Source organism: Sander lucioperca, chromosome 15 (genome assembly GCF_008315115.2).
Source record: "Sander lucioperca isolate FBNREF2018 chromosome 15, SLUC_FBN_1.2, whole genome shotgun sequence".
Classification (NCBI taxonomy): Eukaryota; Metazoa; Chordata; class Actinopteri; order Perciformes; family Percidae; genus Sander; species Sander lucioperca.
In genome coordinates, this window is record NC_050187.1 from 14,193,185 (window position 1) to 14,320,885 (window position 127,701).

General features: G+C 41.3%; 5 protein-coding genes across 13 annotated transcripts; 4 read left to right on the forward strand and 1 right to left on the reverse strand.

Moving 5' to 3' along the window:
* Positions 1-953: 953 nt before the first annotated feature.
* Positions 954-6,147, reverse strand: gpr137ba (G protein-coupled receptor 137Ba). Its single transcript, XM_031301330.2, has 7 exons — positions 5,431-6,147; positions 3,685-3,734; positions 3,322-3,544; positions 2,852-2,998; positions 2,427-2,555; positions 1,442-1,563; positions 954-1,353 (listed from the first exon to the last, which is right to left on the reverse strand). The coding sequence occupies exons 1-7, from the start codon at positions 5,809-5,811 to the stop codon at positions 1,236-1,238; spliced, it is 1,170 nt and encodes a 389-aa protein (XP_031157190.1). The 5' UTR covers positions 5,812-6,147; the 3' UTR covers positions 954-1,235.
* Positions 6,148-10,823: 4,676 nt separating this feature from the next.
* nid1a (nidogen 1a) lies at positions 10,824-45,859 on the forward strand. 2 transcript variants are annotated; one of them, XM_035992698.1, is made up of 22 exons: positions 10,824-11,244; positions 13,079-13,384; positions 13,462-13,688; positions 13,772-14,076; positions 14,225-14,365; positions 15,045-15,296; positions 15,599-15,799; positions 15,992-16,225; positions 16,417-16,554; positions 17,695-17,823; positions 18,773-18,916; positions 20,342-20,461; positions 20,928-21,155; positions 21,376-21,548; positions 22,320-22,446; positions 22,559-22,730; positions 23,321-23,478; positions 23,557-23,680; positions 24,401-24,513; positions 25,123-25,288; positions 32,617-32,623; positions 45,850-45,859. In XM_035992698.1, the coding sequence occupies exons 1-20, from the start codon at positions 11,041-11,043 to the stop codon at positions 25,251-25,253; spliced, it is 3,627 nt and encodes a 1,208-aa protein (XP_035848591.1). In that variant the 5' UTR covers positions 10,824-11,040; the 3' UTR covers positions 25,254-25,288; positions 32,617-32,623; positions 45,850-45,859. The 2 variants fall into 2 exon arrangements, with proteins under 2 accessions (XP_035848591.1, XP_031157232.1); XM_031301372.2 differs by lacking the exons at positions 32,617-32,623; positions 45,850-45,859 and having other exon boundaries at positions 25,123-25,685.
* Positions 27,233-95,442, forward strand: lyst (lysosomal trafficking regulator). Of its 5 annotated transcripts, none has more exons than XM_035992694.1 (55): positions 27,233-27,333; positions 28,691-28,975; positions 39,045-39,133; positions 44,536-44,734; positions 47,907-47,997; positions 49,248-51,348; positions 57,064-58,012; positions 58,113-58,298; positions 61,259-61,415; positions 63,734-63,945; positions 64,067-64,133; positions 64,581-64,690; positions 67,867-68,236; positions 68,329-68,485; positions 68,598-68,771; positions 68,875-69,035; positions 70,064-70,254; positions 70,922-71,167; positions 72,264-72,437; positions 73,172-73,321; positions 74,292-74,429; positions 74,507-74,705; positions 74,799-74,927; positions 75,758-76,382; positions 78,828-79,008; positions 79,500-79,669; positions 79,824-80,054; positions 80,245-80,411; positions 81,543-81,695; positions 81,835-81,996; positions 82,364-82,555; positions 82,679-82,890; positions 82,985-83,194; positions 83,623-83,799; positions 84,039-84,115; positions 84,233-84,421; positions 85,792-85,937; positions 86,043-86,139; positions 86,335-86,396; positions 86,594-86,649; positions 86,748-86,900; positions 87,894-88,138; positions 88,813-88,879; positions 88,979-89,135; positions 90,180-90,320; positions 90,436-90,653; positions 90,736-90,966; positions 91,087-91,276; positions 91,377-91,513; positions 91,662-91,760; positions 92,214-92,353; positions 92,480-92,577; positions 92,671-92,827; positions 92,925-92,996; positions 93,123-95,442. In XM_035992694.1, exons 2-55 carry the CDS (start codon positions 28,895-28,897, stop codon positions 93,259-93,261), a joined length of 11,682 nt encoding a protein of 3,893 aa, XP_035848587.1. In that variant the 5' UTR covers positions 27,233-27,333; positions 28,691-28,894; the 3' UTR covers positions 93,262-95,442. The 5 variants fall into 5 exon arrangements, with proteins under 5 accessions (XP_035848587.1, XP_035848588.1, XP_035848589.1 ...); XM_035992695.1 differs by having other exon boundaries at positions 74,510-74,705; XM_035992696.1 differs by having other exon boundaries at positions 58,113-58,274.
* Positions 95,443-95,982: 540 nt separating this feature from the next.
* Positions 95,983-108,318, forward strand: LOC116051173 (guanine nucleotide-binding protein G(I)/G(S)/G(O) subunit gamma-4). The gene is made up of 3 exons (XM_031301424.2): positions 95,983-96,224; positions 97,475-97,580; positions 106,161-108,318. Exons 2-3 carry the CDS (start codon positions 97,482-97,484, stop codon positions 106,287-106,289), a joined length of 228 nt encoding a protein of 75 aa, XP_031157284.1. The 5' UTR covers positions 95,983-96,224; positions 97,475-97,481; the 3' UTR covers positions 106,290-108,318.
* A 3,737-nt stretch (positions 108,319-112,055) lies between these two features.
* b3galnt2 (beta-1,3-N-acetylgalactosaminyltransferase 2) lies at positions 112,056-121,375 on the forward strand. 4 transcript variants are annotated; one of them, XM_035992230.1, is made up of 12 exons: positions 112,056-112,335; positions 113,163-113,289; positions 113,654-113,754; positions 115,909-116,108; positions 116,339-116,386; positions 117,178-117,300; positions 117,397-117,475; positions 118,465-118,648; positions 118,983-119,108; positions 119,299-119,458; positions 119,543-119,599; positions 120,363-121,375. In XM_035992230.1, the coding sequence occupies exons 1-12, from the start codon at positions 112,227-112,229 to the stop codon at positions 120,498-120,500; spliced, it is 1,452 nt and encodes a 483-aa protein (XP_035848123.1). In that variant the 5' UTR covers positions 112,056-112,226; the 3' UTR covers positions 120,501-121,375. The 4 variants fall into 4 exon arrangements, with proteins under 4 accessions (XP_035848123.1, XP_031157271.1, XP_035848124.1 ...); XM_031301411.2 differs by having other exon boundaries at positions 112,057-112,335; positions 116,339-116,434; XM_035992231.1 differs by having other exon boundaries at positions 112,057-112,335; positions 117,178-117,288.
* Positions 121,376-127,701: the final 6,326 nt, after the last annotated feature.

Sequence of the window (127,701 nt, forward strand, 5' to 3'; positions counted from 1 at the left end):
TCACCTGGAACGAGTCTGATTACAGAGAACCCGGACACAGTTCTTGCTTTGGACATACTGGGATTGGATAGCCCTGAGAAGGGACCCCCTCACCCCAAACTCCCGCAGAACCTCCCACAATATCTCCCGGGGGAGCCGGTCATACGTCTTCTCCAGGATGGGCAATTGGGCATACTCCCAGGCCCCCTCAAGAAGCCTTGCGAGAGTGAAGAGCTGATCCGTTGTTCCACAACCAGGACGGAATCTGCATTGTTGCTCTTCAATCTGAGGTTCGACTATTGGCCCGAACCCTCCTTTCCAGTACCTTGGAGTAGACTTTACAAGAAAGGCTGAGAAGTGTGATATCCCTGTAATTGGTAGCCACTCTCTGGTCCCCCTTTCTGAACAGGGGAACCACCACCCCAGTCTGCCACCCCTTAGGCACTGTCCAAGACTTCCACTGAAGAGGCGTGTCATCCAAGACGGCCCTTCCACACCTAGAGCTTTCAGCATTTCTAGACAGATCTCATCAATCCCCGGGGCTTTGCCACAGTGGAGATGTTTGACTACCTCAGGGACTTCCACCAAGGAAATTGACGACGAACCCCCATCAGCCTCCAGCTCTAGAGGGTGTGTTAGTTGGATTCAGGAGTTCCTCAAAGTGCTCCTTCCACCGCCCGATTACCTCCTCTCAACTAAGGTCAACAGCGTCCCATCCTTACTGTACCCCCCCTCCCCCCAGGAGGTGGACAGTTTTCAAAGTCCTGAAAAATACATATATAAAGGAAAACATGAGCAACCAACTGTCAATTTAGCAATAAAGTATTTGAGTATTATTAAAAACAAACTGCATCTTTCCCAGCATTTAAACTGTTTTAATATCAATTAAATGATTATCCTCTAAATAAACAAATCTGTATGAAAAAGACATTACATAAAATAGTAATAGAGTACATATTACAAAAGTCAGGAAATATATTAAGAGGTATTTAATATAAACTATACAGTGACATTGTTTAAAAGCAGTCAGAATTAGATTATTTTGTACAAGGAGTGTGCAAAATGAATGTCCAATCAGTGGACATTAATATACTGGCAGAAAAGTTAGTTCTTCTCTAGACAAAATAGAAGACTGAATGTATCGAGTGGAGGGCGACTTTCAGGCCCATGTGCCTCTGTCACTAAGAGAGACTGTGCAAAAATATACAAATAAAGGAACAATGCCACAGGTCAGCAGGAGTCGCTGTGAACTCCAGTCAGTAATGGCTGAGCTCCTCTGGAGGAGCTGGGAGGGTGTAACTGTCGTCCCCTCCGATGTAGGCGCCGATGCCGCTGCTGCTTTGGCTCCCCCACTCGTAACTGTCAGCAGCCAGACTGGAGAATCAAATAAACAAACATCCATTAAACAATGCCATTTGACCTCTCTTCCTTTTGCCACATTCCTACTTTGTGGTGTTTTTACCTGGCTTGGATGTTCTGTGGCATGACGCTCCACGCCAGGTCATCATCACTGTCATAACGCCGTGGATTGTCGAAGAAATAAGCCCTGGAGGAGAAGACATGACCAGGAAGCCCAGAGCCACTCTGCAAGACAAGCCACACACACAAATAAAAAAAAACATAAGATATCATACTCTTACATTATAAAACCTTTAGACTGTATTTCACATAATTTGCTTATGGCTCAGGACAGTTCCCAACCTGTGTGCCTCGTGACCACAACTGACTTTTCCTTTTTTAACTTGACTACATTTTAGAGGCTGATTTGGAGCTACGGAGCTGCTTGAACTACAGTATAAATAATCTGCTTCCTTATAAAAATCATCTTGCGACCTCTCAGATTCATCTTGCGACCCTGGGGAGGATTCCTTAACCTGACTCCGCCAAATGGATTGCTTCGCATTTGCTCGGCATTTCCATCTGGGAACTTTCCGTTGGAGAACTTTTGGGAAGGGGCGAAAATACTGGTTAGCTGATTGGATAAACCATCTGTCTATCACCACCTATGTTGGTGATAGACGGGCCAAATCAACCAATCAGATCAACAATATATCAAACTCTTGCCGAAACCAGTCGGGAGAAGAGCAAAAACATCTTTTCCTCCGAGAAAAGCCTCCAGTGCCGTTTTTTGCTCTTCTTTCAATGAAGGAATACTTTCTATTTCGGATAAAACTTGCGCGATAGCTACGCTCATCTCATCCGTGGAAGCCGCCACGTTGTTTAGACTGAACAGACGCTTCTCGTTGCATCACACCTAAACCCGCCTCAAAACCAATGCTGATTGGTCGGTCATTTGGCGAACGGCTCCAAATTTTCTCTGTCTCAAGATGCCAGACTGATCTGCGAGTGGAAAACTGGAGCTCGCGAGATCAGGACGGTCTCACGAGGCTAAGGATCCCTGACCCCCAGGTTGGAAACCACTGGCTGAGGGTACTTGCTTGGCTCACCCTGTCTAGGTCGGGCTGCCGAACTCTGAAGAAGAAAACTACGAGAGAAGTGGGGAGCAGCTCCCATACAAACAAGATCACTCCGAAGACGATGTAGCCAGTGTCGCCCAGTGTCGACTGTAAATCTGCCTGAAAAACAAAACATAACACATTCACTTTTGATACAGCCTACTCTATTACCCAGAGACGGAGGGAATTTTATTTCCTAATCACAATCATCACAAGAGAAAAAGCCACCAGGGAGGCAAACATTTAAAAAAAAACAACAAATAGCTTTCTCCCATAACAGTCATAACGCGCATCCATTTGGTATGCATCATTACACATGCTCAACTGGTCTGAACAGTCAACCGATGCTCTAAGAAAAAGCCCATTATTTTCACATTAACTCAAACATTATGGAATTATGACCTCAGGTGGTTCACCTGGTCTGAAACGTTGTACCAGTCGTAGTCAAAGGAGGTAATGCTCTTGTTTGAGAGTCCCAGGACGACCAGATTGTAGCAGGCCCTGGAAGAGTACAGGAGGATGACGATGGCTCCTATAACTGTCACCTGGCACACTGACGTCCCCTGCACAGTTTGACGAGTTGCGTTATGAAATTACATATCATCTTAGAAGGAAGTGAATCGAAATCTGATTACAACATGTAGGAAATCATATAAAAACCACATGGAAACTGAAGGTAAGAATAGCTGTAATACATTTTGAATTTCAGGCACAAGCTATCATTTTTGTTGGCTCGTGTAAATATAGATATAGTCGTGCACAAGAACGACACTGTGTTGCTAGGAAACAATCACTTACGTACAAAGCATAAAATTATGTTTTAATTACTACTTTCCCCCCCAAACGCCCCTTTCAGAGCCACACAGGACGGGGAAGTATTTCTTACTTTGGATTCCAGGTAAATGTTGGCCAGTGACATCTTAGCGAGTTTGTAAAGACACAAGGAGAGCGAGATGGCACACAGGACAAAAAGTGTGTCGTTAATGGCGACCCTCACGAGCACGATGGTGTGGGCTTCTGCAAAGGACATCCTCACCAGCAGGGCACACACTAAATTCACTACTAAAAACACCAGGCTGATGAACAGGAAGAGCAGGTACAGCGGAAGTCTGTGGGTCAGGAAACATATTATTCACCCCAAAAAAAAAAAAAAAAAAAAAATATATATATATATATATATATAAAAATATATATATATACTATATATATACTCATTTAATGGCAAATGAAATCTAGTAAATGCATGTACCTGTATTTCAAAAGCTCTGGTGCATATTTCGACTTTGCCTTGAAAACAACCTGTGAAAAGAAATCAGTGGCTGCATCATGCAAATGCGTCACACTGTTTTTAGGCAGTCCATTTTCACTTCTGTATTCTCGCTATTTGAAGAAAAAAAAAGACACATTCTTCTGAAAAAGGAACCTCACAGTTGCAAACAGCAGAGTGGTGAACTTTGGATACACAACGGTCACACAGCACAGGGCTGCATGTACTGTAATGCTTTGTGCCGTTGACACTCTCAACTCGCAACTGTGACTCAAAACGAGCACAAGAGAATTATGCTAAAAATAAGCTTGAGGTAGAGGCCAGAGAAGCTGTTGGATTGGATATTTGGATGAAATAAGCATACAGTATGAAGGAATTATTCATTGCATTGCACTTTGTAGCTGATCTGAATGAGAGTGTATTACACCTGTAGCAACGGGTAATATTTAGTGGACAGCCCTATAGGGTCCTTGCTATCCGATGTTGATAATATTAGTGACTATTAGAGTGTTGTATCAAATGTATTCACTGCAGCAGGTAGGCCTGGGCGTTAATTTAGTGTTGATATCGATGTTATATCATATTATTGATTTGATACATTCTTCAAATTCACCATTCAGATTTAAAGCAAGTTGTAATTAAAAAGTCACTAAATTAAACCTTTTTTATGTAAAGCAAATGAATCCAGTGTCACTGCTCTGAACATCATTGATCATTCTATAATTGAATACATATCTAGATATGTATTGGTGTTGAGAAAATATTCACATTGAGAGCTGAGCTGATTAGTGGATTAACAGCAAATTAATCATCAACAATTCTGATAATCCCTTCTCAAGCAATGATGTCAAACAATCGCTGGTTTGTTAGAAAATCATGGACTGTTGGAGAACACCACATTGAGATCAGGGAGCTTGTGATGGACTTTGTACACCATTTCTTATTAAAATAATGATAATCGATTAGGTAATTCATTGAAAAACAATTGACGAATGAATCAATAGTGGAAAGTAATCATTAGTTATAAGATAGTCTTAATATTGTTGTGATGTCAATTTCAACCATATGCCCAGTCCTAGTTTAATGGTTTTTGATGTCTCTATCTCTAAATGATTGCATACTGTTTAATTTCATGTTATTCAGCCATTTTATATTTTAGTTTCAGGCACTAGTTCACATGCAGGCAGTGTAAGTATAAAGATCCCCTCCATACATGTTTATGACATATAAAAATGACCTTGTGAAAATTTCCTAACTTATCTACTTTTTGGCCTCATTTAAAAAAAAAAATCCTGAATCCATGAATGTGCATTTCTTCTTTCAAAAGTGTAATTGTTGGATGCAAAAGGTTTCCAACTCTACATTGTCAGTGTATGTGCACTGGAGGTTTCAAGTTTCCACATAGATGCGTTAAGTTACATTTTGGACCACAACTGGCTTAAAAACTGATTGTGATGTCACAAAATCCTGCTATAGGCAGGACACGTCTAAACTCAGGATAAAGGTCAAACTCTGCACATACATCATTCTGTACGTTGAGGTCAAACATCGAGATGAATCAATTATAAGTAAAACACATGTTTAAGTGGAGGGGGACCTTAAATCAGATCTCTCCGGGACTCAGTAATTAATGTACATTAGAGAGAAACAAGTGCAGATACTAATTAAGTGACACGACATGAACCCCTATGACTGTATTGACAGCACCTGCACCTAAAGCCAACTCACCTGGGCAAAGTAAAGGTTCATGAGACTGAGTGTGAAGAACTGGAGGCAGACAGGAAAGCAGTAGAGCAGCCAGAAGGGAAAGGGCCCCAAAGTGTTGGCTGTGACAAAGTTCTTGAAGTAGAAGGAAAAGAGCACGGTGCGCAGGGCCGACCACAGCAGGCACAGGGACAGGAACACAGTCTGGTAGCTGAAGCGCTTGTGTCGGTACCGCAGGACCAGCCAGAGCTGGACGTAGATGAAGATGAAGAGGAGGGAGTAAAAGACGGTGTACACCACCGTCAGGCCCAAGGTGACGTAGGGGGGCAGTGCCGGGCTCAAGGTAGGCAGAGGCATAGATTTATCCATCGGCGATGGCTCCTTCTCCTCCACCAAGTCCTCCATGAACCTGCTCTCCCTGGCCGGGGGAGGAGGCAGCGGAGCGGTGCGGAAGACGGGGCTTTACAGCGCCAGCCTCTCGGCTCTCGCGTCCCGCAGAGTGGAGGTAAGTAACAAAAACGATAACACGGAAATAATGCTGTGAATGGGACTGTCAAGAGGAGGGAGAAAAGAAAAGCAAGGGGAAGAAAACAACGCCAACTTCCTGCTGCGCAGCCAGAGACAGCCAGAGAGTGAGGCACATGATCAGTGATGAGAAAGAACCGTTTGTCAGGGGCAGCGGCGGGCAGGAAGCTGCTCAGGGCTGCAGCTAGGACCTCAGTGCAGTGCAAGGACCGACCTCCGCCCCTTCCAAACCCCTTGCGCTCATTGCGTGACGCTACGCATCAGCTGACGCACACTACTGTACCTTTAACCCTGTGATGGGACTTCCCACCGCGCTACTGATCCCAAGAGAGCATCCCAGAGCTGTTAGATGTAGCCTATTGACTTTCATTTTATTAAGGTGCATGAAAAATGTCTCACATACAAAATCCTCATCACCATTCAACACTGGAGAGTATATAAACAATCTATACAACAAATTCACGTACTACATGTAGGCCTACAGTAAATAAATGTAATTAGTAAACTAATTTTTACATTAAAAAAGGGGCACAGGATAAATATCACAGTAAAACCACCTTAAAAGATACCATGTAGTGTAGCAGTAAACTGCTGTGAAGGAAGATGTTATATTACATTTAAACATTACATATTAGAGTTATGGCTATATAAAAAAATAAATAAATACCATTTGTACTAATAAAATAGCTTCAATTTATGTTGAATTATAAATCATGGTGAAAGATCACGAAATCCTTAAAGGAGTAATCCAGCCTTGACATGATGTTAAATATTCAAATAACGGTCAATGCAGCAAGGGTCAACATATTCTGACTTTTTGTCCCGACCATGTGTCAAGCTCCAAAAAAATACTGGATCCTGCAAATTCAAATCAGTAACATTTTTGATTAGACCCTCTCTGCCTTCAGAAAGTTCTGCTAGAACAAAGGAAGACGAACATCTGTTTTCACAGGGTGAGTAGCTCTCATGATGAATAATCTGATCTTTATGTGTACAATCACAGTCCCCAGAGTTCCCCTTTAATTACAACCAAGAGTATTTCAAGGCTAGTCAGAGAAGCAGAATTTTGGTTTATGAGCCGAGGATAGACGTATTTAATCTGCACTGCACACAAACCTCAGTGAGGTTTGTTGTGGTTAGTAGTGGTCTGGGTTTTTGTTTCACAGGACTGGGGCATGTGAACATGAGGAAGGCCAAGGATGGAGGTCACTCTAGCTCACCTTTTGACTGCTGTAATACATTCATCTTTTCGCACACAGGGCCACTACCACCCAGGCACCACACAAACAGGATGCTGTTAGCTACAATACTATCCTCTTTGAATGAGTATGACTTGCCACAGTATGACATTTTTACACTATAATTCTGTATATAGTAATGACAGAGAACTAGCTGATAGCCTTTTAGATATGGAAGCAAAACATATCGTAAAAAATGCTATTTATTAATTAATTAATTAATTATTAATAACAAATGCTAACTATTTAATGCCTTATTTGTCCCCATAATTCCCTCAGTCTGGCTCCAGCCTTTTAAATCGCTCACGCCTCCAGTTTTGTCTGTTAATGAAAAAAGAAAAATAATACAGTGGTGATGAAATGGCACTTCAGATAGATAGATACTTTATTTGTCATTGTACACAGATACAACGAGACATTGTTTGGAACAAACCTGAGATGCCCACAGCTAAAAAAAGACTAAAATACATCAAATAAATTAAATAAATAGGTAGTTACACATGATATGCAAATTGCACTTGTACCCATAAAAATAGTTTGCAGTGACTAATGTGTTAACACTAGCACACAGGTTGGGGTGGTGGGGGGCAGAGGAGGTGGAGTGTGTTCATCAGTGCAACTGCATGTGGATAAAAACTGTTCCTTAGCCTACTGGTGCGGGCATAGAGTGCTCTGTAGCGCCTGCCAGATGGCAGGACGGTGAAGAGGCAGTGTCCAGGATGGGTTGGGTCCTTGCAAATGCTTTAGGGCCTTCTTGCTACAGCGGGTTCTGTGAATTTCCTCCAGTGATGGGAGCTGTGCTTCAATGATTTTCTGTGCTGTAGTGATGATGCGTTGTAGGGCCTTCCTGTTGTCAGACATATCAGATCCCAGTCCACTGCTGGTTTCCAGGCAACACGCTCAGAGAGAACAGACTCACTCAAACACTAACAAATCACAGCTATTAGGATCACTGACCACAGCCACTGAGAGTCCAACAAGGGCCTGATGTGTATCACCATTTAAGTGCAGTGAATATTGGCAGTGTTAAATAGTAAATATGAAGACAAGTGTAGTTATTGTTATGTGTTAAGTTATGTGAACTTTTTTTTGTTTTAAAGCACTGTTGGCAAGTCCTGCAGTCCAAATGAATACGTTCAAATTTCACACAAATTAGCCCTCGCTATTTAACATCCTTTGAAAAATAATTTCTGGCACATTTTGTTGAATAATAAAATATACAAATACATATACCTCTTTGGTGTTAATGTACTTACGGTATGTATATCAATGTATGATCATCCCTGAAAACGTTTTAATTCCATGGAGAATATATTCAGAAACCACAAATGCAAACTTGATAAAAAATGACCAGAAGGTGGCACCTTTTAACTGTGTAAAGATGGAAAGGCTGAGAGGGAGAAAGCAGGAGAAATAATATAACACAGGCTACTAAAATCAGATGAGACAAGCAAAAAGTAAGAAATACAAGGGAAACAAATATGCAATGTTTAATTTATTTATGAATGGTCTCTTTCCAAAATACTACGGTATCCAGGAAAATGTTGCTGCATGGTACATCTTAAAATGATCTTTTCAAAAATGAACTGGTTTATATATAAATGTTTTAAGATGACATCTAAGTTCCGCCTTTGTGGCATATGAGAAAAAGTATCCTACATGGCGGCTATCTGATCTGATGAACTGTAGATCGATATATAAGACTCTAAGCAACCTCTTAGTACAAACATAATGCATACTGCTGTTCACTATTTACAGCAGTATGGTTCAAAATCAGTGAAAAATAATCTTTTCACATGGTGACAGACTAAATATGACATTTTATTTGTGACATATTGTCTGTATATTTTGGAGTCTTGACATGAAACCATTTAAGAACATTAGCAGCTAACAGAAAATTGAACATTTTTCAGGTTTAACTGAGATACAGTCCAACAATCCAGACAATTCCAGTATGTTTAAAGCAGAAACATATTCAAATAAAAAAGATATTTTGGCTGTTTAGGTTCTTTGTTTCACCAGAACATACAGGAGCAAGATAAAGCCCCACAATATGTTCTTGTTCATACTGCTATTAGAGAAAAACTCACCTTAAAGCTCTACAAGAGAGGCTAAAAATGGAAGGTTTCCCCTGAGGGTGATGCTAAAGAAAAGGCAATTGAATCATTAGAATCACAAGAATTTATCTCCCTGTAAATTTCACAGCAATATAGCCATCATATATTTTGGCCTGAGGGTGGTGCAAGAGGGTAGCTCCACAAAAGTGTTCATAAAAAGCTCATCCTCTATGGTTTCCAACTTATTTGCCTTGCCATTCCTTAAAACAAATCAGTGTCTACTTGGGACCCTTTATCACAAGTTATGGCCTTAGTTTGGGCGTGAGATGTGAGCAGTTTGACCAGATTCATTTACATTTTTCATCTTGGATTAAAATTCACTTGAAGTTTTTAGAGGCCGGAGACGGTGAAAGTACTTCAAAAGAAAAAGATTACAGGAAAATCTGAAAAAATAAACATAATTTTGTGCAACAAAATACACATATTTTTCATTCTGACACCTTTACAGGAGGCCCTCTGCCAGTTTCACACATGCAGGTCAGTTTACTCTTCCTGAGGGGTACTGTTATTTACCAGGCAAGGAAGGATCAGTGATACAAAACTGAAAGCAGTTTTGATATCTCTTGTGCAATGAAATCTTGGCCTGCAGTGAACATGGGAAAAGGTAAAGGGGGTAACCAAATACATGATGTCATCATATATTATAATAATAATAATAATAATAATAATATATAATCATCTGTATGTCATGATTGTCTATACCAAATCTAGTGGAAATATCGTCATTCATTGAGAGGTCATTTGTTATCTTATTATCATTTTCAAAGTACATAGGTATGGCCCAAAGTGTTGACAAAATAAATTTTTTTGGCTGATGTTTGTGCCAAACAAAAGGTCAGAGGTCACACAAATTAATTACGGATCCTGGGGACCATGAATACCCATATTAAAATGTCATGGCAATGTGGCCAACAGTTGCTCAGATAAGTGGACCAAAGTGTTGGATGGATGACTGCCCATCCGTTAGCAGGGCAGAAACAGCTCCAAGTTGAAGCATATTACAAGCATGCCCCTCATTATCCCAGCTGGAGTCGAGTCTGATAGCCACAGCGGGATGCCTCAAATGATTAGTGTATGGTACAGTGGTCTGTGATATTGTCCTTTACATAATGTTTCAATCAAACTGGCCATGAGGCTCTGTTGCTGGTAACTGGTCCATGCTCTGATGTCTAAGCTCTGATGGCCCCTTGGCCTGTATCCAAATCTGCCAATACAGTCCAGTGTTGTCCCTCTGGAGACGTGTACTTGGACCTCCCACACAGTGGCCCCTGTGTTATAGTACCTTATCACCTAAACAGTGATAGCTTCTTTCTACTGTATTGGCAATACTGGAACAATGAGTTGCAAGTCAGGGTTTAAATCAAGGGATGTGATGTGAAACTGACCTCAGTGGCTACATCTGTCCTCAACCAACCCTTGTTATAACTGCAATGTTTTGTGTTTTCAAAGTAGGCCAAACGCCATCACTGCAGATGTCCAGTAAACTGACCTAGAGCATGCCAGCCTACAGTCATTACCACATCACTTTGTTTAAGTAACAACATGAAAGGAAAAGTATAGGCTACCTGCCTCTCATTTATCTCTCCTGTGTTGGTCGCTTTTATGAAAGCAGTTCTCAGCGCACGACTCTCAACTCCGCCCCATGTTTCCCCAAACTCTGACTGAACTTTCTTTAGTGGACTCTGTGCGTCACTCTCCACTAACCTGGCTTGGGAAAATCACTGGACTGAACAACTGCTCCTGAAACACGAACAATGGTTTGGCAGGAGCAAGGATGGCTCCTATGTGCGAGTTTTCTTGGATTTGTGGCGTCGGTGCAGAGCATAACGCGGGGAGAGCTTTTTCATTACGGTCCAAGCGTAAGGGACCAGTTACTGGAAGCAGGGAATGACCAGACGCACCGAGTTAAACTGGACAAGCCCGTTTTGTTTTATGATGGGACTTTCGACAGCATCTTTGTAAGTTTAACCACAACTTAGAACACTATCATTGTCATTTAAATACAAACGCGTGGGATTTATTGGTCAGGGTGGACCATCTTGCGTAATTGCGCATACCAAAGAAACAGTTATACGTGAAAATGGGTCAGTAGTAACAACCTTAAACAATACCTGGAAGTTTCTTAATATATATCTGGGACAGGGTATGCTCTGGAGTATTTGTAAATATTGATAATACTTATCACAGAGGTTGCTATATCTTGTGGAATGCATGTGTCCACGCATTCTTATAGCTTCCCCTGAGGTTATTATTTTACCGTTGACACAAGGACCGCCAGAGTACTTATTTTGCAATCCAACCCAAGCATCTACTGATAAGTCTATGTCCAATAAGAGATGCTTATATGAACCAAATATAGAATGTTTAAAATGTTCCCATCCTGCAATATCTAGATAACATACAGTAGCCTACGTAAACTGTGCAAAATAGTGACTTTGGAGGTTAATCTGTAACCTAATTAATTCTTAAAGACTTAATGTGTGTATTTGTAGTTTGTAGTAACCACGTGGAGCTTTGAAATAACTTCAAAAAAGCCAATATCGAATAGCAACATTTAGCTGAAAGCTGCACCATTGTAATGGACAGACAAACAGCCCTTTATTCCCTGTGATTCTCCGTTTCAAAGAAAAGTGCTGCATCTCTGTTTTAATTGTGCTGCCTGCTATCAGAGAGTAATTATATCCAGAGGGTATTTCCTTTGAAAGGCAGGAACTCAACATTTGTTAGTAATTATGTAATGAAACCTTATTTCTGTTTTGATAACAACTTCATCTTTGATCAGTGAAGTTTAATGTATCGCTTATGGAACCGTTTCATGCACAATCTCACCCAAGGAGCAGATCTATTAGAGGAGATGTGCAGAGGCAAAAAGTTAGTTAACACAGCCTGAGGTTGAGAATGTTGAATTCCTTATTATAACAATCAGTCTGGGGGGGTTCCCCACTGCTGACTACTACTAGATCACTTACAGTACCACAAACATATTTCTCTGGTGGTCAAGATGGCGTAATATTTTAGTTTTTCATTTATGAGACTACCCTGAACTGTCTGTGCCCTGTAGGGAACCACTAATGCCTAACACACCAGACATGATTATAGAAAAAAAATTCTCTAATCATTAGAAGGTTTTATTGTCTCCTCCTGAGTGTGATTCATATTTTACGATATGTTCAGGTATCCACTAACCTTAAAGATCTCTCTCTGCGAGATCAGACTCACTGATCAGTTTCCCAGCTCTATCTTCCATGTTGGCAGGAAGTTTCTGTAATGGAGACTAGTGTGCAATCTTTAGGCTCTCTGGGGCTGCTGTCAGGGGCAAGGAAAGGAAACAGTGTGGCCCGGGCCAGGAATAATGTTAATGTTTTCCCCTGGTCAGGAAGTGAAGGAGCCCTATGTGCAAAGTGTGTGTGTGTGTGTGTGTGTGTGTGTGTGTGTGTGTGTGTGTGTGTGTGTGTGTGTGTGTGCGTGCGCGTGTGTTTTTGACATGAAGCAAGCTTTTTCTTTTTTACAAGCCCATGCATGTGTTCACGTTAAAGTGTGTAAAATCTGTGTTAAATGGCATCTTGTTTGTTCATTAGCGTTTTTGTAGGACATGGCAGCTGACTCGGTTCATTAGTCTAATGAGTGTGGAATAAAGATCAAAGTGGGTCAGACTGGACTGGGTTTGCCTCCGCTGTGAAACAGTTCTTCATGTGTTGTTATCCTAGTAGTTACTCTTAGGACGGTCGTAAGGTGTTGCAATCATCTCATTACTTGTTAATCCCCATTACCACCCTGAGCTTTTCATTTCAGATCAACACCAATGGGTTTGTTGCCACAGCACAGCCAACAAGCGAGTCGACATATCTTGGCAATATGCCCCCAAAATTCGGCATTATTGCAGCTCTGCTAGGAGACCTGGACACAAGTGATGGTGTGGGGAAGGTTTTCTTCCGTCAAGACTCCAGTCCTGATGTTCTAACTCAGGCAGCCCATTACATCAACAGGGCCTTCCCTGAGGACGACGAAGTCAGTCCCACCCATGCTGTGGTGATCACCTGGGTTAATGTCGCCACCCAAGGTGAACCTCAAAGCAGAGGAGATGGCATTGAGAAGAAGGTGAGCATCACATGGTTATTCAAGTTATCCTAGGTTTAAATTGTCATTTACATTCTTTTTAATGTTGTATTACACAGGGAAACACCTTCCAGCTGGTTATTGCATCCCTGGAGACTGCATCGTACGCCATTCTCCTGTACCCAAGGGATGGGATGCAGTTTTCCTCCACGCCTGTACAAGGCAGTAATGTGGTCATGCATGCTGGCTTCAGTAAAGGTTCGGTGCGGGGTTTCCTGTTTTCCAGTCAGGGGCCATACTACCGCACCACCACTGATGACGAGGCATCCGTCAGGGCTTTAACAGAGTAAGTCAGCCAATGGCAGGAACAGCATTTCCTGAACAGTTTTGCTGTTTGGATAATGTTTCAAGTCTCTTTTGTCCTGATAGAGAGACCAACTCTGGCCTGCGGGGTATATGGGTGTACGAGATTGGAACTTCTCCCTATTTTACCAACGTAGCTCCAGGTGAGGTCACTGACCTGCCCACAGAAGCCACACCACAGGGACCCCCTGAGGACTATGAGGAAGCCGCTAATGCAAGGAGGCCTGTGTATAATGATGGACAGCAAGTGCAGTACCCTCCTTACGAGTCAGAAGGGGAGCAGATCGAAGTCCACCCAATTCAGTACCAGCCGCATCAGCCTGACAACCAAGAAGTCTTGGTGGTGGATGACCCAGATATAAATGTAGATGGTGAGTCCACAGGGGAAAGCTATCAGTGTAATTTTCCTCTATGTACTTTGACATAAAATCTTAAAATCTCTTTTTATCATTGAAGATTAGTTAATCAATCAATGGGCTGTTCCTGACATATTCTTACCATGCTTTTCCATGTTTTCAGTGTTCTCATACAACCTGGGGACATGTGCGAGCAATAGAAATAAGTGTTCCCAGTTTGCTGACTGCAGGGACTACTCCAGTGGATACTGCTGCTCCTGTAGACCTGGCTTCTATGGCAATGGGATACAGTGTCTGGCAGAGGGTAATGCTACGCTTCTGCTTTAAGTGGTCACTTTTTATGTTGAAACAAGATTGAAACTGTGGAGTGTTGTCATTTTTGACTGCTTCAGGGAAATGGAGAGGGATGAGTCTGGTTAAAATGCATAAAATACTTTTTTCATGTCACATTCTGTGAGACTAGAGCTCACGTTATGGATTTTGAGCAGTAAACATAAAATACAGAGACATACCATTATGTCTCCAAGCCTAGTAATGCTGCAATGTTTTTCCAAAATTAGCTAGCGTGGCTTCAAAAAAATGTTGTGGTATTGTTTTGGCATAGGATAGCTGAGGACATGAACTTCTTGAGTTCAGAAATCTTCCATAATTGTCTATTACACTACTCCTGAAATTATTTCAGCAAAATGCTGCAATGTTTTTCCTAAATTAGCTAGCATAGCTAGCTAACATAGCTAAAATTGTTACAGGAATGCCACAGTGTTTTCTTTTTCTTTTTCTTTTTAAATATCTTTTGTGGCATTTTTGTGGCATAGGATAGCTGAGGACAGGGACTTATTGTGTTCAGAAATGTTCCATTATTGTCTATTACACTACTCCTGAAATCCTTTGAGCATATTGCAGCAGGCAAATCTATGGTTCAGCTCTGGTGTTTGGTTGCTCTTCTCTGTGACCAACTTTGATGGTTTTGGTTTGTTTTGCAGGAAAGCCACAGAGGATGAATGGTAAAGTGTATGGAAAAGTGTATGTGGGCAACTCTCCTTCTCCAGTGGAGTTCACCAGTAACGATCTCCACTCGTACATTGTGGTAAATGATGGCCGTTCCTATGTGGCCATCAGTGACATCCCTTACACCCTTGGACCTTCACTGCAGCCCCTGTCAGCCCTTGGTGGTGTGATTGGGTGGGCATTTGCTCTGGAGCAGCCTGGCTTCAAGAATGGCTTCAGTATTATTGGTGAGGGAAATATTTCTACAACGCACTAACATTATCTGATAATGTGACACATAGAAGCTTTTCATGTGATTTTCTCATGCTTCAATTAGATATAAAATGACTAAAGTGAACATTCAGGGAGTATAACTCTCTGTAAACAAATGTCAATGTGGTTACAAGCAGTTTGCCATACAGCTGCAGTTTTACTCACTCTGTCCAGCTTAATTCCCCTCACAATACTTCAGCTGAGAAGAAGGCGGTGAGCCAAAGTTCATCCAGGGCCAGGGTCTTAAAGTTAACCTCCCCTTCTCTGTCCTCTGTAGGGGGGGAGTTCACACGGCAGGCTGAGGTGACCTTTTTGCCAGGAAATGAGAAGCTGACCATCAGGCAGGAGTTCAAAGGCATCGATGAGCACGACCACCTGGTGGTGAGCACCACCCTGGAAGGCCGGGTCCCTGAGGTGCTTCATGGCTCCACTGTGCAGATTGACCCTTACTCTGAGATCTACCAGTACAGCAACAACTGTAAGATACAGCTTGAACAGAGACTGACTTTTTTTCTGAATGGAAATGTTACTGGTGTGTTTCTCCTGTCTTTTGCACATGGCCTAACCTCTTTATCCAAAAATTAAAACGAAAGGACTTTCTGCTTTTGCAATCATAACTAATTCATTAAGAAGACAAAAAAAAACCATCTACTTGTTTCTTACCTTACAGTGATCACTTCATCCTCAACTCGGGAATACGTAGTGAGCTCGCCCGACGGCAACACTGACACCAGGACGTTCCAGTGGCGTCAGACCATCACCTTCCAGAGCTGCCAGCATGGCGAGTCTTTCAGAGACATGAAACCCACTCAGATGCTCAGCGTGGACCAGGTCTTTGTCATGTACGACGCTGGTAATAATCTCATCCGGTTCGCCATGAGCAACAAGATCGGGGATATCAATGGTGAGGTCATGGAGATAATTTTTGTCTTCCTGTTTTTGGTCTGCGCTCACTTCCTTCCTAAATTACAACACATAACATCCTGACCAAGGACAGTTTTACTAAAAGTTAAGGCTATTGTTGAATGGTTATTCGGTTTTCACAAGGATTCCCATGAATTGATATTATAGTGGTAACATGGTCCTAATTCTCAGGAGGACAACCAGAGGAGAACCCATGTTTCACTGGAAGACACGGCTGTGACACCAACGCTGTGTGCCGACCTGGACAGGAGACTCAGTTCACCTGCCAGTGTGCTGCTGGCTTCAACGGTGATGGCCGCACATGTTATGGTAAGATTGAAATATGACATAATACGACTTTTGTTTCCAATTGTTTGTAGTAATTCAAACAGTTTCCATATCTGTTAAGAGCCATCCTTTATTAAAGGACAAATCTGGTGCAAAATGAACCTAGGGGTTAATAACACATGTACAGAGTTTGACCGTTCTCTGGGATTTGTTTTCATGCTAATTGAATGTGACCAGTTTTGTCGCAAACCGCTAATTACCTTATAACGCTAGTCGTTGGGGCAAGGGTAAAGTAAAAAGAAATCGCTATTTCTATACCACTAACAAGGCTCAAAATAGCACCACACTTCCATGGTAGCATAACGACGAACGCCGTGCTTGAGCTATGTTACTGGTTACTGGTTGCATGGAGTTCGTAGTTCGACTGGTCATGACCGTTTTCCCAAGATGGCGCCCGCCTGTATACGTGAACGGTACTGTCTTTCTAAACTATCTTTTTAATAAACCGTCTGTACACTTACAAAGTTCTCAATGCTTCGTTTTACATGTAGGGACCCTCATTATGCTACCGTGGAAATGTGGTGCTATTTTGAGCCTTGTTAGTGGTGTAGAAATAGCGATTTCTTTTTACTTTACCCTTGCCCCGAAAACTAGCGTTATAAGGTAATTAGCGGTTTGCCATAAAACTGGTCACATTCAATTAGCATGAAAACAAATCCCAGAGAACTGTTGAACTCGGTACACATGTGTTATTAACCCCTAGGTTCATTTTGCGCTGGATTTGTCCTTTAAGGCTTTCTAAAGCCTTCCTTCCTGGGGAACTGGTCAATTTTACCAATTAGCAGAGAGAGTTCCCCATGGTAAACAAAGTGTCCCATACTCCCAGACCAGGTTAACCCTATATACTGTGGTCCTCATCCACAGTCCATGCTCTACACAACCATGAGGACCAGACAGGAAAGGCCCCGAGGCACATACAGTTGAAAGAGGAAGGAAGCGTCTCAGACGGATGCTATCTTGAAACACTTGTAATTAAGAAACCTAATGAAGCTCTCTCCTCTGATCTCTATCTGATAATGAAGGACACTGATTTGACAAATCCAGACTTCAGAGCCTCAAACTCAAACACGGACCTAATGTGGCAGTTATTAGCATATGATAATTGGCTCTTCTCTTCATCAGACATTGATGAGTGCGGAGAGAATCCTAGGATCTGTGGCTCCCACGCTATCTGCAACAACCAGCCTGGGACCTTCCGTTGTGAATGTGAAGATGGGTATCAGTTCGGCAATGATGGGCAGACCTGCGTTGGTAAATGCAAATTTCAGAAATCTCCCCTAGTATTTGGGATGTATAGGTTCAGACATAAAATGTAATAACATGCATTAAGATATTGAGTAGACCAGGGTGAGCAAGATTTAAAAAAACATGTATTCTTACTAAACATAAGTACACACATAAAACTTTGAATTGACTGTTGCAGTGGCATTATAATTTCAGAGATTATCTAGCAGAAAGTGTGATTAGGTTTACAGTCTACATTGGGTGTGTGTTCATTGGGCCTAGATCAAATGAATACTCCCATTACTCCATATCAGGACAGTTCAGAGTCTTAAAAAAGTCACAGAAAAGTGTACAAGTTAAGCCTGACCTCAAATTTCTTTTCTCACTTTTCTGGTCATCACTGTATGTCACCAGCTGTAACCTACAGTTTATTAAAGAGATAGTTTAACATTTTGGGAAATACGCTTATTTGTGTTCTTGCCGTGAGTTAGATGAGAAGATCAATACCATTCTCTACCAAATATGAAGCTACAACCAGCAGCCAGTTAGCTTAACAGAAATAGGAGAAAACTGCTAGCCTGGTTCTGTTGGAAGATAATAAAATCTGCCTACCACCACCTCTAATTCTCACTAATTCACACATTGTGTCTTGCTTGTTAAATCCATACAAAAACCGAAGGCTAGGTTTCCATATGCTAAGCTAAGCTAACCGTTTTTATTTATCGGACAGATATGAGAGTCATCTATCTCTCAGCAAGAAAGTGAACAAGCATATATGTTTTTTTAAATGTTGAACTATTCCTTTAAGATAAAAAAAAAAAAAAAAAAAATTAAATTTTTTTTTTAAAGTTTAAAAGTGTTATGTAACATTTGGTCTTTTTGACATGCTCTAACATATCAAGTTATTATAACATATCTAACAAATCTTAACTGCTCCGTACCAAAATTAATTAACAGTATTTCTTCTTCTCCTCAGAGGTTAAGCGACCTGTGGATTCCTGTGAAGACGGCACCCATAACTGTGACATTCCTGAGCGCGCTCAGTGCAGCTATTCCGGGGGCTCGTCCTACATCTGCTCCTGCCTGCCAGGGTTCATAGGAGATGGCAGAGCCTGCCAAGGTACGGCATAGAGACACTAAATATATGCTCATGCTCAAGAATGATAACTGGAATAAACTGCCTTTAGTTTGTAGATTACAGAACATCTATAAAATGAGACTCATGCAAAGGTTCCAGAATATACAACATTAATGAGCAATAAATTAAAATAGTAAAATACAGTTCCCATAGTATTATAGAACATATTAATTTTAGTAGGCATAGTACCTTTAACAATTTCATATTATAACATTACACTTGCTGGACTCTATCTGTGGTTTTGCATATTTTAGCCCGTCAATTACTAATTAAAAATAATAGTTGTAGCCATTTAAGCTATGTGAGTTTTAAGACCGATCGTCTTACACACTTCTACTACCTTACACAGATGTGTAAGCAGTGTGCCTAAAAATGACATGCCATCCAACTCACAAAGCAGCAGCTATGATTGAGCAGCTATTTTCTTTTTATTTCTATCTCTATCTCTTTTAACAAGTTCACTTGGGTTACTGTCCTTATCAAAGATTATGTATATTGTTCTTGTTATTGTTGTTATTGCTATTTGGTTGATGTGATTATCTTTGAGTTAATTAATTATAATACTAATGTAATAATTTAATTATTTCTGGAATATAAATAAACCGTTAAAAATCTATAATTACCTGTGGCACACTCCAGGCTTTATACGTGTTGGTGTCTGCAAGAAGAATGTGAGATTTGAGAGTTTGCTGCCAAAAATCATTGCAATCATGAGCGATGTTGTCAGTGAAGCATTGGAGAGGAAGGAAAAACATTAGTGAAAGCCCTGGGATTTGAGTAGCTTCGGGCAATGAGAATGTAATTAGGAATTCATCCTCAAACCTTGAGTGTCAGAGCATCCTTTGTTAAGTTTACAAGGAGAGTGTTTCAAAACTCTCCCTCCTTGCAATTGCCTTATATTGTGAGCAGGAATGTGCTGAAATGAATGGCTGCCTGCATTGTATGGTTCCATCCAAAATCATATGACATGTTTTAAAAATGGTTGGCGGTAATGTGAAAGATTTCTAGTCAACAGGCTAAAAGTAAAATCAAGAACACAAGTAGTCCAGATTTCAAATCCATTCCATTGACTTTAAGCGTATAACTGTTAAACCATCTGCCCAGGACCGGGGGAGGTGAGACTGCTTACATAATACATCTGTAGCGATTGAGCAGTGAAACATGAAAAGCAGATGGAGGTCATGAGTCGGCGTGTTGTTTTTTTTGCCTGGTCCTCATTCATAGTTTCCATTCTTTCCATGCCTCTGCTTGATGTCGTTGGGCACGGACTGACCCAGATCATACTGGAAATCCCTAACCATAAAAGGACGTGACAAATTGGACATGTGGAATTTTTTTTTTTTAGCTTCTACGGTTGATGACTGATTCTTCTCTGTCCTAAGTCATCCTCTTCTCTTCTGCCTGAAGACATAGATGAGTGCCAGCCAGGCAGGTGCCATCAGGACGCTGTGTGTTATAACACCCAGGGATCATTTACCTGCCAGTGCAGGCCAGGTTACCATGGCGACGGCTTCTACTGCTCTCAAGGTAAGTCTTTTGGAATGCCGTCACTTTTTGACAAGCAAACCCGACATCTTACATCATTGTCAGTGGACCAGTCTGGTAACATTTAGCCTGTGCTGCTGCAAGTTTGTTTTGGGAATCTGTCATGAGTTGGAGTTTCGACAGTTTTAGTAATAGTTTTTTTTGATTCAGTTGCAGACTCAATAATAAAAAAAACAAAGCATAATTTTTATTCTCAGAATTGGGTATTCTTCCCATTTGGGCAAGAAGAATGTTTGAAAATGAGTTCCTCGCCAGAGTATATTGGTACCAGCTGGACCCTGTTTTTCATTTTCGAAAGGAATTTGTCATGTCTAACGAGGCATTTGTGTAGCTGAATTTAAAGCAAGAGACAAAAGTAGACATGAATGAACTTGTGAATATGTTTGTGTCATTGTTGCAGGGCATCTGTGTTCACTCTGGAGCTTATTTTTCTAATTTTTCTCTTCAGAGAGGACAAAAACACAATGTGAGAACCACAGAGACAGTCTCCAGGGTTCGTCGGAGTTTGGTCCGCGAGGCCCCCGACCTCCCGTTGGACAGTACATCCCTACATGTGACGAGAACGGTGCCTATGTACCCATGCAGTGCCATGGCAGCACGGGACACTGCTGGTGCGTGGACCGTAACGGGCGGGAGATCCCCGGGACTCGCTCTGGGCCTGGCAGCAGACCAATGTGTGAGTAAATCTCATGTGTTTAACGCTTGACAACAAGGAACAACAGTGTCTTCCACTGTGTATATAAAGCCCAAATATGCATGACCAATGAGCAGCCACAAACACTAACAGAGATCTACAAGCTACATTTTGAAGAGGGGGGTTTTGTTGACAAGAAAACGTTTCTGTTGCTAAACTGATTTGAGGTTGGTTCCCCAATTTTTCTGTTTGTCTCCGGTAGGTATCGACAACGGTGTTGTGCCACCACCTGTTGGACCTACCACTCGACCCGATGTCCACCCCCTGCCTCCAGGAACACACCTGTTGTTTGCCCAGAGCGGCAGGATAGAGCATATCCCGCTGGAAGGTTATGTTATGAAGAAGGGCGATGCCAAGGCTGTCCTCCATCTCCCTGTAAGTTTCTCTGAATAAACTTAATAAATCTTGTAGAGAGAAAGTTTCAACACATTTTCATTTTAAAGTGATATTGTTTAACCATGTCTACTATCTTTATTTTCTCTTATAACCAACATTTTTCTGAGACATTTTAATAATCTTTTCCGTTTATGAAAAGATCTTTGGTTAAAATGTGTGTTATGACATATCATAACACACATTTTTTACTGACTTTATGTCATGAGCTTCACAGCTGCACAAGAAGCATATATAATTACAAAGAAGATGTAAGTTTAAGAGGATAGAAACTCTGAGTTCATCTTATTTGATATGTGTGATAATTCCGATTCTACTAGAGAAAAAGAATCCAAAAAAAGCTACAGTATGTTTGGATTTCTCATTCGTGTATACAACATCAGCTAGGCCTCTTACACAAGCCGCTCCCTGGCTAGTAATAACATTTGCATTCTAGCTCTGCCATTTTTCCATCTGCTTTGTGCATTTAATGCCTGCACTTTATCGGAGGCACATGGTGACATTCACACTAATTACTAACATCAGTCTGACATCTTTAGAACTGCAATCTGCATTTCTTGTTACGCTGATTTCCAAAGCAGCTGGTCTGAAGCCTGGCTGAGTTGCTAAAGCTCAGTGTGTGTCTCTGTTTGTTTGGATTTATGTCTAGACGTTAATGTCTAAAAAATACACATCTGCTCCGTGTTTTTATCTCTGACCACTTGTTTGAACAAAGTGCACTTTAAAGATTGTTGGTTGCTGACCCCTCCACAGGAGAAGGTAATCATCGGAGTGGCTTATGACTGTGTGGAAAAAATGGTCTACTGGACTGAAATCACATCTCCCTCAATCAGCAAGGCCAGCATCCAGGGGGGAGAGCCCATTGCAGTCATTAGATCAGGTAAATGTTCACTGTTATCCTTTACTCTTTCATTTTCAGTCATGTGGCGTGTATGAGAAGGCTGTTTTCATAAGCACGGAAACTGATTTATGTAATGTATCTCTCTCAACAGATGTGGATAGTCCAGAGGGTATCGCCATCGACCACTTGGGACGAACTATGTTCTGGACGGACTCTATGAAGGATCGCATCGAGGTGGCCTCTTTGGACGGGTCTCAGCGTCGTGTTATAATAGACTCTGATCTTGTCAACCCCCGTGCCATTATCACCGACCCTCCCAATGGGTGTGTATCGTTTCACGTTAAACCTTTACACTAAGTTAATTTGTTATAGCTCAATTTGAAACGCAAATGTATCCCCTCTCAGTTCTGATTGGGTAGTACACATTTTAAGGAATAGTTTTTTATTTTTGGAAATACACTTTTTTGCTTTCTTGCTGAAAGTTAAATGAGGAGATCAATAACACTCTCATATCTGTCAATATGAAGCTACAGCCAGCAACCTCATGGTGACAACAGGACTCCAGGAAGTCACCAGGAAGAAACCGTTGGGTACATAACCCCGGTAATAGAAAGATATGAGAGCAGTATATTGACATTCTCATCAAACTCCCTGCAAGAAAGCAAATAAGCTTATGTCCTTAAATGTTAAACTATTAATTTAAATCTTTGTTAATATACATCTGGATAGCATAAAGAGTTTATACGAATATTATTACAAACTCTGTCAGTCCTCGGTACTCACGAGGATCTAAGCAACAACTTTGATTAGCTAATTTTATAGGCAGAAGAATAATGATTTGATTAATATTATGTTACATCTACCAGTAAATATGTTGAGTTTGACAGCGACTCCACACATGTCCTTACAACAGTAATCTATACTGGGCCGACTGGAACCGGGATGCCCCTAAGATCGAGACCTCTTACATGGATGGATCCAACAGAAGGGTGCTGGTTAAAGACGATCTTGGCCTGCCAAACGGCTTGACTTACGACTCTCAGAGCTCTCTGCTTTGTTGGGTAGATGCAGGTATTGTAGATTTCAGACAGATGACTCATCTATGAAATGATGTCTGCCTTGTGATCAGCAATAATCTCTCGCCTGTAGGCACACATAAAATGGAGTGCACACATCCTGGCCACGGTGACCGCAGAAAGATTATGGAGGGCCTTCAGTACCCCTTTGGAATCACATCTTTCGGGAAGAACATCTACTACACTGACTGGCGGAGGTTTGACTTTTTCTATTATCATTAACATTTTCGAAGTCTAGCTTTTTATCCAATAAACAACAAATGGGATGTAAGTAAAAGAAACTATTTTTAGTATTCCAGTTTTTATGTGTACTGTCTACATAATTATTAAAGGTTTAAAAAAAAAAATTTAAATTAGTACGCATTGGAACCTATAGCATTAGGGATATATTGCAGCCTTTATCCAAAGTCCACTGTGCAATGAAAGAACATAGATCTGTCAAAGGTAGAGGAAGGAGAGGATAGGTCAGAGGTCAGAAAGCTCCCCACACTTCAAGCCATGGCCCTTGATGTTCTTCCAGACCACTCTGAAGACTGTGCGGCTGACTCTGTATGTTAGCCGCTGAAAAAATGTGGGGGTTGGCGTGTCTATTTGTGTGCGTGTGTGTGTATGTGGGGTGAGGAAGCATCTTAAAAAGTGGCAGCTGCTTGCAATTTCTCAGCCTCAGCGTCTGTGAATGACCTGCCCAGGGCCTCCCTCTGATCTTGCCAGGGCTGTAGCATTGCTGGAGAAGGTTGCGAGGTGGTGGTGGTGGGGGAGGCACACAAACTATGTCAGTTATGGCTAAGAAAGCTACCCTAACCCTTACTCATTCTTGACAGGCTTTATACAAAACACAGGAAGGCAGGATGCTAACATTTCCCAAGCTGGGATAGTCCCGGATTGCTTTACTCTTGTACTTATTGTGTTTACAACAGAGATGCCGTGATTGCTGTGGACCGCCATGCTGGCAAGGAGTTAGACGAGTTCCAGCCTCAGAAACGAACCAAGATATATGGGATTGCCACAGCCTATGCCCAGTGTCCGTCAGGTAAACATACCAGGGCCATACATTCCATATGAATTCCCCTTAAAATGTTTGCACTGGAAGTCACATTTTTATTGATTTTCTTTTATTTACTGAGCAATTCGTGAGAAAACCCTCCCAGTCCCACTAAAGAACAATTCCTAAAATAACCTGACCCCTTGTACCTTTGGTTGCTACCTCTGAGTCAGGCTTATTATCCATTCCCTTTCCTCTTCAGGACATAGCGGCCCAATTTTGTGACCTCTGTGCCCTCTTTAAAGAACCGCAGACCACGAAACAAGAAAAACTGCAGTTTCTGAAAGCAAGAGGAGGCATTCTGCAGCTAGTATTCATCATTAAGTGTAGGGATGACTGATGTTACTGTGCAACACCAGGCCTCATGCTCTCTGTTAGATAAGGCTGCATGCATAAAGCCAGGGAATGTGGAGTCAAGGGAGGGGGGCCTCCAACATCTGGAGTTTGCTATTTGTTTCCTTTTAAGTATGTATATATCTGTTAAATAAACAGTGGAGAGACTGTTTCCTGTCGTCCCTTGCTATGTTGGCTTATGATTTATACAAATGCCTTGGAATGTGCCGCATTAAGAGTTTGTATGTTTTTTCCTTCCGCCAGGACAAAACTACTGTGCTGTGAACAACGGGGGCTGTACTCACCTCTGTTTAGCAACCCCTACCGGCCGCTCCTGCAAATGTCCTGACAACGCAGTGGGTGTGGGCTGTGTGGACAGAGACAGCGGGTACTGAAAGGAGGCGGCTGTGCTCTGAGAGTTTACACTGTTGTAGGAGTCACTCAGCATTACTAAACTGAAAATGCCACTGAAAACCAGAGGTTAACTTACTGAGCCTTTTTATTGCTCAGTGTTATGCTTATCTACATTTTTACGTTTCCCTTTATAAAATCACAACTGCCGTTGAGAATTGTAAATATAAACACTATTGTTTTTGTCTTTTCCTGAGTGCACATAAAATGAGAATAAAGCTCAAGGGATACATAATTTACTGTGACATTGATCAGAGAAATGCATGGTATCATCTAATGTCAGTTTTGTTACACTGTGGCATGTTCGGATTAGTTTATCTCATGGAAGTATTATTGTGGAATAGGACAAGTGTCTGTACAAGTTGGTGGGGGGAGTTTACATGCTGGGCAGCAAAAGAATAAACATTTTTCTAACATGTCGGTCTGCTGTGTCTGTGACTTTATGTAATAATAGCGACACCGTGTGTTAGGTAGAGTTAATCACAGACGAATGTTTGACGTTATGTTGCGGTAGGTGGCGCCAAAGAAAACCTAGCGGTTGCAATATAGTTTGTAATGTGCAATACTATAATGTGGCAGATAGGGCACTAGGGCAGATTTATATGTAAAATGTAGAAATGTTTATTAGGCCACATTTATGATCTCTAAACCCTACTATTCTTAAAATATTTCTATAGGAGTTGTTTCTGTGGCCCTTAGTTAGATTGATAATGAATCACTTTAAAATTATAGTCTTTTCAGCCCCTTTGCTATAGTATATATGAAATATATATTTTCCACATTGTCATTTATTTCTAATTCGTTTAATAGAAATGTACTTGAATAACCGACTCAGCCACTTGAATAAGTGAATCGTTATAGGGATGGATTTAATTTCCCAGGAGGGCACTGGACTTAATGACCAGCTCTATCATGTTCCTTAACAAGTAATAGGCTACTGAAACCTTTAAACTGCTGTAATAAGTGCTGGAAAAGAGGCATGGCCTATTTTCTAAATGCAATGTGGCAGTGACATTACGTTTCCGCTTTATTGATAAAGGAAACAAAATGATGCCAGCCCCACATTGCACAGCTGCCGCAAAAAGGGAGACACGTGCCTACGTTTATGGTGCATTTAAGGACTCTTGATTAACTCGGAATATAGTAGACTTATTGAAACCACAACATTCCTATTAGGGTTGCAACTACAATATATCATTGATTCATCAGCTGGTTATTGCCACACTGTTATTTATAAACAGCCATTTATATTATGTGTGGTGGTTTATATATGAAATTATATTAAAACATCTCTTTGGCTCCCAGAAGCAGGAAAGTTATTCAAGAATGAGCTGATACAATTTGCTTACTCAGATCGGTATGAAAAGGTCTTTTTTCAACCTAAACAAGCAACGACTGCATAGGCACTGGTCCACCGATTTTACTACCCATTGGCGGATTTACAGAGATGTAACAAACGCACCATCATTCCCGAACAAATGGTTTGATTGATTGGGGAATTCGATGTGTGTTATCCAATGGGAAGCAAAACAGAGGTCAGCGGGCATGTCACCAGCTGTGAGCGCTTATTAAGATATTGCCTCGTCCCTTCCCTCAAACTTGTCTGCGAGGATTGTTTGTGCCCTGGATAACACAGATGGATAAATCAGTCTTTTGGATAAATTCTTATGTGAGATAGAATCATTTTAATTTTAACATATTTAATAATAATTGTGTTTTCAGTGTGTTCTACCGGTTTAGCTACCAGATGACTAAAAAATCAAATTGTCTTTATCTAAAGGGCTCAAACACGAATATTGTAGCTTGTACTTGTCAACTTTGACTTCTACCCTATAAACAAATGCAGATGAAAAATGTCACCGACAAAATTAACTTGAGCATTTGGGATTAACCGTCATTACGTTCAGTCCCTCGCTCAACCGTTGACGTTCTCTTTAACGTTCAAGCAAAGGGACGGTATTGTATGTGACTGCCTCGCAGTCATCGCTGAGGGCAAAATCACACAGCATCTGTCGTCTGCTGGGCGAAGACTAGCATTAGCTGCTTTAATTTGTGGGAACGAAGGGTATGTATGAAAATTAACTGTCCCCACTTAAAACAGGACATTCCGAACGTAAGAAAGATGTAGCTAGCTATTAGCGGACGGTCTGCTTATTTTAGTAAAGGCCGTTAACGATATGTATTCGTTTCTCTGTGCTGCACAGTTTGGACAGCTTACACAGTACGATGCGGTGCAACAGCTAACGTTATGACTGTTCGGAAGATAACTCAAATTCGGGAAATACATTTTGTTACTAAAAATAAGCTGTAGAATCCTTTAGGGATAGCGGCTCTAAGGCTTATATGGTATTTATGCAAATATTAAGGTTAACATTATCGAGATATCTGCTTCTTGCGGTCAAGCTAGCTAGCTAGAACAATAAACGCACAACTATCGAGCATAACTTTCAAAATAAAACATTAAGTGCAACTTTTTCTGAGAAGAAATTCAATCTCACCTTGTAGAATACACGAAATACATTCAATGAAAAGTAAGCACATAGTCTGTGGTACATAAATTAATATCATTCGTATAAACACGTCACACCAAATGTAACTAATATCACAGCTGATTGGGTGGTTTGCCAATGCATCTTAAATATATGCGAAGTTGTCACTTTAAAGCAGAGAAGATAAACGTGTTTAACAAGTAACTTATTATTATTATTATTATTATTATTATAACTGCTTTTTAGGTCAATCATTTTGAGAAATTGCAAAGTGTAGAGGTGTGGTATGGTTGGAACATGGTTGGAATCACCTCACTAGCCACAGACTCAACATTTTTAAATATGGGGACGTAAATGCTTACTATTACATGCATGTGCATATTGTTTTCTTTAGATGTATTTATAAAGTGTTGTGTGTAATTATGCAAAAAAACATCCACACAACACATTTTGACTGTCTTACATATATTCCGATCTATACTATTCATTAATGTGAGAAAATGATCACTGCCTCTCAACTAAATGCGTTTGTGAGCTTTGTAAGACTTTATTGTTAGAATGTAGTAATGAACTAATGAAAATGTTTTATTGGGGTTTCTAGTGAGATTATAGTCTTCATTATAATTACCTACTGCACCTTAGATGATTTTATTTTGAAAACAAAATCCCAAACCGGAAATGGTTTGCTTCAATCTGCCTGGGGATTTGACGCAGGTTCTGTCAGATACCTAGCTAGCTAGCTGAGTGTATTGCTTGAACATGTTTTGTTTTGGTTATGCTACAGAAGCTCTTCTTGGAAGTTTCGGGTTCAAGTCAGGTTTAAGTGCGTCATAAACAACTGTCAGTATCTCAGAGTGCATGGTCAAAAGCGAAAGAGGCGTTGCCAGCATATTGTGTTTTGCTAACCCATGACACTTTGTATTTTTCTACAGAATCACAATTTAAAAGTGGCAAAGCAGCGCAGTGAATCATGAATCTGCTATGAGTGACTCAGGAGAACATTTGGGGCTTCGTTCGGTGCTGTCCGGGGCACTTTCAGCCACATGGAGGATTAGAGAGGACGCCAAAAAAAGAATTTTGTCATTCCTGAGTTCCTCAACGCCCTGACTGGTGTTGTACCTGGAGGTGTGGACGAAATGGCCAGTCCACAGCAGACCGATTTGTCATATGCGTGGGAAAAGTACATGGATTGTAGACTGCAAGGAGCGGATCTGCAGGTAGGCGCTGCTGGCAGACACTATGTAGGCAGAAGCCGGTGCGATAATGGCCCAGCTTCTGTGTCTTTCTCTGGGTGGTGGTGATGCTTACTTTTAGTTTCTAGGGCTACTGTGGTCATGAAAAAAGCCTAAGCATTGTGAAATTTTATTTGTAAAGTCTTGAATACAGTAAGGTATATCTTGTTTGTTCTGATGAATGCAAAGTAATTGTCTTTATCATGTTTAAGTTGCAAAACTGGCCGTATACAGTATTTAATTTGAATTAGGAAATGATATACCTGATTCTACATGCAAATACAGCACACGTCCATTTATTATTGCTCACTCTGAAATAGAGGGTGCCTTGTTTGTTTAGAATTTAATTTGACACACCATATCCAAATATTGCATCTAAAACAGTTGCTGGGTGTTAGTATGAGATTAGTAATATAACTAAGGTTATATCATCCACACATGGCAAACATTGTTAAGAGACCTTCTTTTACTCAGCTGTAAATGGCTGCCCACTGCTCCCTTGAGGGATGGGTTAAATGCAGAGAATGAATTTCGCTACATGTATGTGTATATGAAATAAAGTACCTTTTACCTTTTATATACATGTATATGTATGTGTGTGTGTGTGTGTGTGTGTACTTGTTAAACTAACTCAGACCCCCCCAAAACATAAAATGAAACATCTGTACAGAGACAGGCAGAGACTACAGATGCCTCTTTTTATAAGATTTCCTCCTTTTGAATTGGAGAAGATTATTTGTTTTCAGATATGACTTATTTTTTACAGAATTATATAAAATTTTATGAGGTGGGAGAGTCATTCAGTATGCGTCATTCTGCCTTTGTGGTAGGAACAAGAAGTAAAAATAACTGAAAGAAATGATTCCCCTCGTTGCTTGAGACGGGACATGCATTGAATCCTCCTAGAGGTCCCCAGACGCCACTTTTAGAGCTAGAAATGGAACTGGTACACAACACAAGCACAATCAGAGTGAGTCACTGCACAGAGGTGGAGGCAGGTGTAAGCCACAGATTGCTCATTATGAGTGTTGCGCAAATACACTTTTGTTCTGTGTCTTTGTTCCTTTGTCGGTGTATTACAGGAGTAAGGCCGGCTATCGTTTAGAAACATTATGACGCCAGTACTAATAGTACCCCGGGCACAAATTTAGCACCAGCCAAATGCTAGTAAGATATGCAAGTGTCTGGTAGATTTGCTTCACTCACCACCCAAAAATACAATGGTAATCTATTGAGTGGCTGGTGAAATTTGAGCATTCACCAGCCATTTGGCCAGTGGACAAAAAAAGGTAATTTTGCACCCTACCAGTAACTTTAAAGTAATACAGATACCAATAGAATACTTCATTTGAAATAATCCTTCTGCCATTTATGCAGTTATTTTTATCAGAATACCACAAGTGTGTAGTATAGCTATACTTTTGAACGTTTTGGTCACCACTAAACGACCTACTCCGTCAAATACACAGCACCCTCGATTTCACCACACCGCAGACTGTATGGGTTGTAGCTGCCGCAGTAGTCGGCCAGTCACACATCGCATTTACAAAAAGGATCAAATGCAGGTATCGTTTGACTGGTGAAGTTTTGATACTACCTGGTACTGGGTGGTTCTGAAATCTCTGTCAGGCCACTGCAGCTCTTTTCAGCTCCCTCCTGCTGTCAGAGAACTAACAGCAGCTAGATCACGAGACTTGGATTAGGATCAGACTGAGACTGCAGGCTGATTGATCTGCCCTACACACACTCACACACACACACACACACACACACACACAGCCATTATATTAGTCCATTATTTGTGATTTATCATGTGTGAATCGTTCTTAAAAAGACAGACCTGCTATCATTTTTAAAGCTAATGAGTGCTGAGAAAGCCTGTAGGGTTTTTCCATTCTTGGAAATAATGGCATCCTTCCTTTATCGTCAGACGAATGTGTTTGCTCCTCACTTTCACAGTGATCGCGTGTGTGTGCGTGTGTGTGTGTGTGTGTGATGCAGGAAGATGGCTAAGTGAACCACAGCTGTACTCTCTAGTTTGCTGATACCATAACTTTCCCTCCTGATTGAATCTGACAGGGACACACATTGACAGGCTACAGCACTCACATAAATGCTGTTGTACTGCTTGTACTTTAGATTTTCCTCCATCTCCTTCTGCCAGTCCCATCATCTGTGGCGTCTGCTAGTCATTGCATTCAGTATACAGGTAAACATGATTAAGTGATCACGGAAACTGTCCAATAACTGAAAAGGCCCTTGTTTTAACGCCCACCAGACAGCAAGACTTTACCCTGCTGCTCTTTTTCCAAATTGTGTGAAAAGACAGTTTCTTCTGCAGTAATCAATAAGATACCACAAAAAGTGTGAAACTACTGCTGCTGCAGCCTCACACTTTTTCTTTGCCCCCCCCCTTCCCTTTTATCTTTTGCATTCTTGTCTCTCATCTCACTTTTCATCTGCATTTCTATCAGGATCAATCTCTGGTACTTCTTTTACCTATCCACAGCACAATGACCAAGGACAACAACAGAACTGGGATGCCTAGATGGCTCATTGGGTGGGGTCTAACCTTGACCTGATGCTTGACCATAGCCTTCCTATTTTTGTTTCCTGTTGTGGAATGAATCATTCTCAATACTTTTCTCAGAAAGCAGAAATGCCATAAAACAGGAGAAACCACAGTGTCAGTAGGGATGGAGCACACTGCTGTGGTGGATCTGCCTAGCTCTATTTGTAAAGGAGAGCATTGGTGGAATCCTACTACTTGCTGTATAATGCAATGCATGCAATGCAATACTGTACATTAATGCTACTTAGCAGCATTTACTTTACGGAATCCTGCGGTGGCCGACCAGGGCAAATGTGCTACAATGGCCCAAGACACTTCCATTAGGAGAAAAGCGCTGCAAAATGCAGAAACCAATCAAAGTAAAAAACACTCAAACGCCAAAAACACTTGCAACAGAAATGTGCTACAAATACAGAAACAATGCAAAGTTAAATGCAAGTGTGCAAGTTCCTCTCTTCTTAACTCCAGCGGTGTCTCTCCAGCTGTAGCAGCAGTGACGTCACCCATTGGTTTGTGTACTACCGTTTAGAAGACTCCATTTTGGCAGTTTGGCACCACCATGCACAGAGCTCCTGAGAGCCGGGGATGAGGGCGACTGGGCGGGGTGTCAGATCTGTGCACAGCACCTGAACAAAGACACTGACACATCACCGACAATAGGATAATAGCCTCACAATAAAATCCTTTAAAAATATTCAACTATATAATACAAAAACTGCCGCAGAGCTGTCTATAGAGCCTTATCCCCACCTAGTGAAAAAGTCACGCTGCGCCACTTGCCCTCAGTTGTGGAACAAATACACTTTCATAATCCTGATTACTACTGTTCCTACATTTAATAGTTATCTATTTTATCTGCTGTTTTATAAAGTCAACTCCTTAATAAATGTAATCTCCCTGCAACGTCATCTGCCGTATCATGTTGTAAATTCGGACGGCCTGGAGAACTTCCGTTGTGTTGACTGGATATGCAGTGTTTTTCTGTTGCATGTGTTTTTGGAGTTTGTGTTTTTTACTTTGCGGTTTTTCTGTATTTGCAGTACGTTTCTACTAATGGATGTGTTTTGGGCCGTTGCTGCATGTTTGCCCTGGCCGGCCAAGCGGCCACCGTAGAATCCGCTATAATAAAACTTTTTGTATTTAATCTGTAGCATTTACTTTAAGTAAGTGTATACATTATAGCTTCAGTATAATGGGAATTCTTACATTAAGCATTTCTCTCCATTCTTTGGAATGGCTTTCTTTTATGGAGCCAATACTACCATATTAGTGTGTTCAGGTACAAAGGGAATTTGCCTTGGGCACACTTGCATCAATGTATCCGTGGGGACACTTTCTGCCCAATCTCTCTGAATCTTAATGAGCATAGTCAATTAGGAGAATGGTTACCTGGCCAGGAGCCAAGCAAGAGACCAGGTTTTGTTGCTTGTGGATTGTTTAGTTTCATTGTGTGCTAACAGGATGTTTCAAAACACTGAAGTGTGGTGTTTGGAACACTTCACTTTTCTAGTCTTCTGGTACCAAGGGACTCCAAATAATTGATCTTTGCTGGCTCTGCTTCACTCGTCCATGACTTTAAATTCAGTCAGTTGCATTCTTTGGCTACTAATGTTAACTCTGGTTGAATCTTTTGCGTAATGGATGACCCTGCATTTGAAAAGACATTAGACTCATCTTGTAAGTATTGTTCTGTACTGTAGCTACTCTAACGTTGATGTTTATAATCCTGGTGGCTGTAAAAGAAATGTCCATTGTCTGTACATTGTCACTTAATCTCTAACAACAGATACTGTACTTGCAAAGCTGATTAAACAGGGATTTTTCGGAATTAGGACAAATCCGGTCACATATTCCACCCACAATACTTTAGTTCATTAGCACTCATTAGCTTTCTAAACTCAGTTCTGTGCTTTACATTCCTTTTGCGGTAAAGCCCTGAATCCTTGTCTTAAGAAGATTAAACTTGTCGAGCAAAGCATAAGGCGAAATGGAGTGAATACTAAAGAAGGAGTAAAGATGGCATTGCTGGTTCATGGTCATTCCCAAAATGAATGATTTGGCTTGTCAGGACTGAACAATGTGAGATGCACCATACTTTATTTCTGTGATCTTTTGGTAAAAGACTGTGCTGTGTACATTATTTCCATGAACGTATTATCAGAGACATTATGTTTTGTACAGTTTGTGTGGCATTAAGGTCAGCTGTAATATGTATCTGTATCTGCTCAATGATAATGTGTATGGATCATATTCCACATCAGAGCAACTACGAGCAAATAATTGTAACATTAATTGGTCTCTCTTGTTATTTTGAAACAGCAGTCTAGTAAAATGGAAACATGTTTTGACGTTGACTAGTATATATCCAACAAACTGCCTCTATCGGCATTAAGTGTCAGTGAGGATTGTTTTAATATGAATTGTCTTATGTACAGTAAAGCCTTAAGGCAGCATCATTTCTCAGCAAAACAGTGATGGACATATAGTACAGTATTACCTGTCTTAACAGTTGAGAATCACTACTTCAGGGCATTTTTGGAGATTTGTGGGAACTTTTCAGATAGTAAATTCTAAAGTGACCTAAAACTGAAAAACCAACCAACCAGACGGCAGCTGTTTCACCTTCATGTTTTCAGGGTTAGTAATGCCTAACCTCAAGTGAGTGGGACGTTTCACACCAAAAGGTCCTCTTTCATAACTTCTTAACTCAAACAAGTCATAGTCTTCCTACTATGTCAAACATGTACAGTTATATAAGTTTCAGTCCTCAAAAAACATATACTAGAACTTAAACTGTAGGCCTACTGATTTTAAACATATCTGGCAACATATTAATGTGATGAAGCTGTTTCATTTACTCCACAGTAATTTGCCAATAATACTCCTACTCTTTTTTTTTTTTTAGTGAATTCACCATGACATTGCTCTTTGAGTAAAATTCAACAAACGCGTGCAGTCAGGCTCTGATCATAATGTCTTGTGATCATCACACTACTTATTAATCATTAATCATTTTATGCGGTGTGACTTTAATGATTTCTTGTATGTTGTTTACCAATATGTCTTTAGTGAAGTCGCATCCTTTGGCTTGCTGATTGACCACACGACTCGTTTCACATCCGCATTTATTGTTCCGTCCTTGGTTTTAACTTAACTTCTATTGGCTCTGGTCTCCGGGGCTGTTCCAATGAATGAATAATTCATGTCTCTAGCTCTGGGTTGAGTCAGAGTCCAACCATTGCTCTGTCTTAGCTTTTTCCACTCAGTGGCATGCTATCAAGTCAGATCTCTTTCTCAAAAACAGCCTCTCAGTTGAGCAGGGGAGAGGATGGCCAAAAGAGGGTGTTTGTATCACAATTTTTGAGCAACACCAGCTTGCACGCTATCTCCCTGTAATGAAAACAATGAAACCGAGAGTGACACATTTTCATTTCCTACACAGTGGCTATGCTTGAATAAAGGTCACTGTTTGTGTGAGAGTGGATCTGACACGGACAAAAAAAACAAACAAGCTTTTTGATGGTAACCTCTTGACATTTTGTTGTCTTAATGGGGGGGGGGGGTACGGAACGTTAGGGACTCCTCATGATGCTCATCATCCAAATGTCAAATTAGATCAGTAGGGATCTCAAACCGGGAAAAAAAACCCATTACATAACCAACGCCCCACGTCCTCTCTCACGAGGACAGGATCACATCGCTTTCACTGCTTCTGCCAAGTTGTAGTCTACCCAATTATCCAGAGTTGAGAGGAAAGTCTGTACCCGTGTGGGTGACTCAGCCATCAGACTCCCATGACTAGGCCTCCCATGATTGCTATGTTGGGTAAAGGCAGTGTAAAAGACACAGGTCACAGCCACCATGTCCGAGCAATTACGGAAACTTAAAAGGCTTTCAGTATTTAAACATGTATTCGTCATGTAAAGCCACCCTCTGACAAAAGAAAAATAGAATAGAGACTTAAGTACACAAACAAAGCAAGTTCGAGCAAATGCGTTTCCTTCTGAGGTGTCCTTAAGCAAGTGTCAGCGTCAGGTGTGCTGTTCTGTAGCTGAATCTGACCTCTGAACTTCCTGGACCATGCAAGAGAGTATGAAGTATTGTGTTGAGTGTTGTGGTTTTCTAACCTGGGAAACCCTGACAACTTCTGGCAAATTTGAGATTTGCTCTGCAAGTCAGTCTGGCCAAGAGCCCATTCAAGCCCAATTCCAATTTTTCCAAATTGAGGCACCAATCACAACCGTTGCTTTACACGATGGCGATGGCGATAGCGCAGCGACGGCGAGCAGCTTTTTGTTTACATTCAACATGATGGCTACCGAAGCGCAGCAACCCGTTGATGCCGCTGTCGCTGCTACGTCACCCGGATCGTTGGTCTGATTGGTTGAAGGACTATCCGATTGCGCCCAGAGGCATTTGAGTGGCGTCCGTTGGTGACGCCCCTTTTGGAAATGAGCTGCGAATGAACCTTCCCCAGACCCACTCTCAGTTACAACTGAGAGTGGGTCTGGTGTCAACCAGGCTAGTGGCTTTCCTCAATTTTGATGAATTTGTGGTCTTTGTGTCTACCTTATCATCCAACTTAAGTGTGTATTCTTGTAGCAAGTTCATTTTCCACTTTCTTTTTGTTTACAGAAATGTGTTCTTGGGGCTTTGTGAACAGTTGATTTCTCCTCCAAGCTGTATTAATCAGTATTGGCAGCCTTTCCATTATCAAATCACCCTGGCTGGTTTGTGCCGGGTGCTTTGTAATATTGGATTAGAGCCTCGGAGGAAAAAACAACCCTGTTGCTGGGAAATTAGTGTTATCGTGAACCACTCACTTTCCCTTTCCCATATGAGGAATACGGCTACAAAAGGTACACTGCTAACACAAGGACAAATCAAGTCATTTTGGGAGATTAACTTTTAATAGTTGAGTGCATAGCAGCAGGGCTTATTTTTTGAACTAATAGTAGTTTTGGCAACCTTGAAGCTTTGATTTGCTGCCAGTCGTTCCCCCTGTTTATCTTTGCTGTCATCTGTTGCTGCAGTTATTTCTTTCACCTTTTATGTTCTTGTCAGCTTCCATGTTTTACCTCTGTCCTCTCCTGTCTCTCTCATGATCCATGCATTTCTTTCTCTTCCCTGTTTCTGTTTCCCCTGTGTGATGTTGTCCAGCCCCCTGGTGTGCAGTGACCCCTACCCACCCATCCTCTCCCTGCTTGGGTGGGTTGTTGCCTCAGCTGTTGAAGTGTCCCCCTCTCTGCCCGTCCTTGACCGTGGTGAGTGTGGTCATCTCTGCACCGTCATCACCGGCAACTTAAAATTGACACTTGGACATAAATGTGTTCATCTTTTAGCCTAAATTGCTCATTTGCTGGTTACATCTCTTTTAATGTCATTCATAGTGGTACTATGTAACTAAAAACCTGCTCTGACAGTTGTGACTGCTCTAACACAGGAAGGAAGTTGACTCACCACGTAACTATACAACAGAGCTGGGTTTTGCCAGAACAGTAGCCTTGTCCCTGTCCTCCCCGTGACAGTTAGCTGCAGACACACGAATAACCGATTTTAAAAAGTTTCCCTCCTGTGTTTTAGTCATGGAGAGTGAGTAAATCAGTTTCACAGATATGCATATGTCTTAGGACATGTAAAGAAGACACAGAAAATAGGAGACACACTAGAACTGTAAAGTATGCCATATTTACTCTTTAAAGGGCAGTTTTACGTCAATTACTTTGTGTTTTTGTCACTTTCCGCTTTTTGATTCCAGAATTGAGTCTATGTAAAAATCTGTGTCAATGCTGCTAAATGATTTGCTGTGGTGCCACTATGACATATCACTGCGTCCAAATTTGTATGGAGTTAACTGCTAGTTGACGTTTTTTTATGGGGAAGCCACGGGTGCAAGCTAATGCTGGTGCAAGTACACAAATTGAAAAAAAAAATAAAAATAAAATAAATATATATATATATATATATATATATATATTATTATCTTTTTTGATATTTGTTGATATCATCTTTGGCTAGTACTGGTTATAGGCCACCTGTAAAATTGAGTGCAAGTGCTGGTTTGATGCATACTTTCTTCAAAGTAAGAGCAGGTGCTCTGCGGAGTGTTTCTTGTCAACAAACAAAAGTTATGTTTTCAGTGTTTCCCCTAGGTTGACTGATTTAGCCTGGCCACTGTTGCGGCCATTGGCCAACGTTGCACATTGGCATGAATTTGAACCATCACACAGCATTTATTTAAAAAGAAAGTATGTCCTATTTTTAAAGCTGGTTTGCCTGTTACTACGTTACCAATATTTCCTTACAAGCAATGTAGCATTTAAAAGGCAAAAAAATGTGACATATATTGCTATTCGAAAAGAGTTTGCATACTATTAACTAAGCTCACCACTTTAACAGATGTATAGTGAACCCACAGACTTCTCCTCTGTATGCGTCCATTTATTATAAGCCCTCACATTTTTGTTAATCTTATGTACAGATGTTTGTTTTTTTTCCATCCTATCAGTATCCTGTTAATGCCATTGTAGGTACTGTGTGTAATGTGATTGGTACTGTGTGGTGTCTATTCTTTGGCTTTGTGACCCAGACATCCAGTGCAGCCACATCAGTCATGGATCAGTGTTGCCTGAATGAATCCAGTCAATGGTGTCAGATTAGCAGAGACGTAAAGCTAGCTCCGGGGGGGTGTAAGGGAAGGCAGGACGCTGGCTTAATATTAAATATTAACACACTACCCTGGGAATGGTAATGCAGTTAAAAGCAGTCAGAAGGCTTGTCTCACTTTTAACAAAGTCATCAATTGTCTTGCCAGCTGTGGTTGTGAAAGATTCTTTTTTTTTTGATTGCTTTATTGTAGCGCTCCGACTCTGACGAGGCTAAGCTTATATTTATATATTTGTTTTCCCAGATCCAGGGGTTCTCCAGTGCTATTCTTTTTTGCTGATTGTGATTTGAAATTGTAAAATGTGCTGTCCACCAGACTATTGTTCAAAGTAATGAGCCTTTGCATTGAACACGAATAGGGGGAAGTTTGTTCACAGATAAAAATGCAATATCTCAAATTAGTTGTGTGTCATTTAATGAAAATGTGAGAGTGAGTACAAAGGGGTACTTTGTGGTTCCAGTGCTTTTGTATTGGGATGTTAGGAAAGAGAAATAAAATTACTGACTTTTTAGCACTGCATCTGACCTGATAATTCAATATTAGAGCAATAGTTCCACTACACGACATTGGTCAAGTCTAACTTTATTTATTTGTTAGTGGCTGTTACATCACAATATAATTGGCGGTACCATCATCTATAACGATTACAAAACATTAAATCATTGAGAGTAATGCCAAACATTGGTTATCATTTGAAAGGTTACTGTTATTGTGTAGTGCATTTTTTCATTTCAGTTACTCTTCATATGAGTGCAAGTAATAATCTGGGTTTGATTCATGTTCCTATTCTTTTTTCTTATCTTATGTCTCATCAGGTCAGCCTTCAGGGTCTGGAGAATTTCCTCTGTCTCTTCCACTATGTGCAGCATCGCCCCAACAACAGCAAAGATGCACTGAAATTCTGGTAGGTCTCATTATTATTGTAACATCTTCAACTGTACTGTGGTGGAGGTGTTGTCTCACTAAGTGGGTAACACCTTGCTATATTATGGAATCCTGCATCCTCAAAGAGTAGATGGTGTTAAATCAACACCTCGATGACAAAATTGGACTTCATCTGTGGTATAGTAGTCAAACAGTACCTTCAGACATAGTTGCAGTTACTTTGGTCTTTACCAATGAAACTACTGCAAAAGCACTACAGATTTATTTTTATCATTTGTATTGTGGGAAATATACCATTTTAGTACTCAATGTATTGATTCTGGTGGAGCCCATGATTCTGGGTGTTTGTTTGTCAGATTAGGGTTTGCTGACAATCAACTGAGAGGTAAGATCTAGGGTCATCGTCCTGATGGAAGGATAGTATAAGAGTTTAACATCAAAGAAACATTGTCCTGAGGCTAAGGGTTTAACATCGAAGGGCTATTGTCTAGGTACATTAACATGGCCTTTGGTCTCAGGAAGGCCTCAGCAACTGTTGTCCTTTTGTTTACTTGATGATACTGTATATAAGGAAAGGTACTCAGAAGGAACTGGAGAGAACATCAAACCAGATCTTCTCTCCATGCTGCATGAATTAAAGAAACCTGATTTATTACACTATCGACCCTGTCATTTTTAAGAGAACTAGAAGAAATGATCTGACAGTGTGTCCCCCACCGATATAGTAGAGGTTGCAGACATTAGGTAATTATGGTGCATTAGCTTTTTGAAGTACCTTGCTGCATATATTCACATATTAATGAAGGAAATTGTAGCTATTTGGCACCTCAAGTGACTCGTTTGTATTCTGTTCAGTGTTGATAAGTGACGCACACACACTACCTAGAATTTAGCAAGTGCATTAGCGTTCATGAGCTATGTGTTCCCTCAGCTGAAAAGTGATTAGTTTGAATGGGGTTTTGGTTAAAATGGCTGAAATTGTATGTCCTTGTTTAAAGACAAGCTTAAGGCAGTTTAATGTTTCACTCTGTTAGATCAAGCCATTGAATGTTCCATGTTTTAAATGTTTTGAGCTTTCATCTGCAACAATTAAGCACTTAGCTAACAGATGCTGTAGAAATGGATCAGTGGGTTTGTCATAGAATCCTCAAGTCAAATGTATGATGTTATAATTGTAGTTTCCTTAAAATTGTCAGTTTGTAAGTTAGTTAATGTGTTGTTACCCTGAAGATGAGATGGCTTTCAGCATGCAGGAAGAACATGACAGGTTAGCTTCACACTTGCTATTATTGATATTAATTACAAAAAACATTCCATTTTAATCATCCGTTATCATGATGTATTCAATTGTCATTGTCATTCCCATCGCAGTCCTGAGTGACCGATTTAAATTGATTGGACAAAACAAACTAAAGGAGTAATAAACAATGCACAGTGAATAAAAGTCCTCCAAGGATAAATCTTGTGCATGTACACTCTTAATTTCTCATTGTTTGCAGTAGAACCAGATATATTGATGCGGTTAAACATCATTATACATCATTATAGCTCTTGACACTACAAATTAGTGCATTGTACACACCAGAAAACTTAGTTTAAGACACTGTACTCGTATATGAGCTGGAGTCATACTAACCCAGACAATATCTGAATATTTTCCACTGCTTTAAGTGTCTTTCTTTTAATCTCTTTAGAAAACTTTTTGCTATGACCAAATTAAAACGGTATTTCTTTACTTTGACTTACATCGACTGGGGCAGAGCTGAATAAAGCCTCCACCGTGTAAATAACTCATCACAATAACTGAAGAAGAATTATAAGAATCAAGTTTGTGATCATTGTTATGTATTACATGAGACAACATTCTTCACACATGTAAAACAAACATTAATTTTTAATTGCAATTTGGTTGCAACCATACATTTGGACTACATTTTTTTAGATCTTTTTCAGCTCTTGTGCCACATACATTTTTTTAGATCTTTTTCAGCTCTTGTGCCACATACATTTTTTTTAGATCTTTTTCAGCTCTTGTGCCACTTCTATAATGTTTGTCTATCTGCCGGTCTCAAAGTTAATTGTACACAGAGGGAAAGTTGTAAAGCCAAAGTTATATTCTGTACTGAAGTGTTGTGGTGTCTGAGCTGTAGGTGCCTCTGGTGTCCTAGAAGTAGAATTAGGAAATGTCCAGAAAAATGATCTCTTTAAAATAGTGAAAGCATGATGCCTTTAGCCAACTTGTTATGGAAACCTTGTGGCCTCAGTTATTCTTACTCAATAACTATAAATACAGCTGCAATAAATTAAACTATAGAGTTAATGTCAAATGTAATAAAAACATGGTTTGTGCATAATTTTGTACATGTTTATGGAATTACTGTTGACAGATTAAGGACTTTCTGTAAACTTGTAATCTTGATAAGAGACAAGAATAGAATTAGAAATAATAGAAGAATATAATGGAGTACACTGGGTTTCATCTATAATATAATATAATATAATATAGAGCACTTTATGCTTCATCAAGCCTAACCAGTCTTTTTTTGGCACTTTTGCTAGTTGTTCCTAGTAGGCCTGTTTGTTGATTTAAAAAAAAAAAAAAAAATCCCAAAACAGTTGTTGCAGTACAGAATACAAAGGCTGTTACTGTGAATGATGGTCAATTACCGAGGTCTTCTACAGGGCACTGGGGGCTTGTCAGTATTCCCAAGGCCAGTCCCCTTGCCATGTGACATCACATGCTTTCATGTGATACGCTGATCTGCTGCGAATCTGGAAAGCTTCCATTTGAAATTCCAATTTAATGGAATTTGTGCTCCAGAACAGAAAATTAAGTCAGTAGTCGTGTGAGGAGGTATGCAGATACAGCCAGCAGAGCTACAGTCATGCTTGGAGAAAACACAAGATGACTGGAAGGAAACCGTTTGGCCCAGTTACATTTGGTAAGATGAGAATGACTATGTATGTATATTACAGAGGCTTAACAAGTAAATAATTGTTGTAGGTTATATTAACCTAGCACTCCTCTACGTATTATATTGTTATTATTTTGGTGTAAGTATGTTTGGGTCAGAGCAGCACCTTAACGGCAGAAATGTGAACTTGTAAAAGTGAACACTAAGTGTAATTGGGTCTGTTCTGTAAAAGGGGTGTGTATCTTCAACGGTGAATAGAGAGAGATGGGAGGTGTGTGTTTTATGTTGAGACCTACTGCTTATTGTCGGTTACATTTGGTGGAACACGTGGCTGTGGCAGACTAGCATACTAGCATGGAGGCATTCTACGAAGGAACAATAGTTGGTTTTGCTTATTGAGATGGGCATTGTTCGAATAACCTGATTGTCTAGATGTCACCATGTTGTTATCTTAGGCTTTTTGAGGGTGTTGGGTTTTGTTTTTAAATTTTAATTTTTCACACGTTTTCTATACAATTGTACATAGCGCAACAGTGCTGCCATGTACATAAATACACAGCACAATATACATTACCTACACAAACGTCTTCTACGCACTCCCCACCCTCCCCAATCCCCATGCATCCTCATAACCTATCCGTACAAGTATACATTTAGATTGAGCCTACATTTTGCCGCCCACAAACAAAAAGACAAGGTAGGGTATATCCTACACACAGACAAAATGATACATAAAGCATAAGTAAAGAAAAAAAAAAAGTAAAAAAAAAAAAAAAAAAATATATATATATATATATATATATATATATATATAAAATGAAAAAGTTAAATAAATAATTAAATACAGGCAAGTCATTTAGTTATCCTCAAGGTAGCACTACACCTCTTCCCAGTCTACCGCAGAAACCACAAAACTCACAATAGTCCATGAAAGATCCCCAGATAGAATAGAATTCTCTCACGTTTCCTCTGAGTGAGTATTTCATCTTTTCTAACTTTAAATGATACATGACGTCTTTAAGCCACCTGGTGTGGGATGGAGATTTTGGGCCTTTCCAATTCAGCAGGATAAGGCGTCGGGCTAGTAAAGTTGTAAATGTCACCACTGTGTGAGATTTTCCTGACCACCGGGAGTGGCCTCTATGTGGCATTGCTATGGCCAGTAATTCATCCAGTGGTGTTGAGGTTGCCAAATGGGGAAAAGCTTGATAATTATGTTGAACAAAATGTCTTATCTTAAATGGTCAGAGGTCTTGAAGTTAAATTTTTCTGAGAGCTGATTGAAAGAGGCAAATACCCCATCTATGTAAAGGTCTTGTATGTAGCAGATGCCATTTGAATGCCAAGCTCTGAAAGCTAGGTCGAGCTTTGAGGGTGTAAACAAGTGATTATGCAGTAGTGGTGCCCTGAATCCTGAATGAGATGCCATGTAAATTAAAATGTTTTCTAAATTGTGCCCAAATCGTATGAATTACAACTGGGTTGTTAATCTTCATCTTTGTAGCAGACTTCAGCTGTGCAGTGGCAAGGGAGTAGGCTGAAGTGAAATTGTTTTCCATCCTAACCCAGCTTGGTGCCCTATATCCCTGACTGTGTGTCCTCCATCCTAGGATTTTCTGTATATTGCATGCCCAATAGTAATGTAGAAGGTTCAGTAAGGCCATCCCCCCCCTCCTTTTTTGTTCTTTGTAGATACGGCTTCTTGATCCTGGGATGTTCACCAGCCCAAATGAATTTTGATATGGCTTTGTCCAGCTCTTTGAATTTCTTCAAGGGAATAAAAATTGGAATATTTTGAAAAAGATAGAGAAAGCGGGGAACAATGTTCATTTTGACTAGGTTAATACGCCCCACCATAGACATAGGGGTAGTCCTCCACCTCTCCATGTCTTGCTTACATTTCTCAATCAAGGGGCAGAAGTTGCTTTTAAATAATTGGTTATATGAGCGAGTGACTGTAATACCCAGATATTAAAGGACACAAATTTTGAGGACACAGTCTTGTCATATATATTTGACAATTACCCTGTCATCTCAACATACTATGGCAAAATATATCATTTTTAGAAACCAAGTGAGCATTGAATTAACTGAATAGACAAAACAAGTGATGTAGTATATCTGTATGTTTTATGTAATACTATATAACTCTAAGACTGTTTTTCCTTAAAATTACTTCCAAAACCTCAGTTTGCTACCTTTTTTATAAATCAGTTTGGGGTTATTTTCACTGCCAAAGAATGTCTCTATTAAAAGTTAAAGCAGTAGAAACAAAGTATGGGACTTGATATTGAGGTGGTTTGGCCATTAAAGTCTATGAAGATGATTTCACAACTTCATTTTTATTTACAGTATTAAATTAAAAATCATGAATCTACCCAGAAATGGCAACCTATTGGTTTCTTTTATGAAGGACAACCTCATAATCCCTCATAGTAGTTTTAAGTGTGTATACAGATTTGATTGTGCCGCACAGCCTTAATATGTTTGATCTTTTCTGTTGTAGCTCAGACATGAGTGGGGCCAGTAACACACTGGCAAGAGAGTTCCTAACTGATGTACATCAGCTATGCAGCGCGGTGGCCCAGAGAGCGGAGGCACGGGAGGAAGATGAGGAGGAGAGTCACATGGTGGCACTGGGAGAGTACCTGGTCAGGGGACGGGGCTTCCTGTTGCTCAGCACCCTGGACTCCATCATTGACCAGGTGAGGATGTTCAAGGCCACAAATTAATAATCATGAAAAGAAAACATCCATACTGATCATTCAAGATCAGCCTTCTTCCCCTTGAGGCCACTTTATACAGCATGTGCATTTAAACTGTAGTTTCTGTAATGGGGGTTGCAGCCATAGCAAAGTTATGTAAATGCTAATACAGTAGTTTAGCTCAGTAATATTCACACAAAGCTTTAGGCCACTGCTTTAAGTTTTAAATTCCGGGGGTGGCCTCTAGCTCACCCAGTAAGAGCGTTCGCCCCATGTTGGCTGAGTCCCGCAGCGGCCCGGGTTCGAATCCGACCTGTGGCCCTTTGCTGCGTGTCTTCCCCTATCTCTCTCTCTCCCCCTTTCATGTCTATCCACTGTCACTGTAATAAAGGGAAAAACCCCCAAAAAATAATCTTAAAAAAAAAAAAAAGTTTTAAATTCCGCCTCATATGGTTTAATTAATCTATTCAACTTTTTTCATGCAGCTCTTTAATACTGCAGTCTCTTTTCATCAAAAGGAAATTGCATGTTGTGTTAAAAAATAAAAATAAACATTGTTTAAAAAAGGAAATTGCAGACAGAGTTTGCAATAGAGATACAGTCTAAAGAAACAAAGATTATGCAAACATAACATCAGACAGACATCAGATGGTAAGATTAAAGGGATATTGAATGACCACAGTGCAATAAAATACTGTATATTTGTTTTACATTTTCACTGGAGTTTAAACTTGACTTCATCGTTATTTCAAAGCCCTGCTGGCAATTGTTTTTCACATTAGGAGATGCTTTCATTTCTGTGACTGTACCTTAACTCAGACATGAGAAACTGAACACCCGTTTTGATTTCCAGACACTGTACACTACCCAATTATTATACGACCACATGGACAAGGTTGTCTTTATATTTGTTTAGTGGCCTATTAGTCTGTCTCTCTACATCTGTGGCTGGTGTTACTACAACAGCTTGCAGGGTGGCCATATCTGTAGAGGAAATGAGCTCTGCAGTGCCCACACGTTGTTTGATTTTCTAATTGATTGCAGAAAGTTGGTCTCTTCCTTCTGCTGCTGTTGCACACATGATGTTGATGCTTATGCATATCCATTTAGAACAGTTGACAGCGCCATCATAACTCACAGCATAGAGAATGATTTCTATCATACAATGCACAAAATATACCCGTATTACTGTCATTTTAACACTGTTAAAATGACAAAACACAATATAAAAATAAAATGGTCCATATCTGTTTTTTTTTGTAGATGTCACAGATGTATATTTATATATATTTTTTCCACTGACCAACTGTCATCTCTGGGTACATCATCAACTGAATAATTCAAATGGCAAATGCTAAGCTACAACCACCAGATAAAAAGCGGTATAATTTACAGTCCAAGGTGGTTAGAGTTGAAGCTGCCAAACTAGGTATGAGGTCATTTGTGTTACAGTGAGCACTGTCAAGTTTATTTTGATACTGTAAAATGTCCTGCTCAGTATGTAGTAAAACAAATCCAAGCGACCCGAATCAATTGTTTGTATTTTTATGTTGAAAAATGACTATTGGAGCATTTTGATATGAATAAATGGTAACAGTGAGTGCACGTCACATAACCGCAGTGTCGCCAGTTCAATTCCAGCTGGTGATCTTTGCTGCATGTCACACCTCTCTCTCCATGTTTCCTGGCTGTCTCTTCTTGCCTTTTTAAAAATAATAAAGACGATGGGCCCTATCTTGCACCCGGCGCAGCGTGGCGCAAAGCCCGACGCAAGTGTCTTTGCTATTTTAAGACCGTCCAGCACCCACGTCGTTTAAATAGCAAATGCACCTGCGCCCATCTTTGCGCCCATGGGCGTGCTGGTCTTACAGGGAGGTGTGTTGAGGTGCATTCTTGGCGTATTGCTATCTTGAGGCAGCGGGAAGTGATCACACCATTGACCAACAAAAACCTGTTCTAAAGTCAATAGCGCAGCATTTCATTGTTATTTTAACAGGCTTATGCACAGCGCGAGCACACTATGCTTGTTACACACACAGGGAAGCGCAGCAGCACACAAACACGCAAAATATTACAAATAAATATATTACGGTGCAAATCCGTCATCATATTAGCAATGCGCGAAGGTCCAAACGCGCCTGGCTTTTAAAGGGATTGGGAGATGACACTCTGATTGGGTTATTGCATGTTACGCCCAAAACACCTATGAATTAATGAAGACACTAAATACAACCCTTTTGAACCATGCGACCGGCGCATGGACCCTTTTTTCTGCCGTCAAACTAGCAAAAATGGATTTGGACACGCCCTAAACGCACCTGCTCCATGCGCTTCATGCCGTGCGCTTAGATCGTTAAAATAGGGCCCCAGAAGTCAATATATCGCTATCAGATACAGATATCAGTTCAATATCACGTTCACAAATCCATAATTGGTTGGACTATAGTTTGATTATCCAAATTATAATTAAATAGAAGTAAATAGCAATAGGAAGAGGGTAAAAAAAACAAAACATATTTGATAAGTAATTCAATGTCTGTCATTTCTGGCAGCCGTTGGCTAAGCATAAACAACACCAAAGTGACAGACCCATTGCCATCAATAAACTGCACAACATGTAATGCTTTAATGCAGGGAAATGCAGTGTGTATTATACAGTTAAAATAAAATATTGTATTGTACTGTAACACGGTTTTATGAATCTTGTAAAATCAGCAAGCTGATCATTTTTAATCCACACGGAAAGGAGTTTGTTGATGTTTTTTTAATTAACACATGAAGGAGTTGGTTCTCGCTTTGCTGTGAGGTATGCCCTGAATAGACATGAGATCCCCAAGGTATTGGAAGTAAGGCTGTCATGTAGATGCTACATTGCTTCCTGACACATTTCACTGAAGACTAACTAACTAGCTAACTAAATGCACACAAATAAACAAAAAACTCCTGGGATAAATGTTTTGGAAAAAAGTTATACCAATACAATACAAAGCAAAGTCAGAGTAGATATATTCTCTCTTTTGAAAGTAGTGAAATGCAAAGGGACATTTATACTGAATATAGACAAGAGTTCATCTTGATGGGAGTGTCTGCTTGTGACTTCAGAGTGTGACCAAAGGAAGAGGGGCAGGGGAAACTTTTGACGTAACCTCAGTGTGTTTTGTTGCACTCTCAGGAATTGACCTGCCGGGAGGAGCTGCTCACTTTGCTGCTGTCTCTACTACCGCTGGTCTGGAAGATCCCTGTGCAGGAGGAAAAAGCCCCAGGTCAGTACCCACAAACACTTACTCTATTACTTGTTCATGTTAATATCAATGTTAGCAGCACAGCTGTAATGGCATGTGACTACCTCGTATTCCTGGTTTGTAACTAACGATTTCAATTACATACTTCATTTTTATGAGTGTGAAATTTGCCGCGCTTTACAGTTCTCTGTCATTTGCAAACCCTACGGTAAAATCGTTTGTACAGACGAACTGAAAGGCACTGCAGATTGCATTTCATGGGCCAGAAATGTTCTTCAGCTTTGTTTATTTATACAGTATATTTGCTTAATCTTCCATCTTTTACATCATTCTTTATCAATTATTAAGGCTAAGCCATTTTCAGCATTAGCTTCGGTTTATGTGAAGACAGTGGAATGTGTGCACATTGCTTTTGACTGTAAATAGTCTGTGGTGATCTTATCACATTTTTATTATTATTATTATTTTTATCATTTTGAGATTGATAAATCTGATGTTAGTCATTGTAGTCAGTGTCTCCTTAATGTTAGTCTGGCTTACAGAACATAGATTGCCGGGATAAAGCCTGACATCCAGCTATCTCCGCTATCTCTTTTGCAAGGGTACCATCGCTGCATCCAGGATTTAGAGCCATCCAGGGCAGTTGTGATTGGTTAAAAGAAATACAAACAACCCAGAGCGTTTTTTTTCTTCTTTCCACTATCCCAAAATAGATGAGCAGTGTAGCCAGACCATACACCAGCACTGACACAGCGCTGGAGTACAGTCTGGCAATGCGAGACTAACTTAATGTTGCATTTTTTTTGTCACAAACAGCCACACAACAGGAGAAGACTAGTGTTTGCAGAGGCCTGTGACCTCAGGATGACACCGGTATTTAGTACAGTACTGCTGATCCTATCTAACATGGAGCCTAGACATTTTTACTTTAATTAATTCTTAGTCACTGAGTGTGTTTAAACAAACACAGAATGGCTGCTGACATGCAGCTGAGCTTTATGTTACTTATCTTACAGAAAAAAAACTTTTTTTGGGGGGAATTTTAAGAATTGTTTTTTGGAAATTAGAAATTCTAAATGGCTGGTGTTTGATATATGTTGCTTTTAAGCCTCAATACCTAAAATGTGACATAAGCAGACATTAATCCAATATGACATCAGTGTACAAGTTAGGTAATACTCAAACATACCAGTATATGTCTAGAAGTACATTGGTGTGTAGGCTTTCATGTATGTTCAGAATGAAACTGACAGATTTCTCTATGTTGACAGATTTCACCCTGCCGTCCCTACTGGAGGTATTCCTTAGCCGGGAGGTGAAGGCCGCGCCTCTCAGAGCAGGACAGAAGGCTGCGACAGATGAACAGAACTCTGGGAAGAGGTCCCGTATTGGCAGTGGCTCCTGGAAGTCACGGAGGTCACGCAGGACAGCGCAGAGATACTCTGTAAAGGATGCTCGAAAGTCTCAGGTTTCTACCTCAGATTCAGAAGCCAACCCTGAAGACAAAGCTGTCCCAGGCCCCGGTGGTGCGAGGAGCCGACGGTCACATGGCTCCACCATCCGAGTAAGCTGTCAGCATCATCGTTCAGAGGCCTCACAGTTGAAATCCACCACCACTACAGAAACCATGAGTGCACCGTACCCGCACCCTCGAGCCCCTGGGTCCCAGACAGCGGACACTGAAACCCTGACTGACCCAGCTGCAATATCAATTTTCAACCGCATGGAAAACTCGCCCTTTGATCTCTGCCATGTGTTGCTTTCCCTGCTGGAGAAGGTTTGTAAATTTGACATGAGCATCAACCACAACCCTGGCCTGGCAGTCAGCGTCGTACCTACTCTCACTGAGATCCTGACTGAGTTTGGAGATTGCTGCAGTCCAGGGGGAGGGGGTGGAGGTGCAGCAGGGGCAGAGGAGCTTGCTGGAGGCTGGACGGAAGAGCCCATTGCGCTGGTCCAGCGGATGCTTCTACGCACCATCCTGCACCTGATGTCGGTGGATGTGAGTCTAAGTGAAACCCTCCCAGATAGCCTGAGACGCAGCCTGACAGACCTGCTGAGAGCCACCCTCAAAATCCGGAGCTGCTTGGACAGACAGAAAGACCCCTTTGCTCCTCGGCCTAAGAAGACCCTGCAGGAGGTCCAGGATGACTTTTCATTCTCCCGCTATCGCCACAGGGCGCTACTGCTGCCAGAGCTTCTAGAGGGAGTACTACAAGTGCTGCTGGGTTGCCTGCAGGCTTCCACACCCAACCCCTTTTTCTTTAGCCAGGCTCTGGAGCTGATCCATGAGTTTGTCCAGCACCGCGGCCTGGAGCTGTTCGAGGCCACAGTGCTGCGGCTGGAGGGACTTGGCAGGGCCAGGGATTCTGAAGTAGGAGGTGAAGCTTCAGAGAGGCTACGAGGTCTAATTGCAGGGGTCTTTAAGATCATCAGTGCTGTCAAGAAGGCAAAGTCAGAGCAGCTGCATCAGTCTGTGTGTGCCAGACGCCGCCACCGTCGCTGTGAATATTCACACTTCCTGCATCATCACAGAGACCTTTCAGGTTTGCCCGTCTCTGTTTTCAAGCAGACTGCCAGACGCAACCCCTTTGAAGAAGATGGGGAAGGCAAGGAAGGGATGGAGAGTGATACAGTGCGTTACCCCGAGCGCTGCTGCTGCCTTGCTGCCTATGCTCACCAATGTTTGCGGCTCTTGCAGCGACTGTCCCCCAGTGGGCCAGCTGTGTTGCAGGTACTGGCTGGGGTCCAGGCTGTTGGAATATGCTGTTGTATGGACCCCCGTTCTGTTGTAGGACCCCTACTGCATGTCTTCCAAGCTCCAGGTCTGCGTAGTTACCAGTCTCATGTTCTCAGTGTTATGGGCCGACTGATCCTAGACCAGCTTGGTGGGGGGCAACCCTCAGAAAAAGCCAAACTGGCCTCCTGTAACATCTGCACTCTGGACAGCAGCCAGCTCCCAGGCCTGGAAGAGACACTGCAGCACGGGGAACCTTCAGCCATTTCTACCAGTATGTGCTACCGTTCCCAGGGTATTCTGCCAAGTGGAGGGGGGGCAGAGGACATGCTGTGGAAGTGGGATGCTCTGGAGGCCTATCAGGAGCTAGTGTTTGGTGAAGACTGGCAGCTGAGCCAGCAGATAGCTGGCCATGTATGCCACCTGACCCTGCGGGGCAATGCTATAGTGCAGTGGCAGCTCTACACACACATCTTTAACCCTGTGCTGCAGAGAGGGGTAGAGCTGGTCCACCATTCCCAACAGCTGGGGGTTTCCACTGTCTGTACTCAGGTCTGCAGCGATCACACGCAGTGCCTACCTGTGGAGGTACTGCTCATTTACCTGCAAACGTTACCTGCCCTTCTCAAATCAAGGTGAGTGGTTTCAGATCAGTTTGAAGTTGTGTCTTTGGTCATCTGTCTTTTTTTAGTGGTTGTTTTAGTCAGTCTCTCCGAGCTTTCACTGTAGTATTGGACAGCATTTCAGTTTTCTACCAAAGATATGTTAGGTAGAAAGATGTGTAGCTGCAAGCTGTTTTCAGGTTAAGTCAATGCGCAGAAGCATCAATAATCTGTCAATAATCTGTGTATAGACTAATCCTTCATTACAATAAAGTGATCCAGATGGTTGGTAAATTTCTTACACAAGAAATGGATGGCTCCTTTTTATAAAACAAATATAATCAAGCTCAAGGCAGACACCTAATCCACTTGGGCATTGTTTGTCATTAGATCTGTCTCTTCAGGTCATTGCTAATTGATGCTAATCAATAATTTATTACAGCTCTGTGAACTGAGTGACAGATGGAAGACTATTGTCTGTTTATGTAACACTGTTACGAGTACAGTAGTCAGGCTAAAGCAGGTGCTTGTGGTATTTGTCTGGAAACATTTAACAAAATGCTGCCGAAATTGAATTGGTATATATTACTGTACTGTATTAATTAGGTTTTCAGTTTTGTTATATTATCAGTTGAAAATTGAGTTCTCAGCTGTGAGGCAATTCAGAGACATGAAGGTTGTGTGTGTGTGTGTGTGTGTGTGTGTGTGTGTGTGTGTGTGAGAGAGAGTGTGAGTGTGAACCAGGATCACCTGTCTAGGTTGTTTACCGGCTCCTGCCCAACGCATGCTGGGACAGGTTGAGTCCCCATATGACTAAACAGAATCAGTGTGTATAGAAAATGGATGGATGCTTTGAGGCAATCTGTCAGCAGTGGGCGGATTGGTTTCCTTATTAAAATTCAGAGTATGTTGTTCTGCTCTCTGCAGGTTTGACTGGCATTCAAAGTCTTTACAGCTGTGATGTTTGTCCTCAAAAGACACTTTAGAGACAGTTTTAGGTCCTTATGCTTATGTAAAAGAAGGCATCTCTATACAATTCTTATATTCATAATTTTACTTTCTGATGAGAGGTGTTCTACATAAACTTAACATGTTTTTTTCCCTTTTATGTACCTTTTGTTCAAACACCAAGCTACTGCTGCTCAATGGATATTTGTAAGTTACATGAGGAAGCTCATTGATCTAATTGGCTGTTCCAGGGATGTACATTTTAATACCTTTTTTGTTCACGATTTATTTTTTTAATAATAACAAAAATACTTTATGAATTCCATTGTAGCGTACCAATAAAAGTGTGAGTTAGGCAAGAGCCAATACTTGAGTCTTGATTTCAGAATTTCCAGAACAGGTTTTCATCCGTACTCTTTGACCCCTTGACTAAAATATCTACCACTACAGTGAGGGCAAAAAACAGTATTGGCTGTTAAATTGAGACAATATGGCCACATAATCAACTTATTGTTGCTATACGAGTGTAATGTCTCTTAATTCTTTGCTGTTCAAAACCGCTCTAAGAATTCCATATTTAACACATTTAGATTAAGCCTGTTTTCACAATTGTACAACTATATTGAAACTTCAGGTCGTAGCACACATGGTCAATAAAACAGTGGTTGCTCAAAAGTTACATACAACTGGTCTTAGTAATAAAAAAACAAACATACTGAAAATCGCAAACAAATTGCAATCTTTACTGCCCAGCAAGATTAAGAAAACGTTGACTTGGTGAAGGATGCTTACTGAACTGCTTCTGTACAGGGCGAAACCACCGATTCTTGCATATGTATGGTCAGTCTCACTAGGTTAGCGTGTACAGCTCCATCTGGTGGGCCAATTACATATTTTATATATTTTTTTTAATCTCAGCTTTCTCCCAAACTGTTGAATAAAAATCTGCATAATCAAAGTGCTTTTTAGCCAAGCTATCTTTGGGCCCAGTAGTGTATCTTATGTGACATTATCCAATATGCACACTGGTCTAAAGGAATATATTTTTGCCATATTGTAGATCAAATTATTGTATTTGTCAGTGAGGTCAAGGATAGGAGATAATAGGGTAAATATTAATTTGCACCCACAATGTATTCAAACATTTACACAAGCTGAAAATGTAGTTTCTTAGCCTTCTGAGGTCACAATGGGAATATTGGTAGTTTGGGACAAGGCTCAGACAATAAGCATTACATTAAGTGGTTGGTATTCTCACACACTTATATAATGATAATGATGAAATAATTTGTGTTTGGGTGATCTTATCCTCCACCTAAATGGCTTAAATAATGCTACAGAAGTACCGTACATTTTGCCTGCCTCTTCATCATCTTGCACCACTCCTGTAGCTTTCTACATGACAGAGCACCCTATTTTTCAAATGAGAACATTACATATTTATGTTAATGGTTAGTCATCCTGATGGACTTGCACACCCCTAATGAAAAGAGGAAATGTTCTGAAAAGGCTGAATTAATCAACTCTGCATACATTTAGAGGACAGCTGGAGAAAGGGTTCAGATTGAAGAAAAAATCAGCAAGTTTATTATTTATTAAATTTACCCATTTCATGCACTGAGAAAGCTTCAAGTGAACATGTGTTTCAGTTCCTTAACACACTGGTTGAATAATCCCATGCTGAGATTGAAGTGTTTTTCTTTTCAGTCCGTGTATACTGTAATGTCAGCACATCTCGTGAGAGTGTTGTTTTCTCTTACCAAATGTTGATTTAACCTTCACTCAGAGGTGACGCATTATTCTTTTAAGTTAATTTACCCTGCATTGTTATAGTGTAATTTATTTATCACTACCTTGACAGTGGGTGTATACCAGTAGGAAACACATTTAAAAGGGTCAAATGTTGGCTTTGGTTTTCTAACTAAGCATATAATTCACATTCAGATACCTTTGACACAATGTGACTAAAATTTGTCTTTGTGGCTCAGTAAAATAAATTCACAACAGATATTAGATACTAAAGCAAATGCAGTATATAAAGATGGAATTTTACAAATATAGCAGGTGTGTATATGTGCAAAGTTAGCATGTAGTGTCCTTCACAGTTAATTTATCATGTTAATAGAAGTTGACTTATATATTTAAAGGCGCTATTGTGCCCTGGAGGAAATTATATCTGCTGACTAGTTGTATAGTTTGTTAGATTAGACTGAGTGGTGCCATTTATTTTAACTAGTGCAGTGCCCGTTCAAAATGTGCCTGTTTGGAACGGGCCGCTGCTTGGCCTGTGGTATTGCTGCTTGTAGAATTCATCAAAACCAAATTCTACCCCAAAATTACTTACAGAAGGACCCTGAACCACTTCATATGCAACTCCCCTGTATACCCTACTAGTAACTCACTGATTTACCTGATGGAGAACGTTGCAGATTCAGAATGTAATCACAAAATATCACAATGAAAATGCGGAGTAATCAGACATTAGCGTCATAGGAGTCGCTTTCGAGAGATTTCGGTGGGGACGCGTACCTACCAGATTTCGTCATGAGTCATTTTGTACCCACCACTTTTTTTGAAAACCTCGAGCTTCTTTAGTTTAAAAAAAAGTCCATAACACATATAATTCTTGAGCGACAGATGCCAAAAAATCCACAACAATCTCTATCCCCACAGAGCAGACACAGCCGCTCTGCTGCTGCGCTGGCTGCACGCTTCGATCTCTGTTCACAACACTGCCTGTCTGTCGGGACATTCTGCTTAACGTGAAAAAAAGCTTAACGTGGTTTAATGTACCTAAACAACGAGCAATCGTCACCAAATTTCTCATGGCCATATCTTGTAATGAACACTTAAGCCTGTCAAAAGAACTAAACAAAAATCCAACGATTATAGACGTTATCTCACATTAGCGTTGTCTTCTTCATTGGTGCCTATGGCGAGGAAAAAGCTAGCTTGTACCTAAACAATGATCAATGATTACCAAATTTATCTCTCATATTGCTCCTCATAACCACTGAAAACTGTCAAAAAATCGAGCCAGAAATGTGGTGATGATTGATCGTTGTTTAGGTACATTAAACCACGTTAAGCTTTTTCACGTTATGACTTATAAACCCCATGAGAACCGCGGGGAGTCAACCCACAGCCGCTCTGCTGCCCTGCTGAAAATGTGAAGCAGAAATGCTTAATGTCAGATAACGTCCATAATAATTGGAGTTTGGGTTTGATTTTTTTGACAGTTTTCGTTATGAGAGCTAAACAGCGTGTGTGTGTGTGTGTGTGTGAACATGTATCTCAGTGTCAGTCCAAATTACGCACAATAAGCAGTTTGAACTCACTGATGTAATGCAATTTATTTATTTTCTAAGTGTTCGTACGCTCAGTGAAACTGAGTCCAGCATGAGGGAGATCCGACTCAGAGGAGGAGAGGTTAGTGAGGCCAGCGTCTCCACGGCAGGTGATAGTGCGCACGGATCCGCTGCGCCACGCATGGATGAAATAATGAAATAGTAAATAGGACTACAGTAACAGAAATATGTGCAGAATTAAGACAGTCAAGACGGCCCAGTGTTTGGTGGACCTGGTACCCCTTGTTCACTTAATAGTCTACATATCATCCACGGGATCAATTATGCATCACATGAGTTTGCCCAACTGACACAGCGTTTGTTCCTGGGGAGATGGATCTATCTGGATGTGTTTTGAGATGCCTGATGAAGTTCGACGTTGTTGATCCGGCATCATTTATCTTGGTGCCAGGTGCCACACACCTTGCATGTAGCTGCTCGCTTACTGCCACTGTTTACCAAGTTATTGAAAGCAAAACTAATGACAAAAGGCACAACTCCGGGAGGACTTGGTGTCGCCATCGTCAATGCGTTTTTTGATATGTGAGTGCGCGCACATAAGGCTTTGCCATAATGTGCAACGTAACGCATGCGCTAAGGGCAGGGGACATGCAGCTCGTCATACGTTTCCCCAACGTATATGCGCCAATATAGGAAAATATACATGAATAAATTTAGATTTTAAAAGCAATTATTACATGAAAACAGGTGTTGGCGAGTCTCGAAGCTCGAGTCCGAGTCAAGTCTGAAGTCTTTTGGATCGAGTCGCAAATCAAGTCTGAAGTCAGGTCTTTGTGTGACTTAAGTGCGACTCGAGTCCGAGTCTCAGACTCGAGTCCCCATCTCTGGTCTGAGGTGTATGTTACATTTTAGCTTCCAAAGCGCTGCTGCTTTCTTCGACCCTCTCTGTCTCTGGTTCTGCGTTGTGCTCAGTCAGTGTGTAGTGTGAGAGGGGGAGTGGCCAGCAGCTAGAGCGGCAAAAGCCAATGTGTGCTTCTTTTACCAATATATATTTAACGATATCTTTTGCATTTCTAATCCACGTCAAACTTGGCACCGCACTTACTCGTGCCCGTAGCAAGACACCTGTCAAGTTTGAAATCCATCGGACCATCCATCCATCGAACGGTTCTAGAGATAGGCGCATAACAGACAGACAGACAGACAGACAGACAGACCTTCCTGCAATTTATAGATAGATTGCTGGGAGATCTAGAAGAGTTTAAATGTATGCAATTCACCCTTGTATTACCATATTAATCCTTTCTTTGGCCAATGAGAGGCACATGCATATATATTCTTCCTGGGGGTAATTTTTAAGTTAATGAATGGCATAGTTTAGTGTTGTAAGTGTTGAATTATGAGTCTTGCTATTTACCTATATTGAAAGTGTGTAATCTTTATGTCCAGTTTCTGCTTTACTTTGCTTACTTTCTAATACTTTCTGTTCCAGGGTGATCAGAGACCTTTTCGTCAGTTGCAACGGGCTCAATCAGGTGACGGAGCTTGTCTACCTAGACCAGACACGCTCTTCGGCTTTGAAGGTGTTTGAGACTCTAATAATAGGGATTGGACACCAGCAGGCTGACGGGGTGCTTCAGGAGGTAGAGAGTGTTGATGCTGAAGAAAGGGAGGCCGTCTTGGGCCTGGCTGAGGAACTGGGGTCCCGAGGGGCTGGAGAGGGCCCACAGAGCCTCAGCAAGTTCTACGAAGGCCTAAAGGAGGCATATCCGCGTAATAAAAGCCGGAGTGGGCAGGGCCGTGGACCAGGGCGCAGCCGAGCAGAGACCCACCTCCATGTTATAAACCTTTTCTTGTGTGTGGCCTTCCTCTGTGTTAGCAAAGAGGCTGATTCTGACCAGGACTCAGTTAATGACTCTGAGGACACTTCAGGTTACGACAGTACAGCCAGTGAACCTTTTGGCGGGCGACTGCCTTACCTGTCCCCAGACAGCGTGGCTCTGCCCTCCAAAGAGCAGTTACGACGGGCTGCAGATGTTTGGTCAGTGTGTCGGTGGATCTACCTGGCCAGCCCCTTGTTTCAGAGGCAGTTCTTCAGGCTAGGAGGACTGGATGTCTGCTTGCGCCTTATGGCCATGGTTATTCAGAAACTTTCCTGTAAGACCAAGGATGGGAAAGCAAAGAAGAAGAGGGATGGTAAGGGCAAAGGCAGCCCCGAGTCCACAGCCCCAGCTACCTCAATGGGACTGGAGGAGATAACTTGTGATTCAGCCGACGCCCTCAGCACTGGTCCAGCTGAGGGAAAAACCAAAGATCCAGCAAAGAAGCTGGAGGAAGAATGGCAACTACAAAGTATTCGTCTCCTTGAGGCCTTGCTGGCTATTTGTCTGCACAGTGCAAACTCGGCCCTGCAGAGGATAGAGCCTGAGCTTTCTTATCAGGTACGTAGTTTAATATCATACTGATCAGCTAATCCCTGACCACATCAACCACACAAAAACAACTTTTGAATTAAACTGCTATGTCTCCTCTCGTCTATAGCTCCAGTCAGTGGAAGAGACCCTGTTTGAGGTGAGAGACCAGCTCTCTCGCTCAGGGGTGGTGAACTCTGACCTTGCTGTTCCTCTGTTTGACTCTCTCCTGAGAGTGGCTTTGGCAGAGGTATCATCCTGTCCTGACCCGCCTGAGGAGAAGCCAGACAGGGTGAGTCCTGCCTTGGGAGAAACTGAGTGAAGTTAATGCAACTTTTTATATTCTCAAGTTTTTGTTTAGCTACACAAGGCAAGTTCAGGTTATAGCCAATCAGACACTTGATTCCTCTGCAGCTACAGGAGGTGCTATCTATGTTCATTAGTAGGATTGGGCATCGAGAACCAGTTCCAACTTGGAATCGTTTCAAAAATTCCAATTCCAATTGAATCGTTTCTTTATTGGAATCGTTTGGAAAATTTGGTTTGTAGCAGCCACCGTACTTCCAGGCGCTTGTTCTGTTGCAGCCATAAGCACGGTAAGCGGCGTTCTAGTGTGGCTTTATTTTACGTTGAAAAAGCCCGGTAAAAGTGTAAATCATCATTGAATTTAATTGAAATGTTCCTCTTATCTGTGAAATAAGCATGTGACCTGTTTCAACTCCACCCCTCAAAGAATCAGAATCAAGAATCGATAAGAACCGGAATCAAAAGGAAGAATGGGAATTGGAATCAGATTAGTTAAAATCAATATGATGCCAAACCCTATTCATCAGGCAAAATGTTACCCTACTAATCTTCTGGACAGCCTCTACTCAATAAAATGAAGCTTTGTCTGAATTTATATACTAAATGTTTTTATTTACACACTGAAAAAATCCTCCTCTTAAACTAACAACTACTCCATCTTTCCTTTGATTCCTGACCATAAACCTTTGTTGCATGTCCTGTCTCTCTCCCCTATTTCCCTGTTGTCTTTCTACTGTCAGCTTAAAATAGGGGCTTAAGATGCCCAAAATACTTGTCTTGCCCTTTCATCAAACAAATTCTCATCACTTGTTTCAACAAAAGAGCAAATGCTTCTGAAGGGGTGAGAACTAGAGTCAGGGGTGAGAACTAGAGTCAAGAGAGATCATACAATTTTAAATAAGCATTTAAATAAGCATGTGTGATTAGAAAAACTGCATCTTGTTGTGTGCTACCCAATGATGTGAACTTATCTTTCAACCAATGTGTCCAATGAGTCACTGTCAAGGGGACTAGACATCTTTGCTTGATTAACTTTATTTATTTATTTATAAAAGGTCCCATTGCATGAAAATTTCACTTTATGAGGTTTTTTAACATTAATATGCGTTCCCCCAGCCTGCCTATGGTCCCAGAAATGGCGATAGGTGTAAACCGAGCCCTGGGTATCCTGCTCTGCCTTTGAGAAAATGAAAGCTCAGATGTGCCCATCTGGAATCTGCTCCTTATGAGGTCATAAGGGGAAAGGTTACCTCCCCTTTATCTGCTTTACCCGCCCAGAGAATTTGGCCCACCCATGAGAGAGAGAAAGACATCATGGTTTTCAAACGAGCAAAGTGGCAGTTGGTCAAGGCTACACCCCCACCCTCCACCTTGCCCCCCCCCCTCTCCTCCTCAATAGCTACAGACACAGAAATGGCACATCCTAAGGAAAGCTCATTGTGGAACTGGCTCTAGTGGCTGTAATTCTGCACCAAGGCTGAATTTCGGGAAAGAGACTTCAGATACAGTATTAGGGGACCACTAAGGCCTATATAAAAGCATCCAAATGCACCATGTCCTGGGACCTTTAACACAAAAGATTAACAAATGCATATTTCATATCATACCCCCCCGGTAGAATTAAGCAGATTGTGTTCAGTCACTACATACTGCTTCTTTGGCTGACCACCACGGCAAAATATATAGAGCAGTGGTGTTTATTTAGGAGCGAACCGTACAATGAAAGGAAAACCATTTTCCAGCCGAGCGTCGTCAAGCATCAGGGCGGCTGTGTATGGCCACTCACACTATGTTGCTAAGCAGCCGTTATCTGCCCCGATATGCAACAAAACAGCAGACATACATAATGATAGCCCTTGTTTAGACTCATTTTGAAACCCAAATGGGTCACTGATGGTACTTTTTGTTTTAAAGATTTTACAATGTAAGTTCATTTGACATAGGCTTCATAAAAGTATAAAGAATAAATCCGTTTAAATATACACATGTCGAGACATGTATGTAACTGCTTTCATGCTGCTTTATTTATTTGTTCAAAAAAACAATGTCAAAACATAAGTTTTTCTTCTGGCTGTCCTCACTAAACTGACTACCCGCCTGGTAGCGGGTGCCTCCTATCTCACAGCCTTAGACGTGTTTTTCACAAGTCTTAAAATGCCTGTCTGACTAAGCCTGTTCCAACACTGGGGGATTTAGCTTTTTATATAATAGATTTACCTATTTCCTAAGAGCTTAGTTCTTTCTTCGTGAGCTCAGCAGAGTGTGATGTTCACTTTACCATTACAAGTATGTACGATGAAGCTCCAAGATTAGTCTTCCACCACAAAGTTTGTCCACTGAAGGACTATTCTTTGAAATGTTCCCTTCACCCACAATTGAATATCAAAGCTGTCTAGTATTATGCGGAAAGGAATATGGGTGTGTATTACAGTAAGCCTCTTCGTTTGAACTGGTAAACGGTTTAGAGTTTGACTGTTTACTTGAGTGCGTGTGTGTGGTTGTGTGTGTTTGCCTACAGGCACATATGACGACTGGCCGTTCACGGCAAGGAACTGGGCTGTGCGAGTGCACTGCAAGTCAGCTGATATTTGTCTTATGACCAAAATCTTGTACTTTTTCCCCCCCTCATCACTTGAAAACATTTTGTTGACAAATGATTTGCTGTATTAGTGGTAGGATCGCTGATTGTCATGCTTGGTATATTTTAGCATACCATTCTGTTGTTTTTTTTAAAACCGAATTGTAAATATATTTTCTTATTAGTTTGATAGTTAACTAGGTAATGATCTTGTTGTACTTGGACTGTAAGGGATTGAAATTCATTACTTTTTCTTGCCCTCTCTCTCTCTCTCTCTCTCTCTCTCTCTCTCTCTCTCTCTCTCTCTCTCTCTCTCTCTCTCTCTCTCTCTCTCTCTCTCTCTCTCTCTCTCTCTCTGTCTCACTCTTCCTCTCTCACTCTCTTTCTGTAAGAAGCTCCAGGTGTTGGCGGAGGGGGTGGCCCCAGCAGGCGATCTGTCTGAGGAGGTGGACGAGGTGCAGAGCTGTGGCCTCAAGCCCCCGGGAGAGGAGGAGGGATACGACGCTGACAGCGAAAGCAACCCTGAAGACATGGCCAAGCAGGAAGAGGGTAGGTCCACACTTACTGCCACACCACACCACACACACACACACACACACACACACACACACACACACACTCCCTCTCTTACTCCAATTTACGCCTCCTCAAGAATACACAGCTACTGTACACACTCCTAATGATAGTAGCTTTGGCTGGTTTGACGCTACTTGTACTGTTTGCTTTGCTTTCACTGTAAGTCTTCCACTAGATATTTCACTCTTTTTATTTCCCTGAGCTTATTTTAAGAACGCTGTTAATCACTTCTACTTCATGTACTCCATCTTCTGTAACATTTTATTTTGGTTGTTGATAAATGTCAGCAGACTAAACTTGATGGATTGAGAGGTCATGTATTGGTCTCAACCTTTTAAAACCTGCTGATTTTTAGCCTTGGGAAATCTTGCTTCTCCCACTATTGAATTGATCACTCAACACATTTGTTGACTTATTTTGCATTATTGCATTTCCTTGCATTAACTGGAGGTTTTTATATTGAGCAGCACCATGGGTGTAAAAAAAACACCACATCCTCTTTTGGTTTGCTGTGGAGGATATTTGGCAATAACAAGTGGCTACTTTATATTGCGTACATATGACATAGCAAAAAAAACAGGCCTAAGCGCCTTTTTTTCCTCACAACAGCCTCTTGTGTTAGCTCTGCCTCTCCACTCTGTTCTCACCGGTTAAGAACGTGGCCTGATAACACCCTTTTTACTTTTTCATCCCCTCAGAATACAATCATTGTTTTACATTTTACAATTGCAGGCAACTACACTCTGTGGCCGCATGAGCTGAATCTTGTGACCTAAAGCCATCAAATGGAGACTTTAACTTCCTGGAAAACTATTGTATCCTGGAAAACAGTCAATCTTAAATGCTTACCTCATGCTAGACCATTTCCGGATTTACCAGTGGGCTGTCTGGGAATGTGCTCAGGGGCCCCTGAGCATGAAAGGGCCCTCCGGAATTGGAGAAATAAAAATGTATAGATTTTTTTTCATGTCAGGCTCCACAGAAATATGACACAAAGCTTGAGCCATTTTCTTGATCTTGATTATTATACAATAATAATGTTTTTTTTTTAAATACAATTTTACACCTCACATGGACAGCGCACACACAAGGCGTAGCTCAGCATATCCTCTCCTCATCCATCTGTGTGTGCGAGTGTAACCGCAGCCTCAACACCATGTTTGTGGGTCATCTCATCCTAAGTGGCGGGCGATTTATGGCTGATGTCTCAGACTGCAAGCCCATGTGTAATGCAGCCTCCGAAGGCCTCTGCTCGGGCCACAAGCAACAGCGGTGAGAGCTGTGCCTTGTCTCGTCTCTGAAAACCTTAGCATATCTCCCGTTATTTTCTGGTTCTGAAAGAAATGGGTGGAGAGAGACCCATCCTCCATTTGTCGCAGTTCAACAAATGTGGTGTGGCGTTATGCTGCTATGTGTTGGAGTCGGTTTGTCAAGTTGATTATATGTTGGTTTATTGTGTGTAGTTGATTAGTGAGCCTTATTTTGAAACTTGCATTCAGCTGTGCTGTGTGATTACCTTAGGATGACATTGTCGTAAGCCTATTCATAGTCAGACCTTTCGGGTTTTTTTAAAGTCAACGAGCAATTTGTTGTATTTTAGCAAATTACTGAAAGCAGCAGAAAGGCAGAACTGAGTGCACTTCAATATCTGTTTATTTATGCAAGTAATACCGCAATATTAAACAAAGTTATCGCATATTTAACTATTTACACTTTGCCAGCTTCTCTTATTCAGTTATGCAATATGTGAGAAGAGGTTAATCGAAATTATTTGTGGACCAACGAGTACATTTTTTTCCCCCCGAAAAATTACATGAAATGCAAACTAATGGTTTGCTGCAACTTAATTTAACATTGCTAAGTCTGCATATATGGCTTTTAGTTCATATTTACTGACAGCAGTATATATCTGGATGTGTGAGAACTGGAAGCAAACTGTGCAGCTGTGCATAGGGAGAGAGAGAGAGCAAGCTTCATTAATAAAAGGAGGTCCCAGAAGCTGCGTGAGAGCCTGCTGGGCTGCTCTCCTGTAAATCATGAGGGGACTCCCATGATGCTCTGAGGCTGAGCACAGGACTCAGGCTTATTCATTTTTATGAGCTGCCTCCAAGCTAAGCAGGGAATGCCTGTGGATTGTGAAGATTTTTCAGCAACACGGCCGGCCAGTGTGCGCTCTGTGTTAGCATGTGTGGCGTGCCAGTCAGCGTGACGTTTATCATCTCTCCATGTCTGTGTGCGAGTCTCTTGTTGTGTCTCTGATCTTACCCTGGTTTGTGTGGTGGTTCTCTTAGGAGTAAAGGTGGAGTCTGCTGTGCTGCGTGAGTTTGTGGCGGTGGCAGACGGGCCCAGGTGTGGCGTGCTGCTGTTCCCGGAGATCTGCATTATGGAGCTGAAGCTACTCTCCACTGGCTCCCCAGACCTGGAGGTTCTGAGTCATGTGTTTCACAGCCTACTGGGTGCTGTACACGCCAACCACCGCAATGCTGCCCTGCTCTATGACCAGGTCGGACTGACCCCTTCTTCTTTCTACTACTCTTAACCGCCTGAGCAGTATGTGCGTGTCTTACTTTTCTCCTCAACTGTGCTCTGAGGAATATGACTGACCCTTTGTTCTGGTCTAACAGGGAGGAGTCAAAACCATCCTGTCTGGCTTTCACAACATCCTCAGCCAAACAGACCCCTCCTTTACAGGTTTGTTATATATTCTGGCTTATTTTTATCTGACACTGTTGGATATTATTCATGTGTGACATGTGTGAAAACATTGGGTACACTTGGTTTGCTGCGTTCCTAAGATAGATTTTTTCCTGCTGCTGACATTTTGACTGGGTCCTCAGGGTTCAAACGTCATACTCATTCTGAATAATTGTAGTTATTCCTGGGGAAATCTGTACCCAATGGATTGATTTTATATATAGAATTTGTGTTTATCTTATTTGGCATTGTAAGATATTGCTATGTGTCTGTGGCTTTTTCTTTTTCTTTCATTTATATTTTTTGCTGAGAGCAAAGCAGGCAGTGATGCTGTTTTGTGTGTTGTTGTTTTTTTGTTGTTTTTTTTTGCCTGTCGTGTTCTGGTGCATGCCCAAGTGAATGAAAACTGTTAACATAATCTGCTCTTCATTGGTCTACATTCAGATTGCCAGGCTGTGCTAGTGGAGCTGCTGGTTGCCATGGTGAGCCAGCGAATCACAGCGGAGGAACTGGCTCTATTGATTCGCCTCTTCTTGGAAAAGACCCCACCTACTGTAAATAGCAAACTCTATCAGTCACTCAGCCTTATGACCAGTTGCTGACAAGCATTTAAAATTAAATTTAAATTAAATTATTTTTTAAACGGAGTCCGACCATAGACTGTTTGTTTATAAAGAGAGTCCGACGCAGTCAGTCCACATAAAACACACCGGGGCTACATTCACTTGCAACTAACTTAAAGCTACATTGTGTAACAATTTCTCCCATCTAGCGGTGAAATTGTATATGATAATTCCGAGACAATTCCCCCCCATTCCGAGCACGTTTAAACTCCTACGGTGGCCGAACCCGAAATTAGCGACGACTTCGTCCATGAGTGTTCCTTCCAGTCTAATAATAGTTTTACGTTATTTTGGTACCATTTCATTGCTAACATCAGCTATCAGGTTCCCAAACATATGCAAGCTAATGTTAGTAAAGTATCAGTGCTCTCGTTATTCTGTGTATTGTACGAGATTAATAGCGTAAGGCAATGTTTACAGCGTAGGAGAGAAGCAGCGGAGGTTTGTGTTTTTGAATATATTTCTCTGAGCAGTATGAACAATGTCAATGAAACCGAAATTAGCTCTTAGTATCTCCATCGTTTACACGCAGCTGTTCTAGCTGTAGCTAGTCTGTGTTACAACTCCATTACGTGAGTTGTCTGCCAGGGAAATCACGACACATATGATTACGTTTATGTTACAAGGTAGACAGTCCTTTTTCATCATTGACGCGAGGAAAAGTATCATAGACGCCGTTATGCACAACCATGCTATAGTAAGCCAAGCAAGTAGCAGCTATAAAACTTCGAATTTACACAAATAGGCAGAATTACGAGAAGAAAGCAGGCAACTTCGGTGTCCCTTTTAAAATCCTTGCTCCTTATCTCTTTCCATCTTGGAAAAGCCACTCCAATATTAACTTTGGTCTTGATGCTTTGCCTGTCGCGTTGTTGTTTTAATTCTCTTTTTAACTTCCTTGGCGCCTCCGTTACATGTCCTCGAGAATAGGCAAAATCCTCCAATTTACAACAGGCTTTCAAATCTGCCGGCAGTCGCAAGTAATCTTTTCCCCCTCCCTCCCTGGCATTCGTCACAATCAGTGCCACTGAGTGTAAAAGCGTGAAAGGCGGAGGTATGTCCCTCTTTGGCTAATGTATTTTAAAGATGGAGGCGCAACATGGTGACCGTCATTCGAGCGACTCGCTCGTATGTATTCTGAATAATTCTAAATGGCAGATTCTACGCGTACGAGAATACTTTGATTAGTTGGTGGAAGTAATTACACATGAATGAGCACATATTTGTGAAAGAACAAAGGGGTTTTTGCTAAGAATCAACTCAAAAAAATACACAATGGAGCTTTAACGGTGATCAATGAGGGCAAAACAGCAAGTATCAACTATCTATTTTAACCAAATATTCTCTGTCTAGCTGAGCTAAAAACACCAGATCTGCAGCACGTTACCATGTCATTCATTACCGTTTGTAACCTGTAAGCTACCGCCAACGTGATCTTAACCTGTTCAATTGACTTTACCAGATAGTACGCGACTGTCCCGCTGTTATTACAGACGTGTGAACTAACCACAGACCGTTGCCTTGTGCAATGACTCACGGTGGTGCGCTGCTGAGAATGAATAGTGAAAACACTGGAATGGATATTTGGCGTTATTTTAAAGAAACAGGAAACACTGACGTATGAAACGGCCAATTAGATTAATTTACTTTTTAATCGAAGATGCTGGAACGCCGTTCCGGATCATTCCGGCCCACTTTAACCCCTGTTTGTAAGACACCCTTCCTGTCACACTCTCTTCTCACTTCTTTAAATCTCATCAACACATACAGTAACACTCCCCTCAGCTTACTTTATTCTATATACAATTAACACCAATGGGTGCGGAACAGATGTGTTTCTACAACTTATTACCACAGGTCTGTGTTTAATTGGAATCCGGCAGCAGACATCATTAATAACCTGTGTTGAAGAAATAGGTTCCAAAAAGGGAAGAGAGGGATTTATTTTTAACCATGTCAACGTAGTGACGTGAACTGTTTTCCGTTTATGAAAACGAGACATGTCAGTAACTACAGTGGCCACATATGATTTTTTTTACTCTTTTTGTACTGCTACCCAGGGTTTTCTATTTAGAGTGTTTTTCTGCATTCTATCAAGACTCTTAGGGTTACCATAGGTTTAATGCTGAGCTGTTTTAGGGCGTTTTCACACCTACCTCATTTGGTCCGGACTTTCTTTTTCCGTTTGATCCAAACCAAAATTAAAGGTGTGAAACCTCCCCCAGACCACGGTCCGGATCAAAAGACCAAATTTTGGTCCGATATAAAAAGAGGTGTCTCGGTCCGGACCAAACTGGTGGTCCGGTTTGTTTATAGTGTGAAAGCATTTTTTGGATTGTTCGGACTTTCAGACCAAATACAAGAAGCTCTGGCAGGCTCTCCTTGTGTTACAAGACCGGGGAATACTGTAGCTCCTTTAAGGAATAGCTCGGTGCTTAGTGTGTAGGCTACATGAGTGTGTGACAGTGAATGAGCTCAGAGCAGACAGCTGTCGGCTATCAGAGCTGAGAATACATCAGTAGTAGGTTTCCGTTTGTCTCTGAATAAATGCTCCAGAAAGAAAGTTCCCGTGTCTTGCTTCTCAACATCACAACAAAACAAAAAGAGCCGTGGCAGTAGGGGAGAGCAGCAGTCAGTTGAAAAAACTCTGACACAGAGAGAGAGGATACGAGAGGACGGGGAAGCCCGTCTACAAACCAATCAATTATAAGTATCTGGCGACGCAGCTCACGTATGTGATGACGGCAGGATGTAGTTTTGTCACATATAGATCTTTAGTGCGCTTGCATAACTGCAGTTTGAAACCAAAACTTAGCGGATCAAATGTATACAATGTAACAAAAACATGAACCTTGGTTCGGACTTTCAGGTGTGAAAACGCCCTTAGATGGATCAGACTGTGAAAGCAATTAAACTGTTCAGTAATGTGTGTATGTCATGTTTTTCTTTTTTTTTCTTCACTTAAGTTAGGGATCCAAAAATATCTTAATTGTAAATATGCAGAGTAAGCAGTAAGTAGTAGTAAGAGTAATCTATCAAGTGTTTTCTTTATCAAATCAAAAAAAATAATAATCTTTCTCACTCCCCATTTACTTTGTCGCCTGCAGGAGATTTTACTTAAAGGCATCCTACAAATCGTAGAAGCCAACGTGAATATAGTACCTCTTCACTTCCTGACCTTTCCAATAATCGTCGGGGCTTCAACCCCAGGAGGGGTGTCCACTGGCTCCAGACCGAACGGTGCTGCCGGAGGGAAAAGTGTAGGTTTGCTCTGGAAGGGCAAACTGTCTCCTGGGCGCAGGGAGGGGGATACCGAGTACCGACCAAGTCACCTCCGTTCCTCTCCCTGGCACATTGCTCCTCTCCACTTGCCCCTGGTAGGGCAGAACTGCTGGCCCCACATGGCTAGTGGCTTCAGTGCCTCTATGTGGCTGAGAGTGGCAGAGCAGGAGGAGAAGGATGGGGACAAAGACAAGGGTGAGACACAGATCCTACACCAAGACCCTTTTTTATGCCTTAAGTCCATAAATATGAACTGGTTTTGAGATTCTTTCATCATTGTTTTCCAGAGGAGAGTGACCCGTCTGCAGCTGAGTCCTTCCATAGCTCCTCTCAGGCTAGGACGAGATTAGTAGAGGAAGGTCTCATTCATATTCTGTCCATGGGCTCCAAGGCACTGATGCTTCAAGTGTGGGCAGACTTCTCTACAGGCTCTCTCACATTCAGGTGAGCTCCAGTGTAGACTACAGTCTCAAAGATATGTGTGACGAATGTGTTACTCTTTCTTAATCTAAATAATTTATGGACCTTGAAGGATTGTAATGTGCTGTTCCCTCAGGATTTGTATAGACCCAAACGATGATATAAAAGCAGGGCTGCTTGCACAGGCAGATTCTGGTGAGGAACTACTCAGAGCAGGCCAATGGCAGCACCTCGGCCTCACTTACACCCAGCAGCCAGAGGGCAAGAAGAACATCCACGGCCGTGTGGTTGTCTGGGTGTGTGGCATCAGGTGAGGAACATTTAATAGCAAGAGTAATACTGTGGCAGTTTTTAGTTTTAAATCTGGTAAATGAGTGAACATTAACCTTCATTAAACCTGCCCTCCGTTCCAGGAAATGTGAGGTTTCTTTGGAATACACCGTGCCAAGAAAGTCCAGTTTATCATCTGACAGCAACAAAACCTTCTGCATGTTGGGCCACTGTACGCCGTCCTCCGAGGAGCTGTTGAAGCAGGGTGGACGCTGGAGCATGGGCACTGTGCTTCTCTTTAATGGTAGGACCTCCTGTCTTCTTTATCCAACTGGAATCATGTGTCTGTAAGCTCTCTTTGACACTTAATCCCAGTCAGTCACTCATTACCTTTTATTATCTTACTACATGCATAGTGCAATCTGTTTTAATCCTTTTTTAAGTTTTTTTTTTTTTTAAGATTATTTTTTGGGGGCTTTTCTGTCTTTAATATGACAGGACAGCTAGGTGAGAAGGGGGGGGGGGAAGACATTCGGGAACTCGTCACAGGTCGGATTCGAACCCTAGACCTCTGCATCGAGGCATAAACCTCTCAGTGTATGTGCGCCTGCTCTACCCACTGAGCCAACCCGGCCACGATCCTTTATACAATTTGATCTGTTCCACCTCGGTGCTGCTCCCTGGTGGTACACGAATTACCAACTTCTCTCTAATAAGCATTATGTACTGTGAATATATACTGTGCATAAATGTACAGTAATGGTTTGTGGTGCAGTTATATTTTAAAACCAGTCTAGTGGCTGTAAACGGCTGTTGCTGGTGTGATGTGGTGGGTGCTGTAAATTCTCAGCATTCTCTCAGGAGGCTAACAGAATACTTCTCTAATTGACTGTGAATGACTTGCCTTTCTGCAATCTCAACGTGTGAACCCAGCTGATGTCTTCAGACACGCATTAGCCTCTAGGCTGCTGTAGGTAACAGTTTCTTCTTGGAAAAGAAAGACTGCGAGTTTCATGAAAACAAGAAATAAAACATCAAGGTGTCAAGGGTCTCGCTTTGCGTCACTTCATATGTTATTACTTTATGGGTTATTTGTAATACTAGTACAGTGCCTGTTGAAAGTGTGTGTGTGTGTGTGTGTGTGTGTGTTTATATACACATACAGAGACATCTCGCTTTATTAGATAAGATTAATCATTTACTTATGGGGTTAATTTAGGGTTCATGTTGGATGTCTTACAATTCTGTTTTCTGGCTTCCATAATAACAGAAATTTGCTGTGTTTGTCTCATTAGGAGAGTAATTGTAGCTCTGTTTGCCTCCATATTTCAGGATGCAGAATAGGATCTGAGGAGGCCTTCTACCTGTACACCAGTGGGCCTGACCTCACCTCGATCATGCCCTGCAAATATGGAAAGCCCAGTGGAACAGTCTCCAAATTTGTCACTCTGGAAGGCTTAAAGTGTGAGCATGTACGAGAGCTTCTGATGAAAAATACAGATGTGGACACAACAGCTTTGGTTGTAAGTTCTTTACATGAAGCATTAACTCAACATCCAATTCACAACACAAAAACATGCACTTATAAAACATGAAATAGAAAAATAAATGTTTTATTGTCACTGTTGTTTCACCCAATTTCTGCATGTCAAAATGCAGATTGACACGGCCGTTAAACCTGTACTTTGTGATTCAAGTGCTCTGAAATTAAATCCCTCTGTCTCATTTATTGTTTAATTTCACGGTGTATGAGTAATGTGCTGTTCCAATTAGCTCTCATTAATGATACTGCACGCGAAGAAGTATTTTTTTTCTCCAAAATGGAAAAAGCTATTACAGTTAAGCTATAGCTATTTCTGTAAAATAAATGTTCTCCCAGTAATGGCTTTGTTGATAATAACTCTGCTGATAAAAAAAGAAGAGAAGGGAGTAAGTAAGAAGAATGAATGATTTTCTCTCTACATTTTTATAATTTCTGTTATGCTCTTACCAAATCTAATCCAGGTCTAAATCCATACAAGAAATTGTAGCTCCAAACCAGCTGGCCTCCTTGCTTGGGTCTAATTGGATTTCAACAAAAAGTGCTATTAAATTTACTACAGTGAATACCTAAAACTGTAAATAATTAAAAGTTACAGGATGCAAGTTTTGGCTGAAAATGATTATTGTGTGAATTGTGTTTCTGTATAGGAGAGCTTGGCAGTAGTGTATGCTCCCAGCAGTCCTAGAGTATACACTATCTATGAGCCTGTAATCAGACTGAAGGGTCAGGCCAAGACTGTGGTCACCCAGCGGCCGTTCAGCTCCAAGGAAGTGCAGAGTGTTTCCCTGGAGCCCAACTCCCTCAGAGCTCTGCTCCCCACTGAAACCCATGGCCTGCAGAGCGTCCTGCACAAAATCGGAGGAACAGGAAATTTTGTCTTCCTCTTTGCACAGGTAGGATGGGCCACATTTTTCATTGAGCTCTAGCTTAGTCAGAGAGGTCATGAATCCCAGTTGTGATATTTCTGGAATACTTTAGGTTTAGATGGATGTATTTCAGAGAGGGAAAAGTGACAGTTGGATTTAGTAAACCAGAAAACTTCAGTAAATTTGACGGATAAGTCACATCACAGCAATGTAGAAGAATGTGTATCATAACGTCACATATTGCATTAACTTCCGCTTGTCAGCTGTTCTTCTAATGCTCCTTCGCAACTTTTTCGAGATGACAAACATCACAGTCATAAACACTCATTAATTGGATGTCATAGAAAAGAAAGATTTTTATTATTAAAATTTACAGCCAACTATTTTGATTATCGAATAATCATTTAAGTCATTTTTCAAGCACAAATGCCAAACATGTAATGATTCCAGCTCCTGAAATGTGCTGCTTTTCCTTGTCTTAACATTATAGTAAATGTAATGTCTTCAACGTCACCTTGGGCTCTTGGAAATTATGGTTGGCATTTCTCACTGATTTCTAATGTTTTATAGACCAAACATCTAAATCACAGATTCACTAATTATGAAAATTATCATTAGTTGCAGAAACCCGTAATTTTGAAGTCTTTATGCTGCTTCATACTAATATTCATGACCAGCACTGCAAGGACATTATTTCTAAGCCTAAAAGATGATTGACAAAGATTTAGTCATTTTTACAAGAATATTTAAGGCAAAAAAAAAATGACCTCATGTTTGAACTCTGTAATTAATCACGTCACTCCTCTGATGCTGACAATGTGACCTTATTAATTATGTCAGTTACAGGCCTTCTCCCTGTGTAGGATAAGGGAAGTCATATTGGTTTTGTTGCACTTGTTACTACTTGCAAATACGGACCGTAGTTTATTGTCACTTTTACAGACAAAGTCTGATATTAGTTTGATATTAGGCACGCTGTGTGCCTTTTGTGAGAACACAATAACTGTAGCAGGGACAGTGAAATAATGTTTTAGAACTCCATCTGCAGGCCTGCATTGTTCACATTCATGCATTTTTTTTGTTCTGTTCCTCTGTCCCTCATCTCTGGGTCTGTGCTGTCCAGACAGTGGAGCTGAGTGACTGTGAGAAGACCCAGGCTCTGGCCCTGAGGGTGCTGCTGTCTTTGTCCAAGTTTAACCAACACCGCATCCATGAAATGGACTGTTACCATGGATACTCAATGATCCACCAGGTCCTCATCAAGTCCAAATGCATTGTGGGATATCATATGCTGAAAGTGAGTCACACCATGAACTCATTGCTATCTTCTGTACCCACAGCCTCTGCTGATCTGTGCAGTAAAACTTATTCATCAGCACTTTTTATTTTTATTTTTATTTTTTTTTTACCATAAATCTGATCCAGCCCGACACACTGGTGCCTCTCTGAGCCGGTGTTGGTGACCCTGCTGTTACTTGACCCTCTGGCTGTGTCTGTAATTGATCTGTGTGATGGCTGTGCGCTGAATTGGATTCTGTTCGACTTGATGAAACACTGAGCTCCTGCAGAGTCACGCAGCCTCTCTGATTGCCTCTGTCACTTTAGGCTTCCACATACCGCAGTATATTAGTATAGCACAGAACTGCGCTGATTAGTGACATTAATTATAATTAATATAGTGACTTAACCATTCCTATATTAAAAGGAACATGCTGTGTTTTTTTTTTTTCACTTGTACATGTCTATTAATGCTGAAAAAACTGCCAGCTTCTATCTTACCTCAGTCTACCAGGGTCACAAAGGACTGTAAGATGTATTTCCACTGCAGTGAAGCTGGTCACAAATGATAGCCTGTGATCAATACAGACAGGGCAGTTTAGGGAGTAAATGGTAGTGGTTTTGACGGAGTGATACGCAATCCAAAAAATGTAATGGAGAATTTATTTATTGACTCCTTGTGTATGGGATTTTGCGCTGTAAGGTTGTTTCTGGAGAGAGTGATTATTAGAGAGCCATATTCTGTACTTCTAGACTTTACTGGATGGATGTTGCAGTGCACCCATCCTCATCCTGGGGGATGATGGGCAGTTCCGTTTGGACGCTGAGTCCATCGCTGTGGTGCAGGATATCGGGCTTCTCTCAGACGTCCTATTGGACTGGAAGATCTGGGCCAAGGCTGAGGTAAACACACATACATCACAGGATCAATCATTACGTTACATTACATTCCATGTTATTTAGCTGAGGCTTTTATCCAAAGCGACTTACAATTGCTATATATGTTAGAGGTTGCACGCCTCTGGAGCAACTATGAGTTAAGTGTCTTGCTCAGGGACACATTGATTGATGTATCACAGTGGGAATTGAACCCAGATCTCCCACACCCAAGGCATGTGTCATCACCACCTCATTCACACCTCACTCATGTTTGTTTAGTAACAGGAGACATAACACAATGTCTCACAAAATTAGACTAAACATGATGAAATATTAAAAAATGTAAGCACGCACAAAGATGACCAATCATATTTTTTAACTAGGTGTTTACCATAAATTCAAATTAAGACAACAAATAAGTTATTAAAAGACATTCTTTTGTCTCTTTTCTTTTAGTCAAATATGAAGTAAAAGTACAGTAAGGATAAAGAGTAGACCATTTTGCTCTAGATGAGCCAAACGTTTGTTCAAGATGTGATATTTTGTTGACTGAATCTGCACGTTTCTAGTTTCTCAAGGTATTTTAATTTATTAGCATCTACTCCTGATGAAGGGAAGAAAGCTCAAAGCATAATCATCGAATGGAGGGCTGATAATAAATTCATACACGTCAGAAGCAGCTCTCACTGGTCACGATTTCATTTTTTACCATGTTTTTACAAAACATTTAAAAGTAATAAATTGGTTTAAACAAGTTTTCATGCCCTTAGGGAGGAACACTAATGCACTGCTAATCATGCAGCCTGGTTGCTAAACTAAACTGTTTGCAAATTGTATTTTTAAAATCAGTTTCATATGTTTTGCATTCTGTGCAGCACCGTTTTACTTACTGCAGAGGAATGATGGTACTCTCAAGCCGACCATTAAATGATGAAGAACCAGTTAATGTGTCTTCCTCTTCATTGCCATTCACTGTTTGTGTTGTTTCTGTCAGTGTGGAGTGTGGGAAACACTGCTTGCTGCCTTAGAGATCCTCATCAGGGTGCACCACCCTTATCAGGTCTATAACATCCGTCAGCTCCTCAAGGCTGAGGTAGTGCACCGCTTCCTGCTCACCTGCCAGGTGTTACAGGTAGGTCACATAGCTGCTGTAACAATAACCTTTATCCCTTCAGAGACTGTTACTGACCACATTATGTTTGTCTTAAGGAGCATCGGGACGAGCATCTGACTGCCATGCCGCAGGAAGTCTGTATGTCATTCGTCAAAATCATCCAGGAGGTACTCGGGTCTCCCCCGGACATGGACCTGCTTAAACTGATCTACAACTTCCTGCTGGCTGTCCACCCACCTACCAACACCTACGTCTGCCACACTCCATCCAGCTTCTACTTCTCACTACACATAGGTGAGGAAGCAGTGCAGTTGAAAGCAGCACATCTGTATCAAAGTGCCGATTAATGTAATGCACTGAGTTCCTTTGATGTCTCTTATTTGTCAGATGGGAAGCTGTACCAGGAGAAGGTGCAGTCCATTATGTATCTGAGACACTCCAACAGTGGAGGAAAGTCTGCCAGCAGCTCTGTGGTGTCACTCTCCCCAACTGTCTTCACTGATGCTCCCTATGCAGGTACAGCTGTTTCATCTGTATTACTCCAAGCACTCCAAGGCATCCTACACAGTACAAACCTTCAGTTTGTTGCTTTGGAAGGACATTATAAATAGGAATATCAGCAGTGTGTTTATGAGTGTATGTGTCTCCCAGCAAGAACAATTTGTTTGAACATGTTTAGAGCTGTATCAGCCTTGTTTTCTCTCTGTGATTAATTACAGTCACCAGAGTTTTATTTTAAGTACCTAATGTAAACACCATTACTTCTAGGAAAAGCTGATGCATGTGGGTTAGCTCATTATGTGTTTGAAACTCCCTCTATTCTTCGTTTTTCTTTGCTTTCAAAAAGATTTAATCTAACTGTTGCTCTTAACAGTAGTTATTACAGAGCCCCTCTTTATTAAACATCTTATGTCTTTCAAACTATGCCATTTTACCTATTCTATCTGAGCCTTTATTGTTCTACTCAGTTATTCAATTGTGAGCCTCTCTTGTCATCATAAGCCTGCTTTTTGAGTTATGTTCTTTTTATTTTGTTATAAAGCACCTTATGACCTTAGAAAAGGGCTGTATAAATGAAATACATTGGGCTTTGATACTTGCAACAATACATCCAAATTAAACAGGACTGACAATTTGGGCACTGGCACGCAGTTAAATGTACAATGTTGTCAATGAACAGTGGCAGAGCAGAATCATCTTTGTCATCATGTTATTCATCACAGCCTCAAGTCTATCAATATTACTATTTGCACTGCAAGTGTCTGCATACAAATAAGGCCCTTTGCACCCTTCAGGTAGAAGTCTAATAATTTACAAGTGCTGAATCATTTTGTTCTTTGTTCCAGGTCATGTCCACGGTCCTTCCCCTCAACATGGAGGTGATGATCAGTCGTTACGCCCACCCAGTCTGGCACCATCTCCGTACTCCTCCCCTCTACTGACACCTCGACTTGGACACGGTAGCTCAAATGAGGCAGGTGAGGGTGACGGGGTTTTCCTCCCTACACCGCAGGCTCTTGGCAGCACAGAGACACTCAAGAAGGGCAGAGGTGATGAGCAGCTCCTGAGCAGCTGTGAATCAGCCAAGACAATCTGTGAGTCTAAGGACATAGGTGAGGGAGGAGCCCTGCGCGCTCCTTCCATCAGCGTGGAGGAGGAGCAGGACGAGATGGCAGAGGTGGACAGCCTAGTAGAGGGCAGCGTTGGGGTGGCAGAGTCTGAGGACAGGTTTGACTGGGCCAGTGATGAGGTGCTGCGCCGCCCTGACAGCCTGAAAGGAATCCAGTCCTTCCAGAGGAGCCACAGCAACCTGGCCAGTCTGGGCCTGGCCTTCCCAGCTCCAAACGGCTCGTTGGCCATTGGCCGCTGGCCCAATTCGGCGGACCGAGGCTCCATGCCTGAAGACTGGGAGAGCTACACCTACTCTCCTGGCTACGAGAGGGCGCACAGCAAGGCTGATTCCAATGAAAGGTATGCTGTAATTGTACCCTTTCACAAGGCATGCTTGTTTGAGTGTCACATACAGTATTATTGTATCTCAAGAAAATACTCTCAGGATGTTCTACTGTGACTGAATGCTCAATATCACTACTAATTATAATACTATTTAAGTCAGCCCACATTAAACCTTGGCCAATTTATAAATGACTTACAGTGAATACTGATGGTCTCTTTCAACATTTTATCTCCATGTCCATGTGGGTTTTGTTCTGGTACAAAACGTTAGCACTCTGCTTGATAAAGAAGAGCTGTGTAGGGATTTGCATAATGTAAATACAGCATTTGATTATGGTAATAATCCTTAGCCAACTTTGGAATTAAAAATGATTTGTACTGCAATAACAGTTTAAGTTTATTTCTACCTGCCAGCCAACTGCTGTCTCAAGCCAATAGGAAATAATACAAAAAAAAAAATATTCTATCTAATCCTGTTTTCTAACCAAAGATGTCTGACATTAAGACATCTGATTTGATTTGTTGAATAAGCTCAAGTTCAAGCTGTCCAGAAAACCTTTAAAAAATAAAGTATGAATGAGTTCAACAATGTATCTTTACTGATATACAACTAGTTGTTGTGTGTTCATTGACAAATAGCTTCTCTTCTGACTGTTTTAAGTTTTTAAGTTTAACACCGGGGTGCAAAATATTCACTCCCAGTCAGGACATAAAGTTAACTTTTTTGACCACCAGCCACTGTGGCAGGTGGATTTTTAAATCCACCTGCCACAGGACTTTTTACCAGCCAGTTTTTTTTTTTGCATCATAAAGGTGAAAAACAGGAATTGCTGTGTCTCTATGATCCTATCCTGTCCTATTGATGGTAGCCTACTCGTGGACATTGCGCCGTCATCACGTGCTGTAGTAGGGGGCCCGCCTTGATAATCCTGCATAGGGGCGCGGTGTTGGCTCGTTACGCCACTGCATATAAGAGATGAGATGATCAAGAGTAGCCTACGCGCACCACAACAACAACAACAAAACACTGGTGAATGCGCACCATAACACATAATTTTTTTTTGTATAGTTGTTAAAAATAAAAAAATAAATAAAAAGGAAACTTGTTTTGGGGAGAATAATAATTATTACTATTAATTAATTACTCTGGGCTGAGATTTCCTAGGAACCTTACCAAAAAGGCTCAGGATGCTGCAAATGTTGGTATAATATGAACAAGGCTGGTGGATTTAAGACACAAAATAATAATTTATTGAATGAATCAAATATGAACATATCTGTCATTGTCATTGGCTTGTTGATCTTTACATTGTGAGTTATTTCCTAACCTGGCCTGGGACACACATTCATACGGTTTGATAAAGTACTTATTAGACTTTAACTTATCATTGCACTTACAATAACGAGCGTAGCTGTCCTCAATTTAGGTCATCCTGTACATCTCATCTGCGTTTTTTCCTGTATCCACCGTGTGCGTTTGTGTGTGATTATGTGTGTTTGTGTTTGTGTGTGTGTTTGTGTGTGTTTGTGTGTGATTGTGTGTGCGCGTCAGTCGCGGGGGAAACAGAGCAGCCCCGCCTGCTGCAGAGAGCCGACAGATTGAAACAGCAGCCGCTGACTTTAGAGTGAAAAAACGTTACAGCGTACATTGATGTTAAAATGTATACATGTTGGCAGGACGGTCTGAAATGTTTTGCACGGTCTTTCACTGTGCGTTTTGTTGGTAAATGTGAGATGTTCGAGTCACACACACGTCTCGTCTCGTCTTCATATCAGAAACTAGGAAATGAATTTTACCCGTTCTCACTCCCGCTTGGTCAGTGGCTGCACGTGGGACTGCTGGGATTGTGTGAGTAATGAAAATGCGATAGGGGGCCCCAGCTGTCAATCAATGTCTTCCAGTGATGCGGGCCCCTGATTGGACCAGGCCCGTAAGCAACCGTGTACCCTGCTTACCGATAGTTACGCGTCTGAATCACTCAATTCTCATTGGCTACCCGCCAATGTGGCAGGTAGATTGACAGTGTTACTCGCCAATTGCAAAATGCACCCGCATTTGGCGAGTGGTCGGGTGTTAATTCCATGCCCTGCTCCCAGTTATCAAAACAACTTTATATAGCACTGTGCTGTGTGCAGCATTATTTTAACAGAAATGTATCTGCTGAAAGACATTGACAACCTAATAGCTTTCTCAATTCTAGCTGTGCTGGTTTTGAAAATACCTAATTTGAACAGTCAGGCTCTTTACATAGTTTCATACACAATACACAACAACTGGCACCGCAAGACACTAACCTCAATAAATATTGTAAATAAATTAACATCCTTTATAACCTAAAATTATATTAGAATATACAGTATATATTTTCTGAAAATGTCATTTTGAGCACTGATAGAGGAAATTCGGCCAGCTGTTCATGCACAGTAATTCAGCACTAAAGTCTAAGCTGTGTTTCTCAGGTCCAGCACTGAGGACTGCCTGGTGCTGATCTGCTGTGGACTCTATGATCTTCTGCGGGGCATCTTGCTGCTGTTGCCTGACCTCATGCTTGAGGAGGTGATGGACAAGCTCATTCAGCCAGAAGCCCTCATTGTCCTGGTCAACCACTCGTCACCTCTCATCCAGCAAGGCGTCATGAAGGTTGGTTCACTATCCTCTTTGATGAGAAGCCGGTTGATCTGATTTAGCACCAGGAGTCAAACTTTACTGCAGTCATGATGCCGGTAGATAACATACAGTAGTATCTCCCAATGAGAAATGTTTTAGCTCATTACCATTCTTAAAAGTCACATTGACATATTTGTTTTACATCTTAGAGGAGCTTTAGGCAGATTTTGTTACCTTTTTTTTTTAACTGAGCCAGGCTAGCTGCTTCCTTCCGTTTCCAATCTTTATGCTAAGCTAAGCTAACCGGATGCTGGCAGTATTTATCATAGAGACAGAGTGGTATCAGTCTTCTCATCTCACTCTCGGCATGACAGAAAATAAGCACCCAAAAATGTCAAACTATTCCGTTAATCGTCTCTGTGTTTTATCCCCTGTGCCAGCATGTTAGCAAAGTATCACAATATATTGCCATTGTTAAGTGTAACCTTTCTGTTAACGCATATTATTTTGCCCCTCTCTCCTAGCTGCTAGATGCATATTTCACCAGAGCCCTTAAGGAGCAGAAGGAGAAGTTTCTGAAGAACCACGGCTTCTCACTGCTGGCTAACCAGCTGTATATCCACCAGGGCAGTCAGGGGCTCCTCGAATGCTTCCTGGAGATGCTGTTTGGACGGCTGGTGGGCCTAGAGGAAGAGTGAGTCCAGGGACAACACACTTGTCAAGCCACATCGTCCAATGCTTTATCTTAGAACATTATGCATAGGATTGTCTAGTGTATGAATAAATGTGTTTGATGCACACATAGTTATGCACCCTATACTGTTTTTCTTTTGTGTATTTCTTTCCAGTCTGGACCTGGAGGAAATGGAAAATATCTCACCCTTTAGAAGGCGCTGTATCATCCCAGTGTTGGGTCTTATTGAGAACTCCCTTTATGAGAACTCCTTGGTGCACAACATCCTTTGTATGCTGCTGCAGCTCCTCAACGCCTGCCCCAAGCTGGCAGACATCCTGCTAGACCACGGGCTGCTCTACGTGCTCTTTAACACCCTCTCCACCCTCAATGGCATGGAGAATGGGTACGGTTGCCAGAACAGAGGACGATTCATTCAAACACCTCCATTGGTTCATGTGTTTTGTCTTGAACCTTTGAGCCATGAATTGAATCATTAATCCTCTCACGGTTGATTGATCTGGCATATACGAGTGGTAGACTCACAGCAGACCTGTGCTTCATATTGTCTTGCTTTTCTTTTCCTCCCTCTCTAGTATTCCCCTGAATGACTACAAGCTCCTGGTGTGTGACATCCAGCAGCTGTTAGTAGCTGTGACGATCCACTCGTGCAGCTCTTCAGGGTCCCAGTACTTTCGCATCATTGAAGACCTCATTACCTTGCTGGGTTTCATGCAAACCAGCAAGATGCGTCGCACACAGGGTGAGGGCTGGATTTCTGAAATTCAATACACATGCAAAATACATCAGTGTTGCCATCTACTATGCTCTGCAGTTCTGGATGATATCAAGCTGTCAGGCTCTACTGCAAAAAGAAACTGGGCTGTCACTTCATTATCTACAAATGCAGAGTGGAAACTCATTTCAGAAAAAAAATATATAATTTGAGATATATATCTCACATCTCCATCTTCCCACTAAATAGTTTTCTCTCATTTTTTTCTTAAATTTGCTCTCTGAAAAGTATCTCTCCCATCTTTTACCTATTAGTGCTTATTTCTTTTCTATTTTTTGAAGTGATATAATCATTCTGTGATCACAGAAATATTACAAAGGCATTATGGCTCTGTACATGGCAGCCTTTGGTTGTTTGTCATTTTAGTAATTATTCTCGACTGTATTACTGCCCTCATTGGGCCAAATTGATAAATGCCACCAGTTTGTGATGAGGTGCGTGTTTGTGAGATTTGATCAATAGCATGATCAAGTACCCCAAAGTGCTATGTAAGTAGAGCTGGGCAATATATCGATATTATATCGATATTGTGATATGAGACTAGATATCGTCTTAGATTTTGGATATCGTAATATCGTAATATGGCATAAGTGTTGTCTTTTCCTGTTTTAAAGGCTGCATTACAGTAAAATTACGTAATTTTCTGAACTTGTCAGACTGTTCTAGCTGTTATATTATTTGCCTTTACCCACTTAGTCATTATATCCACATTACTGATGATTATTTATCAAATAAATATTTTGTGAAAGCACCAATAGTCAACACTACAATATCGTTGCGGTATCGATATCGAGGTATTTGGTCAAAAATATCGTGATATTTGATTTTCTCCATATCGCCCAGCCCTATAAGTTTCATTGAGAAAAATGTTACCCAAGACTGAAAAGAAGAATTTAAAATCGGCTGATTAAAACATCACATATTTAGCAGTGTCTGTAGTCACATTAATGAACCTGAAAATATTACATTGGTCGTGTCACAAATCAAGTTGTGCACGTGATTATTGCATGAAGCTCATTGTCAGTCACTCATTAGGAGCGTCAGGTTAACTTCTAACATAACAAAGTTCATTGTCTCTGATTGTTGTTTTTTTCCAAGAGATGGCTGTGGCTTTGCAGTTCCGTGTCCTTCAGTCAGCGATTGAGTTCATAAAGACGACAGCCAATCAGGAACCTCGGAAGCTGAGCAGCTCTGTTAATACGGCGAGCTCTCCACATCACGCCATCTATCAGAAGCGCAAGAGCATCGCGGGTGAGTATTTATAACTAATGCAACAGTAGAAATCTGGTGTGCAGTCAAGGTAGAATTGACTACCATGTGTTTTTCAGGCATTTCACTTCTCCACCCTCACCTGTCTGTTTATTGATCCTCTCCTCGTCCCCATCTGAAGGTTCCATTGCCATTAAGGATTCCATTATTCCCCGCATTCCCAGACAGCACTACTGTTCCTATGGCCAGATACCCCTCTCCCCTCCCTTCAGCTTCCTGTCCCAGGACTCCCCCCTTCCCTCCCTCTCTGGAGCTCCATCCTACATGCTCCACTGTGACGCAGGTAGCTCGGACTGCGGTCCACAGCGGAGAACATCCTCCCTGTCATGGAGCATGTTTCCCTTTTTTCCTGTCAACTCACCCTTGTGCCTGCATTCACCTCGGGTGAATTTGCACAGTACCCTCGTGCGATACTGGTGCTTTTTGTGTGTGCATGTTTGAATGCTTAACTATATCAGTGTCAAGCATTTTAGCACAGATGGCACTTTGATTCATAAATCTTTATAATCTTCTCTGTGTTCACTGATTTATGAGATATTTGCATAACATTACTATGAACTTGAAAGGAAAAGAATGCTTATACTTGCTACCGTCATGTGCGCCCAATTTGTGTTGTCGCAACTGAGCACATACCAATACTGTGCTTGTAGGCCGGCGCCGATTCTCTCTGGCCCACACCGACTCTCTCTTGATGCGGATGCGCTCGGTAGCCAGCGATGAACTCAACCAGATGATGCAGAGGAGGATGAGCCAGGAAAACCCCATTCGTGCCAGTGAGACCGAGTTCATCCAACGGCTGCAGAGGCTTGTGGTTCTCGCTGTCAACAGACTCATTTACCACGGTAAAAAGAAACTTCTCCCACTTATCTATTCAAATCTTCTCTATTTCCCCCTTCACCTTACATGAGCGTGAACCAAACTGGCTGTCTAATCCTGGTTCTGTTTGAATGTGTCTCTCATTACAGATGTGAGTCAGGACTTATTTGACCTGCTGAATATTCCCGACTCTCCTGACCAGCAGCTTTTCACACCAGATCCAGCTGATCAACCACAGGAGGAGAGTGGCTCCGCCTCTGTCCCACACTCTCCCACTCCCTTTACCCTGCCGCCTGCCAGCAAGAAGAGCTTTCAGAAAGACATCCTCAAACTCATGATGGATGGGATCAAAATCAGCCTGGTATGACGACCCTGAGAGCCCTTTTTTTTTTTTAGCTGTAAAGAGCTAATTGCTGTATTATGAGACCTTGCGTTGATGTTTTATGATCTCACAGGGCAGCACGGGTCGAGGAGGTGTCCCACATCAGCAGTGGCGAAGGATCTTATGGTCGTGTCGGGACACTTTTCGGGTCCAAATTGGCCGCCTGCTTGTGCACACACTCAGCCCTGCACTTCCCCTGTCTGACAGGAAGGAGTCGCTGGAGTTTGTGTTTGATCCCAGACATCTGGATATCCTCAAGGAGAGCCTCAGCCCGGGTCTAGAAGTGAGTGTGAAAGAAATGCATCATATAAGTCATCTTACAAGTCAACTTAGCTTTTTTGCTTACTGAGTAAGTAAGATATATTTCTGGTCATTTTTACCCACCCAGTGCAGAAATTGTGTTGGTTTCAAGGGAAAGTATGAGTGAGTGTTCAGTATATTAGCTTTGCTTGTCATTTTCCAGGAGCTGTCAGGCACTGGCTCTAAAATAACTCTGATAGATGTTTTCATGCTGTTCAGCAGCCCCCTTGCATCACCATGGGAGCCTTTCACTCTTCCTCCTCTCAGGCTTTACTGAAGGTCCACCAGCTGGATAAAGCTTGTTTCCTGTACATCACTGTGTGCGACTTGCTTCAGACACAAACGAAAATTGAATCTGTGCTTTGTTTTACTCTCTCTCTCTCTCTCTCGCTCTCTCTCTCTTTCACTCAGCATGGACCGAAGTTGTCACTCTACCTGTATGAGATGCTGCACGATCACAAGGACAGCCTCACAAAAGACGATCAGAACGCCGTGGGTGTATTCATGACCTCGCTCAAGCTTTGTGGCCATCGCTGCATCCCACCTAACTCTCCACACAAACAAGACTTGCTCAAGGCCATAACAGAGGTAAGTCCTACAAAGACAAACAGTCGTCGTCAAGTGAAAGGAACAGTTTCTAAGCCTGTTTAGTCAAAATCTGTTTGTCCGTTTGGCAGTTAAGCAGTATGAATTATCAACTTTTATGTAGGTGGAAAATCTTGGTCGTTCATAAATGCTAAGTACAACCTGTCAGGTTTCTTTATAGCCAGTAAATAAAGCCATTGTGTGTGTTAAGAACTTGTTTACTTGTAATTGTATTCTTACAGGAAAAATTCAAGTATGAAGCAGAAGAGAAAACAAACAAAGTGGCATGGGAAAAGAAAATGGCCATCACTCAGAGGAAGTGAGTACGGGGCTTATTTCCTGGCGTGAGATTGATGTTCAGTACAAGAAAATATTGGTAAGAATCGTGTCTTGTTTCACTCCTTTATTCACTCCATTCTTTCTTGTTCCTCTGCAGTCTTATCCAGAGGCTAGATGGAAAGTCCAAGGACATTTCAAAGATTGCAGCTGATATCACTCAGAATGTGTCTCTGCGCCAAGGCATGGAGAGAAAGAAAGTCATCCAGCATATCAGGGGACTCTATAAGACTGACCTCAGCGCCAGCCGACACTGGCAGGAGCTGGTGCAACAACTCACACATGACCGGTAGGCATCAACACTTATCTCTCACAGGGGCTTACACAATATCGGAACAAAGCACAGTCATAAAATCGTTACTGTAATGATGATTGGTATTCTAATGATTCTAATGATGATTCTTTTCTGGTCATTTTCTTCAAAATAAACTGTAGGGAAACAATTAGGTTCGTTTGAATAAAGACATTTTAATATGATAGAAGATGATCTCAGACATACAGAGCACCAGAATATCTTAGAAGAAACAGTTTGTAGTAATTAAATCAAGCAAACTTTTTGAACTATACATTTGTACATCCATATCCTGTGAGGCAGGGCCGTAGCCAGGACTTAAGACGAGGCTTAAAATCTATAGCCATGCTAGCAGCTCCGTCAAGCTGTACTAATGCACAGCTTATAGATAAATGCTAACATCATGTTGTTATGTTTAGCATGTTCACCATCTTAGTTTAGCATGTTAGCATTCTACATTTTGCTAATTAGAACAAATTCTTTGACCTGCTGGTGGCACTAGATGAAAAGTTTAGGGATTACTGAAGTCATTATTATTTATTCTAAAGGAGGACATGAATGACCATCCATACAATAGATGTTGACACATTTCAGTCTGGACCAAAGTTGTTGGCCGACATTGGCGTCCTTGAAGCCTAAATTCTGTATCAACATCCTTTTCTCACAATGGCAGAAATATTATTATGGTGAGAAAATACCAAATTCAAATTAACGTATGTCTCTGGCCTCAGGCACAATGAGTAGGATTTTCCTGGGAAAAAAATGTGTAGACTCTAAATAAATCCTCTCAGTCATCACTTATGACCTACCAGAAGTATGTGGCAGTGTTTGTATCTGCAGAGACCCTGCCCTATGTCTGTATTTTCTTTTCATTTTACTTTGTTTGGGACATTTCTGGGCGTTTCTCTGCCCCTCACTCTGCTTCCAGCTGTCGCACCTCAGCCTCTTCTCCTGTAATCGGTGTTGTCTGTGTCGGAGGTTCGGAAAGCTTCACTTAATCCTCCTGTCTGGACACAAATACTATGCCTATTAGCTAACTAGACTGCAGCTCGTTAAACTTGCTGGCTAGTGTTGCTGAGCTCAGAGGAGGGGCCAACTGTGAATGTTTACAAACCACCACAGACAAATCCTACTCATTCTGCCTTTTAGGATTTTGACTAAACCCTTAACCAGGCTTTAAAAAATTCCCTTTGTGAAATTGTAGAATGTAAACTCCTTCCCGGGATGTTAAACGTCCTAATTACTGAAAAAACAAATGAAGGACATGACCTCAGTGTCCTTATTGTTAGATACGGCTCTGTAGAGAGGTTACTTTTGTTGATATGAGCAGACAAAGTGTTTGAGAGGGCAGTAATGATCCGTTTCAGTGCGGTTTGGTACGACCAGACATCCTACCCAACGTCCTGGCAGCTGGACCCCACCGAAGGGCCGAACCGGGAGCGACGGCGGCTACAGAGATGCTACCTTACCATTCCTAACAAATACCTGCTTAAAGACAGACGCAAGTCTGAAGGTGAAGAAACCCTGTTTTTTTTATAGCAGTATGGCAAAATTCTGTCTAGTACTAGTGTGTTTGTCTCATTTAGTGTTCTTATTCTGACCTCATTCTCTTGTTTAGACACAGTGAAGCCACCATTGTCCTTCCTGTTTGAGGATAAGACTCACTCCTCCTTCTCCTCCACTGTCAAAGACAAAGCCACCAGCGAGCCCATCAGGTATAACTGTCCCCCCCCCCCCCCTGTCCTTCTGCCTGCCTGTAAGTCTTTAGAAAACCTCATATCCCTCTCAGGAAGACAGGGTAATCTGAAAAAGGCACATACATGTCTCATCAACTTGTGCTACATTGAGAGGTGTCTATACTTTATTCAGATGGTGTATTTCTTATTTGACAAATGTCTCTTTGTCCTTAGGTTCACCAGACGGTGCATCAGCGTCGCCCCCTCCAGAGAGACAGCAGGGGAGCTACTTCTGGGTAAGACACTGACCATCTCTCACAGCTGCTCCGTGCATAATAAAGTCAGCCGATCACAGAGGCACAGAGAGTAATGTGCTCTCTCTGGGGTACTAGAGAATATTGCTCTTCCCTCACACACACAAGTGTTTGTTAGTTATTCAATGGGGGAAGCTTTTATTTGTCTTGTTCTTGACTCACCCTGTGTTGTCTAACAGGAAAGTCTGGTATGTACTTTGTGGAGGACAACGCTGCTGATGCTCATGACAACCAGGTAAAGCCAGAGGACTGCTCAGGATTATTCTCTGCCAGAGGGTTAGTTGTGAGTCCACCTGGCGAATCAACACCGGATGTCTTTATGTGTTTGGACAGAGCCTTCATGGGGAGACCGAGGCACCCTCTTTCTCCTGGACCTACGAGGAGATCAAGGAGGTGCACAAGCGCTGGTGGCAGCTAAGAGACAATGCTGTGGAGATATTCCTCACCAACGGCAGGACCCTGCTGTTAGCCTTCGACAACACCAAGGTGAGGCAAAAACACAGCTCACTAGGAATAAAAACGAAGGAAGTCATGTTGTGACTGGAAGGTTGGCTATTCAAGAAACAGATGCTAAAATGAATGTTGACAATGCTTATGAATGAAATGAATAGATGTTCAAGTGTGTTTACTTTCAGCTGTTTTATTTCATTATTGCAAAGAACTGAGTTGGGTAACTAGACTACCAAGCAAATCGCAAGAGAAAAGTTCAGTCCCTGTTTCATTTGAATGTAAAAATGAAGCTACACAGGATAGACTGTGATGAAAATGACAAGATTAAAGATTCTCCTGATGCTCAAAGAAAAAGATGTATGAACAGACAAAATCATGCAGCTTGAAGATATTTGCAGTGAGAGTTAATAGTTGAAATGCCTTTTTGGTATTCTGCCCCTGATACCTGCAGAGCTCTGTACTATTATCTGCCAGGAATCAAGTATGATGATAAGATACAGTGCCCTCATATTCTACAGGAATATATGATATTTTTTTACACTAATTTCAGTTAAATACTGAAAGAGTGTTACCATATGGTTGGACAACCTTCTTTTCAGCAAGTCAGGGGTTTACAGCAAATATATCCAATGCAGAAGAATCAAAGGAAGTACAGAACTACTCAGCACGTGGTAGCCAAACCGATAATGTGTTGTCCTCAGATTGCCTGTGTGGACTCACAAAAACCTTTCCTAGATACACAGGCAAAACGATTGTTCCCTGTGCTTGACATGCTGACATTAGCATTTAGCTCCAACCCTGCTGTTCCTAAGTACAACTTCACAAAGCCGCTAGCATGGCTGCAAACTCTGTTGTGTTTTAACGTATTTTTATGCATTTTTTTATTAGATAGTCGACAGTAGAGACATGACAGCAAGCAAAGGTGGCACTTTACATTACGTTTGTGAGTTAGTACGTTTTCCATTTTTCACTTGAGTCCTGACACCAGAGATAGTAAACATCCTATGGTTCTCTTTGTTCTCGCCTTAGTTTCGTGACGACGTCTACCACAACATCCTGACCTCTGATCTGCCCAACCTGCTGGAGCACGGAAACATCACGGCGCTCACTCAGCTGTGGGGCTCGGGTCAGATCTCTAACTTTGAGTACCTCACGCATCTCAACAAGCACGCGGGCCGCTCCTTCAACGACCTCATGCAGTACCCGGTGTTCCCCTTTATCCTGCGAGATTACACCAGTGAGACGATCGACCTGCAGGACCCAAACATCTACAGGTCAGTGCTAGATGGAAGCTCTGTTAATATATTTGGAAAGGCATTTGAGGTATTTGATTAGAAAATCAGATTATATAATGTTATGAAGATTAGTGTAAAGGATTTGTACATGTACCTCCTCTTGTCAATGATACATCAGATCGTAGGTCTTAAAATAATATACAGCTCTCAAATATTCTTAATAAGTGCTCCTCTTGTTTATGCCAGAGCCATTCTTCTATAATTTGAAATCAGGACTGATGCAGTTAATTGACATATTAGGGTATTTATTTATTTGATAATCTGGGTGACAAATAATGCCTCTGTGAAGTCAAGAGTCATGACACGGGAATCATTTATAATAGGGAAGGGCTCAACTCTTAACTTTTTAAAGTGGTTGTCAGGCTGGCAACCAGGCATCAGCTTCCGGTTACCAAAACTGAAAATATGGTCGCCACTTTTAGACAAACACAGGGCTTTCACCCAGGAGGCTGGTGTTTAATTTAACTTTACGTAGCAAGCTGAACTACGTCACGTTCTCCGTCATGTGCGTAATAACACCATGTACTTGCATACGGAAGTGAATAGCATAACAAATCTACTGTTACTGTCGAGCCCCGATAGGACAATTTTCATTCGTCACAGTTAAACATCAGAGTTCGTTACTGCTATGCTTACATTTCGTTGTCATGCAGGAATTTAATCAAACCCATTGCAGTCCAGTCAAAAGAGAAAGAAGATCGCTACGTGGATAATTACAGGGTAAGGACTGTTGTACATTTTAGCAGGTGTTTCTTGAGTGTATTGGACGTTCCAGTAAGAAAACAGGGGTGTGTGTGTGTGTGTGTGTGTGTTGTGCAGTACCTTGAGGAGGAGTACAAGAAGGGCATTCATGAGGATGACCCCATGCCTCCTGTCCAGCCTTATCACTACGGCTCACACTACTCCAACAGCGGCACCGTGCTGCACTTCTTGGTTCGAATGCCTCCTTTCACCAAGATGTTCCTCGCATACCAGGGTGAGTCATACATTAAGTTTAACTAAAAGTTAAAGGGGTGATAGAATGATTATATAGTGTATTTCACACTGTTCCTTAAGATCTTCTAATAGGGTATGTAACATTGGTTGGGCTGAAAATGGCGCAGATGCTATTCTGTGGGCCCTTAACTACCCTGTGAATATGGCCCTATTTGGAACAAGAGCTTTTCTTCCAAATATGGTATGCTCATGAATATTTAGATGAGCTGTGCGCTGATTGGAATATGAGCGAACCACATACACATACATTGGAAATCAACTATATAAAGCTCAAATATGGGCCGTTTTACGAAAATTGACGGCTAATTGCAAATTTGGTAAGACGTGTCGGACTTCAGGAGCTCCACACAGTCTGACGAGAAAGCGGCAGCCTGCTGGGCTCCATACCCAGGGCAAAGTCACCGTTTCTGGGTTACTGGACTACCGGTGCTTGGGGCTCAGAGGTTCTATGTATGTCCTATTTACCCACCAAACTGTCGTTATTCAACTATGACAAGGTAAAATCGGTTTTGCATTCAATTACCCCTTTAAGGAAGAGAATCGGTCTCCAGCTGCATTGTCTTTTACAGTATCTTTAGTTTCAACTAGTATTGTAAATGTTAACTGACTGACAGGCCAGGGCTCTTTAACAGCAGATCATTGTCATACATCTCCAAAAAGCATTTAGCAGCATCGAGTGCCACCTGTCTGCATTACATTGACAGCTCCATCTTGGTTGATGCCAAGGCTTTTAGTACTGAAATGTTGAAATGTCCTGATCTCAGATCTGACTGAGCTGTACGTTCTTTATACGGTTCTCTGATCAACTCCTCGCCCTTCCTCTTCTCTTTTCTATTTATTCTTTTCTTGTTAATGATTTTTTCATTCATCCGTCTCTCTCTCTCTCTCTCTCCTCTGATCCTCCGAGGCGTCTTTTTGTGTGATCGTAAATGTATTCAGCAAGCGTGGTGTCTAAGGTCATGAAAGGGGATCTTTTCAATCAGTGAGTCGAATCTGTAATTAGATTGTCTTTGGCCTTAATCAGACCAGAGCTTTGATATCCCCGACCGGACGTTTCACTCCATGAACACCACGTGGCGCCTGTCCTCCTACGAGTCTATGACTGATGTGAAAGAGCTCATCCCAGAGTTTTTCTACCTCCCAGAATTCCTGGTCAACAGAGAGGGTAATTATTTTCCACTGCATTTCATACCTTTAATCTGTATACCTATCATTTATACCAGCATACATTTTTCATATCCTCTTGTGTATTAAAAAAGTAAAATGTCTTGCCTTCACAGGTTTTGATTTTGGTGTTCGTCAAAATGGTGAGAGGGTGAATCATGTGAATTTGCCACCCTGGGCCCGCAACGACCCACGTCTGTTCATCCTGATCCACCGGCAAGCGCTGGAGTCGGACCAAGTCTCCCAGACACTGTGCCAGTGGATCGACCTGGTGTTTGGGCTCAAGCAGAAAGGCAAAGCAGCTGTCCACGCCATCAACGTCTTCCACCCAGCTGTAAGTAGCTACCTATTTCACGTTTGATAGAAATTATTGGGAAAGTTGTTTCTTCTATAAGCTTTCATATCATTTTTCACAGACCTATTTTGGCATGGACGTTTCGGCTGTAGAAGACCCAGTGCAGCGACGGGCCCTGGAGACCATGATCAAGACATACGGACAGACACCCAGGCAGCTCTTCAACGCCTCTCATGTCAGCAGGGCCGGCCCCAAACTCATGATGGAGGGAGAGCTGCCGGCAGCCATGGGTCTCCTGGTGCAGCTGGCCTTCAGAGAAACCAGAGAACAGGCCAAGGAAATAGTCTGCCCGGTAATCTACTCTGTGGTGGTAGTGACTCTGACAGCCCGCTGTGCACTGAGGAATGACTTAATTCATCGTCCATGAAATGATCTGCTGCTGACCTGGCAATTTCCTCTTCCTCCCCCACAGAGCCCACTGCCATGGATCAAAGGTCTGAAGTGGGGCGAGTATGTGGGCTCACCCTCTGCTCCAGACCCAGTGGTGTGTTTCAGCCAGCCGCACGGGGAGAGGTTCGGATCCCTGCTGGCTCTGCCAACGCGAGCCATCTGCGGGCTGTCCCGCAAGTTCTGCCTTATGATGATTTACAGCAAGGAGCAGGGTAGGAACGCCGCCAGTCACTCTCAAGTCAGCCTAGATGTACAGAATGGTTTGCACAATGTTCTGCTGACTCCATTTACTTTATGTTCTTGACCCTGTAGGTGTTCGGAGCATGCACAGCACAGACATCCAGTGGTCGGCCATCTTGAGCTGGGGCTACGGAGACAACATATTGAGGCTGAAGAGCAAGCAGAGCGAACCACCCATCAACTTCATTCAGTGTTCACAACTTCACCAGGTAAATACGAGTAAAACTCGCAAGCTCAGAATAAAAAAAAATTAGAACAAACACGGAATTACTGGTCTCCCGTTAGTGTTACACAACTTTACAACTGGGTCAGGTTTCTCGTTTCCTCTGTCCAACCGTCTGTCTCTCTCTCCTCCAGGTGACCAGCTGCGCCTGGGTGCCCGATGGCTGCCAGCTATTTACAGGCAGCCAGTGTGGAGTCATCACCGCCTACAGCAACCGCTTCACCAGCACCACGGTGGGTTTCCATGGCGACGTCCCCCTCTAACCTTCCGCCTCCACATCAGCACCCAATCCACCCACCCACCTCCCATTACCCCCCCCTCCCCTACCCCTCTTTAGACCATCTCACCGTGTTCAAAAGCTCAGCTTCGTTAGTCACATCACAGTTGCCCTTGAAACACATTTCCACCGAGCCTACAAGTGGGATTAGAGGTCTGGGAGTTCAGTCATCAGAGAGGCTTTCAGACTTTCATCGGTCCCCACCAATAGGCATCTAGGTTTTCTCTGTCTCTCAAGGGTGTTTCAGTAGCAATTGAATTGGCTGTTCAGAAAAGCCTGTTTGAGATTCATTAATGGAGTTTTTTTGGGAAAACGTTTAGGAGATATCTCATCCATGCTAACATTGAATGCCAATTATTCAGATCTGTGTATCCCCTGTATATAGCCTCTAATATGTGTCTTTCCATAGCCGTCAGAGATGGAGGTGGAATCTCAGGTTCACCTGTACGGACACACAGGGGAAGTCACCAGCCTGTTTGTCTGCAAACCCTACAGCATCCTGATCAGTGTCAGTAGAGATGGCACCTGTATCCTCTGGGACCTCAACAGGTGTGTGTGTGTGTGTGTGTGTGTGTCTCTGCGTGTGTCTCTGCGTGTGTCTTTGCGTGTGTGTCTGCGTGTCTTTTTGTGCGTGATGAGAAATCTAAAGTAGTGTGATGCTCTGTGTTTCTTCAGGCTCTGTTATGTTCAAAGCCTCACAGGCCACAAAAGCCCAGTGACTGCAGTGTCTGCCAGTGAGACCACGGGGGACATCGCAACAGTTTGTGACTCAGGTGAAGACCGCTCAGACTTTAATCATATCACTTTTCCAGACTGACACACTGTTGATGTGATGTACTGTATGACACTTGATCCTGTGTATCCAGTGGGCGGCGGCAGCGACCTGCGTCTGTGGACGGTGAACGGGGACCTAATCGGTCACGTCCACTGCAGAGAGATCATCTGCTCCGTGGCGTTCTCCAACCAGCCAGAGGGCGTGTCTGTCAACGTCATCGCCGGCGGGCTGGAGAACGGTGTCGTCAGGTGAGCAGGAACTCACGGTTACGGGCTTTCTTTTCCTCTCAAGACACTGGATTATTCACACTGATGTGTTTTTTTTTTTTGTCTGAAATATTTTCAGGTTGTGGAGCACCTGGGATTTAAAACCAGTGAGAGAGATCACCTTTTCCAAGTCGAGCAAACCCATCATCAGGTATCTTATCAACGCTACAACCATGTTATTCTTTGCTTTTATGCGATGCCACTTGCCACCATTGTAAATATCTGTGTAGTTCTCTTGGGGAATACTGATGACAATGTCCTCTCTTGCGTGCCTCAGCCTGACATACTCGTGTGACGGCCACCACCTCTACACAGCCAACAGCGAGGGCACAGTGATGGCGTGGTGTCGGCGCGACCAGCAGCGCATGAAGCTGCCCATGTTCTACTCCTTCCTGAGCAGCTACGCCGCTGGCTGACTGTGTCTGACGTTTACTACCGTCTCCTCCTCTACAGCCTTCTCCTCCTCTTTCTCCTCTCTGCACTGACGGGGGAGGAGGATGTGTCAGCATGGCCGCCACCTCCCTGAAACCTCCCTGACTTTTAACTAAAGCCATCCCCAGCTGAGCAAACTCTACCACAGCCGCTCCCAGCATCAATAAATGATTATGAAAATAGTATTCTATATATTTATAAACACACTGAAGTGGAATGTTGGGGGGGGGGGGGGGTAATATTAATATTTGGCCGAGGCTGCAACAGACACTTTATACTAAATGCATTTCTGAGAGTGTGTTTGGTTTGATGAGTCTTTTATTATTTTGTTTCTTGCTCCCGAGTTTTTGTTGTGCAGAGATCCATGCCTGATGTTGATTTTGCTGTTTCCTGGTAAGCTGCTATCGTCTGGCCAAAGCCGGACCCAAAAGTGTGAAGACCCCCGTCTCTCCCGCAGCGCGCCGTCTGACAGCTTGCTGCCGGAGCTCGGCAAGCGTGCCCTGCTGACGCTGCAGTAGCTAGCAGGGAGGGAGCCCCTCATCGCGTCTGTCACCGGGAGACGTCCCGCTCTGTGGGAGTGAGACGCCACTCTGCTGGGCTGTCTGCTCCACTCAAGTCTGAACACTAGTGTCACGGCCCTGCATCACTTTGGATCTGTGCTCAGTGGAGGGATGGGGGGGACGTTAGGATGAATTGTTCCTTGTGTTGCCTGTTGTTCTGTCCTGCTTTTGCATGCTAGAATGATTCTGACCTTGACTGTATGTATGTGTATGTGACATATAATGCCATAATACTCCTTTATTTAAGGCCTGCCTTGGAACCTGTCCTTTTTGCATTGAGAAATGTTGACATTCATTTATTTATTAGAAGCACCACAGTTTGCCGCTCAAATGCACTAAAACCTTTTCACTACTTAATATAGTTTGCTCAAATTCTGAGATAAGCAATTAACAAACAGCATTAGATGCATGAAGCTTGAGAGGAAGCAGAGAGGAATCTCTTGAATGCCCCCTCACTGATCTACGAGGCATGCTTAGTACCTGTGCAGCATTACAAAAAGAGTGTAGTAGGTGGGAGGGCGTGGTGAAGAGCATCATGTCCAGCAGACTGAGGTTAGAGCAGTTAGCGTTTCCTGCACTGATCAGGTTTACAGCTGTTTTCAGAATCTTACACACTACACTGATCAGTCCGGGAAACAATTGACCAAACGTTTCTTTCCTTAACCAACCCATTGATCCATGCAGCTATTCTTTACATTCCCACGTAACCTACTGTACGGCACTTTGAGTTTGTCTGTTAGTATGTGTGAAACGGTAGTGAAAGCACTTTCTTTTTATCAGCTACCATGTAATTAATTCAAGGAGAGCCAATGATCTGTGGTCTTAACATGAACTGAGCTTTGAATAAATTCCACTAATAAATCTAATCCAGAAAGCAATATCAGACATGCAATAGGTCATTTGTGTCATGTTTAATATGGGAAGAACCAGGAGTTTGTTTTAAAACAGCTGTGAAAGAACATTAGTTTTGTCTTTGTGTTGACTACAGTGAGTCTTCTGTGATGAAACATGAGGTCTTAAATTTCACACTTGGTGTTTGAGTTGTTTACGAGAAAGGGAATATTCTTCTTATATCGTGACGTCATTCCTTTTGTGTTATCTTGATATTTTTTTTCTTTTCTGCCCGCCCTTGTGTGCAGCATCAGGCCTGTACAATACATGATGTTACTGTGTATGTTTACTGTGTTTCATGCCTGCAAATTTATAAAAGTATGTCTATAAGAACCACAACCTTTTCTTTTTCCTCTAGAACAACCACATGAACAATTGTATGAATGCCACCCCCTCTTTTTTTTTTTTTGTTTTAGTTGGAAAAGTGGAAAAAGACGAGAGGAAAACGTGATAATTGGCAGTGTTTTTTTGTGCTTTCTGACACAGAAGGAAATATAATTTTTCTGTTGAAAACTTAAGCTATGCATAATTTAAACTCATTGTCTTGAGTCGCTGAAATTATGTCATTTAACCTCTGGGCTGGCATCATGGACTGAGGTTCTGAAAGGACATGTTTTACATGTTTTTGTTTGTATATATGTGCATTTGTGTATGTATGGACAAACCAAGTGATGAGTATATTATAAATATATATAAATATTTGAAGAAATGTGACTCCATCTTGTCATTTGTGTCCATTGCTTACTTTGTGTGGTGCGTTCAGGGGCATCTAAAGCGAGAAGAAACCTAGGTGAAACTGCACAAATGACTATTAGATCAAAAGCATAACTGGGGAGGGGGTGTAGGGGGGGATGATTATGATTCAAATAGATGGACTCAAGATTTTTGGATGTAAATTCCCACAATGAGTGGTGTTGTTATGGAAGAGGCCCTGCAGTTACTATGGGGGGAGGGGGGGTACCCGGTGATGTCAAAGCTGATGTAAAAATAAAATGGGGAAGCCTGCAGATCTCAGGTGCCTTCTGCAGCAATAAAGCAAATTAGAAAATCAGCAGATCCTAATTCGACTAATGGACCGTCTCGGTGCGTTTAGGGCCAGTTGGTACAGTAGAAACGCATCCTGCCTTGTTGCTGCTGCAGCTCCTGGTCCACTGATCGAGTGCTCCCTGCCCCACAGCCTGTATCTGATCGTCATACAGAGGTTTCCCCCCCTGCTGCATGCGTTTACATCTCTCCAAGTCCAGCCGTGGCGCTCACCAAGACCTCACCGCTTGGATCTCATCTTCCTACACGGAATACGCACGACTCACACTGAGCCAACCGCTGAGGCGAAATTAAAACGCCAGGATTTACCTCCTCGGGTTCAGTCCAGACCGAAACGAGGCTGGGATTTCCTCTTATCATTTGATATTTGACAGATCCTCTTTTTTGTGTGTGTGTGTTGGGTGGAGTCAACCCGGAATTCTCCAAATTGGAAAACCATTTGCACATTTCAGGTAGGTCGGCGGCTGTAGCCTACATTAATCTGCTCATAGCCGAGCAATACAGCGAAGCATCAATAGATTCTTTTTATGTAATTCCTTCATGGAAAATCATTTGTTTTTTTTGTCATGATGTGTGGTTTGCTGTTTTCTGCTCTAACCAGGCCCGCAGCTCGCACGGCGTGTGTCCACAATTTAATCCCTTTAGAAATAAGAGTCGCCCATGTTTGACAGATCTGCATCAACAATTAGCATCGTTACATTCGCATAAAACGGTATCGACCCCGTTAAAGCCCTAAATGCAGCCGTGTGTGTTACAGGATTGACGAATCGAAGGGAAACCTAAATGGAAAAGGCCTGATAGCTTCCTACGAGGGTGTGATTAAAAACTATAAATTGGCTTTATAGAGCTATGAAGGGTGGGATTGGAAAATGAATTCACCGTCTACATCCCCCTATTCAAAAGATCTCCTTCATAATATCTGCACAAATACAATTACATCGAAAAATGAAAAAAAAATAAGCAAATCGATGTAACAACAAAAAAATCCACATTGAGTGTGAATAGATTCCACAGCACCCCACCTCAGTGAATTGCTTTATATTTTCATGCACGTTATTATAAAACACAGCTGTGGTTTGGTGTCATCTGTGGCTGCCAAAATGGGACATTTCAGGAGCGAGGGGGTCAAGGGGCCTAAAATGAGAGCAAGATTTAGTCAATTACATTGATAGATGCACAGAAAGGCTGATTGCAATGGATCAGATTAAAGACACTGCAGTTGCATTGATGCACATTGTGGAGAAAGTTGTGAGGATGAGGGTGAAGAGTGGACTGCTCTCCTCCAGAGGAAGAAAAGTTGCAGGTTTGATTCCCTCGCAAAGGTCCGAGAACCGATAATTCAAAGGAAACGAGACAACTGAGGTTTGCTGAAGTGCTCTTGAGCAAAGCCCTTGAGCAAATAAGAATAGCCTGACCAAAAAAAAAAGGGAAAAAAAATCATGCATGAGCAATGACTGTGAAATGACAAACCGCTGTCCAGCTGCTGCCTTTTAAGGTCTTTCTTTAGATAAAATGGAGCTTTGCTGCTGTAAAACAGATTTTCCCAGACAAAATGGGTCCTTTTAAATAAAAAGGTTATGGCAGAGAATGGCTGCTCCAAGGGGGGTTAGGGACATTGCCAGGGGGGATGCTGCTTTGTGGATTTAATGTGATGTTCATTGACTATATGTGTCCCCCTTTGTGCCTGTGTTTGGCATCACAGGAGCACCATGAAGGACGGTATCGCCAACAACAGCACGGCCAGCATCTCCCATGCCAGGAAAGCTGTGGAGCAGCTGAAGATGGAGGCCTGCATGGATAGGATAAAGGTACAGGGTTTTTATTTTTACCTGCATCTTTGAGCAAATGTATTTGCATGTTTCTATTTTACCAAATATGCAATATGTGGATTTAAAACTCGCCTGGCTGAAGTGTATTATTCTAAAAACTCTATCAAACAAACAAAATTGTTGGAAACTTCGCGTATTGTCATTTCATGCAACTACAAGCTTTGTTAGGTGTGTATATTAAGATAATTCATGTGCTAAAATCATGGCTAAGAATCCGTGTATCCACCCTTTAGACACATTGAGTGGTCAGAGCAGTATATCCTCTTCTTGATGAGTGACCGTTTTCAGCTCCTAGCAAACATTTAATGTTGGAACAAAGCAACAAAAAAAAAAATGGCGCGCTTAGAATTGGGAACATTATCATACTTGCCGGTGGTGGCTTAAAATTTGCACACAAAATACAATGAAAATAATCATTTATTTAACCCAACAGCCAGACTGAAACACTGATGTTATTGTTGCCCTGGCTGACATGTTCCTTCATCACGATGAACACTGTAGTTTATTGTTACTCAATCCCACATACTGTACACTGACCTGCTGCTGTAATTACTCACCAGCGCACCAAACGTGTATTATTCCGCTGCTTAAATTGGTCCCTTATTATTAAACTATTTAGTTCTGCATGAGAAAAGTTTGATAAAAACTACATTGCCCAGCTGTTTTGGGAAATTACTAACTGCTGCTACTACTACTGTTTAGCTGTTACTGAAAAGTATATATCCACAAGTTTTTTTTTTAAGATTTACTTTTTCAAGTTGGAACAAATGGGTTCTGAGAGGCTCGGAAGGTTTTGGACACAGACTGAGACATTTTTTGTTTTGGTCCTTTTTAATGGGATTTGTTGACAATAACAACATTATAGAATATATATCCTTTAAACCTTCATCAGGGAAAATGTCGAAACTACACATGCTTTAAACCTCCAAACACAAAATTAAAAGAAACAGTTTGACATTTTGGGCAATAAGCTTATTCACGTTTTTGCTGAGATTCCGATGAAAAGATTGATGCCAATCTCATGTCTACAGTAAATGTGAAGCTACAGCCAGCCACCGGTTAGCATAGTTAGCATGAAGACTGGAAACGGGGAGAAACAGCTGTCCAAAGGTAAAAAGAAATCGGTAACACTTTACTTGAAGGTATCTACACAAGAGTGACATGACACTGTCATGACACAGTCATGACAGTGTCATGTCACATGAACCCTAACCCTAACCATAACTTCTATACTAAACACTTACTAAAAGAAGTGTTATGTCATAAACGTTTATGACTTGTTTATAAGGTTTATGACACGTTCATGACAGTGTCATGTCACTCTTATGTAGATACCTTCTTCCTACCATCAACTCCAAAGATCATTAATTATCACATTATATTTCATTACAGCTGCTTTGGTTGGAAGTGACTGCTCCTGGCCAAGAAATAGGACTGCAAACAAATGAAGTTTTTGTACCAATTAAACAAACAAGATATAACAACAATGTTGATTAGTGAGCTTTTGAGGTGTTGGAAGGTGAATTTTGTTACCACCAGACTTGCTGTTTCCTCTTGTTTACAGTCTTTATGCTAAGCTAAGCTAAGCTAATCAGCTGCTCTCTCCAGCTTTATATATACTAAAGAGTGAGACTTGAGTGTATTTTCCAAAATGTCGTTAAATGCAGAAACAGACAGTGTTTCAACTTTACACCAAAACAATTCTAGATGAGGTCCTCATGTTATGTTGATTCCTTTGTGCACTATTGTGCATTAGTTGCCATCCCAGTGCATTATGAATCCATTAACCAATATATTGAATTGCTGCTGATGCAGTTGCCGTAAACCATCACCAACGTCATGTCTGTTTCCTTCATGGAGTCTCTGTTCTTTAAAAGAGTAGTCCAACGATTCAGCACTGCACACCTAACAATGTCCAACAGTTTAAAAAAAAGAGGATCAAAATCAATGCAACAGAACCAGAGATATCATCTTTTATATCCCACACATTATTCCTCCTTATCAAAACCTTGAGCCTACATCACCCACAATGCAACTTGGTCGCCGACAGTTCTGACAGAGATTCAGGTGTGTTATGCTAGTAGCGGCGAATGTAGCCTTGAGCATCTAGCAGCTACAGAAACTTTTAGTCTTCAGCCTCAATCAACGCTGACTCAAGTGACATCACTTGAGGCAATTTATCTGACTTTATTCAGCTCTCTCTGGCGCCATAAAGGGCGTTATACAAGTTTTTTTCACATGTATATATACATTCATTATCGACCACAAGTAGAGTTTCCGTCATTTATTTTTAACAGCCGACTGCGAGTTGACAACAAAATGTTTCTCAGCTTAGTTTAGTGCAACTGCTTCTGACAGATGTCACATGAAGCCACCTCGAAAGCACCGGTGTCGCCACCTCTCTGTCAGAGTGTATCCACTGTGCACAGCTGGGAGACCCAAGTGGCACCAATGTGGTAACTGTGAGGGATGAACCCAGAGGCATGCTGGCCTTCTGTGATTGTTGACCACTTCTGGCACCAATTTGGGCCATCTTTTCTGAGTGTGATCATAGATATTGTGAGCACTTTCTCATGCAGGCTTCTTCTCATCTTACATTGCCAGTGTTTGATTTCGGCAAGTGTGCAGCAGGCTTGCAAGCTTAAAGGTCCCATGGCATGAAAATTTCACTTTATGAGGTTTTTTAACATTAATATGAGTTCCCCTAGCCTGCCTATGGTCCCCCAGTGGCTAGAAATGGTGATAGGTGTAAACCGAGCCCTGGGTATCCTGCTCTGCCTTTGAGAAAATGAAAGCTCAGATGGGCCGATATGGAATCTCCTCCTTATGACGTCATAAGGGGAAAGGTTACCTCCCCTTTCTCTGCTTTGCCCACCCAAAGAATGTGGCCCACCCATGGCTTGAAAAACGAGCGAAGCATGGCAGTTGGTCAAGGCCACACCCCCACCCTCCAACTTGCCCCCCCCCCCCCCCCCCCTCTCTCCTCCTCAATAGCATTTAAAGCTACAGACACAGAAATGGCACATCCTAAGGAAAGCTCATTGTGGGACTGGCTCTAGTGGCTGTAAATAAACACCAAGGCTGAATTTCGGGAAAGTGCAGGATGCAGGATGTTTTCACCCCAATAAATGGCTATTGGGGTGAAAACTTCTTGTGAAACTTAAAAGGCCGTGTCATCATCTCATTTGGTATGCTCCTCATGTGCTCAGGGAATGATTGCCCCACAGCCCAAAGCTTTTCGCTCAGCATTACAGCCGAGGCCTGGAAGCTTGCCATACACCATCATCCCTACTCAGCACAACAAAGGCTACTCACAAAAAAAAATCCTCAAAAAAACAAAGTGATTATCCCCAACGTGTAATCAGGGTTTGGGGGGCTGTATCAGGAAGACCTACAATTTAACCTACAAGTTGGCTTTTTGGTCTTGTTTAATTTTCTAATGAGAAGAGTTGAATATAATATACTTTTAATCATCTATAATCATATCAATCAAGAAGTAATTTTTTCATTGACTGTAAAAGCAACATTACCATATTTTTGAAAATGTTACTTTTAGTGGATTCAAATATGTGCAACAGAAGTATTACCTTAAACAGAAAACATGCAATATTGCAACCAACTTTTCATAATATTCTTTAGAAAATACAGTATTCCATTCAAGCTAGGGCTGGGCGATATGGAGAAAATATCACGATATCATGATATTTTTGACCAAATACCTTGATATCGATACTGCAACGATATTGTAGTGTTAACTATTGGTGCTTTCACAAAATATTTACACAATGAGATTTTTGATAAATAATCATCAGTAATGTGGACATAATGACTAAGTGGGTAAAAGCAAATAACAGAACAGCTACAACAGTCTGTAAAGGCCGTTACACACCAACCAGACGGCCAACTGTTGGCAGAAAAGGCAGTTGGACTGATCATTCTCCCTGAGTTAGTCAAAAAAGTGCCTCGGAACACACCAAAGCGACGAGACGTAATACGTCTCCATAACAACAGGTGGCGCTAATCTGTATTGTTGCCCAAAAAATGAAAACCGGCAGCTGATTGGATGAATGCGTCACGTGGGTCTGGCTGCTGCTTCCGGATTTTGGATTTTTCAACCGGCCATTAATGGCGACTCATTCAGAATATGATCTCATATTGTACTAAAATAGTTCACCGAAATGTGTTTCTGAAAACATTTTAATTATTATTTTATTTAAGAAATAGGCCATGCAGTTGCTGAATCTGTCTTCATTTCAGATCGACAAAGGTCAGTTTAAAAGATTTTCGTCAGATTTTTAGAGGCTTAGTCACGCTCATCCCGCTTGCCATTTCCGGGTGAGTCCCGACTGCCCTGTCTCCGACTGAGCGTGTCAGGTCGGCGAAAATGAAGGCCAACAGCTCCTCCAACGGACGACGGCACGGAACACACCGAACAGACTCGAGTCACCGACCTCACCAGACTGTCCAACGGCCGATTATCGGCCCGATGTGTAGCTGCCTTAAGTTCAGAAAATGGCATAACTTTACTGTAATGCAGCCTTTAAAACCAGGAAAAGACAACACTTATGCCATATTACGATATTACGATATCCAAAATCAAAGACGATATCTAGTCTCATATCACGATATCGATATAATTCAAGCCCAATCAATGGTAATGGTAAAAAGGATAAATCCCCTGACTTCAGCACAAAGCAGTAAATTGGGGCCAAATCACATCAATATTGCCATTAGTTTGCACTCAAAATAAGAATCTGCAGTGTGAAAATCTTTTAGCAAGTTTAACTTCAACTTGTCAGAGACAAAGCTGTTATTTATTTTTATAGGAAGCTGAACAGCCAAGTTTCTTTGCTTGTCAAACATATTTGAGTTCATTCAATGAGTTGTGTGAGTGTTTAATCAGCCCTAAACTTCTGATCTCTTAAAATAAAAACATGGCATTTGTTATAATGTGACATGGTTTTCAATCAACTGTAAGGACCTTTTATATGAAATATAAAAATAATGTCACATTAGACCTTAAGCAGTTATACATTTTATTTTAATATATTTAATTTAAATTACATTTTTGCTAATTCAAAATATAATAAAATTATAATAACTGAAGTCATCGGATGGGATAGTTGGTGTGTCCCTCTAAAAACTGATATTAGTAGCAGCATGATTTCACATCTGTTTTATTTTCTCAGCAGCAGCAGTTGCATGATTGAAAGGCACGCAGCTGTTTGTACTTTAATAACCACTTGGCACATCAGGTTCATCGTATTCATTCTTTATTAACGGTCTCAAAAAACAACCACTCAAGTAGAATGTGGACGCAAGTAAAAGCAGAGAAAAGTACAGAGAGTTAACCTAAGCGAGCCACGTCTGGCGATCCCTTTTTTAATTAAGGGATCTGATGCGGGAGTGTGTATCAGTGACGAGAGGAGTCTCTGTGCTGCTGATTGAGGGATCACCACATTCTCATGAATTGTTCAATCAGCCAAAGGAATGTGATCTGTGCTAATTAGAAGGACTCTCCTTCCATCATGGGGCTGCAGTGTAATTACAGTCAGTCTGGGCTTAATGACACACGCGGTGCAATACCACTTCTTGTCCTGTGGGGCTCCTGTTCTCTGCAGAAAGCCTGGCTGCAGTTACATAATTATATAATTATTGCATTTACTTTGATTAGGAGAATAATTAAGCTGTTTAGTTGCATTGCAAGAGAAGGTTTTGTTAGTGTTCCCACTTTGTGCAGACTCAGATTACTGCCTGAATTAGGTCAAATAGAGACAAACATTTTAAATAAACATGCAGCTAAAATAATTAATCATTTGATATATATCGTGTCTTTTAAGTGAGCAAATCATTTTTAATATGACTCTCTTCTAATGTGACTACTATAATAGCTCTGATTATGACCGTAATCAACCAATTAAATCAGATCAGTTCATGGTAAACCTGTTAAACATCTGCATGTTGTCATTGTGGGCACGTTAGCTTGCTGACGTTAGCATTTAGTGCAGGTCATAGACTGTATATAAAACTATAGGTGCAACCTCACAGAGCTGCTAGCATGGGTGTGGACTCTTAATCTTGTTTCAAACTAACTGGTAAAGCATGAAGTACCTTAGTGGTTCCCAAACGTTTTGCTTTATGTGAACCCTTAAAATGAAAGGTGTTTAACAAGTTGAAAGGATAAGGCTACATGTGATATTTATTATCATCAAATCACATGAAAAGACCAAAACCAAGTATTTCATGTGTACCCAAAGCCTGATATACCTCATTTCTCTCTCCTACTATTAAAAGCATGAGTCACATTGTCGCACCAGACCAAATGTGTATTAATCCACAGCTGAAATCCCCAACAAATGCATTGTTTACTATGTGTTCGAAACTACAGTGCCCAGCTGTTTTAAGAAATGTCTGAGCCTTTTTTTTTTTTTTTGAGTAAAAGTATATATTTGAGAGCCGTTTTAATAGATTTACATCTTCAGTGGACACAAATGGGCCTGCAGCGGAGTGCCACATAGGGAAGTCTGAAAGAACTGAGAGACTGACAAACGCATTGTTTGGCGTTTTCATGGGATTTGTTGACAGTAAGAAAAATGTTGAATAACAACAGCCTTATTGTTCCTTTTAAAATACAGAAATCTCAGCATCTGAACAACCCTTTAGACATATTATTTTATGATGTGAGACTGTAAAAATGATACTGTAATAATCCATGTTTAAGGCTAAAGCTGATAGGGAGCATGATGGATTTTGTGCATTGTATTCTCTTGGGTGAGGTGAAATGGCACACAGGAGATCAGATGGCTCTGTCCTCCACGTAGATCCCTGAGCCCTCGCTGTCCCTCTGATACAGCTGCTCCTCTGTTCTCCATTTGTGGCCTCCCCTCCCGTAACCTCCCCCCTTGGCTCCTGAGTAGAAACCTACATTCCCATGCAGTCTGGCCTTACTGTAAAATTTATAGTCACTGTTTGACTTTGAAAAATGCAACGCACAACTTTTCGCCTTGAGGCAGAAAGTGTGTTGTTAGTCCCATCCTCCTTTTCCCTCAGCTGGTCAATGTCCCGCCTAACACCTGTCAATCATCCCGATGAGCTGTCTCTTCTTATTGCCCGAGGCTGAGGTAACAGGCATCAGTGCAATCGCTGGAGGCACTGAAGAAACAGAACACAGACGAGAAAAAAAGAGCCATGCAACATTCATCCAGATTTTGGACGTCTCATCTGGTGCATGTTTAGCTACGAAAACATTTTCTCTGAGAAGGAACACACAGCGGGTTGCAGACCAGCGTGAGCTTCAGTGCAAGTCTATTAAAATTAAAACACAAGAAGAGTCGCACAACTCTTCTCCAGTACTCCATGCTTTATCCACCTATAAAATAGTTACTTTCAAAGAATAGAGAAATACAAAGCAATAATACAAACCAACTTAACTAAAATGCTCTTCACAAAATACAAGATCATCTAAACCCATTAATGGTAGTGGTGTGGCTAAATGGATGGCAGGTCTGCAACTTTGGCTTAGCTAAGTTAATTTACACTTTGACTTTAATACTTTACCCATATACCTTATATGGTAACACTTTACTTGAAGGTATCGACATAATCATGACATGACACTGTCATAACTATGACATGACACTGTCATGAACGTGTCATAAACATTATAAACAAGTCATAAATGTTTATGACTTCTGTCGTTAAGTGTGATTTGGTTTTTGTCATGACAAGTTGACATTATTTGGGTTGTCTTGATTATGACAAGTTGACATTAATCAAAGTGACATTACCAGAAGTTGTCTTGGTCATGACAAGTTGACATTAAATTAGTTTGGGATGTCTTTGTAATGTCAACTTGACATTAACTAGGATGACATTACCAGAGAATGTCTTTGTCATGACAACTTGATATTATATTTCTTTGGAGTGTCCTTATTAAGACAACTTGACATTAAACAGGATGATATTTAATGTCAACTTGTCATGACCAAGACAACTGTCATGTCACGATTATGTAGATACCTTCAAGTAAAGTGTTACCCTTTAGGGTAATCTAAAGAAAATCCACTTGCAGCATTCATTGTGCAGTATTTCATAATTGTTGGGGCATTTTCTGCCTTTATTAGATAGTAACAGGGAGAGATGAGAGTAAAAGAGAGATGCAGCAAAGGTCCACAGCCGGATTTGAACTTTTATGTCGTATGACTGATGAATAATATATCAGAAAACCCGGAAACAACCTCAGACACCACCCTGATGAAAGCAAGCTAGCTGAAAATGTTTTAAATAAAGAATAGTGTGCTGGAGAAAAGTGTGACTAAGTTTTAATTGTAATTGTTCCCAAACATCATTAAAGATTCAGGTAAAGAGATGGAGTCATGCGAAGAAGACATCTTTGTGATCCTCCGGTAGACATACATCTTAAATTTGTGTGATAGTTAGTCAAGATTCCTTTTATTGTCATTCAACAGAACACAGAAATGTAAAGCATGAACGATCATTATTATATATTAGTCAGAGAATCGTCTGATCACGTCCTTTTCCTTTGTCTAAACATTTCAGGTCTCCAAAGCGGCTGCAGACCTGATGGCGTACTGCGACGCCCACATACGCGAGGACCCCCTCATCGTGCCCGTCCCCGCCTCCGAGAACCCTTTCCGGGAGAAGAAGTTCTTCTGCACCATCCTCTGATGACCTGCCGGTAGAGCTGTACAGGTGCAGGCATGGCGTTGCCTGTCTTATCTGTCTTCACCACACCTAAAGCTACTGGCCATAGGCGTTGAGTTGATTTTTTTGCCAGGTGGACACTCTGTTGTTGGTCAGCTCTGTCCTGGTGGCTGAAGGTTTTGGGGGAGTCTGCTACCAAACTGGCAACCCAGTGAGCGTATCATGTCTTGTTAAATAGGTTTGTTATTGCTTTGTTATTAGAGAACAGCCTTGCTCAGTGCTTAATGAGATGAGATATGTTTTTTTCTTTTTCTTTTTCTTTTCTTGTGCTAGATCTTAACTTGCCTCAGGAAACAGATATTTGCCCAGTGTCTACGACTTTTTTAAACATTTATTTCCCTTCCCTTTATCTGAATTAAAAAAAAAAACATTAATCTTTGTATTCTCTTGGACATAATTTGGGTTAGTTTTTTATTGCTTTCAGTGCACAGGTTTGACTATTTGTACCAACACTTACTGAAAGTACTACTGAAATTCGACACTTCCCTCACTAGTGGTTTCTCTTTCAGTTTGCCTCCAGAGTCACAAACAATTAACCCGCTCGTTTTAGTGCTGCAGCACAGACGATTTAGATTAGAGCCCAGAAACAGAGACCTTATCTCGCATTGTTAATTATTTCAGTTTGTGCCAACTGCTCTGGTATTACTGTAAGAAGGAGGTAGCTGCACATCAGTTCTGCTGCAAATAAATAAATAGACTCTCTATTTATTGAAAGGTGCAGAGCTAATGTTTCAACAGCGAGATGAGTTCTTCAGGGCTATCACTGTGCAAACAACCTTTTGGGGAAAATTATTTATGACTCTGCCACCTCCTTCCAGGGCCCGCACTAATGCATTCTACCTTTGCTGCTATGTTTGATTTACTCTTCATATACTTCATCCACTTCAAATCAGTGACACTATCGGTTAATCCCGCAGCCCCTGACTGGAATATTTTTACAAGTTGCAGGACATCTTTTCCTCTTATTTCCTTAACGGCCTCATTTGTTCTCTGGGCATGTTTCCTGAGCCTGATTCTTTTTGCCTGTCCTAGAGTGAATGGCAAGGCCTTTGACATTAATGCCTGCATGTTTTTGCCTCTTTTTTGACAGCCTCCTCTGTTTCCGAGGGACCGTCAGTCTTTTAGAGTGTACAGTATGTTACAGTGCCAATTTCTGTGAGAGCAGTGTGATCTTCACACTGTGCTCCCACAGCCTTTTTTCCCGTTTTGTTTGTTTTTGGAAGAAAAAGCACACTGTCCAAACATTTCCTTTACATGGTAGTTGAATAGCATTTGCTAATTTTTACGATGAATTGTTATGATCGTTATTAATATTGTTATTATCAGTAGTATTATTGAATATTTGTTGCACAGCACTGACAGCTACATGACGTGTAGTGCTACTAAGCTTGTATGATACTTAGGAGAAGAAAAAAACACATTTATAAATCATGCAATTATTGATACTATCTGAATATTTTTTAAGAATAATGGTAAGGGTCGGTTTACATAATATGATCCCTTCGGTGGTTCAGGCTTTTTGAATTATTGTTTCTGTAAAATTAAAAGAAATGTACTCTTGGTACTTGAAAAGCCATCGCATTAGGAATCAAACTGATACTGGACTGTCACAAACTATTGGACTCAAATTGTTTTCAGGATAATTATTGTCTTAACTTCTTAAAACTAAAAAACCTGAGACTGACCTCAGGGCGCTCCCACTGACCTCATCTTAAGAATAGTGCCAAATCTGAAACAATAAATATAACGGCTAGAGATGAATATTGCATGGATTTATTTCTATCTATAACAGAGAGAACTATTATGATATGAAATATTGCCTCTTCGTTGACTTTCTGGGTGCTACTCTGCACATAATAATCTCATTGGAGTCCGGATATGTCAACCATGTGCAGCTGTATTTATGAATGGTATTATCGTTTTGGTATAAAATAGCATTTAAATAGCAGGCTTTGTAAATCCTTTGATGGATCAAATTAATTAAAGGAAAACGCCAACCCCAATGTGCTGTGTCTTCAATGTTTCTGCCTCGTGTCTCTCACTGACGTTTTGAGCTATGTCTGTCTGATCACACTGAAAGGCCACAGCAAACCGTCCTGGTGTTGACAGATGAACTTGATGTTCTGGTGTGTAGTGGAGACCTCCTGTGGCCAAGCTGAACCATATAGGCCATCTGGATGCACTGTTCATGCACTGTGACATTTGTTTTGAAGGATTGTGATTCAATTCAGCCTTAGCTGAAAAAAACATCTGCCGACACCGCAGGTTGTATGAAGAATGTACCTTATAATGATTCAGAGTATCAGCCGCTGACATCAGCATTCACATTTTCTGTTGTAGCTTTTTCACGTGTCCATCAATGCATGCATTTATAGCCTCACCTGGGAATAGACTGAAATCCCCACTTTCTACCAAGTTTGATATTAGTTATTTGTTTTTTGGCACTTTTCAGACACTACTTCGCTGCACTTTAAGGTCTGGTGATCATATCAGAGTCAGAATTGCTTGTTTTGGCCTATTAAGTCATAGCCTGGAAATCCAGACCCAAATCCGAAAGATTAAGGGTCTGGCATTGAGTAATAAAAATTTCAAGCATGCATTTGAAAATCTCACCGCACACAATTGGATAACACTACGACCTATCACAACAAGACACGGGGTGACGTATCCAGAGCCCCATACACTTAGCTACCAGCAAAGCTAACTGGTAGATTAAACTGTCATCATCTGTTTAGCTCGCCTCTGGCCCGCCTATATCAGATACACCGATGTGATTGGTGCAGCTCGCTTACAAGGGCATAGTTAATGAGCATCATTAACTATGCCAGAGTGACTCGCTGAGCAAGAACTCACGAGAACTCTGGATTTCCAGGGTAATTAAGTCATAGACAAACAAGGAAATCAACCCATCATAGGTCAAGTTATAAAAACTGGCAATAACTGAACGGATTGTAGAAAACAGTATGGACACTTATGATGAATGACACTGATACCGCAAGTCAGATATCCCTTTTATTTCTCTGAACCAATCCCAAAGGACCAGGATATAATTAAAGAGAAGCAGAGTTAGAGGAAGTTTTTTTAGCCTTGGCACAGCTGTATTGTGGATTATTATCTACATTTATTTCAAATTAAAGGGCCCTGAAAACTTTTTTTTTTGCAATTAGCTTCTTACTGTGATTGATGGAGTCCACATGGACACAGAATTGTCTCCTAACGTCAGGAAAACATGTTTTAACATGAGAGATTTCTGTATTTATTTATTCCTGTGTTTTTTACTCACTGGTTTGAAGTAGGCGAGGCTCCATTGGGAAAATGCGATGTCACAAACTGCCATTCACCAATCAGATTTTAGCAACATTTGAATCAGAATATGTTCAAAGTTAGTGGGTTGTTTGGTCATAAAATCTGATCCAACCACACCCACACAGTAGGGATGAAACGGAATAGGTGATTTTTTTTAATACATGTCTATTTTCCTAATTTTAAAGTTAATTGTTGGTCATTTGGCCATGACTAATTGAGGTTAAAGAAAATAAATAAAATACTTAGGATTGAAAACCAAGTTTTCAGGGGCTCTAGGTCAATTTTATTTATATAGCCCTAAATCATGCAGCAGAAGGCTTTGGAGTCTGTACGTGCAGCACCCTCTTCAGTTAGACCATCATTTCGAATGAGTAAAAAACTTTTATGGGACAAAACTTTCGGTAGTATAGAGAAAAATATGAGTTTTATGTACCAAAAACTAAAATTAGAAATTCAAGAAGTAGGCCTCAATATTTAGATGGTATGCACATGGGAGAACCTTGGGAACTGACTAGATAAAAATAAATCTATATAGATCCAGAGAAAAGTGCAGCGAGTGCTCAGTGTTTTGAACGCTGCAAAACAAAAGAGAAAGAGCAAAAAAATGCATACACCTACAATAATACAAATAGAGCATGAATAGCTTTCAACAAATAAATAAAACTTTAAATCAGAGTTAAGAACATAAACAACACACTTAGACAAGGGTTGGATATCTGCAGCAGAGCAGGATGTTAGGATGTTTTTTAAGAAACCCCAAACATGCTGTGAATAGCCCGTTCCTTTTAAATGAATAATGTGTTGCAGAGAGAGAACTAGATCATTGTAATGAGTATATCTATGAATATGGGTCCAAAAAGAATTATATAATGCACAGGAAAGTAATTATCCCTAGGGCAGTAGGTTATCTAATACTAAGAATCTGCGCTGAAGCAATTTTCCAGATTGTGTACCAAAATACATGAGAATAGTAATCATTTCTGAAGAGATTATTTATCTACACTCACAGCATGCTGTTTTGGAGCGGTTTCATTTTTACTCATAACATTGGCATACAGTATGTTGCATGCCAGTGTTTTCCATTACATTATTATTTTTCCCTAGAATGTGTGGTGAAGTTGTGCGCCTGGATAGCTCAGTACATTATTATTTTTCCCTAGAATGTGTGGTGAAGTTGTGCGCCTGGATAGCTCAGTACATTATTATTTTCCCCTAGAATGTGTGGTGAAGTTGTGCGCCTGGATAGCTCAGTTGGTAGAGCGGGCGCCCATATATAGAGGTTTACTCCTCGACGCAGCGGGCCCGGGTTCGACTCTGACCTTTGCTGCATGTCATGTCATGTCATGTCATTCTCTCTCCCCTTTCATTTCTTCAGCTGTCCTGTCAATAAAGGCCTAAAAATGCCCAAAAAATATTCAAAAGAAAAAAAGAATGTGTGGTAAAGTTTCTAAAATAACTACATTAGAATCAGTACAAATGTTTACAAGCATGGCAGCAGGCGCTTTTGGTGTCGTGGCCCTCTCTTCCTTTCAGGAGAAACACTGGTGCTCTCGGAGTCAGAAGAAATACTCTTCAAACACCCCTCTCCATGCACAATAGATTCCATTTAAATATTTTATGTGCAGCTAATCTTAAAGCTACAATGTGTCACCTTAATTTTTCACTCTGCTTAGAAGGTTCACATTAGAAATTTAGAAAATTAGAATTTCACAAAGTAGACTAAAGCAAACCAAACCAAAAAAACCTTACACTTCTTTATGTGATAAACATGGGAAGGCCTTCCTCGGAGATACTGTTTGTAGCTCTAATCAATATTTTAATGTTTCAGTTTACTTCTAAGGACATGTGAGAAACTATTTATTGTGCTGACTTAACCATTCTCATTACTTATAAGCTGTTTTAGTGGAAATTTAAACCGCATGGTGCTGCACTATTTTTATTGAGATGTATCAAATGCTAACATGTATAGTCTAAACACTTTTAATTTTTTTATTTTTAGTTATACAGAATTATAGGAAGGAAGTAACAGATACTGCTGATAATAATATGTAACCCCAATATTATTATTATTCATAACAGCTCAGCTTATACAATTTGTATCGCTACCTTGTCATTATATAACATTAATTAGGAGATTAATCCTTATCTTTTTTAATTGGCCATATGTAGGCTACTTTATTTAAATTCAAGATCAGATTGAACGTTTTAATTTGTTGTTATCTTGTAATGCAATGTTATCCATTATTAATAATAACAACATATTGCATCTAGAGTTCAAATATATCTTTACCTATTTTTATATTCATATTTTATTGTACCTTCTATATTACAATGCTGTTCTTATTGGCTAGAGGACGTTGAACTCCAACTCCCGGAATGCACCGCGGCGTGCTCCTCGTCTCCCATTGGTCCATCTCTCCGAGCAGCGAAGGCAGACTTGATATGAGGCAGTGGTGAGAGCCCGTCGGAGAACTGCGGAGCTGAAATGAAGCGCACACACGGAGCGGCTCCCATCGTGCAGTTCCGTGCGGCTCAGGAAGAGGCTCTGCGCCGCTAAAGCTGAAGGCTGCTCCGGCTGAATGAAGGGCTCCGTCCATGCGTAGGCTATCGCTCATTCTGCTGCCCTGTGCTGTCGCCGTCCTGGTGCACTTGTGGTTGGCACAACGACCCTTCTCCACCCCGCTGGACAACAACACACATTCGGGTACTTATTAGCCTCAACCCGGGCTTCACCTCCTCAAAGCCTGGCAACTTTTTACATCCGAACGGCTGCCTAACTTTGCTTTTACCGCCCCGGCGGCGGTGGTGTGTCTGTTGTGGTTGTTATAGTTTGTGTGGAAACAGGTAGTTTATACTTCGTTCGTGAGACGTGTGTGTGTGTGTTCGTTCGTGTGTGTGTGTGTGTGTGTGTGTTCGTTCGTGTGTGTGTGTGTGTTCGTTCGTGTGTGTGTGTGTGTGTTCGTTCGTGTGTGTGTGTGTGTGTGTGTGTGTGTGTGTGTGTGTGTGTGTTTGTGTGTGTGTGTGTGTGTGTGTGTTCGTGTGTGTGTCCGTGTGTGTGTGTGTTCATGTGTGTGTTTAGTGGGAATGTAACAGTTCATTAGTGTTGGGCGTTGCTGGGATAGTCTAACGTCTGGAAACAGACTGAAGCGAGCTGAGCATCTCTGTCTTGTTACAACTACTGATCTCTGTGCTGCTTTCAAATGGACTATTGATCAGGGCACACTGGAGGGTAAACCCGTTTTTTTAATCGGAGGAATATAGTTTAACCATCTTTTGATTCATGAAGACAATTGTTTTGATATCAATTATAGGATGCATCACAGTAAGTCAGTGCAAAGTAAATAGTAGACGCAACTGCTTTCAGAATCAGGAATGGCAAGCATAAATCAAGCATGCTTTAATGTGTGATTTAAAAAAAATAATAATATTTGATCCCTATCTTCACATGAAACACCTCATCACTGGATAAGAAAGGACATCCTGTTTCTTTCATTTCAATATTTTAGCATGGCTTTCTGTTTCTTGATACAGATGAATCGTTACCTTTCTATGAAGTTTTGGTGGGAGTGCTGTCAGCGAGACACCATTATGAACTGCGACAAGCGATAAGGAAGACCTGGCTGGGCTATATCCAAGATCACCCTCACTTCCAGCACAGGTCTGTGTGGTGGAGCTCCAACTTCACCACTTGTTTTTCTTTCTCTTTCTTTCTTTTTCTTGTTCCAAGGACAGATTCATACAGTGGAAATAAAGCCTGCAGCAGTCAGCAAATAACAGACTGCCACACCAACCCTTTTATCTTTACCTAACCAGCGGCCAATATTGTTCTCTTTCATTCTTCCTTTTTGTCCATTTCCTTCTCATTCAGTGATCTGAGCGCAGATAAGGTATGATGGCCTTTAAGCAACCCTCAGTAACCATGGCAACGGAGGGTGGATAGATGGACAAGCATTCAAAATCTTACAGCCTAATATTGCACCAAAAAAAAAAGAGAATGCAATGGTGTTTGTGCTTATTTTCAGGGTGGGGGTGAAGTTTATCGTGGGCGAGCATGGGTGTCCCATTCCAGAGGAGGACAGGGAGGATCCGTACTCCTGCTCCCTCCTGAACTTCACAGAGCCAGGTAAAATAATAACCATAATAATCAGCCTCACCAACTAATGAGTGGGCATCTGCAGCTGTAATATGAAAAGGTGTGTAATGTGTTGCTTTCATGTGCAATTGTCAATAGTGGAGCTGAGGCAGAATAACAGGAGATGAGCTGAAAAGAATGAAAGAATGCATGTTCAGAAAAGAAGTAAAACACCTTTATTCGTGTTCACCCACAGCTCAAGGACATCATTTGTTTCCTTTCCATATTCATGGCCAAAGCAGAAATGTCTTCCAGTTACTGCCATTACTAGAACTGCGTACTAACACTTGAAAAGTAAAGCTATACGAAGCATTGCCACCATATAGGAAATAATTGAACAGGCTCGCTGTCCGATGGAACATCTGCAGTAATTGTTATGTCTCTTACCTTCACAGAGCCGGTCCATATTCAGCCGTTTCACTACTTTTCCTGCTTGTTTCAGTGTTTTGCTACCTTCATGAAAACATAATTACTTGTCCAGCCCGTTCTCTGCTCTCCGCTGTGTTTAATGGTTTAAGTGTTGACGTGATTTGCTTCATGAATCGGAGGCAGGCAGGCTCCTTTGGGGGGAGATGCATGTGTGATTGGCAGAGAAAGAGACAACGGCTGCTTTTAAACACAGTTGGGTACCTGATTCAGGATTCAGGTCAAAGCACACGTTTAAGTGGACAATTAATTGTTACTAAAATATGCTTGTGCTACATTCATCACAGGGATTTTTCTTTGGGACTAAAATAATGTGAATGCCAATTAGCTTCTCAGACTGTTTTTAATAATTTTGTTGCCAACACAAGCTGTTTGTGCTTCGTATTGGTGAGAAAACGTCTAAATCTTAATGATATTGAAAGATTTAGAGGCTCAAGGCCTGATGAAAAAATGTTTTACAGTATTTGATTGATTGTTTTGTTGAAATGTTGTGACAAGTACAATTATTAATGGATTAGTCAATCAACATTTTGTTTCTGAGCAAACATGACAAAAATGCACTGGTTCCAGCTTCTTAAATGTGAATATTAGCTGTACTGCATGAATATCTTTGAGTTTTGGACTGTTAGTCAGACAAAACAAGCAATTTGAAGATGTTTAGCTCTTGGAAAATGTGATGGACATTTCTTAGTATTTCTCAACATTTTTAAAGATAATTTTTTTGGCATTTTTAGGCCTTTATATTTGAAAGGACAGCTTAGACTTGAAAGGGGAGAGAAAGGGGGAATGACATGTAGCAAAGGGCCGCAGGTCGGAAACGAGGAAACGCTGCGGCGAGGACTGAGCCTCTGTATATGGGGGCACGCTCTACCAGATGAGCTACAGAGACTCCCGTTTCCCAACATTTTATGGACCAAATGTTTATCAATTGATCAAGAAAATAATGAATAATAATAATTCATTAATAATTGTTGTGACTTGATTTGTAAATTGCATATACATTACTGTTGAACTGTAAACAATGTAGACTATTATAGACCTTTAGTTGTTGCCCAATATTGACAAAAACATAAATAAATAGTAAAGAACTATAATTTTAGTGTTCATTATTTATGATTTAAGTTTTATTCATTTTTCCCCAGAATAAACTTGCAATCTCATGCTGGCCAGTGCCAAGAGAAGCACTGCTGTTATTTGTTTTGAGAAGTAAGCACATATTTAGTGAGCATAGGAATATTAAATATATCCTCGCACACTGGTAAAGTCCTGCAGCTCAATTCCACTCCGTCAATGTGAGAAACATTTGGTTTGATGAAGTGTTGCTTTCTCTTTGTCTGTGATTTCTCGCCTACGTGTAATTGTCTTTAGATTGGAGGCAACAACAGAACTTGGTGCAAAATGCATATAAAGTCAAAAGGCTGCTTCCCTTTAACAGCCTTGATCTTTTCATTGATCTCCTGGGTAATAAACTGCTCTTTTGTAATTAAGAAGCCACACTCACGAGCAGAAGCTCGCTTTGAAGACAGCAGTCCCAAGAACCAGCTCCTCAAAGTGCTGATGGTGTAGCTTTACCAGAGGCTGCTTTCTTCTCTGAATGCCTTCCCCTCTCCCTGAATCACTCAGTCTTCATCACTGAAAGAAGGCGTGTATCAGCATGTTGGGATTGTAATAAATTCCACGTGTGCTTGTGCAGTAATCTCTGCCATCCTTCTGTGCCAGTGGCAGGCCAGGATGCGGAAATAGAGATTGTGACGGTGTCTGACCCCTCGGTGCTCGCCCCCTCTGACGTGTCGGCCATCGCCCTGGATTTCAAGGTCCTCCACCCTGTGGTGATCACAAGGCTGGGGGTGTTTTCCAGCGGGAACCGGCCCGTCCTTCAGAGCAATGTGACGGTGAAGCTTCTCCAGCTGGACCAAGAGGTAACAGAACCTCGACCTCTGAGCATAATGTATCACATGTGCTGCGTTGTTTTGTGGAGGCATGCTGGTACTGTTTACTGCCTCACGTGAAGACACAAACTGAAACTTCTTTTGGGTTACTGTCTTTAGGATAAGTCCGTAGTGTAGTACTCAGTGTAGACAAAGGTACATTTGCACAAAAAACTATTGGTTATGAATTCTTGATGGATAAAAACTTGTGATTTGTGCAGGAGGCTGTGGTCACTGCTCGCTTCAGTGCCATCAGCACAGGGACCATGGTGAGTGGAGTGTGGTACAAACCAGTGGAGCAGTTCATCTTGCCTAAGGTCAGTTTTTCACATATTTCTTTTCAGTATTTCTAATATCCTGGATACGACCCTGAGGTCATGAGTTGCAGTCCGCCAACCGCCAACCACCCCACCAAAGAAAAGAGAGGCTCAACATGTTTAATCATTTGGATTTTTCTTCATTAAGCTGTAGACATATTCCTCTAAAAATCTTAAGCTGAACACAACTAAACTCTAACTAAAATAACTGTCTCCGAATTTATCTCTTTTTTTTTTTTTTTCCTATAATTTGTACCAGGTTACTATACATAGTTCTTTACAGTAGGTGTCCCAGCACATTACTTAAATATTTCCCAACAGAAAACAAAATGCTAAATGCAATTTGAAAGCCTTCTCCACGATGCCTTTAAAGAGTAAATTAACACCAGGTTAAAAAGCTGTGTTTTGCTGCCCTCTCTAGTTGAAAGTTTCAAGCTTATACCCTCTCTGACCACACCCAGCATCACAAATTTAATTAGATGCCCCTGCAACCACACCCAGCAGTGATGCCATAAGGTCCTGGAGTACATATGTACTGTATGTATCACTGCTGCAAAGTGAGGCCAAAATAAAGTTTTGCTTTTTAACTGTACAATGTAAACTATCCCTAAAACCAACAAATTCTGATAAACAATACATAGGACATGATGTCAGTGTACTCAGTGGTAGCTAAGGCCCTGCATACAGTATAACATTGCTCAGTTTGTGCAAAGAATGAAATGGCAGTTTTTTTTTTTGTCTAGGGTTTTGAGGGGACACTGGTTTGGGAGAATATGGATTCTGCTGGATTGACCACAGTCAACTCCTCCTCTGTGCAGCTCAATAATGGAGGAGGTGTCCTCAAGATCTCCTCTGTACGTATCGACATGGGTATAAAAAAATAAATGTGTTAAGAATATTGTCATGTTTTTAAGTGAAGGAAGGTAATTAAAAACCTTTTTTGCTGTTGTCTTGAATCACAGATTGCAGAGGGCATATTGCCTCATAGAAGTGCGCTTGGATTCCCCGGTTTGGCTGGAGGGTTCACATTTACTATCTATGGTTGGTCCAGCAACAGAATTAATTCTGAGCTTTATATGAAAACAGTTTTATCAAAATCAAATCAGCCGATTGTTGTAAAAGAAGTCCCTGTGTATAAAAATCATTATTCACTCTGGCAGGGTATGATATTAGCTCCTTTTCGCCTCAGGGCTCTTGCATTCATGCAAAAAAAAATGTTCCTCTTCCACCCTGTCGTGTCATTATTGATTGTACCTGCATGTGTTTGCATTTGGGTTTATCTGGGAATGGATTTGTAGCCATTGTGGGGGAAACAAAATTAAATTTACCATCCGATATCTCTTCAAATGGAGCTAATGATCCATTCTGTAAAATGTTCTAGTTTTATTATATTGTTTTGCGAGCCAGTGACTTACGTTTTTATTCCTCAAAAGTGCCTTAATGTATTCAAACAAAAGTTAATGTGACTTTTTAACCCTTGTGTTGTCCTTCCGGGTCGAAATTGAAAATTGACACTTTTGATATTTTTGTCGCTTATTTTACTGCTTTTAAAAAAAATGATTCAATGGTTTTGTTGCATTTTCTGACGTTTTCAGCACTTTTTAAAATCACCAGTATATACCATTAACACCAACTCATTACCACTAGTTTTACACTTTATTTTTAGAATTTATGGTCAATAAACTTATTAATATGAAATTATATCTAACATTTTAAATTATGAAATTATGAATCATTTTGTTTAATAGTAAAGATCAGAGGAACGTTGGTCTATGGATAGTTGAATAAAACATTCAAAGTTCAATGAAAGTAGTGATCTGATCCTCAATTTGACTTTTGAAGAGCATTTTATGGAACCATCCATGATATTTGTGGGCAATTAGGTTGAAAGAAACCCAAATTTCTGATATAGAAACAGGTCAAATTTGACACTAGGACAACATGAGGATTAAAATCTAATTTTAGACGAAAACCCTTGCCCAATTGATCCTGTTTTGCCTCCCTATGCCCCCAACCACCACCTGTATCAGATGAAGACAGCCTATCTGGGCTCTTGCGGGGCCGCCAAGCCAGGATGGAGCACCATGCTTCCAAGCTGAGGCAGGAGGACGCCGCCTTGCATCAGGAGAGCCTCAGGCACGGCGACATTGTGTTCCTAGATGTGGTAGACACCTACAGGAACGTGCCTTCCAAACTGCTTCAGTTCTATAAATGGTATGGCAAGTGCTAATGACTCGATTCTCTGTCTCCAAATTGCCTGGGCCCTCTGAGGAAATCAGCAACCTGAAATGAAAGTGTGCCGTCACCTCAAAATGTCTCGCTGTTAGAATCACGGTTGCAATCACTCAGTCAGGGGGAAAAGTAGAGTTGTGAGTCATCAGTTAGCAAAATATACAGAGTGGTCTTAAGTTTTGGCAAGTGTATTATGTATTTGCAAGACCTCCCGCCCTTCACTCTGGGTGGTATTTGAAAGTAAATCCATTCTGGGATATTGCCAAAAAATCTGAAGGTGGGCTTTAACTAAGCTTGCATATTCCCTCTCTGGCAGGTCTGTGGGAAATGCTGACTTTAATCTGCTGCTGAAGACGGATGACGATTGTTACATCGACGTGGACTCGGTATTTATGAAGATTGACCATAAGGGTCTCAAGCGCAGCAATTTCTGGTGGGGGAAGTAAGTGCAATTTGGTGTCCGATACTGTTGACAAGGTATATTTTGCAGGTGATTTTAGTCCACTTGTGTTTGCAACAAAACTTTAGCTGTACTTTAGATGAAAGAAACAGGAATGCTCTGTCAAAACGATAATTGGTCAGATGAAAGGGACACAGGATATGATGGTAATGTATATACCGTCCTGACCCAGTTTCAGGCAGAGCTGGGCAGTGGACCGTATTGGGAAGTGGCAGGAGCTGGAGTACGCTAGTCCCGCCTACCCGGCGTTTGCCTGCGGCTCAGGCTACGTAGTCTCTCATGACCTGGTCCAGTGGCTCGCCAGTAATGCAGATAAACTGAAGGCCTACCAGGTAGAGTACCCGAGAGCAAGTGACTGTGGTGACAAATAGTCCTGAATATAATGTACGGAATCTGTCCTGGATTTCTTGTTACAGGGAGAAGATGTGAGCATGGGGATATGGATGGCAGCTGTTGGACCACAGAAATATCAGGTAAAAAAAAAATGTAATATCCAGATCTGCCAACTCCAGCGAAGCACCATGAGCACACATGATTTGGTATATATTTATATGTATTTAGAAAATACAATTTATCAGACTTGGTCAGGGATAGAACGATGAAGTCCTTCCATTGTTGTCCCTGGTGTTTTCACAGTCCACTATCTATACAGGCATTCAATGTCTGACATTAGGAAATATTAGGGGAAAAAAAGTAGAAATAGAAAATGTAATCACTTTTTCTCCAGGAAGCAGACAAGGTAAAAGGTGTCTTAGACAAACGTTTTTATGACATAGTTCAAGATGCTAATATCAAATAAAAAGGATAACAACAAACTATCAAAATAACACTTTACTAAGAATTAAAATATCGTCCTCTAAACGCAATTATTCAAGCAGCCTGGTTTAGGTTTGTTCCATCTCCGCTTGAATAAACTGAAGCTCATATTGTGAGCGATGAAGATGAGCTGTCTAGCTCAGTTTACTGTGGTTTATCAGCCAAACTATTTGTATTGCTTCATTTACACAAGTTAGCGCAGTTCAAAGTGCTCTACAAGGGACTGACACTAACAGGATGGGACACCATCGCAGCTCGACATGATCGTTTTATTAACTGGTTTAATCTTGGCAACAGTTCAGTTACAGCGTATCAAAAGTGCATGTAAACAATTGAACCTGAGTAAGACCGCGACCAGTGTATGGCTAGTAAGCTGTGCACGTTGACACAGCCACTGTCCTGCCCCTTTGCTATTGCCAGGACCCCGGCTGGTTGTGTGAGAAAGAGTGCTACCTGGACATGCTGTCGTCTCCCCAACACACAGCCGAGGAGCTGCACATCCTCTGGGACAGGAAGAGGGCCTGTGGAGACCCCTGCGGTTGTCCATGGGGCCACTAAATCTGGCTCACCACCACACTCACCACGAGGCGCTGTGGGTAAAATGCACTCGGCACTGGTTGCCAGTTCAGTTTCTGTGGTTTCCTTAAAACCCCAAACTGAGTCGTTTTATCAGTTATTATTTTATGATAAAAGCACTTGGAGTGAGTTTTGAAATGTGGGGACCTCCTGTTGGAAAATAATCTTTAAAACTTTTGAGATTTCATTGCAGGTTTTAATATTAAAACCAACATAAACCATCTGCAGCTTTAGAATACGTTAAAAACGTACATGTAGCTGTAGCATACTGTCAGCATTTGTATCATGAATTCAGTTATTCAATTTGAGATTGAAAATGTGAAAAAAAGACTGGTTTAAAAGATGTTTTTGTAATGTGATAACTGACAGGGATGAACAAGAACCATGTGCAATATCAGCATGTGATGGCCATCGTGTACAGAATCACTGCTGTAAGCCTTGAGTACTTTGTAGTAGTATAATTATTGGTGCTATGATACTTGACAGACTTACATTTTTTGGTTTAAAAGGGATATTTGATGGAATTTTAAAGATGATGGCTTTACATATTTTGTAAATTATTGTCTAAAGCTTTTCATCCTCTCCAATGTGTAGATTTACGACGAGCTTTCTCACAAACGCACACAGTTTGTACTGTAATTGTCATTGTGCAAATAGTGATGTGGCCTTACTGTATTTGTTAGGCATCATACTGTATGTATGTTAACACTTATGATATCAACACAGATTTGAATTAGTGTGTTTGCGACACAATTTTTTTGAACTTGAACAAGCAGTCAGAGTGACTGTGAAATAGACTAGTAAACACTGGTTTTATGAAACCCTCCTCACAGATAATAAAGAACACTTGAGAGAGATGAATGACTTCCTTGTTTGTTTTGGGAATGATGCACACTGTTAATTCACTGGTGCTGCTGATTCAGTTGGATCCATGTTGAGTCTGAAGCGTTGTTTTAGCCGTTAGTGCTGCTCAGTCACCACGACAGACACAGATGGCAAACAGACTTTGCTCGTGCTTTTACGAAGTTGGTTTCTTCAACTTAAAAAGGAATAGGAAATCACTTTGATCTCTATTGGTGATTGTTTTGCTGAGACAGTAGGCCGGACACCGCTGGAATGATGAACCGGGAAACCTGTGGAGTGTTTTGCCCCCAAATTGATGAGCGGGTTAATGTTAATCAATAGGATTGAAAACATCAAGCCATCAGCTCCTACACAGTGAACCTTTTAAAATGTTGACATGCAGTTAGTCTATATCCACGACGTTCAACTTCCGGGATTACTCTGGTGCCGCCGGAAATTCCATCAGATGCACCTCTTTTTGGCCGATGTCTGTTACCTTCAGCTTTCTTTGTGTTGGAATTTTAAACTACGGTAGATTTATGAGGACTATGGTTAACTGCTCCTCAGATCTCTGCAGGGTAAATCCAGACAGCTAGCTAGACTATCTGTCCAATCTGAGTTTTCTGTTGCACGACTAAAACAACTTTTGAACGTACACATGTTCCACCAAAACAAGTTCCTTCCCGAGGCTATTTTGCAAGATGATGATGATGATGATGATGATGATGATGATGATGATGATGATGATGATGATGATGATGATGATGATGATGTGATTGGTTTAAAGAAATGGCAATAAACCAGAGCATGTTTTTCTCCCATCCCGGAATGCTACGTGGACTAGCCAGACCCTCCTCCGCAGCGCTGTGGAGGAAGGTCTGGCAATGCGAGACTTACATGAAGTAAATGTGGTATTTTTTATGAGCCTTCTCTGAGCTTATGCTTTTAGTTGCTGCAGTGTTTTGTTTGTTGAAGTATAGCCATGTGATTGATGCTGAGTCACTAGAATAAGATTGCCTCGCTGTATATTTTGTAAATAATGAAAGATGATGCTGAATATTTTTCTAATGGGGGATAAGACAAGTCGTTTGTTTTATTTAGGCCTGTCCTACCTGCCAAGAAATCTAATCCTGCAATTAACCTGACATTGGAGCGCACATTCCTCTTCCTCTGAACCCCGCCCTTCTCTCTCCATCTTATCCTTTCGCCTCCTCTCATTCAGTGGGCTGCATGATAACAAAGTCACATCCGCATCTGTTCCACTCTCCTACATAGATAAGGACGGCAGTTTTCACCACATCAGGCTCTTGCTGATTTGGCTCGAAGCCCTTCATTGTGAAGCTACAGAAGCGTGGAAATAACACGCAGATGAAATAAATCTCATCTCTGCTCTAGTGCTTCTGTGGAAGATGAAGTTATTGAATTTGTCTGAACTTTGATGTGCACTGTGGCGATATTGTCACTCAATGTTCTAAAATGTTTAAATTAATTGCATTTTTATTTCAGAGATATGCTCCAAATCTTCTGCCTCCTTTGTTCTCTGGGTGTGTAGTTGTTATCTCATTCATACCCATCCAACCAGGCCATTAAATCAACCACATCATAATAACTTGAGACAAATTGTACAATGTTTGCCTCGAAATTGCAGTCGTGTATTCTATCATGAGTCTTCCTAGGCTTGTAATTTAGTTTTTGACTTTTTAAATATTGTATCTCGCCTTATTTTCTAATATATATATATATAATGTGGGGTATTTACATAATGTGGAGAGCGCTATTCTGCTGAAAACCGCCTCATATTTTGAGGAGTAAAAATGCTCATGTATTGGCATAAGCAAGAGTTAGATGGAGTGAAATAACGTGTCAAAGGGGAACACTACTCAAGAATACATTTGTTCTCTGAGAGATCAATATTTGTGAACATGAAGTTGCTCCCAAAGCTGGATTTTAAGAGTGAAGCAGAACTAGAAAAAAGTATTATGACAACAAAACAGGGTGTAATATAAAGATATGTTAGATATAAGCCCCTGAACCACTGACTTATTTTCACTCTATTAATATTTTGCCATTGAAGTGCAATCATCCGTTTAGCCTGTGCAAGCACTGCTCTGAGAAAACAGCTAACTTAAGTTAATTGTATTAACAAGATCCTTTTCATCTCACCTCTTCTCAAAACTAAACTTCCTGTGGTGCAGATTGAATATGTTGACATTACACATTTGAGTCTTATTTTCTTCTTGTCTGGGTTTGGCAGACACGTCATTATACTTGAGTGTTTTAAAGTCTTTTTTTGCCTGATGTTCCCCCACAGCCAATCAGGTGAGTTTAAGTAGAGCTTCATTAACACCAATTGCCATGTTCCAAAAATGATGTTCTCATGAATGGATTATAAACTGGATGTTATTTAACACTCTACACATTAAACAAAGGTGTATATTGCTACAACCTTTGTTCATGCAATTTTATTGTGAATGTTTAGGTTGTTTGGCAAAATAATCCAATTAATTAATTACCTTCAGGTAACTATACTGTTTATTCATTACATTAAGGCAACTATTTAAAGTTTTCATTTATTAGTACTTTTAGCTATTTCAACTTTTGATCCATTACTGTTTTTTTTTCATTACTTTAACAATTTTTAGGGTTTGGTATCAGTTGGATTAAAAAAATTCTGATTACAATTCTGCTTATCGATTAACAATTCTTGATTTCAATTTTTGCAGAGCCAAGCCAGGGATTACAAATATGATGTTCATCAATTTAAAAGATACCTACATCTTACCTTGTATCTCACGTTATGGCTCCGTAGCAGGCGTTTTTGTAACGCTCAGCCATCACCGGAAAAGTGCTTCTAATAGCCTTCACTGGTCTCCGTCCAGAGCAACAGGATCTCTTGGTCCATTTTATATATGTCAATGGAAAATACTAATTAGAAAGACACTCACCCCAAAGTCGCATAATAAGTGACGTCTCGCTGAAGGGATGGACTTGCACCTCAGGGGCCCACGCCCACTTGACGTGAGCAGTTTAATTAAAAAAATGTTGGTTTCGGATATGCCATGTATAACCAATAAAAAGCACGCGGATATGTTTTTAACCTAAACAGAAAGATGTAGCAGGTCAGTCAGGTTGGTACCCGCCCCGCCCGTCTTCAAATGACCCAGCGCTGAACTCACCGGCTGTGGGAATAACTTGGAGGTTAGTTCAAAATGAGCAACGTTAAGAGTAATAGAAGTGGTTGTTTTAAATAGAAGCGAAAAGGAGGAGAAGGAGGCGTCTTTATTAAGACGTGTGCCATGTATTCACACGTTCTTTTTCAAACGGAGCCAGGAAAAGCAGGATGAAGAAGTTGTTGAAGATGACGTGCAAGCTAACCTGGGACCATAGACTGTAAATATTATGCATGGGACCGGAGGAGGCTACAGTTAGCAGCGCTACATAACCTTGGGAGGACAGAGACAGAAGCCCTGAGGCAGAGCAGGAGACAGCTAAGCTGTGTGTGTGTGTGTGTGTGTGTGTGTGTGTGTGTGTGTGTGTGTGTGTGTGTGTGTGTGTGTGTGTACAACCTACATGAAAAAGTATTAACATTATTTAAAAAAAAAAATATCTGCGTTGCTTCATTTTTGATTTAATATCAGATACTTAAATGTTTTAGTCAGGTTGACCTGTGCTGTTCCATCCTTTTTTATCACAAGAAGAGGAGAGTAGGAAAATAGGGGGAAAGAAGGAGAGACAGACACAGAGAGTTAGCCCCCCTGGAGCGCTGAGGGCAAAAGGACCAAAAGAGCACCTGGAGACAGGAGGGAAGGACAGAGACAGACAGGAAAGAAACATTAACAGGTGTGTGAATTATAGAAGAATCTGAATCCTAGAACTGCATTGGTGGAGGTGAGGTGGTATGTATTTGCATACGACAGTGTGTAACACTATAAAGGCTAATGTCTTGACATTGTTGCTGATGGCTCAGGAAAGCATTGTAGCAATAATGTGGTGTAAATCCAGTATAATGGAGGATATCCACGTGTTAATAATGTCCTTCCCGATGTGATCATAGACTGTAGTCTGTCAGTGTAAATCCTGTATAAGGTACAGGTTTTCGCAGGTCTGGTTAGTCCACACAGCAAGACCATGTGCCCAGGGGCCTCTGCATTCTTAATCTGGCCCTGAACATATAAATTAAGAACATTCATTGCGTCTTGGAGAAAAACATGTGACTGGTTTGAAAATGATGACGTGTGTGTTGTGTGCTATGGTTGAGTGTGAATAAGAGAGATGATGGTTGTGCTGTGTAGCCTAGTTGTTTAGAAACCGATAAGCAGAAATGGAATTTTATTTCTTAATGAGTCCTTAAAATTTTGGAACCGGTTTCCATTACTTACTTACTTACTATTTAACGTTACTGTTTATCTATCACTTTTAGCTAATTATTTCAACCATTACTTATAGCTACTACTTCAACTTGGCTGCCTGCTAACTTGTTTGCACTTGTGGTGACAAGTGTCTCAGGATGGATATCTGCTTATAAACTTACTAAAGAACAGCATCACACTAATTTGTTATCCTATTTGGCTATTTATTTTCCTCTCTAAGCAAATGTCCACTTTATAGATTTTGCCACCACTGAAGGCATGTGTGGTACCTACAGTATGTGTCTTATTTTACAGCACTGTGGAAACATACAGTACTTTATTATGCGATGTCAACGACATTCAGATCAGGAACAGCTGTCCCAGATCTTTGAAAAAGGAGCTTACAGTCTGCTAAGTGGCGTGCATCTGCATACTCATTCAAACAACTCCAGATTCTTAGACTCTCCTCGCAGAGCATTACACATTGCTGTCAATCAGCCTCCTCTTCTCCATCACTCCCTCCTTCTAGTCCTCTGTGTGCACTAAAACAAAGAAAAAATCCTTTATTCATGACACCCGGCATCTGAAACAGTATTTCTGACTGATTCTGATTCACAGGACTGAAGGGATATTATTAGACACACAACTATGCTCTAAACATTTTCCCTCAATTTGAGATTGCACCCACAGCCCTCTCTCTCATTTCCATAGGAGCTACAGTGTCTCAGCCTGGTAAGGTTCTGGCTGTCACTTTTTGCAGAACACAGCTGTGTGACATTGTGGATCGGGTAGATTATTAATTTGGACAGTACACATAATAACACACAAAGTGATGTTGCCAAGTGAATCATGGAGTGTCATAAACCCTCTTGAGCCCTGCTGCAGTAACATGGCAGATTTACTGTGATAGTGTTTGTGAGAGATAATTAGTCATTCAGTTATTACTGAACCATTACTGAGTCATTCTGTCTTAAAAGGATCATGAATTAGCTCATCTGTCTCATGATGAGATTCTTGGAAACCTCTCAATCATCTGATGTAACCTGATGCAATGCCATATGTGGAAAAAATGATGATGTCAGTTAAGTGAATCCAGTTGTCCTCAGTTCAGCAATTAACTTCAGCCATTTAGTAATGCACTTGCACAAGGTTGGGAGACAGAAAAACTTCGGAATGATTGAGATTTCTCTTGGCACAGCTACCAGAAGACTTAGAACTTTCAGACGGGTTGCTCACGTCACATTTACGTCGTCTCTCTCAGTTGAAGGCTGCGAAGTAACGCTCAGCGCTCACCGGAAAAGTGCTTCTAATATCCTTCACTGGTCTCCGTCCAGAGCAACGGGATCTGGTGGTCCATTCTATATACAGCCTATGATTAGTTGACACACATATCAAGATGGCCGGGCTAACAGTAAGAACAATACCTTTTCATATGAAAAGATAAATAAATAATCGTTCAGTTGTTGATTTATCGTTCTCGAATTAGTGCCACTGCACTTCCAGAATGAATTACAGTACAAAGCTTCTGGAAGCCCTAGGATTAAACAGAGTCCCTCTTTGGAAAGCCCCAGATGTTATCTTTCACGCTAAACAGTCAGAACAACGCTAGCGATACAGAGATATCAAACATTACATAATGTGATTTATGGATTCATAATTATGGAGCTATAAGATATGAGCTATTTATTAAGCCTGCATATCAAGTGATATTAAAGGATGAGTCTGTTAACTTGTTAACAAATGCCATGTAAAGACCAAACCGACAATGCATTGAATCCTGATTTTCCTTTTTCTTTATGTCCCATAGAGCTCCACTGTTGTCCTAAAGAGAAGACATTGTGACACTGTGCCACACTGTTGCACTGGGTGACATGTTTCTTCATTGCCATGAACATGAGCATTGTGTTTTGTTTGATATCAATCCCTTAATACATGGTTCTGCTGTCATTGGTACTCACTAGTGTAATTCAGCAGCTGAAAATAGTCCCCAA

Excerpts from the sequence above, each read along its gene's own strand:
- LOC116051173 (XM_031301424.2), top strand. The coding sequence starts at position 97,482 with ATGAAGGACGGTATCGCCAACAACAGCACGGCCAGCATCTCCCATGCC. Across the intron at positions 97,581-106,160 it reads CCTGCATGGATAGGATAAAG|GTCTCCAAAGCGGCTGCAGA; the intron begins GTACAGGGTTTT and ends TAAACATTTCAG.
- gpr137ba (XM_031301330.2), bottom strand. The coding sequence starts at position 5,811 with ATGGAGGACTTGGTGGAGGAGAAGGAGCCATCGCCGATGGATAAATCT. Across the intron at positions 2,999-3,321 it reads ACATTTACCTGGAATCCAAA|GGGACGTCAGTGTGCCAGGT; the intron begins GTAAGAAATACT and ends CAAACTGTGCAG. Across the intron at positions 1,354-1,441 it reads CCACAGAACATCCAAGCCAG|TCTGGCTGCTGACAGTTACG; the intron begins GTAAAAACACCA and ends TTGATTCTCCAG.
- nid1a (XM_035992698.1), top strand. The coding sequence starts at position 11,041 with ATGGTTTGGCAGGAGCAAGGATGGCTCCTATGTGCGAGTTTTCTTGGA. Across the intron at positions 13,689-13,771 it reads TCCGTCAGGGCTTTAACAGA|AGAGACCAACTCTGGCCTGC; the intron begins GTAAGTCAGCCA and ends TTGTCCTGATAG. Across the intron at positions 23,681-24,400 it reads TACTACACTGACTGGCGGAG|AGATGCCGTGATTGCTGTGG; the intron begins GTTTGACTTTTT and ends TGTTTACAACAG.
- b3galnt2 (XM_031301411.2), top strand. The coding sequence starts at position 112,227 with ATGCGTAGGCTATCGCTCATTCTGCTGCCCTGTGCTGTCGCCGTCCTG. Across the intron at positions 112,336-113,162 it reads GGACAACAACACACATTCGG|ATGAATCGTTACCTTTCTAT; the intron begins GTACTTATTAGC and ends TTCTTGATACAG. Across the intron at positions 113,290-113,653 it reads CACCCTCACTTCCAGCACAG|GGTGGGGGTGAAGTTTATCG; the intron begins GTCTGTGTGGTG and ends GCTTATTTTCAG.
- lyst (XM_035992694.1), top strand. The coding sequence starts at position 28,895 with ATGGCCAGTCCACAGCAGACCGATTTGTCATATGCGTGGGAAAAGTAC. Across the intron at positions 74,430-74,506 it reads TCACCTGCCAGGTGTTACAG|GAGCATCGGGACGAGCATCT; the intron begins GTAGGTCACATA and ends GTTTGTCTTAAG. Across the intron at positions 81,997-82,363 it reads CATGCTCCACTGTGACGCAG|GCCGGCGCCGATTCTCTCTG; the intron begins GTAGCTCGGACT and ends CTGTGCTTGTAG.